The 141,456-nt window shown below is 41.1% G+C and overlaps 13 protein-coding genes and 4 pseudogenes across 18 annotated transcripts; 9 read left to right on the forward strand and 8 right to left on the reverse strand.

The window, feature by feature from the left end:
• Positions 1 to 1,000: 1,000 nt before the first annotated feature.
• On the reverse strand, positions 1,001 to 1,981 carry LOC115680009 (protein ACCELERATED CELL DEATH 6-like). Its single transcript, XM_030603758.2, has 2 exons — positions 1,889 to 1,981; positions 1,001 to 1,798 (listed from the first exon to the last, which is right to left on the reverse strand). Exons 1-2 carry the CDS (start codon positions 1,922 to 1,924, stop codon positions 1,289 to 1,291), a joined length of 546 nt encoding a protein of 181 aa, XP_030459618.1. The 5' UTR covers positions 1,925 to 1,981; the 3' UTR covers positions 1,001 to 1,288.
• A 5,981-nt stretch (positions 1,982 to 7,962) lies between these two features.
• On the forward strand, positions 7,963 to 10,485 carry LOC115680007 (protein ACCELERATED CELL DEATH 6-like). The gene is made up of 4 exons (XM_030603756.2): positions 7,963 to 9,170; positions 9,334 to 9,800; positions 9,893 to 10,333; positions 10,432 to 10,485. The coding sequence occupies exons 1-4, from the start codon at positions 8,519 to 8,521 to the stop codon at positions 10,483 to 10,485; spliced, it is 1,614 nt and encodes a 537-aa protein (XP_030459616.2). The 5' UTR covers positions 7,963 to 8,518.
• A 921-nt stretch (positions 10,486 to 11,406) lies between these two features.
• LOC115679925 (uncharacterized) lies at positions 11,407 to 12,361 on the reverse strand (annotated as a pseudogene).
• Positions 12,362 to 32,767: 20,406 nt separating this feature from the next.
• LOC115680027 (protein ACCELERATED CELL DEATH 6-like) lies at positions 32,768 to 36,142 on the forward strand (annotated as a pseudogene).
• A 2,507-nt stretch (positions 36,143 to 38,649) lies between these two features.
• On the forward strand, positions 38,650 to 45,489 carry LOC115679918 (protein ACCELERATED CELL DEATH 6-like; annotated as a pseudogene).
• An 11,594-nt stretch (positions 45,490 to 57,083) lies between these two features.
• LOC115679917 (protein ACCELERATED CELL DEATH 6-like) lies at positions 57,084 to 59,669 on the forward strand (annotated as a pseudogene).
• Positions 59,670 to 66,910: 7,241 nt separating this feature from the next.
• Positions 66,911 to 68,218, forward strand: LOC115679916 (protein ACCELERATED CELL DEATH 6-like). The gene is made up of 2 exons (XM_030603640.2): positions 66,911 to 67,436; positions 67,529 to 68,218. Exons 1-2 carry the CDS (start codon positions 67,200 to 67,202, stop codon positions 68,216 to 68,218), a joined length of 927 nt encoding a protein of 308 aa, XP_030459500.1. The 5' UTR covers positions 66,911 to 67,199.
• Positions 68,219 to 70,528: 2,310 nt separating this feature from the next.
• Positions 70,529 to 74,535, reverse strand: LOC115680028 (clathrin light chain 1-like). Of its 2 annotated transcripts, XR_008817291.1 has the most exons (5): positions 73,929 to 74,535; positions 73,208 to 73,361; positions 72,559 to 73,069; positions 70,975 to 71,116; positions 70,529 to 70,844 (listed from the first exon to the last, which is right to left on the reverse strand). XR_008817291.1 is itself a non-coding variant. In XM_030603779.2 (3 exons), the coding sequence occupies exons 1-3, from the start codon at positions 74,336 to 74,338 to the stop codon at positions 72,572 to 72,574; spliced, it is 1,062 nt and encodes a 353-aa protein (XP_030459639.1). In that variant the 5' UTR covers positions 74,339 to 74,535; the 3' UTR covers positions 72,294 to 72,571. The 2 variants fall into 2 exon arrangements, 1 of the variants encoding a protein (XP_030459639.1); XM_030603779.2 differs by lacking the exons at positions 70,529 to 70,844; positions 70,975 to 71,116 and having other exon boundaries at positions 72,294 to 73,069.
• Positions 74,536 to 76,438: 1,903 nt separating this feature from the next.
• On the forward strand, positions 76,439 to 79,237 carry LOC115680023 (probable polyol transporter 4). Its single transcript, XM_030603775.2, has 2 exons — positions 76,439 to 76,649; positions 77,611 to 79,237. Exons 1-2 carry the CDS (start codon positions 76,439 to 76,441, stop codon positions 78,984 to 78,986), a joined length of 1,587 nt encoding a protein of 528 aa, XP_030459635.1. The 3' UTR covers positions 78,987 to 79,237.
• A 2,053-nt stretch (positions 79,238 to 81,290) lies between these two features.
• On the forward strand, positions 81,291 to 84,222 carry LOC115680025 (probable polyol transporter 4). The gene is made up of 2 exons (XM_030603777.2): positions 81,291 to 82,007; positions 82,623 to 84,222. The coding sequence occupies exons 1-2, from the start codon at positions 81,797 to 81,799 to the stop codon at positions 83,990 to 83,992; spliced, it is 1,581 nt and encodes a 526-aa protein (XP_030459637.1). The 5' UTR covers positions 81,291 to 81,796; the 3' UTR covers positions 83,993 to 84,222.
• A 2,216-nt stretch (positions 84,223 to 86,438) lies between these two features.
• LOC115680026 (probable polyol transporter 4) lies at positions 86,439 to 89,113 on the reverse strand. Of its 2 annotated transcripts, none has more exons than XM_056315164.1 (2): positions 88,746 to 89,113; positions 86,439 to 88,199 (listed from the first exon to the last, which is right to left on the reverse strand). In XM_056315164.1, exons 1-2 carry the CDS (start codon positions 88,954 to 88,956, stop codon positions 86,773 to 86,775), a joined length of 1,638 nt encoding a protein of 545 aa, XP_056171139.1. In that variant the 5' UTR covers positions 88,957 to 89,113; the 3' UTR covers positions 86,439 to 86,772. The 2 variants fall into 2 exon arrangements, with proteins under 2 accessions (XP_056171139.1, XP_030459638.1); XM_030603778.2 differs by having other exon boundaries at positions 86,439 to 88,142; positions 88,746 to 89,111.
• Positions 89,114 to 93,369: 4,256 nt separating this feature from the next.
• Positions 93,370 to 96,344, reverse strand: LOC115680024 (probable polyol transporter 4). Its single transcript, XM_030603776.2, has 2 exons — positions 95,894 to 96,344; positions 93,370 to 94,935 (listed from the first exon to the last, which is right to left on the reverse strand). The coding sequence occupies exons 1-2, from the start codon at positions 96,108 to 96,110 to the stop codon at positions 93,569 to 93,571; spliced, it is 1,584 nt and encodes a 527-aa protein (XP_030459636.1). The 5' UTR covers positions 96,111 to 96,344; the 3' UTR covers positions 93,370 to 93,568.
• A 5,104-nt stretch (positions 96,345 to 101,448) lies between these two features.
• Positions 101,449 to 108,965, forward strand: LOC115679975 (protein STABILIZED1). Of its 4 annotated transcripts, XR_008817363.1 has the most exons (4): positions 101,449 to 104,593; positions 107,293 to 107,626; positions 108,424 to 108,554; positions 108,658 to 108,965. XR_008817363.1 is itself a non-coding variant. In XM_056315535.1 (2 exons), exon 1 carries the CDS (start codon positions 101,493 to 101,495, stop codon positions 104,586 to 104,588), a length of 3,096 nt encoding a protein of 1,031 aa, XP_056171510.1. In that variant the 5' UTR covers positions 101,449 to 101,492; the 3' UTR covers positions 104,589 to 104,593; positions 107,293 to 108,331. The 4 variants fall into 4 exon arrangements, 1 of the variants encoding a protein (XP_056171510.1); XR_008817364.1 differs by lacking the exon at positions 108,424 to 108,554; XR_008817362.1 differs by lacking the exon at positions 108,658 to 108,965 and having other exon boundaries at positions 108,424 to 108,582.
• A 180-nt stretch (positions 108,966 to 109,145) lies between these two features.
• Positions 109,146 to 111,844, reverse strand: LOC115679974 (ethylene-responsive transcription factor ERF054-like). The gene has a single exon (XM_056315537.1). The coding sequence runs from the start codon at positions 111,345 to 111,347 to the stop codon at positions 109,947 to 109,949; it is 1,401 nt and encodes a 466-aa protein (XP_056171512.1). The 5' UTR covers positions 111,348 to 111,844; the 3' UTR covers positions 109,146 to 109,946.
• Positions 111,845 to 122,111: 10,267 nt separating this feature from the next.
• On the reverse strand, positions 122,112 to 125,660 carry LOC115680047 (uncharacterized). The gene is made up of 6 exons (XM_030603795.2): positions 125,328 to 125,660; positions 125,088 to 125,220; positions 124,337 to 124,440; positions 124,028 to 124,199; positions 123,826 to 123,957; positions 122,112 to 123,751 (listed from the first exon to the last, which is right to left on the reverse strand). Exons 1-6 carry the CDS (start codon positions 125,366 to 125,368, stop codon positions 122,294 to 122,296), a joined length of 2,040 nt encoding a protein of 679 aa, XP_030459655.1. The 5' UTR covers positions 125,369 to 125,660; the 3' UTR covers positions 122,112 to 122,293.
• Positions 125,661 to 129,460: 3,800 nt separating this feature from the next.
• On the reverse strand, positions 129,461 to 130,637 carry LOC115679913 (NDR1/HIN1-like protein 6). The gene has a single exon (XM_030603635.2). The coding sequence runs from the start codon at positions 130,447 to 130,449 to the stop codon at positions 129,688 to 129,690; it is 762 nt and encodes a 253-aa protein (XP_030459495.1). The 5' UTR covers positions 130,450 to 130,637; the 3' UTR covers positions 129,461 to 129,687.
• A 3,315-nt stretch (positions 130,638 to 133,952) lies between these two features.
• On the forward strand, positions 133,953 to 135,442 carry LOC115680021 (protein EPIDERMAL PATTERNING FACTOR 1). Its single transcript, XM_030603773.2, has 2 exons — positions 133,953 to 134,500; positions 134,906 to 135,442. The coding sequence occupies exons 1-2, from the start codon at positions 134,401 to 134,403 to the stop codon at positions 135,184 to 135,186; spliced, it is 381 nt and encodes a 126-aa protein (XP_030459633.1). The 5' UTR covers positions 133,953 to 134,400; the 3' UTR covers positions 135,187 to 135,442.
• Positions 135,443 to 141,456: the final 6,014 nt, after the last annotated feature.

Here is a 141,456-nt window from a genome sequence, read left to right on the forward strand (position 1 = left end):
GCCTTGACCTCCACCATGAAAAATGTAGGATTGTAAGGCTCCGTTTGTTTCGTGAAAAATAAATAATTTGGAAAACATTATCCAAAAAATGACCGCTTGAATCTCTGATAAAAATAAGTAAACGGAAAATATTTTCATCATTTACGGAAAAATATAGACATCAATTATTACCGGTAATGTTAAAATATATCTCGAGTTTAAGTCCGTGAACAAAATTCGATCCGAGATGAATTATTATTTGCGAGCGTCCAAATATAAGCTATGAAAATTCAGAGTTTTCTTTTCGGTGTAAAAGTTTCGTTGGTCAAGGATTTCAAACAAAGCTAAAGAGAAAAGTCAAATATTGGAGTTTTGTTGACCGAATCCAACTTGATTTTGTTTTCTTGTCCCAGTACGCGTGGCTATCTTTCCCGATTTGCTGCCCTTCTTCAAGCGGTGGACATTCGAGCATATTTACATATATTTGCGGGTTGCTCTAGTGGTCGGTAGAGGGAGAAATATTGAAGCGCCGTTTAGTCGAGTAGTTGTGGATTATCTCCGTGGATTTATTCATGGCATCACACCAAGAATTCAAGTGTTAGTGGCGATTAAATCTTGTGATAAGATTTGTGTGCAATTCTTTCGCGAGATTAAAAGATTATTTCGTGAGAAATTGTGGGACTAAACAATGCGTGAGTTATTAGGTACAATTGAGGCTCGGGAAATACTAAGAGTGTTTGAGTAACTCGAGTGTGGTTGTATTCACCATTGTATCACGTGATATATAGTGGAATTCCGTACTGCTCGTCCCGTAGACGTAAGTCACTATGACCGAACCACATAAATTTAATGTCCGATTTATTTTCTTATTCTGTCAAATTTATTGTTTGATCGCTTGGCTTCCGCAACAGGTAATAAAAAAATTTTCATTGAATAATTATTTCGAGCAATTTAAGCGATCATTTTCAAGGAAATATTTTCTAAATCATTTATTTTTCACGAAATAAACGGAGTTTAAACAGAAAAAGTAAAGCCGAAATGGGCAACGGCTTTCTAACTTCTTTATTTCAGGTAGTTCCTAGCTGTGCTTGTTCTTCCATCCCTGCCTGTGATGCCTCGACTACCATCTGGACTTGTTAGTGATAGAATTCGTAATTGGCTTGTATACTTATGTTACCATGCAAAAATATATAGAAGGTATTGCTCAACAAAAGAGGAAAGTAACCTACCTAACTATAAGAGATACACCTAAATTTATGCTCAAAGTAAATTCTCCCCACAGTTTGAAAAGCTGGCCAGCACATGTTGACTAATTGGCGGATTCCATAACCACTTGGAGCCATCGTTCTCCCTCTTCGGACACAAACATATAGATCGCCGCGGCCCCATAGATTCCGAAGCACAGACAAAAGATCTTGAGCCACTTGAGTTTGCTCACCGCCAGAATTAAGGATGCCGAAAACGCCACTGTTAGGAAGATGATAGCCATCGACAATAGTGACCCTGCTAGTTTCAAATATTTTTTTGCTTTGCGGTGATCGGCATTGTGAGCCTGGAGGAGGGTTAAGATTGAAAGGATGGAGCTGTACATGGCGAACGCGTTGAAAATTACGAAAACCTGAAATCCTCGACTGTACAGCATGGACGGCACTCCTGGATCTGGATCACTGGAGAGATTATATCCACCGGGCAATGCTATGCCGGCGGCGAATGTGACAGAGGCCACGAGTGTGGCCACTATCAATCGATTTCCAATCTCTTCGGAGATCCATTTGTTGGGAGATGACTCACTTGCTCCAGAAGTTGCACGGCCTTGTGACTGCAAATGTCAAATCGGAGAATTAGTCATCCATCGTGAGCACAGTAGATTTTTAACAGTAAACACAGCAAGCAACCAAGATTACATTACCGCATCAGGTGTCGGTGGCGGGCTTCCGGATTCCATGGCCACATCCAGGGCGCTCAACTTGTCGTCGTTCAGAAGCTGCAAGTCACTTGCCCCCCTTATGTAGGGGGGAGCACTCACTCTTATATAGGGTCAAGTTTTTCGATCAACCGAACAGTCGATGCGACTCCCCTTGGCTAATGTCATTGATTAAAGACCCACGGTCAATTAGTGATAAGCATGACAAAATTCAGTTTTTTTTTATTAATTAATCATTAAGATTTTGTATTTCCTTTATAGCAATTGTAGCCTTGACTTTCTTCTTAAAAGTTTTCACTTTCATGTATATTTCATGTTGCATCGGAATCGATTTATTGAGAAAAAGTGATTTTTCATTGGGAGATAGCGAGACACCTCCCCACTCCAAAGAAAAAAAAAGTATGGCATGTGAAATCCTTTATACTATGGGAAATGACAGCAGGACGGTACCGTTACTCGTGGGAGGGTAACGGTATTGTCCTGGACCACATACTTTCACAAGGAAACCGGGTGACTTGTGTACCCGGTTCCTTGGGAAAATCATAAATCCCACTTGGTGGGTTTGCTAGCCCAGCAAGTGGGATTTATTGTATTAGAAAAAAAAATCAGCCAAAATAAAAATAAGGGAGTAGAAGAAATAAACTATTTAACATCATCACATTAAGCGCAAAAAAAAAACGATCTAAATATCTTTATTTTATGAGAAAATAAATGTAGGATTACTATTAATGGCGGCACCATTTGCAAAACATTTTACACTTAATAGTTTTTTAATCAAGAACTTGTCTGTTTCACTACGAAAATAGAAAAAAATTAGCAACCCCATATTGAAAGAGTTAGGATTAGTGAATCAAGTTATTTTTACCCAAAAGTTAGTGTTCCAAATCGATGATTTCTAGTTAATTCATCGATTTGCTGGGATGGAAAACTTAACTGTGGGTTGTTTTATCCTTTTAAGTATATGATCATGCATTTTTTTTATTTGAAAAGTGAGGATAGATTTGTTGTGTATGTATTTTTTTTGTTGAAAGTATGTTAAGGGAAAACATTTTTAATGCCATTAAAAAAAATCTAAAGTCAATAATCCAGGATCTTGTCATTTATTAAAATAATAATACTCCATGAATTTGCTTTTCAATATCTCTGTAGTTATGGGCTTCAAAATCTCTCATAACCTTCCCAAGCTCCGGTTGCCAAATCCTCACAAATGGGATTCGGTGGTCATTGTGGCACAGTTATTTGTGGTAAATAACGGTACTGTCATATTAGCGTGACCCTTGTACTCTATATAATGATATATAGATTTATAAAGATATTTTAGCTAATTAAAATGGTTTAGGCCTTTGTTTGGTCTCAATAAAAGTAAGGTAAACACCTCAATATCTCAGATTCTGTTAATTTTGGTTCTCAAAATTGCATTTGATAAGGTACGTCAATTTGAAGCAAATCTTAGCAATGACAATGTTGTTGTCTTTTGATAAATGATGGACCAAAGATTCGGTAAATTCCGTTGCCTTTTTTATTTTGTTTTCCAATAAGAAAACATGTTGTAACGCACAAGAAGAATACATCAAATATGACTAAAATTTACCAATGACCCTTCTTTTCCGGATGACCTCCAGAAAAAAAGTACAAAACATTTGTTTAAGCATAAAAAGAAGCACTAGAATATTAATAATGTTAATCCGTTTGATGATAGATTAATGATTTTTAACACTTGAAAGCAGAGTTATATCCTTTTAATAATTTTTACTCTATCAAGATGGAAACGAAAGTCAATTCAATATTCACAAATGAATTAATTTTTACTCTGGCCGCTACTGTCATTAATGGCAGAGGTGGAGGAGGAAGAGAGAGAGGGGAACTGAGTATGTTTGGTATTTGGTATAAATTGCTCTAAGATACAGGGGTATTTTGGTCCATGCGTAACTATACCGGGTACAATTACCCCCTAAATCAAGATGATCCCAATCCATTTATTTATATGTTGTTTTACAAGTTATTTCACATCGTCGTGGAACTAAAAATGCCACGAAATAAACTATCTAAGAATAGCTTTCTATATCACATTAAACATTCCCCAATGACCCCCACTTCTTGTGCACCATATCAAAACTCTTTAGAATAACCCAACTTAGAGAGTGTTAACTCGAAATGCTGCTCACAAGTCCATAATTAACCATACAGAGGCCATCTGTAGGCCCTGGTTGTATGAAGTGTACCTCCAATAAGTCCATGGGCATAAGTTGTAGTTATCCTTAATATCGGTGTACCTCTTTGTGTATCACATGCTTGAGGAACAATTATATTCAAGAAATATTATGGACAAGCTGTTATAGTTGAGCTAGTATAGGTGACGAAGTGTTTTAGATACAAAGGAGTAATCCGATGCAAAATACAGTTCTCGGGACAAGTGCGACCAAAGTACTAAAATTTATTACGAAAGTGCAATTGAGTCTAATAATTTTTAAATAGTGCAATCAAGTTTTACGGCTTGTCAAATCAATACAATAAAATCCCTCTGTTAAACTCCATTCAATTTGGTTAACGAAATATACTGATGTAATTTTTGATATTATTTTCCTGGGACATGTGGTCCCAATGTGGTGCCTACAGCCTACCAAGCGCCACATCATAAATTTTTTTGAAAATTCAAAATAAAAAAAGGATAAATAAAATTATTAAAAAGGAAAAAGAAAAAGGGAAATTATCAGTTGTTCACCTTTACAGTGTGGAAAGCTACTGAAAACAATAGGAAAATTACGTACTTCAATTATTGGTATGTTGATTTTGAATTTTCTACATGAAAAGGTAGTAACCAGGTCAAGAATATCTTTTTTCGGTAGAAAGAGACTTTCATCAAACAAAAACATTCGTGGCAGTGGGGGCACACCCCATCAGCATCAACACTCGCCAAATAATTTAGCAAGAAAGGTACATTGTGGAAGTCGAAGATAGCAAAGTCATTTTTCCAAATTCTTCCCAACTTTCCGGACTACTAACTTTGGGGTATTGGTAAAGCGAGAAAAAATTTGGCGTATTGATATATAAGCGGGCATGAGTTGAGGTTTCTGGTAGAATTTTCCAGATCCCCGTAACTTCTATTTATCTATATGCCGCTACGTAAGATTTTTAATTGCCGTCTTGAACAGAATTGTGATAGAGCGTATTCTTATCATATTGATACAAATTTGAAGGCTTTGGTGATATAATAAAAAATCTAGAATATCGATGCTATATTGAGCATAGTTAACAGTTTTAAGAAACAGTTTAGAGTTTTAGGTGACATTTTCCCTTTCCTGAATACTTAATTTTTCTTATCTTGAGTAATTCATCGCGTTCGTTTTCGCTCTTTAGGTCCAGGAATTGATTTGCCCCGTTTCACTGTCCATATGATAGCGGGATCTTTTCCATTTGTCGAGAAGTAAGAAATGTCGACAACTAGAGAGCTAAAAGACAAACAAACATAAAGACAAGTCCAACGTTAGGTACAGGGAATCTTCTAGCCTCTGTTCCAATTGATGACAAAAGAACATTTATGTGTTTATTAAGGCCTTATCAACGAATATCTCTGAAATATTTGTTAACGATGCTTAATAGAAAAATTCGATTTCCCATTTGTCCAGAGACAATTTAATCTAATGATTCGTATTTTTCTCGCGACGCTAAGTTATGGTTTAGCATTCGACCAAAAAAAAAAGTTATGTTTTAGCAACTTATGAGCACCCGATCCAAGAGAAGAATTTTTTTTTTAAACATTAGGAAAAAAAAAAAGAATAATTGGAGAAGAGTGCCTGAGAAATGGACAATGAAAGACACGGTGAATAGCAGGCAATAGGGACATAGAAAATGATCAATCCATTCATATGGTAAATATCTCATTTGTTGCATGTTGGTCCCCTTCCAGAACTCCCCACATTTGACTACGCACTTGCTTGTTTCGGATATTCCTCTGTGTATTAGAAGATATTTTGATTACCTTAAGTAATTTATCACGTTTGTTTTCTCTCCTTGGGTCCAGAAATTAATTCGTCACTTTCACTGTCCATGCGATAGCGGTATTATTTTCATTTGTCAAAAAGTAAGAAAAATCGGCCACTAGAGAGCTAAAAGACCTTGAACCAAAAACAGAAAAGAGAAAAGAAAGAGAGCTATAACACAAACAAACATAAAGATGGGTCCAACGTTAGGTACAGGGAATCTTTGGACCTCTGTTCCCATCCATGACAACAAAATTCCATCAGCCGCACTCTTAACATTCAATGCGAGATGGAGATAATACAAGGATGCGGGGTCTCCGAAAACAGGAGATGCCGGCTTGCAGAGGGAGAGGGGCACACCCGATTAGTCATGTTGCTGAGGCCCACTTAAAGTCTTAAATCGGGAGATATTTTGCATTCACGTGTAGGCCTCGCTCAATCAAAGTCCTTACCGTCGTACTCTGCCATTCAATGCAAGAAAGCGAGAATAGAGACAGGATGTGGGGTCTCTCACTAAAGAAGAGAAGAGTTAAGATGCTGCCAATGGTTATGATATGAATCTGAGATACAGAGGGGACTACTTTACTTGCATTAAGGCCAAACAAAGCCCTAAACCTTTTTAATTAGCTAAAATGTCTTGACCAATCTATAGATCATCATACATATATTTTGAAGGATTTGACATGCCCTACTTTAATTTCATTTATTTATTTTTTGTCACCATTTTTCTCAATAAGTCGATTCCAATGCAACCAAAAAGAGACATGAAAGGGAAAAAAATACAAAATTAAGGCTGCAATTGCCGCAAAGCAAATACAAGTTTTTTATTCATTGATGCATAAAAAACTGAATCTCCTCATGTGAAATTTGATCTTGATGGATTTCCTTTATACTGATTATCTCATTTTTCAGCGTTTGAGAGAAATACTGTTAATTAGTAGGTGCAATGCATAGAATGCCAAAAGAAGTCCTTCCTTGATCAATTTGCAATGATCCGGGTCATAACACGTGCGTCAAAACCTCAAAAGAAGTAAGGCCTAATTCTAAAAAAAGCGTCAACTTTAGATCGAGAGACAATTCTGGCCCGAACTTTTTTTTATCCCATAAAAAAGCACCAACTTTAAGTCGAGGGACAATTCTGGCCTAAACCTTTTTTTGTCCTGTAAAAATGCATCAACTTTAGTTCGAGGGACAATTCTGGCCTCAATTTTTTTTGTCTCATAAAAAATCACTAACTTTCACCCTGATCCCAAATCTGACCTCTCGTCGACTTTCTGTCTGAAATCACCCTTGTTTTATGGCTCATGTCGATAAGCGATGGTCAGCTTCAGATTACGTTTAGCCAGAGAGATTCAATCTGAAGATATTTTTGACTTGGTGGTGAAGTGAAGGTGACGAGCAGTTTAACCGTTATTCTTCAAGCTGTGGCTTAGAGAATAAGACAATGAACATTGCTTTAAATCCAGCCAGCAAGTCACGCGGATTTATTGCTAAGGTGAAATAGTCAAGTTAGATAATCAATGATTCTAAGTCAATGGGGGTTAGATTTGAGATTTAAGTGAAAGTTGATGCTTTTTTACGGGACAAAAAAAAGTTGGGGCAAGAATTGTCACTTGACTTGAAATTGGTGCTTTTTTAAGGGACAAAAAAAAGTTCAGGCCAGAATTGTCCCTTGACCTAAAGTTGGTGCTTTTTTATGAGAAAAAAAAAGTTCGGGCTAGAATTATCTCTCGATCTAAAATTGTTGCTTTTTTTTTTAATTAACCCAAGCCACTTAAGGTGGTAACCAAACCCTTAGGTTGAGCTTTCAAACCGAACCGAATATAACCCGAACCGAAAATCCAGCTCGGTTCAATTCGGTTTGGTTCGGTTTTCCTTTTTTCCCGGCTATCTCCACACCTCCACTTGCTTATCCACGCCCTCAAAACTTGGAATGGCAAAACAACCCACCGTCCCACGGTCGCCACAGTGCTTCTTGAAGCGCTCATCATCCTCCTTCATTTGCCTTCTTCAGCAACTTCTTCTCCTCTTTTGGGAAGAGGAGACAAAATTAAGTTATTGAGAGTTGAGATTGACTAATCAATTTGTTCAATGTGATTCATGTGAATTTTTCCATATCTAAAAAACATACCCATGGAGTGCGAGATCATTGAGGATGAGGAGTATTGATTAAAAAAAATTCCCTTCGTTTTTCCGGGTTTTATTATAATTTCTAGTTGTGATAATTTTTTTTTTCAATTCGTGGATCACTAGTTTAAGGTAAAAGTTCCATTTTACAGTTGGCTCGGCATTATTCGTGGTGAGTCTGTGACTTTCTTTGGATTGATCGAAAGAGTACTGAATAGACTCGTTTTATTAACGATGGAATGAACGGGATTAATCGTAGTATGGAAATTCAATCGAAACTTGTGTTCTTTGAACAGCATGGGTCTATTTGACTAAGACTCCACAGCAACTTCTCGGGCTGATTACTATTTGACTGTGGGGTCTTTGATCAATGACACTGACCGAGGTGAGTCGCATCGGATGTTCGGTTGATGTAAAAACTTGACCCTTTATAAGGGCGAGTGCTCTCTCTTCTCTTGCATTCTTACTATAGTGGGGAAGTGATCGAAAAGGACTCCCGCAGTCTGAAATGGAGCACGCGATACGCATCGGCGGGAGCGAAACAAGGGCGACGCCAAACGAAAGGCTTGATGCTATGAAGAAGAGAAACGTCTTGACTCCAGATAACCAGCAACCTTTGGGAGATGGGGATCTGAACAAAATTATGGATCCTAACCTATATATCGCCACAAAAACTGGGGATGCCGACAAATTCATTGATGCATTAGAAGTGGTTTCTGAGTCGAGGAAACTAGCTTTGTCGCTAATTTTCGACCAAGTCAACCCCTCTGGGAATTCATTGCTTCATGTAGCAGCAAGCTCAGGGAGAGATAATGTCATGGAGCTCATTCTCATTCATTTTCCTTACCTCGTGACCCGAAAAAACTCCTCGGACGATACTCCGCTCCATGTCGCCGTTCAAGATGGAAGGCTCCACGCGACAAGAAAGCTGATTAGCCGGAGAAGAGACTCCGACATTATATACTGGAAGAACAAGGATAGTAAATCTCCGTTGTATCTGGCGGTCGAAAACTGCAAGTCGTCGGACTGTAGAGATCGCAAGGGGGCGGGCTGGGAGATTCTTCAGCTTCTCTTGGAAGCTTCGGCCGGAGATGAAGCTTACGCAGTCAAGATACAGGGTATGTGGCCAGTTTTGGCCGGACTTGAGGAGGAGAAATCAGGTAACGGATACTTTTATGTGTAGTTCTAGTCCACAAATGCATAGATGTAAGTAAATTGCGCTCTTTTGGTTAAAAGCAAATAACTCTGCAGGAGCTACCAGAAACAGTTATTTAACGAGTAAGTTGCACCCAACCTAAAAAATGCTTTGGCCTATAACATCAGGTATATTGCAAGAAATCGTAGATCAGCTTCCGAAGTTACTTCACGTGCGCGATGAAAACGGGGGGACGCCACTGCACTCTGCAGCATCGATTGGAAATGTTGGGGCAGTGGAGCTCCTGCTGGGTAAATGCAGTTACCTCGCCCTTCAAACGGACAAAAACGGCTCCTACCCTATTCACATTGCCTGCGAAGGCGGCAATGTTGACATAATTCGCAAGTTAGAGGATATGTGGCCTGACCTGGCAGAGATAAAAAACAAAAAGGGTCAGAATATTCTTCATGTTGCGGCCAAGGGCGGGCACGATAATGCGGTCCAATACATACTCAAGAAATGCAAGCCCGTCATCGAGAAGCTGGTGAATTCGAAAGATGTCGATGGAAACACACCCCTCCATTTGGCATCGATGCATGACCATTGGGAAGTTTTGCTTTATCTGACAATGAACAAAGAAAGCTCTTATCCAGCGGTAGTTAAATTTTGGCTACAGGCCGTGTTTACTGTTAACTGAATCTATTATGCTCATGATTGATGACTAATTCTCTGATTTGACATTTGCAGTTAATAGGAAGTGGACATTTAATTGCCGACGTACTGCGAAGCAAAGTTCGAGACGTTCAGTCACCAAGAGAACAAAGTTCTGGAGCAAGCGAGTCATCTCGCATGGAATGGATCAAGAAAGAGATTAACACTCGATTGGTAGTGGCCACACTTGTGGCCTCCGTCACATTCACAGCTGGCATAACATTGCCCGGTGGATATAATGCTCCCGGTGATCCACACCCAGGAATGGCGACCATGCTGCACAACCGAGTGTTTGAGGTTTTCATAATTTTCAATGCATTGGCCACATACAGCTCCATCCTTTCGGTCGTAATCCTTCTCTGGGCTCACAATGCCAATCTCCGCAAAGCAGAAGAACATAATGGCTTAGCAGGGCCACTATTGTCGGGGGCTGTCAACCACATGACAGTGGCATTTTCGGCAGCCTTAATTCTAGCAGTGAGCAAACTCACTTGGCTCGCAATCTTTCTTCTGTTCTTCGCAGTCATTTACCTCTCGGAGCTCTCAAATTTTTTTCTACTGAGTTACGCGTCTAGGTATTACTTCCAAAGTCGAGCAAGAGGTCCGCGTTTGATCTGGATTTCTATTAAGATATTACTGGATAAAAAAAGGGAGACAAGGACATCACAAGTGTAATAATTTTCATAAGGCCTGTTATTCATAGTTAGCTGGATCATATATTAGGGTTTTCAACAAGAGATACTTCTCTATATACATCTACTCAATGATCCGATGTTTATCAATACTGAAGTAATTTAAAGACTGATATATTGGTCCGATGCTTATATGTTGAAATACTCAACGGATAAAATTTATTACTAATCTTCGAATTTTGGTGCTTATAATATGTACTTTTTTTTTGCCAGGTAAGTGAGTTTTATTCAAATAAACAAAGCAGACGAATCCTGCTATGAATGATAGAAAGGCTACAGAATTACTCCATGAATAAAGCAACTCTAGCTAAGAGTGTCCAGTTACTACAGAATTACTACTACTCTGAGATTGAGCTAAAGGATTATTTGTTTGGATGATGCAAACCTATACAAAACATCACCCATTTAACTATGGACATAATATCACTAATGGAAACAAGAAAATTATCATTATGAAACTTTTGATTCCTCTCATATCAGATGAGATAAATAACATCACACTATGCAATATCGCAAGCAACATTACCTACAACTTTCCACTTCCAACTAGCACGAATCCACTGCAACTCATCACTATAACTTTGCCTAATTCTTCAAATACCACAGAAACTGTGAACAAAGCTCCAAACTTTACAAGAAATAGCACATTCTGAAAACATAGATTCTAAAAAATAGCAAAAAGAACATTGTTCAATGTTGTTCATTGTCATGAAACAACGAAGGGACTATACAATAGACTTATTATTCATCACTCTAACTCAACCTAATTCATTGAATACCACAGCAACTATAAACTAAGCTCTAGACTTTACAAGAATAGCACATTCAGAAAACAAATGATCCCAAGAAAACAAATCATCAGTCATTATCATCTATCATCTCTTGGAGAAGCATTTCCACAAATATCTTCCTGTTGTCTTCTTGAAATCCAAAAAAGAGATGAATGCTTTCAGGATCATTCACAATTTTTCTGCATAAGTTAATTCAATCCATAGTATTTAGAGACATTTGAAGAAACTCCTCATTAGTTTTTCTTTTATCATTATCCAAATCTTTTAACATGTCCGATGCGGCTAGACATCCTCTCCATCCTTTTGTTAGTTTTTTTCAAGAAAGAGCCAAAAGTACCTACAATCTCAACTAATCCAGCAGCCCATTTATCATTTGTTTTAGCCATTTTTCTTCTTGAAGGATCAGAATCATTTTGTATATGAGAAGATGATATTGGCTCTAAATTTTGACTTGCACCATTAGTTGCCTCATCATCATGTTTCTCACCTTCTTCATGATCTACAGCCGCATAGGCTTTTGAAGGGCTTTCACGAAGAATTCCTTTGGCACGGTCTTTTCCAAATATCGTTGCCAGTCAATCATATTGAGGGAAGGACTTCCCTCTCAAAGAAGAGGCGAGGCGCCTGGATAGGTCTACAAAGAATTAAAAAAAAAAAGAAACAAGTAGTAAAAGAAAATGAGAAGAAATGACACAGACCTTGTAATATTTTTTCCAATCATCCTTCAAATGAATATCGACACATTGTTTTTCGTGATCCAACCCAAAACCGCCTTGACCTTTTAAGTCATATATCTAATTGTACAACTTTTTCAAGTTCTTCATCTTTGACTCTATGTGAGGATTATCCCTGATGCCAAAACTAGGGAACTTTTCTTCAAACCACTTCTCTAACATAATCATGTAACCATTCTTGAAGCTGTTTTTCAATACCATCTAAAAGCACATTTTCTTCTTTGTCCATACATGTCGGTGTATCTTTATTCCCCTTCCTAGATTTTGACTAAAATCACTACCTTCCATTCCTAAACATCTCGTTGCAATTGTAATAACAGAAAAAAAGACATAATAAAAGAAATTAATGATAAAGGATAGCGTGGTAGTGAAAATGTAATGATAGAGATAGCGCAGAACTAAAAATTTGAAATGATAAAGCCATAATTCAAACATTACTTAACGAATATATGTCTCAAAATTGACAAACCAGCACCATATTACACATGTCTAATAGCAATGGAAAAAAAAAAAACAACTTACAGCGTAAGTCTTACAACTATGGGAACAAATGATTTTTTAAATAATGTCAAATCATACACCTCCCTCATATCCTCGATTTACATTCCACTCATTAAATATTTGAATGGCCAAATTTTGCCTCCGTGTCGTCCAATGATATGATGGCTCAACAACATCAATTGTTTCCACATCTTCAATCGGGTTAGCAACTTCATTTGACTGTGCCTTATTTGAATCAATAGCCATTTCTCTTCTTATCAAGTTATGTATAAGGCAACAAGCTATGATTATTCGACCTTACTTTCTAATTATATAGAAAGATTGACTCCTAAGAATTGCCTGCTGTAACTCAAATAGACCGGAACATCTATTTGTGACATTTCTAGCTTGAGAATGCTTCATGTTGAAGTGCACCTTAGGAAAATTTGGCGTACAACCTTTTGTCCACTTGGATAGGCGATATTGACTACCTCAATAAGAAGCAAGAAAGCCGCTCCATTAGTGTATCCAGAATCTACAAGTTAATAATTACCTAATAACAAATGATAAAATTATTTATGGTCTTGGAATCGAAAAAAACTACATGATAAAGAATGCAACATAGTTATAAAGGGTTATCTTACCAACAGGAAATCTTAAGACCATTTGGTTTAACTAAAGCATCTTGAAGCACTCTAGAATCTGTTGCGGAGCCTTCTTATCTAGGTAAAAACATATATAAATCTCATGTCACATGAGCAAACTCCCACCACGTTGGCTGCTACCTCACCCTTTCTATTTCGGTACCTTGGTTTATCAACCTCCGGAACATGTACCCTAATGTATGTGCCATCTAATGCTCCTAAGCAACCCTAGAACTGGTTCGGGTGAGACAAGAAGAACACACCTTAAACCATTTCCATCTCTTTGTACATTCCTCAGGAACTAGTTCGAGTGAGACGAGAAGAATACTATGCATTCTCATCACCGCACTTAAAACTAAGTTAAAATACCCACTTATTGTCTCCCCAGACCTCATAAATTCGAACTTGATGACACAATTTTTCACATGATGGTCAAGTACATGTAGGAACATTGCCACTTGCTCTTCTATAGTTACAACTCCATCTTTTTTTAACCGACCAATTATGCGTCCCAACTTGCATAGAGTAAATGTAAGTCTATACATCCTAAGTTGTTCCACACAATTCAAGTCATTGCTGTTAATGAGGCAATCAAGGTGATCTAAATGAGCTTAGCTTATAACAAATGTGTGATCCTTCAATATTTGCTTGTGGTAGTGCCTTTCAGCAACAATGGACACCAGAATCACATACATCATACACAAAAGCAAGATCTGTAGGCTCATCTCCTCTAATAACAAAATGCTAAAAATTTCTTTTCTATCATCGTGATCCATTTCTAATGAGGAAAAAAAACAATAACATTAGGCAAGTACAAACTGACAAATTAGATAATAGCAAAATCATTCAAAATACTATATCTTTTTTAAATCAACATATTCTCATAAAATCTCATTGAATCAATCCATGATCATTGTCAGAAATACACAAACACAAAGGAAACGAACCAAAGTTGATTCCTGATTATTGATGACTCTTTTGACCTCTCTCAAGACATAGGAAGCAAACTCCCAATTCCAACTCACTCAGCAATTTAACAGACTAAACCTTATTGTATCTCAAACGACAAATGATTAATAAAAAGTTAAATCATGAGTAATGACTATGCAAAATCACCCTTAATTTTATGAGGAATGGAAGACATGGTAATTGCAAGGATAAGGAAAATCAGATGAACAAGGTAATAAGCATCGAAATCAAAGGAAAAAGGTGAATAGTATAAAAAGAAAATAAAAGAAAAAGATATAGTGTTCTCGTCAATAGAGGAGAATGGACCTTGCTGTCTTGGATGTTATATCAATTTATATCAATTGATATATCACTCAGAAGCATCCTTGTTGAAAGAGAATTTCATATATTTAGAAGTAGCAACACTAGCAAAATCGTCACGTAGCATACGTATGTCACTTGATTATACATCATAATAATCATTTTTGAACATAATGATAAGTCCTTTCCACACCTTGTTCTATAGGGTAGGACTTTTATGAAATGAGGTCCCAAGGTGTGAAATTTGAAGCCACCAAGTGAAGTTGAATCAAATAAGACAAACTATTCAACGCGAACAACATAAGTTGCAATTCACTGTGCAATTGTACTTGCTTTAATGATGAATTGACTACGACAAGAAACGTAAAAAGGCTATAGCGATATCAACAAGATAGTAACAAGAGAATACCAAATCTAGAGAGAGAGAGAGAGAGAGAGAGAGAGAGAGAGAGAGAGAGAGAGAGAGAGAGAGAGAGCATGATAAAAAAGCCCTTCGCAAATCATAAAAGTATGCCAATAGACATGCGGTACTGCTGGTAAAGAGATTTTGGGGTGGAGATGCTAGTATCACAGGTGTGGGGTTTGACTCTCGCACTTTACAAGAGGCAAAGCAAAAGTCAGAGAGAGAGAGAGAGAGAGAGTTAGAGATAAAAATAGAACAAAAAAAATCAGAAAAGTATAGTGCTTCAACTATCTCGCCGCTTTCGTAAAGCTTCGATGTGAATTGAAGAGCTACAAAGGAGAAGGCGCTTCGAATCTCGCCGCTTTCACGAATTAGAAGCTACTACGAAGGAGTGTTAAGGGAAGAAAATACTTAACAAATATTTAGGGAATATTTGTTATTCTGTTACATTTTGTATCTTATCTGTTAAGGGAAGAAAATATTTAGGGAACATTTGTTATTCTGTTACCTTGTGTATCTTATCTCTTAGAGTTCTTTATATATATTGTATTTGCAACACAATTATGTACATAAAAAAAAAGAGGAATAAAATTTTCTTCTCTAAAACCTAATTCTTCACTAAGCCTCACAGCTTCCTCATGTATCTACTGCAATTTCAGTAGCTTCCTTTACATATATTGAAATTAATTTTTTTCAAGTTGGTATCAAAGCCATACTTTGGCAAAAGCCTCACCGATCCATGTCTAAAGAAACATCATCTTCGGCATCGACGCCGCCATCAACCGCCTCGAATAACCCCACTCTCATGTCATCACCAAGTATTGGGGGGAAGCTAACCGGGACGAACTTTCCGTTTTGGAAAACACAGATCTCACCGTATTTACGCGCTGCCCACTTGCTGTCCATTTTGGACGGCACTGAACCTTAGCCGAAGGAGACTGTTAAGGAGATTGCACCAGGAGGGGATGTTATGCAGATGACCAATCTAGCATTTGAAAACTGGAAATTTCGAGAGTCCAATGCCTTGGCTTGGATCCTCAATTCGTCGACTGCTCCGATAGTTGACCAATTGACGAGTCACACATTCGTAGCAAGTGTTTGGAAGTATCTTGCGGACTCGTATGCCGCTCAACCAACTGCTTGCGCGTCCGCTTTACGGCTCTAGCTTCAATCACTCTCAAAAGGCCACCGATTTGTCACGGAATTCCTATAAGAAGCTACTAGCCTCACGAACCAGTTAGCTACTATTGGTGAGCCTTTATCTATTAATGAATATCATACTCAATTGTTTCGTGGTTTGGGTGCTGAATTTCAAGGTCTCGACACCGCAATTTCCGTTTTAACTCAAACCGGGTCTTTAACAAAGGACTAACTTCATGCCTTAATTCTTAATCACGAGGGAAGGCTAGAGCTAGCGTCAGTAACAAATAATTAGCCCCCACCGGTGGCTTTTCAGACCAGCCAAGGACCGCTTTCTTCTCGGCAGATCCGTCACGGGTCCAACAACTTCCATGCAGATTTTTATCAATTTGGGAATTTTTCTAGAATATCCCATGGCCATGGCTCACATTATGGAACTGAAAATCGCGGGAGACGCCGCAAAGGAGGAGGCCCATTTTGTCAGCTTTGTGGCAAGCAAGGCCATAAGGCCAATACATGTTACAGTTTTGTTGGATCAGTTCGGCCCGCGCAAGCCCAATTGATGGGTCTGGACTCACTACCACAGTATTTGCCGCCATCAAGTCTACTGTTTACTTTCACATCTTTAGAGTGGTTTGTTGATTCAGGTGCTACACATCACGTTATGAACAATTTTGTAGGACTTACAAGTGTCGCCCTATATTCATGTCAAACTCAGCTTGTTGTGGGTGATGGCGTCTCCTTACCGATCACCCACACGGTACACTCGTGTCCTCTTCTCCGTCCTTTATACTTTGTCAAATTTTAGTCGTACCCGGAATTACTAAAAACTTACTTTCCGTGTCTCGATTTGCACTTGATAACCATTGTGTTTTCCAATTCAATTCTAACTCTTTTATTGCCACATCTATTAAAAATGTTCAGGAAATCCTCTGCGGAGTAGTTGACAATGGGCTTTATCGCATCACCCTTCCGTCCTGCCACTCTTCCACGCCTTCCGCGTTGGTTGCTTCTCTCACTCTATGGCATAACCGCTTTGGACATGCCACCACCGACCGGCTTGTGCGTCTTCTCAATTCATCCAACATTAGTTTTAGTTGTTCTTTATCTTCAGTTTGTACGGTGTGTGCTATGAATAAAAATCACCGCCATAGTCATTATCCTACTTTGTCTAGGTCAAAACATCCGTTGGAATTAATTCATTTTGATATTTGGGATCCCTCTCCTTTATTTCATTCAACGGCAATAAATATTGTATTTGTTTTACTGACGATTTCTCGCGTTTTACTTGGTTCTATTCATTCTCATCTCGTAGTCAATTTTGTTCAATTTTTAAAGCCTTTCACAAACTTGTTGAAAATCAACTTAACTGCAAAATTAAGTCCATACAAAGCGACGGAGCACCTGAATTTGTCACATCCACCGAATTTGTCCTATACATTAGAGAGCATGGCATTCACCAACGGATTTCTTATACTTATGCACCCTATCAAAATGGGATTGCGGAACGGAAACATCGACATATAGTCGAAACTGGATTGACTCTTCTTCATCAAGTTTCTGTTCCACCAGTGTTTTGGGAGTTTGCTTTTGAAAATGCGGTTTAATTGATTAACCGCACGCCAACACTATTCATTGATAATATTTCACCTTGGGAGGCTTTATTTTACACTAAACCCGATATTACGCATTTACGTGTTTTTGGTTGTACAGTATATCCATTTCTTCGCCCTTACTCACCCCATAAGCTCGCACCAAGATCCAAGGTTTGCATATTTATGGGCTATCCTCTGGGATGTAAAGGATATCGCTATTATTGCCTCATGGATAAGCATTTTTATGTTGTTGCGGATGCCATTTTTGATGAGGCCATCTATCCTCTTGCTGCCACGCCAAACTCCTCTCAAAATGCCTCAACACAAACAAGTGTGGAACTATTGTTGCCTGCTGATTTGTCCCTATCATCCTCGACACCTGTTGGACCACCCGAGTCTCCAAGGATTTCTCCACCAAATCCGGATGTTCCACTTATTGACACCACCCACACTGCAACTGAACCTGTTGAGGTACCACAAGAAACTCCTGCCATGGTACCAGCATCATCTTCACATCCTATGATGACCTGTCTTCAAGATGGGACCATAACTCGTCGAACTTTTAAAAGAAATCACACCTCGGCTCTTGTGGTTTAGTCCAGTATTCCTGAAGAACCCACTTGTTTTTCCAAGGTTGCAAAGGATGAGAAATGGCAGCTCGCAATGCAGTCCGAATACAAAGCACTAATGGAGAATGGCACATGGGATCTTGTTCTGCTTCCCGCTTATGCTCGACTCATCATATGCAAATGGGTGTATAAGGTTAAACTCCGCTCCGACAGAACTATTGAATGATATAAAGCAAGATCGGTCGCCAAGGGTTTTCATCAACAAGAGGGTATCGATTACACCGAGACGTTTAGTCTGGTGGCCAAGCCCGTTACTATACGCACGGTCTTGTCTTTGGCATATTCTCAACATTGGTCCATTTGACAATTGGATGTCTCTAATGCGTTCCTACACGGATTACTTGAGGAGGAAGTTTATATGACTCAATCGCAAGGTTTCGTTGATGCGAGTAAGCCCGACTATGTTTGTCACCTTCGACGCTTGTTATATGGTCTTAAACAAGCGCCTCGCGCTTGGTACACCCGCTTGAGTTCCTATTTGTCCAACTTGGGATTTGTCATATCCAAGACCGACACCACCTTGTTTGTCAAACACATGGCTGATTTCACCATTTACTTATTGGTGTACGTTGACGACATTATTTTAACCGGTTCCCCAAATGCTCCATTACATGATCTCATGCAATCCCTTCAGTCGGAATTTGCTATCAAGGATTTAGGGGACATTTATTATTTTTTGGGGATTGAAGTGCTTCATACCAACAATAGGCTACATCTTCACCAAGGTCAATTTGTGAGGAAAATACTGAAAAATGCTAATATGCAATCTACCAAACTCACTGCTACTCTTACCAATTCCGTGGAACTAGACATGGTTGCTTCTCATGAGCCACTTGCGGACCCATTTCAGTTTCGAAGCATTGTGGGAGCACTTCAATATCTCACTCTTACGCGGCCCGATATTGCATATGCGGTGAATTCGGCTTGTCAACATCTTCACGCCCCCATTATGGCCAATTGGCAGGCCGTGAAACGCCTTCTACATTACTTGGCCGGTACGGTCTCGCATGGTCTTCTTTTTACTCGAGCGGTAGCCACTTAGCTCCATGCATTTTCTGACACCAGTTGGGCGGGCGACCGGACGAACCGTCGCTCTGTTGGTGGGTCCTGTGTCTATCACGGACCAAATCTCATCTCTTGGTCATCTCGCAAGCAACGGACCATGGCTCGTTCCAACACCGAAGCAGAATGCAAATGCCTTGCAAATACAACGACGGAGTTAATGTGGCTTGAATATCTCTCATGCACCACCCGAGCCGCCCACTCTTTGGTGCGATAACTTATCTGCCATCTACTTATCTGCAAATCCTGTGTTTCATGCTCGAACCAAACATGTGGAAATTGATTACCATTTCATTCGGGAATGTATTACTTGGAAACAATTGGTAGTCCGCTACATTTCTACTGAAGAACAAACTACCGATATCTTCACTAAAGGCTTGCTTACCCGCAGGTTTCTTCAATTGCGGTCCAAGCTAATAGTTCACCCTCACCATTAGCTTGCGGGGGGATGTTAAGGGAAGAAAATACTCAGCAAATATTTAGGGAATATTTGTTATTCTATTTTCTTTTGTATCTTATCTGTTAAAGGAAGAAAATATTTAGGGAATATTTATTATTCTGTTATCTTGTGTATCTTATCTCTTAGAGTCCTTTATATACATTGTATTTGCAACACAATTATGTACAAAAAAAAAAGAAGAGTAAAATTTTCTTCTCTAAAACCTAATTCTTCACTGAACCTCACAGCTTCCTTATGTATCTATTGCAATTTCAGTAACTTCTTTTACATATATTGAAATTAATTTTTTTCAAGTAGGAGACTTGACTCTTCACTGTTTTCGTGAACCTTCATGTTCACATGAATGAGTTCCATTGCGTGAAGCTTCAATGTTAACGAAAGAGAAGGAGAAGGAGAGCCTACGGTTTTCTGAAATAGCTTTTTAAATTATGGATAAAGGAAATCCTATTTATCTTTATCCCACCCTCACATGGGATTTTTTTATTCGAGTTATGTCCTCCTTGGACAACAACCAAACACAGGATATGATGACTTTTATCCGGATGACCAAACGTAAGTCGTAACTGGGGTCCAAGGGGGTATGCAATCCTGCAATTAGTCAACATGTAGGTTCCTTTCCTTTTTTGTTGAGAAATACCTTTTATATTTTTTTTCATGGTAGCATAAATAATGCAAGCCGATTACGAATCATATCACTAACAAGTCCTGATGCTATTCGAGGCATCATAGACAAGGGTGGGAGAACAAGCACAGCTAGGAACTATCCGAAGTGAAGAAGTTAGATAGTCATTTCTCATTTTAGCTTTACTTTTTCTACTTACAAATCCTACATTTTCCAAGGCGGAGGTCAAGACAGTTTGAGTTGATTCACTAGCATAGATTGTATTAGGCCGCCCTTAATTTCATTCGAGTTTGCAGCAGAAGCGTGGTTGTTTTCACTTGAAATGTATCCAACACTTGCCCGTCAAAGTTTTTTGCTTGCCATACTCGTGTTAACATCAAAGTTTTTTGCTTGCCATACTCGTGTTAACATGCAGGTATTAATTGCTTTCGGAGTAATTTTTTCCTTTGAATAATTCAGAATTAGTGATAGTCAATTAAGTACATAATAAAGAGGAAAAATTCCAAATAAGGGCACGAAGTGGATATTGTCTCAAATAAGGACCTGAAGTGGCCAACTCGTCTCAAATAAGGAGCTTTGGCCAGTTGGTGACTATTCCGTCGTCGAAGAAGAGGTATTTTAGTCAAAAAAATTAGAAGTATGTATATTTTTATTTTTTTTACTTTCCTTTTCTTTTCCTTTTTCTTTTTTCGTTTTCTTCTTCCCTCCCTAAACGTTGTTACGCCTGGCCAGCGACCTCTGTTGGCCTCAGGCAAGGGCCGCCTTCACCAGCGTCGGGTGAGGGCTGTCCAGCTTGCGTCGAGAGAGGAATTGCCCTCACCGACGTCGGGTGAGAGTTGCCTTGCCTGGGCTGGCAACGGCGAGGGTCGCCTTCGCTCGCCCAGCGCAAGTGACGGTGACCCTCACCAGATCCGGCGAGGGCAACCCTCTCCCTACCTAGCCTTGCTTGCCCAGGCAAGGGCGACCTCCACCAGCCCCGGCAATGGCCAGCGGAGGGAAGAGAGGAAAAAAAAAAAGAAAAGGAAAAGAAAAAAATAGAAAAAGGAAAAAAGAAATTAAAAAAGGAAAATAAAGTTTAAAAAAAAGTTTAAAAAAGTAAAAAATGAAAAATACCCTTTGGCCAACTAGGTCAGGTCCTTATTTGAGATTGATATGGCCACTTTAGGCCTTTATTTGAGACAAGATCCACTTCAGACTCTTATTTGAAAAAATGAAGGCATTTCAAATCCTTATTTGATACAATGTCCACTTCATGCCTTTATTTAAGAAAATGAAGGTACTTCGGGCAATTATTTGGAATTTTCCCTAATAAAGAGGCTAGGGGAATGAGAATCGACCTTCTAATTCTCATCAATCTTTGCTCCAGTACTTGCGACTTTTTTCCTGACTTAACTGTTGATCGGAAACGGCTGATCCATCTTGCGATATGATGCATATGGGACCTTATTTTACTCGGAGGTCGTATATTCCAATTATGGCAGTCCCTTCTAGGAGAAACTCTTCACAATCTTCCATCGATTTCCTTTTAAAAAGCGAGTTCCTACTATTTTTTGCTTTCCCCCCTTTTCTACTCGGTATCCTTATTAAAACATTCATATATATATATATATATATATATATATATATATATGTATGTATCTTCTTTTAGTACATTTAACGCGGGATACCAAGAAAAAAGCCCACGAGCGTCCCCGGTAGAACTCGACATGTCAATCAAACCGTCAACTCTAGCGCCTCCAACATTTTGTTCTTTTTTGTCATTTTTTTCCAGCAATGTTCCCTCCCTTCAGCTTTCAAAACAAAATATTTTTACATAGGTTAGTTTTTCCTCTTTATTTTATTATTTTTAAACCTAACTAAAGAAAAAACTTTTGATTTTCAACTTATCTTTTTAACCATATAAGTGCACTTTTGATTTCTTTTATATTTACATGTCAAACTATTAATGTACCATTTATTAGTTTTGTAATTTTGGAACGTGTATATGTACTGGATTAGGTTTTGGGCTTGTTGAACAAGAATAATCTTTGTAATTTTGAGGAATTAAGGACTTTGCAATTGCTTTGTTCCCTTTTTGTTATAATTAATGATTGAGTAACGCGTTTGAATTCGGATTTTGAGTTCAGGTCATCACACAAATCTTTTCAAACTTCAACGAGGTTATTATCATTTAATTTTTTCGAATTGTAGAAATTCCTATATTCCAGTTTACAGATTTCATAGTTATTTATCTTTTCCTTTGTTCTTATAATTCTCCCCAAAGTTGTACTTTCAAATGAAATTTTATATCACAATTTTGTGAGTTAAATTCCTGGTCACCCTCCCTTCGAAAAAAACCAAGCACACGGTAATTCTCATATCACCAACCAGAAACCCCAACATCCACCTCTCCAAATTGTACACTCCCCCGCCCACCATCACTTGCCGCCGTAGGGCGCCGCCCCACACCTTTGGCCATTGTGAGCTCTGTTACCCTACTCCAGCTGTTGCCCCTAACAACGGAGCCCTACTCTTTTTGTTATCTCTGAGTTTGTACTCTTCTCTCTCTCTCTCCCCTTGCCACCCACCGCGGATGACCTCGGCACCATCGCATCACCACCTCACGGCCACCCTATAGCACACGGCCTGCACTTCGTTTCTTTAAATCAGCAAAGCGATGAGTAAATAATTTCATTTGTTGCCTGTTGATCCCCGAGTCCGGCGACGAAGAAGGTGTGAAGATGAAATTTTCTGACTCCCTTACCAGAAATCCCCACTTTGATGAGGCCCTCGATTGTTCCGGATGTTCCTGCCATTAGGGACTGGGTATCAGACACTTGTGTACTTCATGAAATAAGATTATGACCCTTTGAACACCCCATAGAAAAGAAGGGAAAATTACCAAAATAATCATAAACCTATTGCAATTGTGTCAATTTAGTCATAAATCTTCTGTATTTATGCCAATTTAGTCCATTCAGTCAATTTTGGCCGGCCAACGCTAACGTGGTAGTTTTTAAAATTTTTTTGATTTATCTTTTCTTTTCTTTTCTTTTCTTTTTTCTTTCTTTTCTTTCCCTTTCTTTTTTTTCCTCCCTTCATCTTCAACCTCTAGCTAATCGTCGGAACCGGCTGGCGACCGGCCAGAGGCGAGGCCCAGCTAGGTTGGCCCTGCCGGCCGCTAGAGAGGGCGAGCCTCTCCTGCCCCTAGCGAGGCTTGACCTCGCCGTTGCTGGGTGAGGCCGACCTCGCTAGTGGGGGGTGAGTTCGAGCCTCACCAAATCTAGGGAGGCTCGTCCTCGTCCTTGTCCTCACCAGTAGTCGACGAGCCTCGCCATGCATGGGTGAGGCTCGACCTCGCGAGCAACGGCGAGGATGAGCCTTACCAGTGGCTGGGCGAGGACGATCTCTCTAGTTTCCAGCGAGTTCGAGCCTCACCAGTGGCCGGCGAGGCTGACCTCGCTAGCCCTTTCCCGACGAACGGCCAAAGGATGAAGATGGAGGAAAAAAAAAAGAAAGGGAAAGAAAAAAAAAGGAAAAAGAACATAAAAGAATAAATAAATTCGAAAAAAATAAAAAATATATATTTAAAAATTACCACGTCAGTATTGGCCGGATGGCCCGCACTGACTGGCGTCTACATCAGCGCCGGCTGGCCAAAATTCTCTTAATGGACTAAATTGACATAAATGTAAAAGGTTTAGGACTAAAGTGTTAGCGGTTCAGAAGAGAATGAATGCAAGTAGCTGGCCATTTAACACGAGTCAAACCTTGACTTGCAGAATTTTATTTTATTTTTTTTAAGATGAGACCCACGTAACCGAGAGTAGAGCAAATCAATCCAAACGAGAATCTCCCTGCACATCTTATCCAAGCCATTTCCTAAATTTCTCCTTAAGAGTAACAAAAGCTATGGATGTTTGAATCAGCAAATGGTAGGATAAGAAGATGGTGTCCATTCGTAAATTCTTTTCAAACCCATCTAACTTTGCACACTTAGTATTGATTGCAACCCATTTATCTCCCTCAACAGCCCATACGGAGTGGAATATGACACGTAAGAAATACAAAGCCTGATAGAAGAACAAAGCAGTGAAGAAGACCTGAACATGCCATCGATTCTAAAGGTCAATCGGAATAGAAACAACATGGTAGAAGTGGCGGCGATGGCGCACACTAGGCAGAAGTGTGACTGGTGGTGCTGCGGCGTGGTATGGAGGCGGCCGCCGGCGAGATTCAGCAACGAGGACAGAGTACAGCAAGCAGTTCTTAACGTGTTGAATAAGTTTGCATATCGTCAGCATGAAGAGCAGCACGGTCAGCAAGTTTCTCTGAGCCTCCGTTTTGGAGATACTCACTCTCGCTCAGTCACTGGTCCAAACCTTGAGGTCACCACTGCGGAGTCACAGATCATCTCCATCTTCAACAGGTACTCCTCGAAACAGAGTCCAGCTTCGTCATTCCATCACACACCTTCCTGGCAAACTTTATTCCTCCATTAAAGCACAGCCAATGGAAATGGAATTCGGAAGACAATGAGAGAAGGGAAGAAATTAAAACGAAACAGAGATAAAAAGGCAAATCTAGAAAGAATCAAAGTCATATTTAGATTTAATCAAATACGAAACGACCATGTAGGTGCGGTTCTTGGTTGATGGATTTCTATAATCATCAAGTTTGTTCCGTTTGTTGCTATTCCTAACCACCGTTGATGAGTTCTACAAGCCCTGCAACTTCTCAGTCTTTTCTTCGAGCTTCAATCCTGAGAGCTTGATGTCATTCTCTCCACCATCTTGTTAGAGGGGAGAGAGAGATGAACTGAGGCTTGCTATTCAATATGGGTCTAGTTTCACTTTTCGAGGGCTAAGGTTTTTTAAATTATTTATTATTACAAAAATGTATATTTGACTTATTGGCAAACATTCAAGTGTCACCCATAATAATCAAGGAAAAAGTTTCACACATTCTCTACCCCGTCGGTCGCAGTGTCCGTGCTCGAGAGTCCTCCGCCTATTGAGACTGTTAAACATAATATGTAATTTAGGTTTACTGTTCATTCATTTAGGTTTACTGTTCATTCTTTCCCTATATAAAGGGACTTGGCCTTGTAGTTCAATGCAAGTAATATACACAAATTTCACTCATCTCAACTTGGTATCGAGCCGTTATTACCCGAGGAGCGCCCATTGAGTCTCGCCACCCCGTGGCCGCCACGACGCCAGCCCGCACCGGCCGCGCCGTCCCGGTTCTCCGACAAGACCGAAGTCTTTTCGTCTCTGCTCGCCACGACGCCGCCGCACGGCCGCGCCGTCCCGGTTCTCCAACAAGACCGAAGTTTTTCAGCTGCTCGGCATACTTCCGCTGCTCATTTCGGAAAACCGAGACCACCAGCAGACTCGCCGCCCTCGGGCGACCCACATCCTGAAATTTCATCATCAACGGTCGCCGGACGCCGCCGCACGCACCGCCCCGCGCCACTGCGCCTTCGACTCAGGAAGTCCACCGCCGTTCACCGCTGTTCACCGGTGTTTTGGACATCCTCCGCCGTGTTTTTCCAAAAACCAACACCAACCCACGACTCACCGCCCTCAGTCGAGTCGGCCAGCCAAATTTCGCCGCATTCCTCCATCGAATGCGCCCTCACGCGCCGCTCCAAGCCTTTGCGCGTGAGATCCACGCGCCGGCACGCGCCTACACATGCCTGGACGTGCCCGGCACGCGCCTGGCCCACGCCGGCACGCGCCTGGCCCACGCCGGCACGAGCCCGACACGAGCCTGGCCCACGCTTCCAGCTGACGTCACCGCCACGTCACCGCCACCGGTCGTTGACCTCCCGTTGACCGGCGTTGACCGGACCGGTTTTTCGGCCGGTTTGACCATTTCCTGACCGGTTTTCGGTGTTTTCCAACCGGTTCTTGAGGTCATTCCTTCATCCTCTGATCGTCACCCCACCAGAGTAAGTCAACCTTCTGTTTGGCTTCGAGATTACCATTGTTATTCTACAATAGCTTCCCTTCATGAACCTCGCACATACAGAGAAGCTAGTACTAACCCTCTTTGGCAGAAGGCAATGGTAGATGAGTTACGAGCTTTAGACAAATCTCATACTTGGGATTTAGTTGCTCTGCCTCCTGGTAAGTCCGCTGTCGGTTGTAAATGGGTGTACAAGATTAAGACAAAAGCAAATGGTACTGTGGACCGCTATAAAGCTCGCCTCGTTGCAAAAGGCTTCACTCAGGAATATGGCATTGATTATGAAGAGACTTTTGCCCCCGTTGCACGTCTTACTTCTGTTCGCAGTCTTCTTGCTGTCGCTGCTGTTAAGCGTTGGCCTGCATTTCAGATGGATGTCAAAAATGCATTCCTAAATGGCGATCTCACCGAGGAAGTTTATATGGTACCTCCTCCTGGCTACACTCATTCTTCCCACCAAGTGTGTCGATTACGTCGTGCATTATATGGATTGAAACAATCTCCTCGTGCATGGTATTCCAAGTTTAGCTCCACCATGGCATCTCTTGGCTTTAAATCTAGTCCCCATGACCACGCTCTTTTTGTTCAACATACTTCTCGTGGATCTATTCTCCTGCTTCTATATGTCGATGATATGGTTATTACTGGAGATGATCGTCCCGGAATTTCAAAACTCAAGCATTATCTTGGTCAACAGTTCGAGATGAAGGATCTCGGACAACTTAGTTATTTTTTAGGCTTGGAGGTTACTTCAGACACATCCGGATATTATCTTTCACAAGCCAAATATGCCACTGATCTTCTTTCTCGAGCAGGACTCACGGACACCAAGGTCGTTGCGACCCCTCTTGAGATCAATGCCAAATTTGATGCCGGTGATGGGACTCCTCTCCAAAACCCTACCCTCTATCGACAGCTAGTTAGTAGTCTTATATATCTCACTGTTACTCGCCCTGACATCGCTCATGCTGTTCATACTGTCAGCCAGTACATGACAACGCCTCGTACAACTCACTTTGCTGCAGTTCTTCGTATTCTTCGCTATGTCAAGGGTACGTTATTTCATGGCCTTCACTTTTCTGCTCATTCGACATTGGAGTTGACTGCCTATTCAGATGCTGACTGGGCCGGTGACCCTCAAGATTGTCGTTCCACTACGGGTTATTGTTTTTTCTTGGGCACTTCACTTATCTCCTGGCGTAGCAAGAAACAATCCACTATTGCTCGTTCTAGTACAGAAGCTGAATATCGAGCTCTTGCTGATACCACATCGGAGTTATTATGGTTGCGATGGCTACTGGAAGATATGGGAGTCCGTCATCATAGTGGGACAATCCTTCGTTGCGACAATCGCAGTGCTATCCAAATTGCACATAATGATGTTTTCCACGAACGCACCAAACACATTGAGATAGATTGTCACTTCATCCGCTCTCATGTTCTTCGTGGCACTCTACGACTTGTCTTTACTTCATCAGCTAATCAGATTGCCGATATCTTCACAAAGACACATCCACCTGGGCGCTTCTTAGATCTTCTCTCCAAACTCCAGTTGACTTGTTTCAACTCATCTTGAGTTTGCGGGGGGATGTTAAACATAATATGTAATTTAGGTTTACTGTTCATTCATTTAGGTTTACTGTTCATTCTTTCCCTATATAAAGGGACTTGGCCTTGTAGTTCAATGCAAGTAATATACACAAATTTCACTCATCTCAACTGAGACGATTAGTTGAGCATCACCCATTGAGTACTCTCACATTGTGCAAAAGAAACCAGCTCATATTCTTGTTTCAACCCCACCATTTGAAAAGCTCCTCTGCTGCTGGTAAGCTCAAAATGTTTTTGTACTGTTTTAGTTCATTTGTTTTGTTTCTTTTTTCAATGAATTTCTTTTCCGTTGGATGCCGAAAAAGAGTGGGATGCAGCAGTTGTCAACTTTGCGAAGAGTTTTATTAAATTCCTGAAATTGTGATGGTTATGAATAATTTTGGGGGAATTTCCGGTGCACAAGGTTGAATTACTGGTAGTGCAACTGTTGTCGCTGAGGAATACAACGCAATCTCTAAGCAGAAGAATCAGATAATGCTTTCAGAGAATAAAAGCAATGAAATTAAACATCCACAGAAATTCAGAGTTACAGAAAAACCAAATCCTTCCTCATTTATAACGAAGCGTAACTGCTAAAGTAGCACAAACGGAAATCAACATTTACATATAAAACGATCCACTTACTATCCAAGAAGCAATTGGGATATTGTGAATTGGATGTCAATAACGTCTATTGATAGGAAAGGCATTTGACACATCATGGACAAGGCAGCTAAAATGTATGATTGTGTCCAAGCCACCGGCAATCTGAGAAGCTATCTCATTCTTGAAGCATCCAATGGCCAACCTTCTGCACTATACTCTCACTGTTATGGTCATTAGTAGGTTCGGGCCATAGTCTCCACTAGGTATTGTTGGATTAAAATGTAACAGATATATATCTTTCAATAATTCTCAGTCATTCAATAAATTTTAAGATGGACAGATGTGATTCTCTATTCTTTGATCCAATAGTGAAAATCTATGGAGGGACTGTGCCCAGGAAAGGTTATGGACTCACCTTATTAATTTCGCAGAGGTGAACGGTAGAGGGCAAAAACAAGTAGAATGCATGTACTTTAGGTCGAATGAGTAAATTTCATTTTTGCGTAATCATCAATCTCATTTTTATGTGATCCCAGCTACCTTCTTGATGTGTGATTGATAGATGTGATTGGTCTCAAATAACCAATTAATATTACGTGTGAAGGATCCAATGTTGTCTCCAACACCACTATTACGACGCACTAATCACAAGAAACGAGAAGCAAACTCATCAAAGTTAGAAAGGAAACCAAAACACAAAAGATCAAATTACGTTTACACCAAACCCAACAAAACAACCGGAAAAAGGAAGAAAAAAAGGCTCTATTTATTTCGAGGAAAATAAATAATTTAAAAAATATTTTTCTGAAAGTGATCGCTTGTATCGATTACAAAATTAAATAAACAAAAAATATTTTCATCCTCCATGGAAATATTTCAACATAAATTGTTGTCGGTACTAAAACTTTTTTTCATTGACTAATTATTTTAAGTAACACAAGCTATCATTTTTAAGAAAATATTTTTCAAATTTTTCATTTCTCGCGAAATAAATGGAGCTTAAATATTAAAAAAAAAACAAGACATTGCCCTCTGCGACGGAGGGAGGGGGAGCGTCGGCGGAGAAGTCATCGGAGGGGGTGAAGGCGGGGTTCGTATCCCGTGAAGGCGTCGTTGTGGAACTCCAACTCCTACTCCTAGTTCTAATCCCACTTGTTATTGAAGTGTAAACGAGAAATAGAAAAGGTAGAGAGCACCGTGGCCTCTCGTTCCCTCTTGATGCCAGGATGATTCCACCCTTTCATGCGAAGAGTGAGTAGCCACGCGTTGCATGTGGAAGTTTTGGTTGTATTATATTGCATGACTATTCGTATAAAGGGAATTTAGACATACATGAATTGAACCAATAGTCATACATTACGTCTCTTGATAAGAAGACACGGCTGTACTAATTAACTTTCTATGCATTAATTTATGACAACCCAAAATACAACAAGTAGACGAAAAAGGCATAACAATTTTAACCAACTTAAACCATTTTAGTATCAAGATAGATTAAGAAATCCAATTTTATTTTGAGCATTTTTTGATTACTAAGGACTAACGTATGCACGTGACGTGGATCCCACGTAATCTTGTCAAGGGTCTCCAATCAACCGTTCAAATGGACTTGATTTTCATTTCCTTGGGATTTCAGGTGTCATCTTCTTTCCTTTTCCTATCCTCCTTACTTTTCCTATTTCCAAAAGGCGCCAGGAAAAATGTAACATAAAGCCACAATTTTCCATCTTCTCTCCTTTTCCTTGTTTTTTTGCCTATCCTTTTTCCAAAAGGCCATCGTAAAAGTTTTTTCACCTCTTTTCTTTTTCCCTTACTTTTCCTTTTTTCAAAGGGCCAAGACAAAAAGTGTTAAGATAAGGCCACAATTTTCCACTCCAAGACGTCACCATGCTGACGCAAAAGATTCTTTTAGAAGAAAACTTTCCCATTGCCCGACGAATCAGAATCGCCTTCCACTTATATGGCTACACTACATCCAGCAGAGTCAACTCAAGCCCAGCAAAAGAAAAAAAAACTCAAGCCCAGCAACCACCTCATTGCAGCTTAGACAACAGCAACAACACATCGATCGCCCTAACGGCCGCAAAGTCTCTGGCGTTGATGAGACAATATCAGCTTATGTTCGATGATAAAATGGTACATTTGAGTTCTAACAGCAAGTATTATAAAACTAATCACTTGATTAGCAGAGGGGAAGAACTATCATGAAGCACAGAGTTCCTTTCAATCTAACTATAGAAGATTGCCCCATTCCAAGCAAAGCTCTAGTAGAGTTTTCGAAAAAAGTTCTCCCATGGAGGCATTGAAAAGCCCATTGAAATTCAATACCCCCACATCCAATAGCCCTATCAGCATCACAAAGAGAACAGATGTGTCCCTGAACTAAGGGAAAGAACACTCATAGGAAAGTTGACACCAAGATTTAAGAGGAAGAGTCACCAAAAAAGTCATAAATCTTTTTAGCCAATTGAGTTTTAAACATTTTGTATTTATGCCAATTTAATCCATCCGATCAATTTTGACCGGAAATCGCTGACATGGACGTCGTCCGTCCTACATGGTGCGATCGGCGCTGACGTGGACATTTTTAAATAATATTTTAATAATTTATTGAATTTATTTATTTATTTTCTTTTTCCTTTTTTAACTTTTCTTTCTCTTTCTTTTTTTTTTCCATTCTCTTCTTCCTCTAGCCGATCGTCAGACCTCAGTGACCGGTGAGAGGCGAGGGCTGGCAAGGTCGACCTCACCGACATCAATGCCCTCAAGCAATCCATCGCTAGATGGAATGAGAATCGGAAGAAGGGAGAGAGAAAACCAAGAGGGATGGGACGGTGATCGATGGATTGTTTGAGGGCGCTAAGGTCCGGCGACTGGCTAGAGGAAGAAGAGAATGGAAAAAAAAAAAGGAAAGAGAAAGACAAGTAAAAAAGCGCAAAATAAAAGAAAAATAATAATAAATAATTCAAAAATAATTAAAATAGTATTTAAAAATATCTACGTTAGCGTCGGTCGTGTCACGTAAGACGGCCGGCGTCTATGTCAGCAATTTCATACCAAAATTAACTGGATAGGCTGAATTGGCACAAACGCAAAATGTTGAGAGCTTACTTGGCATAAAAAAATGGTTTTTGACTGAATTGACACAATTACAATAGGTTTATGACCTTTTTGGTACTTCTCCCATATTCAAGACGAGCATCACATAGATAACAAGTGCAGCTTGCAGAACAACATCGGCTGAGTCTATCATTAGCGTGCAACTCGTTCAAGAAATCAACCCAAACTTTAGGAACATTAGGATTAAACCAAACAATTGATTCTGCAAGTTTTTCATCCTGATTGTTCTACCACATCCTCGGTTTGGTAAGGACGAATTTATAGCGAGTCAACGATAAACACCCATTTTGTTTATTACTTTCAGTCTCTTGCAAGAGGAACCTACAACTAGGAGTGATAAGAAGAAGTGAGGATCGATAAATCGAACTTAACCAAACTAACCAAGTTTGTGGTTTTGTAAGGTCGGAGCTGCTTCTTCCAGAGATCTTTTGTTAAGGAAGGGAGTTGGTCCTATGGATTGCGGTTGCCAGGCCAATATAGATAGAGGTAGCGAAATCAGCTTGACCAAATCATCTGATTGTCAAGTGAATATACTTTTCCTAATTTTTCATTTTGGTTTGGGGATTTGGACCGACTAAAGAGGATGTAAGCTTACGTTTGATACAACGTAAAGAAAAAGAACGAGGAAATAAAGTAAAAAGAGAATTGGATAAGGATTTCTTGAGATGGAGGAGCGACTAGAAGTTCAAACGTGACCAAAGGGTTCCATATCCCTTGGAAATAAACCTTAACCAACCCGGTCAACCACGTGGTCCTCGAAAAGATCAGTAATGAGAAAAAAAAAATGGATGGACTGATGTGGTGGACACAATGGATCACACGAAGAAAAAACGTGAGAATTCGTGTGTGATTTTCCATATTTTCCAGTGTAAGTCTCATTATTTCCAAGTCACTGCAAAGATATCTTGCTTGCCCTCACATCTGGAACGGAAAGGGCTTAAGAGTCACGATGTCATGGCCAAAGCAAATCCCATCTGCTTTTGGAAGATGGTGGGGATGCGGGGCCAATATGATTTTGGACGAACTCAATCTGTTGGGGCCCATAGTAAATGTATGTAGATCCTAAGTTTCTTTTTAACACGTATAAGTCCAAGGAGAGAGCATTCTTGAGACCAAAAAATCATGGCAGCAGAGGTAAGTCTGCAAGAGAGTGCTCTCTGGAGACAAAGGCTGCAGAGATTGGAAGCGTTATTGACGCAAGACTCCGTCTCATGCGATGAGAAGACGACCCAGGAGCTACTCGTTGCTGCGGAACAGGGCGATGTTAATGAATTCATCGGAGTCGTAGAACGTTATTGTTCCGAGGGCAACCGACGTCTGTGTCTGTGGGTCATTCTGAGCCCCTCCCAAAATTCATTGCTCCATATCGCCGCGGGCCTCGAGAGAGACGAGATCATGAGAGCCATTGTCAACCACTTCCGCGACCACCTCATAGCCAGGAAAAATTGCAGGGGAGAGACGGCGCTTCACTTGGCCTCCAGGGCCGGAAGGGCCCCTGCGGCCCGAGTCCTCATCAGGCGAGCATCGGGTGTCGGCGAGGGCGAGGTGCGGCAGGCTCTCGTGCAAGTGAGGAATGGCAGGGGAAACACCCCGCTGCATGAGGCCGTTATCAACGGCCACGTTGAAGTGGTTCGGATCTTGATAGGTGAGGACTCGCAACCCATGTATTGGGAGAACAAGGAAGGTAAATGTCCCGTGTCTCTGGCCGTCGAGAGTGACAACTTGGAGGTTCTCAGGCTTATGTTGGCAGTGCCACTTGAGCCATCACGAATTCAAGGCGTGTCGCCCGTTCATGCGGCTGTCTTACACGGCAAACTGGGTAACTTTTACTCTTTTCGCAATTCTCGACGTCATTTGTTAGCACAACGCAAGAAGACATGAAATTGAACAAGTTATGGTTTGGCATAAATCGGTTCTCGTCAACCCGCTCATGGAACGATGAAAATTATGTCTTATGCAATGGATTTGCTTGACCCGTTCAGATACAAACCGACGCGTTTAAATTAACATGTTAGTGTGTTGGTTTTTCATACACGACTAAGTTTTAACACTTTAAAGTCATATCTAAATAAAAAAATGTGTCATATCTAACAATTTTGTTATCCTTAAAAGTTTATAAAAATAAAACCAATGTTAAAAAGAATAAAGGGTATTATGAAAACACATTAGGGACACAAAAGTTATAGAATATTAAAAAAAGGCAACTCAGTTATAAACTCTAGATATGATACGAAGTGAAATTACTGACATTGCCTGCAAGCGTATTAAATGTTAACTCTGATCATCGGGCACATTTGTTTGACGGCTTATGTGGTGTTATTTGACCTGCTTTATTAGGATTGTTGTCTCATATTGAGGCAGTTCAACACGTTTATTAAAACTGTCGTGCTCGAGTTAATATTTTGTGTTTAAGCTATTAGAAGAGTGAGATTATATGAATATAAGATCTATTTAAATCTTATGAACAAGCGATGTGGGACACTTTTGAGACCTCTGACATGCAAGCTAGAGTGAACGACACGTGGAATTGATGAACATGGAGTCTCACATGCAAATTGAGGCAGAACGTGACTTTGATACCATGAGGCCACTGCCAATTGTTATGTAAGTTTAAGCCATTACATGAAGGTGTAGTTTAATATTTAAATAACCCAACACTTCCCCTCTTGCCTAGACTGGATTTTGGCCTAAGATTAAATTGCGGAATTTTATGGGACCACTTTCAATTATTTGATAAGTTTAAACTTTTAGACGAAGACATAGTTTATTACTTAAATGGTTTAAAACTTCTCATCATGCGTAGACTAGATTTTGGCCTTGGGGAGGCAAATGATCAGTCTAGGAAGTTTGGAACTTAGGATTTCTTTTTCTGATATTATGTGAAATTTTATGAAACCATTATCAATTATTTTAAAAGTTTAAGTTATTAAATAAATGCGTGTTTTAATATTTAAATAATTTTATCTGGCACTTAATCTAGACATGCTGAGGGAAATTTCGGAGAGAAATCCAAATTTGTTTGGACTGAAAGATGATAGATGTGGCACTGCGCTTCATTTAGCAGCATACATCAATTACTGTGACGGCATCGGATTCCTGTGAGAAAAATTCTCCTTGAGCGCAGTCGAATATGATAGAGATGGCCATTTTCCGATTCACGTTGCTTGCAAAGAGGGCCATGTTCCAGCCATCAAGAAGCTGCTCCGGCATTGGCCAAATCCGATGGAGTTGATTGATCAGAACGGACAAAACATCCTTCACGTCTGCGCCAAGAACGGAAGAATCTCGGCAGTGAAGTACATACTCGGGAATGCCGACCTCGAGAAGCTCATAAACGAGAGAGACAACGACGGGAACACGCCTCTGCATTTGGCCACATTGCCGTGGCAACCCGTAGTTCTGCTTCATCTCTTGCTGGACAAAAGAGTTGACCTTGGGCTTGTCAACAACAAATGCTTGACGGCTCTTGATGTTGCGGAAGAGCAAAGCAAAAGAACGGATTCTCGGCTTCAAAAGTTATGCACCCACTAGTAAATCCAAAATTAAGCATTAGTAATCACAAAATTAACCAATCTTTTCTATCTTCATGCGGTATGGACGACAACTTCCGATGAGCAATGAGCCTTCATTTTCTTGTTTGGCCCATGTCTAGAGATTACCATCAATGATTTTGAAATCTGCCGGGGCCCCTACAAGTAAAGATTTGGCTCTGTCCAAGGCAAGGGTCCGAGAAATTTTGGTAGAAATGACAGTCCAGGCTCTCCAAAAGGGAGGTGTATTGAAGGAACAGGTGCATACTCGCACGGTCGTGGCCACGCTCGTGGTGACCATGACCTTTGCGGCTGGTTTTTCGATTCCTGGAGATTACATCGACAATTCCGGAGCAGACCCAGGGATGGCTCAAATGCTGAAAAAAAGCATGTTTTATGCCTTTGTCATTTGCAACACCATCGCAATGTACAGTGCCATTGGCGCAGTTCTCATCTGGCCTTGGACACAACTTGATGACTCGTACGTTGCTCTAAGCGCCCATCTGGCCGCATTGTTGGCGCTGCTGGTGTCTCTCGGAACAATGTCCGTAGCATTTATGGCCGGAAGCTACGTGCTCGTAAGCAGGTTTACTTGGCTCGCCGCTGTCGTCCTGTTGCTGGGAGTTGGTGCCCTATTCTGTATCTGCCTTTTGTACATGGCAATGTACGTTCCTCTTTGGATGAATCAGCGCTATCTTCGCCCCATAGCCTTCTATATCATCTGTCTAGGAATTGCCATATCTAGAAGTCTACTTCACTTTGCCGAGATCATGGAAGATGAAGACTCTCGACCTGCAGTCATGACGGGAACAAGGACGTTGGTGATGTCGAACTTGTATCGCCCAGACACTTTGCCTACGGTCAATGGAAATTAGCCTTACCAATCTGTTTTAAACAAAATTTTATCTTTCAATTATCTTTACTTTCATTACTACACTTTATTTTTCCTTAACCGTAGCTTTTCGATTCGCGTCGTCAATCAAATTTCAGCGTGTATCTCTATCCTGGGTGTTGCATCATCGATTAAATTCTGGTACGGTTTGTATGTACAATTCTGTTCGAAGTAAAAGTTTGCAGTTATTTCTTGTTTGTCTAGATATTTCCTATCCGGAATCACCACAGAACCTGTCTCCTCTCATTGAAAGCCGAAGAACGACTTTCAGTGAAAGATATTTTGTCGCAGGAGCAATTCCGGTGAAACATCGTCGCACCTCCATCTGTCGGCAACATTAACCTCTCACTCACTGGAGTCGTTCGCTGCAGCTCCGTCTCTCTCTCTCTGCGTGGAGCTTGCAACCACCCCCTATGGAAGTCGTGACCTCCGTCGATTCACTCTTATTTAGGTTACTCACCTCACGCAACCTCCATGGCCGCGATTGCAGGCATCGGCTCTGTTGATAACTCAATTTTCAGAGCAAAATCTCATGTGGCAACCTATCATGCTTGGATATCGCCAGGTCATTGGGTTACGTTTGGCACTAATAGTCTAGCCTGTAACGAAGTCTGGGATTGAGCTGATCTCCAGCTATCAAGGCCCAATTGGACAGATCACTAAGAACAGGGGACTAATTAAGTGTGCATGTTCTTGCAGTTATTAAGGCCTTTGCACCGAGGTCCTAATTAGGTGAGAATGTGCATATCTCAAATCCGGTCCCAAGGACGGTGCACGAAGGCATGTACTCAATGCTCGTTTGAAAAGATTAGTCTTGGATCAGTAGAAGAGGGTTGTTGGAAAGAGGCACTGACATCGGCAGCCCCCTTAGGGCTTACCATAGGAGTTCGACGCTCATGGTCAGAATGTATGTTTTGAACCATAACTACTGCTCACTGTAAGCGAGCCTATCACAGCCATACCACCAGATGCAAGTTGGAGTAAAATTGGAGATCCATGTGTCTGGTAAACAAGCCAAACTTAAGCCACGGACGAATAAGGATTTCTTGAGGTCGAGGAGCGACTAGAAGTTTAAACCTGTGATCAAGGGGCTCCATATCCCTTGGAAATAAACCTTAACCAACCCGACCAACCACCTTGGTTGATGCGGTGGACAAAATGGATCACACAAAATAAACGTGAGAATTCGTGTGTTTTTCCTTGTTGTCCATTGGAAGTCACATTGTTTCCAAGTCACTGCAAAGATACCTTGCTTGCCCTCACATCTGGAACGAAAAGAGCTAGGCTTGAGCAGATGATTCACTGAGGTCACTGATCACAGATGAAACGATGTATATCATATGCTATCCAAAATCGCTATTCATATGACTCTAAGGTCCTGCTTATAAGAGTAAATTTGTGAATTAATAGTTCTTTATGCACAGCATCGTTAGAGATGATATTGGCGTTGTCATCTTTAACGGACTTTTTGGACATCGGACATGTCGGGGGTACTGTAGGCCAAGCATGACCCTCTGACCCCTCACTACGCTCGGCCGTGGAGAGGCCAGGAGGGTAATTTCCAATAGTAGTTTTACAGCTGAACATGATAAATGCGCAAATAGTGGCGTTGCAATTAATCTAGGCGGCGAAACGACACGTGAATTCGTTCCATCTCAAACGCATTGTATAATTAATAGAGGCACACCCATAGTTTCTTGGATTATTCAATACAAATGTAGATTATGATTATTATACTTAATTATCTTTGTGGCAACTACCCAATTTGACAGCCGACAATCGCGGTCTAGCATCGATACTTCTGTCCTGCAAAAGCCCCACGACATTATAGGACTCTAAATATTATTCCTTGGGTGATTAATCATTACGACTTAGAAAAGATATTCGCTCGTGAAACATGCAATATGAATTCTTCAAAAGAGCAAATCATGAAAGCCCGTCCGTAACATGCACACTCCATATGCAAATTGTTCTATGGACTCCGTAGCACTAATTACTCTAAAAACAGATGAAATGCAAATTTCCTTCATGTTCATGATCAATTTTCCAACCTTCTCACATGAAATTTGTCTTAATCTTTTTTTGTCATTTGATACACTTATCTGATTTGGCATATAATTAAAGAACCGTATAACATGAAATAAAAAGGAATTCACAAATCACATTACGTTTTATGTCCAATAAGATATAGCAATAATTTATTTGAAACAAGATTCTTAAAAAGTGTCGCAAAATTATGAATAGAACTGAAAAATGGATTCCGTTTTCTTCTTCATTTATGGTAAGGTTCAAAAAGAGAGTAGCCTGCATTTTCCATCAAGCTAAATTACTAAAAATATACTGATGGAAGAACTTCGAAGTCAGAATAGTCATGTCCAAACAAATACCATCTGCCTTTGGGAGATGGCGGGGTTGCGGGGCCCACATGACTTTGAAGGGCTTAATCTGTCGGGGCCCATAGTAAATGCATATAAGGTCGCGTGTGGCGGGTGCAACCTCACCAATACCTGCGATCAATCTGCTAAGTTTCTTGTTGTTTAATATATACGAGTCCAAGTAGAGCATACCTTAGGGCAATTATCATGGCAGTAGAGATAAGTCTGCAAGAGAGCGATCTCCGGAGACACAGACTGCAGAGATTGGAAGCGATGCTGACGCAAGACCCCGTCTCATGCGATGAGAAGACGACCCAGGAGCTATTCACTGCTGCAAAACGAGGCGACGTGGACGAATTCATCAGAGTCGTAGAACGTCATTTTTCCAAGCGCAATCTACGTCTGTGTCTGAGGGTCATTCTGAGCCCCTCCCGCAATTCGTTGCTCCATGTCGCTGCGGGCCTCGAGAGAGACGAGATCCTGAGAGCCATCGTCAACCACTTCTCTGAACAGTTCGTGGCCGGGAAAAATTGCAGGGGAGACACATCGCTTCACTTGGCCGCCGGGGCCGGAAGGGCCCCCGCCACCCGAGTCCTCATCAGCCGAGCATCGAACGTCGGCGGGGTCGAGATGCGGCGGGCTCTCGTTCAAGTGAAGAATGACAGGGGAAACACCCCGCTGCATGAGGCCGTTGTGAACGGCCACCTGGACGTGGTTCACATCTTGATAGGTGAGGACTTGCAACCCATGCATTGGAAGAACGAGGAAGGTAAATGTCCGATGTATCTAGCCGTCGAGAGTGGCAACTTGAAGGTTCTCAAGCTTTTGTTGACAGTGCCACTCGATCCATCAAACATTCATGGCGTGTCGCCCGTTCATGCGACTGTCTTATACGGCAACCTAGGTAATTTTTACCCATTTTGCAGTTCTCAACATCGTCTATTTGCACGATACAAGAAGAGTGATTAAACAAGTTATGATTTGGCATAAACAGATTATGACACTATAAAAATCATGCCTTACATAGTCGATTTGCTTAACCTGTTCGGACATGAACAGACACATGCTAGTGTATCGATTTTTTAAACATGACTATGACACTTTATACTCATATCTAATGACTTGTTTATCCTAAAAATAAAACCAATGTTAAAAACAGGGTATATTAAAAACACATCAGGAATTCAAAAGTTATAGGAAATAGAAAAAAAAGATTATTCAATAGTGAAGGGAAAATTACCCAATCAATTTTAAATCTATTGTACGAATTTCAATTTAACCCTAACCTCTCCTAACCTCTTCATGCTTTGTTCTATGTCCCGCTCAGATTGGATCTACCTTGCCTTCGCCATATCTCCTTCTACCTAATCTTGATCATTGTCTATGGGACAGAATTTTCGACCTGAATTCTGCCGACACTGACAATGAAAAGAGGGATGGATCTCGACGTGAAGACTCAAGGGGGCCAAGATATATATACTCAGCCTAGAGGTTCAGAGTGGGGCTTAGTGGTCAAGGGCTCGAAGTCTCAGTACCTGCAAAACTTGGCCTAGGGAAAGAAAAGTTGGTGTTTTTATATTTAACAAAACGGGCCATAACAGGGACTGGCCAATGGCATGCCAGAGTCCGACCAAAAAAAAAATGGCATGCCAGAGACTTATAAGGTGGTCTGTTGAATCAAATTATCAACTTCTACTCCCAAAATGATACCAATGAAGTAACATTAACATCTGAAGGATTAGATGCATAAATTAAGGGAAAAATCAGCTAAGCTAATGAATAAGAACGGATCATGTGTAGAGAGCAGTCAAAGGTTATTTCCCACCTAAAGGTCAGAAAAACCTAGAGCAAGATAGGATTGAAAGCTCTGCACGTCGCTCTGCACTGAGTACAAGAAGCTGTACTTATTCTTCACCCGATGCAGCTAGAAAGCCTTTAAATTTAGGGAAAATACCACAAAAAACCTCAAATTATGTCACTTGTGATAAATTTACTCTAAACTTTTTTTTGTAACACGAAAAACCCCAAACTATGTCACTTGTGACACATTTACCCCACAATACTTTGGCAATGGGCATTTTCGTCTTTTTCCTTTTTTTGTTTTTTTTTCCTTCTCTCTTCCCTCCGCTGGCCATGGCGGAGGGAAGCCGGCAAGGGCGAGGGCTGCCCTCGCCGGCACAAGGGAGGGCGACCCTCGCCGGCGTCAGGCAAGAGTCGCCCTCACCCGACGCCGAAGTCGGCGAGGGCAGCCCTAGCCCGAGTCGGAGTCGGGCGAGGGCGCCCTCGCCCGAGTCGGAGTCGGGCGAGAGCTGCCCTCAAGCGCCCAAGCGAGGGCGACTCTCGCCCGACGCCGGCGAGGGTCGCCCTTGCCGACTTCCCTCCGCTATGGCCGGTGGAGGGAAGAGAGAAGGAAAAAAAACAAAAAAAGGAAAAAGACAAAAATGCCCATGGGCCAAAGTATTGTGGGGTAAATGTGTCACAAGTAGTATAGTTTGGAGTTTTTCGTGTCACAAAAAAAAGTTCAGGTAAATTTGTCACAAGTGACGTAGTTTGGGATTTTTCGTGTCGCAAAAAAAGTTCAGGTAAATTTGTCACAAGTGACATAGTTTGGGATTTTTTGTGGTATTTTTCCATAAATTTAACTAAAAGAAGAGAAAAAAAGAAAATCGAAAAAGAGAGACTAAAAAACAGGACCTAGCATCACTTGGCAGCGGCTGCCACTGATTCAGCAGCTAGTTAGCATTCAAATAAACTAAAAGAAGAGAAAAAAAGTTAATCGAAAAAGAGAGACTAAAAAACACAACCTCGCGTCACTTGGCTGTGGCTGACCCCGATTCAGCAGCTTTTTCTGCCTCAAAAGCTTCAGGAACCTCCGCTTTCTCAGAGTTGCCGCCGTCAGGTGCAACTTTGGGAGGGATCGCTGGCTTCTCTGCGGCCGGTTTCTCTGTGGCACGACCAGCACCATTACCAAATGTAACAACTTGAGGGATTTTCCCATTCTTTTCATCTTTGTTCCCTTCCTTCAAGTCCTTCTCCTTCCCATCTTTCGTGGGCGATGGCGGTGGGGGAGGCATCTGTGAGGTGGAGGGTGCTGTTTCAGCTTGGACAAAACTTGCCTCATTCTCGAAAGACAGGTGGGCTTTTCCTGGCTTAGGACCCAGAACTACCACCACTGAGGGCTTTTTCTCGGCATCCCTCTTCCCTCTCTTCTCGATGATTGGAACTTTCGAGAGATGATCTCAGCTGTGGCTTACCAGTAATGCTTTTCGGCTTACTTGTAGAACTTCTCTTGGTTGGCCAAGTACAACTGACATAAACGAACAAGTAATGCTCTTGAGGTGACGTAATGAAGTTTTCTTTGGCGTTTCAAAATACGAGGATAGAAATGTAGTGAAGTGAAAGGTGTTGGAAGAGTGATTCTGTGACTACTTAATGGCAGTTTTACCTTCTCTTTCTCTGTTATTGGCCTTGTTCGTTCCGCAGTTGAGCTTCCTTTTCTCATAGAAATCTCATTTAGACTCTTCAGCTTAGGCAATTATCTGATTCCGCATCTCCTTCTCCCTCTTCTCCTTTTCCTTGATGTTATGGCGTTTTGACTGCATTCAAGAAGTGGTTACGATTTCCTTCCTCCTATCTAAAGTTATCTACCACTAAGTTTATGGAAAACAGAAGTGTCTGATAATGGAACTGTTGTCACAGAGGAATACAATGCAATCTCTATGCAGAAAGATCAGGTAATGCTTTCAGAGAACAAGTAATGAAACTTCCCACTGAAAAATATAAAGTAAATTTTCAACCAAATCCTTCCTTCTAAACGGATACAAATGAAAATCAACGCTTACGAATAGGAACTATCAAGTTCCTATTCAAGGTTGCACCAAACTATATGCGTGAAGACTTATTTGCCATGTAAAAGTTGTCTAGGAAATTAAACTAAACATATCTATCACTCTTAAGGAGCACTGATAGCTGCTATTGATGGATAAAAACATAGCATAGGGTAGATTGACCAATATTCAATCATTGAAACAATCGAGATATAGTCACAAATGGAATGTTTTTGACACTGAACTACAATTAGAAGATCATAAATTAGAGAAATGAGGTCACATTGCATTTGCACTAAACCCAACAATATGACTGGATAATATAAAAGGAAAAAATTAATAGAGAAAAACACTCACCACCTCCACTGACATAATGCGGCTCCTTCCTCGACCATCTCACTTGGTGGCGGCAACAGAGGCCTATCCGATGCAAAACCACCTCCACCACCCTCCTCCTCCCTTACTCCATTCATCACTGACTTGAAGGTTGAGACGAAGTCCGGGTTCGAAGTCGTTAGGGCGAGCCTGTAGACATCCGGCGACACCTAGACATTGAATGATAGGAAAATCTACATTAAAAAAAAATAATAAGACTGAGACTAAACATTACCCTTGCTGGATATGTAAATGGCATGTTAAGATGCACATGTGAGCATTTTCAATCTTTGAAGAATTTCACATGAGATAATTGATGAGGAATGAAATAATTATAAATCCAGTCTGTCCATGAATAGATAGTTAAGCTTTTGAAGAAGTGCAAGTTCTTACTTGGCTTCCTATTCTTTTGCATGATAAACGGAATTAAAGCCAACGTGTTGATTGGATAGTGCTAAATGTAACAGTGTTGGCATGCGTGGTGATTATATCGACCAACGAATCTCGCACAATGAAAAGTACCCGGCATGAAGTTAGGACTAGGGCGAGGCAATGGGCCATATCTTCCAGGCCCATCACGATTAAGCTCGGGCCTGACACGATAGGGCTTGTGCCTAGGCACAAGCCCACTAGACTACGAGTCGTGCCCCATTTTGAGCCTAGGCCAGGTCAGGCCCTAATGCCCTAATCCAAGCCCAATGTTTTTTTGGAGAGGCCGAAACCATCGGCCTGTCACATGTGCCCAATGTTATAGAAGTTTTGGGGTCTCAAGAGGATCATTTGCACCATTTTAGATTAAACAAAAACAAGTTATAAAAATCTACCGAGACAAGCCCTTATCTATTTCGCTGATGTTCGTGAAAGCATAGAGCTTATAGTCTACTACAAGTGGCGGACCATGTTATTGTGTCATCTTATTTGAATTCATTAAATGATCAAAACCACAAAAAAGAGATCTTATAGGTCATCAGAATCCTTAATAGTTTTTTTTTTCAGTGTCCTTAATAGTGATTAGCATATATCTAAGTGAAGCATCGATGTTGACGTGCAAACACTGCATAATCACAGTATTTTGTTCTTGCTTTTAACCTCAATTTACTGTATTGTTGGAATCTATTTCTTTTAAACAAGTGAAAATCAAGGAAAAAGTTCACACATTCTCTACCTTGAACCTTAAGGGACTAACATATGAAGAAAAATATATCTTTGTATGTAGTCTGTATAAAGTCATTTGTTCCAAGTGGGGGCAATCACAGGCAGAAAATTCTTCTCCTTACCGGATCCGAGCCAACTGTGATCTGAATGCGTATAATATAAGAGTACAAATCCCCTGTTGCATACCGCCTTAGAAAAAGGCGAGGTTTGACAAAGTTATCAAAGCCCTGAAGATGAACCTAGAAAGCAAGGAGTAACTTTATTGACCATCTTTACCAGGCTTAGCCCGACAGGGGACTCGTTGCTTCATGTGGCAAAGAACCTAGAGAAGGATGGCATCATGAGAGTTATCATCGATTGCCTTCCTGAGAATCTACTCACAGACTGCACTTCATGTGGCAGCCAGGACAGGGAGGTTGAGTGTAGCCAAAACCCTCATTCACTGGGCAAGAACTTTGTCCAATGTAGAGGGCGAGGCTGCGACGAATGGTCGCTGTGAAGTGGTTCACCATTTGGTACTCAGACTCGAAACCACTCAACTGGGAAACAAAAAAGGGAAACGGACATTGTATTTGGCAGTCAAGGCCAAAGACTTGGAGATCCTCAAACTTTTGCTCGCTGTTCCATTTAATCCATCAAGGATTCAGGGCATGTCCCCTGCTTATGCCACGGTTCCTAACATGTGATTATTGCGTCTTTGCCAGCACTGATCCAAGTCCTAGGATAAGAAAAAACTCAGGCTATGTCTGCATGAGAAAACTTTTACCATGAGTCGTGTTGGTCATGATCCTCATCGCCTTTAATGCAGATAGTGAAAGAGATGGCAGAATGGAAGGAGGAGCTATTCTATTGGAGAGATGCCACAAATGGCACTCCACCACATTTAGCGGCATATCTCAATTACTGTGATGGGGTCCAGTTTTTGCTGAAAAAATTCACTGCCAGCACTCTTCAGACAGAGAAGGCAATCTTCCGATTCACCTCACATGTAGATATATCATTTCCTTGGGACAGTCAAGAATCTACTTTTGTGGTGGCCAGATCTGAGCGAGCATCTAAACAGACATGGACAAAACATCCCGCGTGTTTCGGCAAAGTACAGCATATACTAAGCCTGCGAAATACATACTTAGGAGCCCTGAATCAGAGAAGCTTGTGAATGAAAAGGACAGTGATGGGAATACGCCACTCCATTTGGCCACAATGCATTGGCAATCTGGAATTTTGTTCCTTCCCCCGAGGGATACGTGAGTTGATTCAAGGCGGTGAATAGCAGATGCTTCACAGCCCTTGACATTGCCAGGGAGCACTTGAAAACGGGCGATCCCTACCGGAAGGTATGAACGTCTTTCTTTTCGGAGGCGATGTATAACAGCTGGTCCCGTATATCTCTTGAATTCAGTCGTTCCTAAAGCATGTGAAACAGAAATTGGGTGTGCACTGATATAAGGATAACAAAGGCCTTATGGCCATAGACTTATGGCGGGTATGCTTCATGCAAAATACAATTTTATGAAACAATGTGTACTTTTCCTCGAATTGATAATTGCTCAGATATATAGTTAACCACGTAGCGTAACGAGATATTCAAAGGGACCTTGGGTTATTAGGGACAAGCCTAGAGTCAAAACTGAGATTTCTTACGATGGAAGAAGCAATAATATTTTCTTGATACTTTCTTTATTACCTACAGGCAATCCATCTCCTTTTTCTCTTCTCTCTTTCGGTCCAGGAGTTAATTCATCGTCTTCACTGTCCATATGATAGTGATATCATCTCCTTTTTTAAAAAATTAAGCAAAGTCTGCTCCTAAAGAGCCAAAAGACAAACAAACATATATTATATAAGTTTCACGTTAGGTATAAAGAATCTTTTAACCGCGGTCGACATCTATGACAAATGAATATTCACATATTTGTAAGAGACTTTTTAAAGAGTATCTCTGATATTTGTTAACGACTCTTAATAAGAAAATATTCCAGCTTCCAACATATTGTTTATACATAACACGAAACGTACTACGTAATTCCATTTGCCCAAGAACATATTAATCTAATAATTCGCACCTTCCTCGTGATGATAATTTATGGTTTAGCATCTTATGATCACCCGATTTAAGAGAAGAATCACATGTTTAAAACATTAGAGATAAAAGAATAGATGACAATTGGAGGAGAGTGCCGTGAGAAATGGACAATGAAAGAGTTGGTGAGTAGCAGGGCATTAGAGACATGGAAACTTAATTACATTAGTTAATTTATTTAAGAATTGGCTTATCAATCCATTCATCGGCACATTAGTTGTTGATCATCTAAGGAGTAAAATAACTAATTGAAAAGAAAAACGAAAGAAGAAAAAAAGAAGGGAAAAAAAAAACAAATACCCTTTCTTACTTTTGACCTCAATACTATTTCCCCTCTTTCTTTTTTCCTCAAAATACCGCTAGGTATTCTAACAATATAGGATCTCATAGACAGAACGACCAAGTTGCCCTCCCCTCGAAAAAAACCAATCACACCGTAATTCTCATATCGCCAAATAGAAACCCCAACCTCCACCTCTCCAAATCCTAAACTCCTCCAACTACCGTCACCTGTCGCCGTAGGACACTACCCTACACCTTTGGTCATTGTGAGCTCTGTAGCCCTACTCCAGCTGTTGCCCACTACTGCGAAACCCCACTCTCTTTGTTTTCTTTGAGCTGGTGCTCTCTCTCTCGCCTCGTGGCACCCATCGCGCACGACATCAGCACCTACGTATCATCACCACTCAGCCACCCCGTAGAACACGGCCTCTTGACGGTTGAAAAGATATTGTTACCGTCATGTAGGAGCTACTAGGGGTGAATATCGGTCCCGAATCAACTCGAGAATCGGACCGAACCTACCGATTCTAGATGGTTTTCACGGGGTCAGTTCCCAATTCCACAAACTTGGAACCAGCAATAGCGGACCGGACCAAACGAACCAGCCCAATTATGTTTTTTTCCCTTATTCAGTAGAGAGGCAGAATAAATTGAAGAGAACCTCCATGTTATATTCAAGAGATCGAATCTCTTTTAGCTAATTAATTCCAAGGTTTAAGAGAACCTCCGTGTTATAACTTAAAGAGAACTCTAATTTCGTGGAAAACAAACTGGGCGATTCTCTAATTTTGTGAAAAAAAATAAATTGAAGAGAACCTCTATGTTATATTCAAGAGACCATAATCTCTTTTAGCTAATTAATTCCCAGTTTCTTTTTTTTATTCTCTATCAATAAAAAAAAAAAACCTCCGATCTCGGTTAACCCTTGAACCAGACCGGTCGGTCTGAGTGGATAGGTCGGTTTCTGGTTTCACAAACTGTGAACCGACCATATTCGGTCCGATTCTAGGTTTCAGGATGGGAACCAATCCAGCCCCACCATGAAACTCATCACTACTACGATGGAAAATAATTTCCAAATGGGCCAAGTTGGGCCATTGTAAAACCCGGTGCCAAGGACTGCACTTCTTTCCTTTTAATCAGCAAAGTGATGAGTAAATGTTTTCTGAATGAACTTCGAGAAATCCCCACTTTGATGAGCAGCTATGATTGTTTCAGATATTCTGCCGCTGGGATTGTGTATCATACATTTGTGGACATCATGAAATGACATTAGTACCATTTTACCACTGCAAAGAATAAAATGAGGATGAAGTCAGTGTGTCCAAACTCGAGCAAACTTTATTTATACCAAAAAAGTTTAGAATATGCACGAGTGTTGTAAGCCCAATGGTAAGAGGATAACATTGTCTTTAATGACGTTATAAGTTCAAGTCATGTCGTGAGGCTCGTACACTTACTAGTGGATTGAATAACTATGAGTCAAATAGAACATTTTGTAACGGGTGTAGGTTCCCAATGGCGAGAGGAGATGGCTGTGCTGATCTTCCCTCCTCACTATCATATAGCAAATTTCAAAAAAAGTAAAATGAGTAATTTTACATGTACTAAGAGTTACTAAGAAATTTTTACCAAATGATGCGACAACTCGTGTGGCTTATGCCATGTCATCAAGTATGTGTACAGTAAGCAATGACGACACATAGAAAAAGGAAAGAAAATACAAATTAGGCAAGGTTAAAAAAAGGTTTTTCTTTTCTTATTCTATTTTCCATTTCTTTCAACTTAAGGAAACAATTCCGAGCTTCACCTATTCTACTAGAAGTAGAATTAAAGGGGGACAAAGTGAGATTAACTTGCATCCCATGAATATCTATTTGTACACATCTAGTATAATTGGGAAAAATTTGTCCACAACATGGCGATAGAGGGCAACCACAGTACGAGGATATGTTATTCACGAAAGACGTAGTATCATTGGGGAAAAAGAGGAAGATGCAGGGATCAGATCCGACGAGTCTCGAGCTGGGCCCACCTCGTTAGGAATATGTTTTTCACTCATGAGAAGACCTGTGCTCCATTGTTCAATGCATGAAAGAGACGAAATAGGATGTGGAGGCCTCGCTGAATCAAAGTACATCACCTGTGCTCTGTCATTCAATGCATGAAAGAGATAAAATAGGATGTGGAGGCCTCGCTCAATATCAAAGTCCATCACCTGTGCTCTTTCATTCAATGCATGAAAGAGGGAGAATAGGATGCGGGGTCTCACTTGAAAGAGAAAAGCGTGATACTGCTAAGAGATGTGATATGAACCATGCACGTAGGAAGTTAGAAACCCGTCTCAACTTTCCTTAAATGCTATAACACCCCCTTTCTACAATTATATCTACAACACCATCCGGAGGTTACATATTTAGGTGTCAGTGTCACCCCTTAGAAATTGTTCGGTAAACCTAATGCATTAATAGAAATGATTATGAACAGCAAGGTTTGATGCGAATCATTGGGGACCTACTATTTTTAGTGATGCAAATTTAGGGTGTATTTGGGAAGACTTTTGCTTTTTACTTATTTAATGGTATAGGTTTTTTTTCCCTTCTTTTTTTTCTTCTTTCCTTTTTCTTTTCAATTAGTTATTTTACTCCTTGGATGATCAACAACTAATGTGCCGATGAATGGATTGATAAGCCAATTCTTAAATAAATTAACTAATGTAATTAAGTTTCCATGTCTCTATTGCCCTGCTATTCACCGACTCTTTCATTGTCCATTTGCCCTCTTTTGATTTTTTTCCCTCAAAATACCACTAGGTATTCTAACAATATTGGATCTCATAGACAGAACGACCAAGTTACCATCCCCTCGAAAAAAACCAATCACACCGTAATTCTCATATTGCCAAATAAAAACCTCAACCTCCACCTCTCCAAATCCTAAACTCCCCCAACTACCGTCACCTGCCGCCGTAGGACACTGCCCCATACCTTTGGCCATTGTGAGCTCTGTAGCCCTACTCCAGCTGTTGCCTACTACTGCGAAACCCCACTCTCTTTGTTTTCTTTGAGTTGGTGCTCTCTCTCTCTCCCCGTGGCACCCATCGTGCACGACATCAGCACCTACGCATCATCACCACTCGGCCACTCTATAGAACACGGCCACCGGACGGTTGAAAAGATATTGTCACTGTCACGTAGGAGCTACTAGGGGTGAATACCAGTCCCGGATCAACTCGAGAATCGGACCGAATCTGCCGATTCTGGATTGTTTTCACGGATCCGTTCCCGATTCCACAAACTTGGAACAGGGAATAGCGGACCGGACTGAACGAACCAGCCCAATTATGTTTTTTTCCCTTATTCAGTAGAGAGGCAGAATAAATCGTAGAGAACCTCCATGTTATATTCAAGAGACCAGAATCTCTTTTAGCTAATTAATTTCAAGGTTGAAGAGAACCTCCGTGTTATAACTTGAAGAGAACTCTCATTTCGTGGAAAACAGAACTGGGCGGGTTCTCTAATTTTGTGGAAAAAAATAAATTGAAGAGAACCTCTATGTTATATTAAAGAGACCATAATCTCTTTTAGCTAATTAATTCCCGGTTTCTTTTTTTATTCTCTATCAATAGAAAAAAAAACCTCCAATCTTGGTTAATTCTTGAACCAGACCGGTCGGTCTGAGTGGATAGGTCGGTTTCTGGTTTCACAAACTATGAATCGATCATATTTGGTCCGATGCTAGGTTTCAAGATGGGAACCAATCCACCCCCACCATGGAACTCATCACTACTACGAAGGAAAATAATTTCCAAATGGGCCAAGTTGGGCCATTGTAAGGAAATAATCCCGAGCTTCACCTATTCTACTGGAAGTAGAATTAAAGGGGGACAAAGTGAGATTAACTTGCATCCCATGAATATCTATTTGTACACACCTAGTATAATTGGAAAAAATTTGTCTACAACATGGCGATAGAGGGCAACCACAGTATGAGGATATGTTATTCACGAAAGACGTAGTATCATTGGGAAAAAAGAGGAAGATGCAGGGATCAGATTCGATGAGTCTCGAGCTGGGCTCACCTCGTTAGGAATATGTTTTTCACTCATGAGAAGACCTGTGCTCTATCATTCAATGCATGAAAGAGACAAAATAGGATGTGGAGGCCTCGCTCAATCAAAGTCCATCACCTGTGCTCTATCATTCAATGCATGAAAGAGGGAAAATAGGATGCGGGGTCTCACTAGAAAGAGAAAAGTGTGATACTGCTAAGAGATCTGATATGAACCATGCACGTAGAAAGTTAGAAACCTGTCTCAACTTTCCTTAAATGCTATAACGCCCCCTCTCTACAATTATATCTACAACACCATCCGGCGGTTACATATTTAGGTGTCAGTGTCACCCCTTGGAAATTGTTCGGTGAACCTAATGCATTAATAGAAATAATTATGAACAGCAAGGTTTGATGCAAATCATTGGGGACCTACTATTTTTAGGGCAAAAGGACATTATAAGTGCCATAAGTTGTGTACGGAAATCACTTTGGTGCCATAACTTTTTTTTCGGATTACTTTGGTGTCAACTTTTTTGAAAAACGATCACTATAGTGCCAATGCTGACATGGTCGCCGGAAATCTGACATGGCTCTTTTTTTATTAATTTCCGATGCTGACATGGCTCACCGAAAATCTGACATGGCTCGTCGGAAATCTGACGTGGCTCTTTTTTTGGTCGGAATTTTGGCCGGAGTCACTAAAGTGATCTCTTTTCCTCCGATTTGGCACCAAAGTGATCCGAAAAAAAGTTATGGCATCAAAGTGATCTTCGTACACAACCTATGGCACTTATAGTGTCCTTTTGCCCTATTTTTAGTGATGCAAATTTAGGGTGTATTTGGGAAGACTTTTGCTTTTTTGCTTTTTACTTATTTTAAACCTTGCGACGCATGTATTTTTGTTCAGAACATATCTCTCAAGATCTAAGAAAGCCTCACTTCTCTATACTTCATATTGCTTGCATGCAGTGCAAAAGAGTCCGTAAAAGGCAACTCGGATGACAAAATTGAGAAGGTTCGCACAAAATTACTACCTTACTGTCAGTGTTAGTGTTAGTTTTAAGTTTCACATTGCTTCTTAGCATGGTAAAATGTTTTCGAAATTCAGGCCAAAATACCAGTTGTAGCCTTCAAGGCACCAAGTTGCACGCTAGTCGAGTCCTTGTCCCCTATAATTCGAATATAACAAACCAAGGGGGAGGAGATAACACGAAAGGTGGTCCAATGGTCAAAATGAGATTGACCATTGAAGGAAGTGGCCATTCTCGGGCCAAAAGGAAAAACAAAACATGAGATTGAAGCATCCAATCAATAGAAATCGGTACAGAACTTTGATGTTTACCTATCATCTTTGGTCTCGGTATGTATCAAAATAGGTTTTATTTGGCTGTTACTCGTAACTGTTAGGGAATGGCGTTTTCTTTTAACTGTTGATTTCTTTTGGTAAATTTTACGTTACTCATCCTTTAACTTCTATTTAATGCGAAATTTTTAAATCTTCAAAAAAAATCATATATACATTCAAAACTTGATAATTTTTTTAATACCGACAAAAAAGTCACAAGTAAAAATTATAACTAGATAACCCTCTCCACAACGCCGCGGGCTCATGATTGAATGGATTATATGCATGGTCCTAATGAAGCCGGAACAAGGATATCACATGGCAAGTTGGTAGGAAATGCATCCAACCATTCACTTTTATTTTGTTATTGTTTGAATTCTTTAATTAATCATGTAATAACTATAAAAAAAGAGATCTGGTAGGTTATTAGTGTCCTTAATAGCATGTATCTAAGTGAAGCATCGATGTTAATGTTGGTTGCGATAAAACAATACCCAAGATCTCCATAGTTAGAATCTAGAACACATATAATCGAGTAAAAGGAATTTGTGCACCTGATTTGGAATCCATCATTATTGATGCGGAATAGCGATGATCATCAACACAAGTCTTTTCCTCTATTACCCTCCGTATCACTGGCTCAATGAGACTGCCCTCACAATTAGCGTAAGCTCCTTATGTGAGATAATGTGTGCATTAGGGTTAGAGGACGGACTTGAGCACTATTTATAGAGTTTTAAAGCCAGGCCCTCTCATTATGGGCCAGGCCTTGCTCAATCCACACTAGCCAACCCCATATTAGACTATTTAAGAACCCTTATATCTCACTTTATTAGACCAACTCCGTAAAACGATAAATTACAATATCAATTAATGTGGCTCACATTAGAAAAACTCTTACAGTTAACATGCAAACACTACTTAAACACAGTACTTTGTCATTTCTCTTAACCTCAATCAATACTATTGCTGGAATCTCTTTCTATTAAGCAAGAAAAAATCAAATAAAAAGTTCACATCCTCTCCATCTTGAACTTTAAGGGACTAGCATATAAAAGAAATGTTTCACTGGAGGTAGAGAACACTTCATCTGACTCAATAATTTGCTTACAGTAGGGGCAATGCCAGGCAGTGGCTAATAATGGATGTAATATGAAAAAGAGTACTTAAATTAGTCACCTGCCCACTTTTTTATTCTTTTTCCAGTTGCTTCCGTCTAATAATAATATAATAAAGTAAGTTAATAACTCCTAGGATGGCATCAATTTGTTCATAACTACAAAGATCAGGTCAGATAAGCATCCTAGAGGGAGTAGGGATAATGACTAAAAAGTCCTAAACTTATTATACGAATGTCAATTCAATTCTAAATGTTTTAATTTGTCCAAATTAGTCTGAAACCTTTTGATAATTTACCAATATAGTCCTTCTAATCAATTTTGGTTAGAAATCGCTGATGTGGATAATTTTTGCAATTTTTTTCAAAATTTTCTGAATTTTTTTATAAATATTTTGATTTTTTCTTTTCTTTTTCCTATTCCTTTTTTTTACTAAGTCCGACAAGGGACGCGAAGCCCCTACTGGCCGAGGGTGAAGGCCTAGCCCTCGCCAGATCTAGGCAAGGGCCACGACCCTCACCAGTGGCTGATGGGGGCTTTGTAGCCCTTGCCTAGTGGCCGGCGAAATTCGATGGTCCACAATGGAAAAAAATGAAAGAAAAGAATCAAAAAAAATTTGAAATTTTTTTGAAAATTTTATAAAATGCAAAAAATGTCTATGTCAGCGCTGGCAATGCCACGTAAGGCGGTCGGCGTTAACGACAACGATTGTCGATCAAAATTAACCAGAATGACTATATTGACAAATCGTCAAAAGGTTTAAAACTAAACTGATCAAATTGAAAAGTTTAGGACTAAATTGGCGTCCATACATTATGATTATGACTTTTTTTTGTAATTTTCCCGAAGAGAGTAGGTTTGCTTTTGACACAATTGTCTAGTGTAATTTTTTTCATTATTTTCAATAGTATTAATCAACCGAGTATATATTTTTCTTTTCCCTTTCTTACCTATCAAATGCAACTTTGAGAACCAAAATTAACAGAATCTGAGATATTGAGGGACTTACTAGTATTAAGAACAAACAAAGGCCAATTCTTTCTAATAAGCTGAAATATCCGAAATATTTATCTGTGATCATAAATATTTTGAAGGATTTCATATGCCATACTTTAAAATTTTTTTCCTTTCGGAAAGGCTATCTCCCAATGAAAAATCACCTTTTCTCGATAAATCGATTCCAATGCAACAGAAAAATTATAAGAAAGTGAAAAGCAAAAAAAAAAAAAACAAAATCAAGGCTGCAATTGCTATAAAGCAAATATAAAATATTAATTAATTATTAAATAAAAAAATTGAATATTCTCATGCCAATTTTGATCTTAATTAAATCAAGATTTTTTTTTTTTGGAAGTTTTTCCCATATTGAATTTAATTAGGAATATTGCTTCACACTACGATCTGTCATGTAATTATATAAAACATCTACCACTGTACCCTTCTTACTTGGGAAAGGGGAGGTGGGGAGTTCGATTCCCCACCTTCTCAGGGGAGCTAGGGGTGGGGATGTATAGTTTCAGATATGGGTTTTGACTCCCACGTCCTGTAAGAAGCGGAGCAAAAGTTTGAGAGTAAGTTGAGAGTTAGAATATGACGGATAAAAAAAAATTATATAAAACATCTAATAGTGAATTTATTAAGACGGCAAAAGTTGGTGGAAGAGGGGACAAAATTAAGTTAGTTGAGAGTTAAGACTGACCAATCGATTTGTTCAGTGTGATTCACGTGAATTTCACTATATCTAAGAGATATTAATGCTATGGAGCGCGAGATCATTTATGATGGTTTTTATTATTATTCCCAATTCTTTTGTTCTGTAGATTGATTTTCATCTATTGGTAGATCAATAATTTAGGGTGAGGCTCCTTTTTATGATGGGGTCGACATTATACGAGATGAGTCAATATTATTCTCTGAATTGATCAAAAGAATACTTAATAGACTTATTTTATCAACGATGGAAAGGACAAAATCAATTATAGCGTAGAAATTATATTGAAACTTGTGTTGTTTTTTAAAAGTGTGAGTCTCACTATTTTTTAACAGGGTAATTGATATAGTTTATTGGACAAAGAGGGGAAAAAGTATCAAAAAAGTCTTAAACCTATTGCATTGGTACTAATTTAGTCATAAACATTTTCACATTGGAACCAATTCAGTCCATTCGGCCAATTTAAGCCAGAAATTGCTGATGTGGGCATCAGCCGTCCTACCGGCGCTGACGTGGATATTTTTTTATTTTTAAATAATTTTTTCGAATTTTTATTTATTTATTTTTTTCCTTTCTCTTTTTTTTTTCCTTATCACTCGGAGGTCGCCGGCGAAGGCGTCTCACCAACCTTTGGTGAGTGTCAGCGAGGGCTGGGTGAGGCTGCCCCTCGCTAGATCCGGCAAGGGGACCCTTGCTCTGCCCTCGTCAGATCGAGCAAGGGGACCCTCGCCTAGTCTTCGCCATCTGGGCAAGACCGAATCAGAAGCAAGATCGTCATTGTTTGTTGCATCCCAAGTTTACAATTAAGACTCTTAACGCGCCCGGCGTTTTCGTCGTTCTTAGGCGGAGGCACCATCTCCATCTCTGCATCACACGAACACACAAACTCTGTGTGAGAGAGAGAGAGAGAGAGAGAGAGAGAGAGAGAGAGAGAGAGAGAGAGAGAGAGAGAGAGAGAGAGAGGGCTTGGGCAAGGATGTGTGCCCAAATTCAAGAGAAAATCTGAGTGCCTGACGAAGCAATTATGAGTGGAACAACGAGAGTTCCTGGACTTAAGATGTGTGCCCAAACTCAAAGCTTATGCAACAAGAGTTCCAAATTTGATTCGAGAACAAGTACAACTTCTAAAAATGCATTGTTGAACCCAGATTGAACTATGTTGGGGGATTGGAATGTGCACAACAGGAGTACAGGTGACATCCTTTGCGTTGTTTGGAAATGTACTTTTCCGCCAGTCTACAGTCCAAGCTCCTCTACCCAGAACGACGAATCCAGATCCAGACCTGGAGACACCGTGACACCCCACCACCGTGCTTCAACCTCAACCTCCTCACATCCTGCTCCTCGGTGTGGGTCGGGCTCGATCTGGATGCCGCTGCGATGACCGTCACCCTTGCCCGTACTCTCTCTTTCTCTCTATGAGAGAGCGCACGCTTGTTCGTGTTCGCACCGTTGCCCAAATGGCTAGGGGCCTTGCCGCCATCGCCTAGGGCCTCGCCGCCTTTGGCTAGGGCTGGCGTGGGCTGGGCGAGGCCGCCACTCGCTGGCAGCCGACGACCTCCACCGGCTGGCAATTGGCCGAGGTAATAAGGAAAAAAAAAAGAGAAAGGAAAGAAAAGGAAAGGAAGGAAAAAAAGAAGAGAAAAAAAAGAAAATAAAAAATTTGAAAAAATAATTTAAAAATTAAAAAACTATCCAAGTTAGCATCGGCTGTGCCACATAGGATGATCGGTGTCCACATTAGTGATTTCCGGCCTAAATTGGCCGGATAAACTGAGTTGGTACCAATACAAAATTATTTATGACTAAATTGATTCAATTGAAATGTTTAGAACTGAATTTATGCCAAAACAATTGGTTTATAACTTTTTTTTTACTTTTCCCGACAAAGACTTCACAACTTCTTGGGCTGATCACTAATTGACAGTTGGGTCTAAAGTCAATGACATTGGTGGAGGTGAGTCGGGAAAATTATCAAAAAAGTCTTAAACCTATTGCAATTGTGCCAATTCAGTTCTAAACTTTTTTTATTGCCAATTGAGTTATAAATCTTTTGTATTTGTACCAATCTAGTCCATTCGGTCAATTTTGGCTGGAAATCGCTGATATGATCGCTAGCCGTTTTACATGGTGCAACCAGCGCTCACTTAGATAATATTTAATAATGTTTTTATTTATTTACTTATTTTTCTTTTCTTTCTCTTTTTGGCGACCGGCAAGAGGTAAGGCCTTGCCGGCCACTGGCAAGGCTCGACCTCGCCGGCCAGAGGAAGAAAGAAGAAAAAAAAGAAAGAGATAGAAAAGAAAAAAAAAGGAAAATAAGAAATTCAAAAAAATTCAAAAAAATATCAAAATATTATTAAAATTGTCAACGTCAGCGTCGGCCGCGCCACGTAGGACGACCGGCGTCCATGTCAGCGATTTCTTGCCAAAATTACCCGGATTGATTGAATTTGCACAAATACAAAAAGTTTGAACTCAATTGGCAAAAAAAAGGTTTAGTGATGAATTGACACAATTACAATAGGTTTAAAATATTTTTGTTAATTCTCCCGAGGTGAGTCTTATCGGGTGTTGGGTCCATGTGAAAACTTGACCTTTATAAAGACAAGGGGCGAGTGCCTTCCTTTTGCATTCTTACAACGTAAGGAGGGAAGAGATTAAAAAAAAAAACCTCCCGCAGTCCGAAATGGATCACGCAATAAGCATAGAGGGGAGTGTAACAAGGGCAATGCAAAACGAAAGGCTTGAAGCTTTGAAGGTGAGATACGTCCCAACTCCAGAAAACCAACAGCAGCTCGAAGATGGTGATCCGAACAAAATTATGGATTGCGACCTCTATGGAGCCACGAAAGAAGGGGACGTTGAAAAATTCATCAATGCATTAGAAAAGGTGTCCGAGTCGAGGAAATTACCTTTGTCGCTAATCTTCGACCAAGTCACCCCCTCCGGAAATTCATTGCTTCATGTAGCAACTAGCTCTGAGAAAGATGATGTCATTGAGCTCATTCTCGTTCATTTCCCTCGCCTCGTGTCCCTGAAAAACTCCTCGGAGGATACTCCGCTCCATGTCGCTGTTCAAAATGGAAGCTTAAAGGCGACAGAAATGCTGATTCGCCTGGGAACAGACTCGGAAATTATATACTGGAAGAACAAGGATAGTAAATCTCCATTGTATCTGGCAGTCGAAAACTACTTGAAGTATTCCGAAAGGAAAAATCACAAGGGGGCGGGCTGGGAGATTCTTCAGCTTCTCTTGCAAGAATATGCTCAAGATGAAGCTTACGCAGTCAAGATACAGGGCATGTCACCAGTTTTGGCCGCACTCGACGGGTGGAGCTCAGGTAATGGATACTTTTATGTGTAGTTCTAGTCCATAATTGCACAGATGTCAGTAAATTGCACTACTTTTTGCTCGTTTTCCAAAATTCATATTCGTCCAATTTGGAGAAAAGCTTGATAACAGCTTTCGGTCAAAAGGCAAATAACTCTGCGGGAGCTAACAGCAACAATTATCTTAACGAGTTAATTGCACCCCAACCTAAAAAGTGCTATGACCTATAATATCAGATAATATATTGGAAGAAATTATTGATCGGCTTCCGAAGTTACTCCACGTGCGCGATGAAAACGGGGGGACACCGCTGCACTCTGCAGTAGCGTCGGTTGGACATTGGTGGGCAGTGCAGCTGCTGCTGGAGAAATGCCCTTATCTCGCTCTTCAAACGGACAAAAACGGCTCCTACCCCATTCACGTCGCTTGCGAAGGCGACAGCGACTACGTGTTCCGCATGTTAGAGAAAACGTGGCCCAACCTCGCAGAGATCAAAAACAAAAATGGTCAGAATATTCTCCACGTTGCAGCCAAGGCCGGGAATCACCACACGGTCAAACACATACTCAAGGCACGCGGCGAGCCCGTCATCGATACGCTGCTGAATTCGAAAGATTTCGATGGAAAACACACCCCTCCATTTGGCATCGATGCACAACCATTGCCCAGTTATGCGCTCTTTGACAAGGGACATAAGAAGTGACTTGGGGCTTCTGAACAACGACAAGTTGACCGCCCTGGATGTGGCCATGGAATCCGGAAGCTTGTCAACGAAATATTCAGCGGTAGTGTAATTTTGGTTGCAGGCTGTGTTTACTCTGAATCTAATATGTTCGGGATTGATGACTAATTCTCTGATTTGAGATTTGCAGTTGCAAGGACGTGCAATTTTGATTGTCGCTGGTGTACAACGAAGTGAAGGTCAAGACGTTCTATCCCCAAGAGAACAGCGTTCTGGAGCAAGCAAATCATATCACGCCGAATGGATGAAGGACCAGGTTAACACTCGATTGCTAGTGGCCACACTTGTGACCACCGTCACGTTCGCTGCTGGCTTCACCTTACCCGGTGGATATAATGCATCTAGTGATCCACGCCCAGGAACGGCGACTATGCTGCACAATAGAGTGTTTCAGGTTTTTGTAATTTCCAACATGTTAGCCATGTACAGCTCCATCCTTGCGGTCGTCGTCCTCCTCTGGGGTCACATTACTGATTTCTACATAGCGAAACAAGCTTACCTCATAGCAGGACCATTATTGTTGATGTCTCTCACCGGCATGTCAGTGGCATTTATGGCAGGCGTAACTATAGCAGTGAGCAAACTTGCTTGGCTCGCTGTCCTTGTTCTGTCCACCGCAGTATTTTTCCTCGTGATGCTCATAATGGTTTTGTCAGCCTTGATATTCCCGTTCTCCAAGTCTGCTATGCGTATTGTGTTCCGTTACTATCTAGCCGTGGCCCTATGGGTATCTGCAGTCCGGTTTATTGTCAAATTGTTCGTTGCTTGTTGTGAGTTTATTATGAGTCCAGATATATCTTCTACTTTTCGGATTATATGTTTAGGGTTCGCACTATTGTGTACACGTAGGCGGTAGGCCTGTTTATTAGCTAACTGCCACGTGTCCTGGGCCACTTTTCAGATTTTTTAAATGCTCCGTCTTCTCCGTTACCCTTTCCTTCTTTCCTTGGTTGCTCTCGTCTGAACATTAACCATAGCATCCCATGTCACTTCGAACCCAAAGCACGAAAAATTCCGTCCACTGCCTTTCTTCTTCTTCGAATCCTCTCAGCGTCGAGGCCAAGAAAATGTCGGGCTGTGAAAAGGGAGGCAAAGGGCTGGGCAAGGGCGTCGCGAAGAGGCACCGGAAGGTCCTGTGCAAGAACATCCAGGGCATTACGAAACCGGCAACCGGCAGCTGGCCCGCCGTGGGGGAGTGAAGCGAATCAACGGGTTGACCTACGAGGAGACTCGCCGGGTGCTGAAGATCTTCTCGCGCACGGCGGAAGACGGTGACCGCCATGGACATCGTTTTAGGAGGGTTTTCATTTATAGTTGGTGATGTGGTTGTCGACTTATAGTGAGTTGTGTGTTTCCAATAAATGAACTCGTGGGGTTTTTGGTTTGATGTAAGATGGGATCTATATTTCGATGAATAGAATATCAGTTTTGAGTTCTTCGATTTTGCTTTCTACTTGTGTTTTGGGATGAGTTTGGCGTTTTTTATTGGTGCTTCGAAAAGATGGTTTCGGAGTTGCGGGAAGTTGCGAAGAAATAAACAGAAAACTTCTTATAATGCGTGGGTTCAAACAGAGTTGGACGCGGGGAGCATATTTGTCAACTGGAACTCAAAACTTGAAGCAATAGGTTGATTTGATAAATCAGATTAAAGTAAACAAAATGGCGACTGTTTCGTTTCGAGAAGGAGGAAGAAGAAAAGAGCGTGAGTCGAGAGAAATGCTGAATAGAGTAAGGGAAGGGAGAGGCTAACGAAGGAGTGAGAGCATTCAAAAAATGAGAAAAAATCGCCAAAAACTTGAAATTATGTTCATTATCATATATTTATGTCAAATATTTTTTGACATCAAAAATACTAAATTATCACCGTTAAGGTTTAAAAATCACAGTTACAATCTAACATGGCTCCGATGTGTCACTGATGTACTGATGTGGCGCCATGTCAGCGCCCAATCAGAAAAAAATAAAACTAAAAATTAAACCGAAGAAAGAAAAAAATCGAAGCCCTGTAATCGCTGTTCATCGTCTCGGATGCTTTTTTCATTGTCTTCAAGCTCTCATCCATGGACGATGACCTCGGATGAGGTTGTCCATGCTTCCCGACCTGGGATCGAGGACGTGGGGGGTCGCTCGGCCACCTCGAATCTAAGGTCGTCGCAGCAGCGGTCCGGTGACTGTGAGCTTTACTCGATGTTCAAGAACAAGATCTCGCTCTTAAACCCAATTTTGTGTTTTATTTGGGGCTGAGCTCGCCAAGATCTGGAGTAGCCGAGTTGTCCATGTCACTCTAATCCACCTCTTTCTCACGAGCTTTTGCAGTACTACGGCTACTCCCATGTCTTTAACCCATTTCCAGTAAACATCAGGAGCTGTTGAACCTTTTCCCTCTTTTTCTCGAAGTCGCGGAATTTCGCCGTGTCATGGAATGTGCCTTGGAGTCACGACAGTGCAAAAATCGGCTATTATTTGCCAATCTTCCGGTGGATAGATTTCCAAGGTTTGGAGAAGCGGTGATCAAAGTGGCGAAGTCTATGGATTGATTTTGCCAGTATTTGACTAACGAAAGTAGAGGATAAATACCTCCGTTTTCCCAGAAAGATGAACCCTAAAGGAACAAGGAAGAAGATTACAACAAAAGAAAAAAAAGGGATAAGTGCACTACAAGTCCTAAAACTTGTCACGAAAGTGCGTTTGAGTCCTAAAACTTGCAAAAAATTCATTTTCGTCCTAAAACTTGTCAAAATGGTTCATTTGAGTCCTAAAGTTAACACCATTAGATTTACTAATGGAAAATGCTGACGTGTCATTTTTAATTATTTTTCTTAAAACACGTGGCGCTACGTCAACAAAAATAAAAATAAAAATAGAAAAAGCTGAAAAAAAACCAAAAAAAGGAAAAAAAAAAAAAAAAAGAACCGGCGGTGGCCAAGTCCAGCGACCGCCGCCGGTGGCCGCCGCCACAGCCACCGGGAAGGACCGGCGGAGGTCGCCTAGGCCTTCCCAAAGCCCGGCGACCCTCGCCGGTCCCGGGTGAGTCCCCGGCGAGGGCCGGCGACCCTCGCTCCAATCTGGGGTGAGGGTCGCGCCCTCCCCCAGATCGAGGGTCGCCGGCCCTCGCCGGGGACTCGCCCGACGCTAGCGAGGGTCGCCTGGGCCTTCCCGAAGCCCGGCGACCTCCGCCGGCCGCGGGCGAGTCCCTGGCGCGAGGGTCGGCATTTTTGTTTTTTTTCAGCTTTTTCTATTTTTATTTTTATTTTTGCTGACGTGGCACCACGTGTCTCAAGAAAAATAATTAAAAATGACACGTCAGCATTTTCCGTTAGTAAATCTAACGGTGTTAACTTTAGGACTCAAATGAACCATTTTGACAAGTTTTAGGACTCAAATGCACTTTTGTGACAAGTTTTAAGACTTGTAGTGCACTTATCGCGAAAAAAAAAGGAAAGAAAAAAAATATGAATTATACATAGCCCAATGTCCAGGCGGCTCTAGACAGTGATGGACGAGCGCTAGAGGACAGTGATGAACAGTAACAACGATTACAGTGCTTCAGTTTTTCTTTTTTTTTAGGTTTAATTTCTATTTTTTTTTTTATAATTGGGCTCACTTGACGCCACATCAGCTACATGTTGAAGCCACAATAGATTTTAACGATAATTTTTAATAGAACCATAACGGAGGATAAATATTTCACGGTGACTATAGTTTGGAATTTTTTATGTCACAAAATTTTTTTTAGATAAATGCGTTACAATAAGTATAATTTGAGATTTTTGGTGATATGTTCCCTTAAAAAATCTGAAAAGGGATCTCACTAAGACACGTGGTGGCTAGCTAATGGAATTGGCCTACTACATACGTGGCATATCAGGCCGACCCAATATTTTCTCGTTTGTACTCTGTTTCAGTAGTTAGAGTCTGCGCTTGTATATTTCGATTACGGCAGTCCTTCTCAAAACTTCATCAAACTCTGTACCGATCACCCATTCATTGCGAATCTTCCATTCCGTCTGATTAATGGTTTTTTCCTTTAGAAACTCTTCACGATCTCTTCACGATCTTCTATATTCCCTTTGATAAAAAAGGAGTTCCTACTCTTTTTCTTTCTTTATTTCTTCCTTTTCTCCTCAGTTTCCAATGTGGCCGCCACGCTTTTTTTATTCCTCTTTTGACTTAAACACTTAATATCTTTATGTTTTAACCATATTAACTCTTGCGTGGCCCATCACTTTTGTTTCAACTCACTATTTTTGTTTCTTTTTCTTTTTCTTTTCTTGCAAGTCTCACTTTTCTTCTTCTTCTAACTTCTCTCTATTCTCTCCCTTGCAGGCAATTCTCTTGCGGATCCCACATTCAACACAATTCTTTTGCAATTCAGGACGTTGTATTGCTTCTCTAAATTTCAACTTCACAGTCCCATGAAATCCCATAGTTGGCTTGCATTCACGCTAATAAAAATTGAATGCACAAAGACAAGGTGAATATACAATGGCAACCTCAATAAGTCCCACAAAATGATCATCCTCCATGTCGTCGCCGGCACGTGCCTCAGGTTGTCAAGTTCTCAAGACATATGTCCCACCACCACATCTTCAGTTTGTCCCGAGACGACGCATTGGACATGTCTAGCAAGTTCTTGGGCTAAAACAATCCTCATGCCAAACACATAAAAACAACCAGCCGATGGCAGAGTCGATGGGATTGAGCACATCCTCGAAATCCAAACAGGACGCTTCAAGAGGGTACAAATCAACCCGGTGTGGCTCCAAAATACAGAGGCCAGGTGACAAGGGTGGCAGTAGGAACGGTGGGGCGAAGATGGACCGTAGCTTGTCCTTGATGAAGTCAAATAGGTCAATGCGCTTGAGGAGCCAAACTAGGAACTTCGACCACACGCAGTGGCTGTGAAAAGAAGACCAGGAGGATGCTTATGATGGTGGAATGAGCATGAAGGATTTCACGGACAAATCTTGGAAGCCTCTCACTAGGAAGATCAAGGTTCCATCAGCTGTTCTTAGCCTTTATAGGTTCATATGCTCACTCAAATTCATGAACAGAGGGACGAGAACAGACATCAAAAGGCATGGAAAGAGAGTATTGTCTCTAACAGAGAAGTAAAAAGAAAAAGGAAGGTGACATCCGTAAGGAAAGAAAAAGAAAAAACAAAACAAAAAAGTTAGAGTTGTAACTAAAGTGGTGGGCACACAGGGGTTTTTTTTTTTTTTATAATCGAGGTGTCCGCGCGGCCGGCGAGCTAGGGCTCAAACCAGCGGTGATGCCCGACTAGTCCTCGAGGGGGGCTAGCGCAGTATCCTACCGTCACGACCCATGGGCACACAAGGGTTAGTACGGTCAAAACACAAAAATAAACGATGTCTAAAGTAAAAAGAGATGTGAAAAAAGCGTAGCCATTTCCCTATTAATACATCCATATATTTGTATCTTCTAACGCATTAACACTGGATACAAAGAGAGAAACCCACGAGCATCCATCGTAGAATGCCATGTGTCAATCGAGCCGCCAACTCTTGCTCCTCCGACTTTTAGTTTTCTTTTTTTGTCATTTCCCAAAAATAACCTTCATTTGCCAAACTAACATAAGATTTTAATGTAGTTGAGTTTTTCCTTTTTTCCTCTTTATCATATTATTTTAAAATTTATTAAAGAAAAAAACTTTTTTTTTATTTTCAACTTATTTTACAAGCATTTAAGTATTTTTTAAATTCTTTTGTATTTTCACGTCAACCTATAAATGTACCGTTTATTAGTTTATATTCTTTCTTTTTTTGCGTTTTATGTATTCTGTTAAAAACTCTTTCTTACTTTTCGTGCATGTAATTTTGGAATACGTATTTTTGTAGAATTAGGTTTTGAGCTTGTTGAACAAGAATAATCTTTGTAATTTTGAAGATTAAGGACCTTGCAATTTACTTTCTATGGCTATCTATATGTTAATTAATGATTGAGTAACGTGTTCAACTTCGGATTTCGAGTTAAGGGCAATTATCGTTTATATTCCAGTTAACAAATTTCATGGTTATTAGTCATTTTCGTTGTTCTAATAATTCTCCCCAAAGTTAATGAAATTTTAAATAAAAAAATTTATGTATTGATGTCCTCACAATATGGAAAATTCAAATTTTCGATTTTTACTTTGCAGCTACTGGAGTAGGTATTTTCTCAATATTAAATTGGATAGTATAGCCGTTTTCCTAAGACAATAATACAATGAAAAACTGTAAATTCTAGCTTCAGTAGTCAATAAATTTTCATAGTATATGAGATGTAAATTATCTTAGAGATTGTTAGAAAGTCCAACCAAAAAGCAAAAATCACATGTCTATAAAGAGTATGCAACTCGTGGAATTTGACAATAGATGCACATTTAGACTGGAGTAGAGCATGAAAAATCTGATACCATATTAGAATATCCGACTTAAAATCTTAAGCCAATAAGTAGAGAGAAATCACATGTATATAAAGATAACATAACCCATAGTCAAGCGATATAAAATATTTTAACAACGATTGTATTATCCAATTTATTTACTATAGTTAAATGGTAAATATATTAGTTGATTATATAGTAAGCTTGTAGTTCATTTCTATTCCGATAGCGATTTAGAATATGGTATTTAATTATGTTAGTTCTATTGCGTGCTTAGCTTTTTCATTTTTATATCAAGACTTTTAATTGATGCCTTAGACGCATTCCCCAAGGTCATCACATGTCAACAGTCAAGTTAAAGAACTTAATAGGAAATCCATCCGATCCTTAACTTTCACTTTCTTATTATTTGAATTATTTCATTAATCATAATAAATGTAAAAAAGAGATCTTGTAGGTCATCAGCGTCCTTAATACTGATTCGCACATATCCGAGTGAAGCATTGATGCCAACGTGCAAACAGTACAAAAACTCCGTTTGTTTTAAGGAAAATATGATATAATTGAAAAACATTTTTTAATAAGTCATTTTTTAGGAAAATGGCAATGGCAATGTCTTTTTATGTTTGGCGAAAATTCGAAAATGAGTTGAAAAATGATATTGACTGTTTGGAATAGAAAATTGGTTTGTGTTTTTTTGTTATGGAATGAATTATCTTTTCAAGATCACCGTTTTTTAGATAGTTGTGTGTCGGATTGATGGGTCTCCAATTCCCACAAGACCATGGCGTTGCCTCAGCATTGAAGAAGACTATGTTCCATGTATTCTCCGCATGCAATACCCTCACCATGTTCAACTCGATGGTCGGGGTCCTCATGCTCCTCTATGCACAAATCAATGACCCTCAAGCGGCGGTATTTGCGTGTGGAACCGCGGTATTGCCACTGTTGGTAGCTCTCGAATGTCCCTGGCATCCACGGCAGTCTTGTACGTGATCGTCGGCAAACTCAGCTGGCTTGCGAATGCTACTTTGGTCATGGGGGTCATTTACTTAAGCATCATCTTCACTCTTCAAGCTATGTTCTATGAGCCGCTCAGGTTGGATCTAACTTACCTTCGCCATAGCTCCTCCTTCCTAATCTTGATTGATCTTTATGGGACAGGAAGTTTCGATCGGAACTGTGCCAACACTGACAATGAAGAAGGAGGGGATCTTAACGTGACGACTCGAGGGGGCCGAGATATATACTCAGCCTAGTGGTTCGGAGTGGGGCTTAGGGCATGTTTGGCAAGTTGCCAAATAGTAACTATTTCTATCATTTTGTTCTCAGAATCAGTTTTTGAACAGAAATCCGTTTAATAAATTTTTTGTTTCCGGGCACAAATTTGCAAAAATTTGTTCCCAGATGCAGTTTTGGAACAAAATCAAGAAGTAAAAAAAAAATAACTTCTTGATTCTGGGAATAAGAATCAGAAATGGAAAAGAAATTTTTTTTTCTTCTTCTTCTTGGTTTTCTTCTTTCTTCTTGGTTTCTTCTTCTTCTTCATTCCTGGCTAGGAGCCGACGACTGGCCACAGGCCAGGGCCGGCAAGGGCCGCCCTCGCCCAGGCCGCAAGCTGCCCTCGCGGAATCTGGCGAGGGACGCGACACCCTCGCCAGCCCTAGCCTGTGGCTGATCGCCGGTGCCGGCAACCGGCCATGGTCAAGGAAGGGGAAGAGGAAGAAAAAAAAATAAAAAAAGAAAGAAATATAAAAAAATTCAAAATATTATTAATAAAAAGATAGAGGGCATGTCACCAGTTTTGGCTACATTTGATGTGACATTAGGTAATGGATACTTTTTATGTGTCGTTCTAGTCCATGAATGCATAGATGTAAGTGAATTGCTCTGCTTTTTTTTGCTCTTTTTCAATATTCATATTTGTCCAATCTGGAGAGGAAGCTTGATAATAGCTTTTGGTCAAAACAGCAAATGACACTGCAGGAACTAACAGCAACAGTTATTTAAACGAGTATGACCTATAATACCAGGTTTATTGAGAATATTTATAGACCGGCTGCCGAAGTTACTTCACGTGCCCGGTGAAGACGGGGGGACACCACTGCACGCTGCAGCATCGGTTGGGTATTTTCGGCAAGCGGAGGTCCCACTGAGGAAATGCCCTTATCTCGCCCTTCAAACTGACAAGAACGGCTCCTGCCCGATTCACATCACTTGCGAAGGCAGCAGCTTCTAGACATTCGAAAAGTTACTAGACGACACGTGGCCCGACCTGGCAGATATAAAAAACAATGAGGGTCAGAACATTCTTCACGTTGCAGCCAAGGCCGGGAACGACTACATGGTGCAAAAGATACTCAAGGCACGCAGAAAGCGCGTCATCATCGAGAAGCTGGTGAATTCGGAAGATGTCCGTGGAAACACCCCTCTCCATTTGGCGTCGATGCACAACCATTGCAACGTAATGCGCTCCTTGACGAGCGACAAGAGAAGCGACTTGCAGCTTGTGAACAATGATGGGTTGACCGCCCTAGATGTGGCCATGGAATCCGGAAGCTTGTCGATGAAAAATCCAGCGGTAGTGCAATTTTGGTTGTGGGCTGTCTTGACTCTCAACTGAATCTAATGTGCTCGGGATTGATGACTAATTCTCTGATTTGAACATTGCAGTTACTAGGACGTGCATTTTTTATTGTCGCCGGTGTACGGCGTATCGAAGGTCGAGACGTTCTGTCACCAAGAGAAGAACATTCTGGAGCGAGCAAATCATCTCCTGCCGAATGGATCAAGGACCAGGTTAATACTTTATTGGTAGTGGCCACGCTTGTGGCCTCCGTCACGTTCACTGCAGGCGTAACGTTGCCCGGCCGGTACAATGCTTCCAGTGATCCCCACCCGGGAACGGCGACCATCTTGCACAAAGGAGTGTTTCAGGTTTTCGTAATCGCCAACACGTTAGCCATGTATAGCTCCATCCTTGCGGTCGTAGTCCTCCTCTGGGGTCTCAGTAGAGACTTCTATGTTGCAGAGCTAGCTTACCACTCAACAGGGCCATTACTGCTAATGGCTCTCACCGGCATGTCGGTGGCGTTCTTCGCGGCCATAACTGTAGCAGTGAGCAAACTTACTTTGCTCGGGAGCCTTGTTCTGTCAGTCGGAGTCCTTTACCTCGCGATGGTCATCGGGGTTTTAGCAGTCTTGATATTCCCATCCTCCATGTCTGCTATGCGCATTGTGGTCTTCTACTATCTGGCTGTGACCCTATCGGCATCTGCAGTCCGAGGATTTGTCAGATTTTGTGTTACGAATTTTCCCTTCTTTATGGAAAAAATTTGCAACCGTCCATTTATTCATTTTTAACTGGGAATCGTCCATTGCTGTCCGGATTTTGGTCCAATCAATAGTCAAAGTCTGCGGGTTGTATATTCCGATCATGGCTGTTCTCGAAACTTCATCGGACTTGTATTCTGTATGATTAATGGTTCTTTCAATTAGTAACTATTCACAATCTTCCTTATTCCCTTTGATGAAATGAGAGTTCCCACTCTTTTTCTTTCTTTTATTTTCGCCTTCCTTTTCTCCTCGGTTTCCCTACTGATACATCCATATCTCTATATATCTTCTAATGCATTAACATGGGATACAAAGAGAGAAACCCACAAGCATCCACCACCATAGAATGTCACGTGTCAATCGAGCCGCCAACTCTTGCTCCTCCAATTTTAAGATTTCTTCTTTTTTTTTTTTTCATTTTCCCAAAGATTTTCTTACCCTTCACTTGCCAAACGAACATAAGATTTTTACGAAGTTGAGTTTTTCCTCGTTTTTTTCCTCTTTATCATTTTATTTTCAAATCTAATTAAAGAAAAAACTTTTCTATTTTCAACTTAATTTATAAGAACTCAAGCGTACTTTTAAATTCTTTTATATTTTCACGTCGACCTATTAATGTACCATTTATTAGTTTATATTCTTTTTTTCTTTTTTCTTTTTATTTATTCTGTTAATAATTCTTTCTTACTTTTGTTGCATGTAATTTTGGAATGTGTATTTTTATGGAATTTGGTTTTGAGCTTATTGAACAAGAACAATCTTTGTAATTTTGAAAAATTAAGGACCTTGCAATTTACTTTATATGATTATCTGTATGTTAATTAATGATTGAGTAACGGGTTCAAATTTGGATTTTGAGTTAAGGGCGATCATCGTTTATATACCAGTTTACAAATTTCAGAGTTATTAGTATTTTTCGTTGTTCTAATAATTCTCCCCAAAGTTGTATTCAATGAAATTTTAAATAACAAATTTATGCATTGATGTCCTCACAGTATGGATAATTCAAATTTTCGATTTTTACTTTGCAGCTACTGGAATCGATATTTTCTCAATATTAAATTGTATAACTATAGCTGTTTTCCTAACACGATAATACAGTGAAAATCTGTAAACTCTAGCTTCAGTAGTCAATAAATTTTCATAGTATATGAGATGCAAATTATCTTGGAAATTGTTAGAAAGTCCAATATAAAAACGGAAATCACATGTCTATAAAGAATATGTAACACTGTGGAATTTGACGATGGATGCACATGTAGATTGGAGCAAAATCTGACTCTGATACCATGTTAGAATATATATCCGAATCAAAATCTTAAGCCAATAGGTGGAGAGAAATCACATGTATATAAAGAGTATATAACCTACATAGCATGCAATGTGAGATATTTCAACAACTACAATATTATCCAATTTATTTATTCTCTTGTTTTTTTGGTCGGATTTATTCTCTTTAATAAGGTGTTATCTTCGTTGATTATTTTAGTAAGCTTGTAGTTTATTTCTATTCACATAGCGATTTGGAATATGGTATTTAATTATGTTAATTCTATTTCATGCTTGGCTGTTTCATTTTGATATCAAGACTTTTAATTGGTACGTTAGACGCATTCCTAAAGGATATCACATGCCTAATTAAAGAACATAATAGGAAATCCATCCGATCCTTTACTTTCACTTTCTACTTATTTGAATTCATTTAATAATCATATAATGACCATAAAAGAGAGATGTTGTAGGTCATTAGTGTCCAACACATATATGAGTGAAGCATCGATGTTGACGTGCAAACATGATGTAATTGGAAAACACTTTCTAATAACTCATTTTTCAAGAAAATAGCAATGTCTTTTTATATTTGGTGAAAATTCAAAAATGAGTTGAAATTATTTCCGCCGTTGAATAGAAAATCGGTTTGTGATTTTTGTTTTGGGATGAATTATCTTAACAGGAGCACCTCTTTATAGATAGTTGTTTCAGCGTAGTTCCAAAAACTGGGAACCGATTCTACCAGGTTCCAAGTTGGGTCGGAACCGCTCACCCCTAAAGCTGTGGTGAATGGTCACTCTGATGTTTGGTACTCTGCACCGGGCAAACAAGGAAGGAAAGTTCCCCATTGTATTTGGCAGTCAAAGCCGAGCACTCGGAGATCCTCACACTTTCGCTCGCTGTTCGATTTGGTCCATCAAGGATTCAGGACATGACCCCAGTTTGCGCCGCGGCAACTCACTGGAATCTGGGTAACTTCAGTTTCAAGTTCTGAAATGAGATGTTGTCGTTGCAAGCACTGATCCAAGGATAAGAAAAAGCTCAGGCTACGTCTGCATGAGAAAATTTTTAGCATAAGTCCAGCAAATTCATTATCACCTAAGAAAGTAAACCATGAGTCATGGTCGTTGGGATCCTCAGCGCCTTTAATGTCTGCTGAAAGAGATGGCAGAAAGGAAGGAGGAGCTTTTCCATTTGAGAGATGCAGCTACATTCAGCAGCATATCTTGATCACGGTGACGGAGTCCAGCTTTTGCTGAGAAAATTCACCACCAGCGCTCTCGAGTATGACAGAGATGGCAATTTTCCGATTCACGTCGCTTGCAAGATGAATCAGCTTGGGACAGTCAAGGATCTACTTTCGTGGTGTCTGAGTGAGTACCTAAACAGACAGGGACGAAACATTCTGCATGTTTCGGCAAAGTATGGCTTATACTTGGCCGCGGAATACATACTCAGAAGTCCCGAAGCAGAGAAGCTTGTGAATCAAAAGGACAGTGATAGGACTACACCTCTCCACTTGGCCACAATGTATCGGTAATCTGGGGGTTTGTTCCTTCTCACGAGGGATACAAGAGTCGATCTCAAGGTGGTGACCAAGACATGCTTCACGGCGCTTGACATTGCTCGAGAGCGCTTGAAAAGGTGCTATCCCTACCAAAAGGTATGACGGTCTCTATAATATCCGTAGCCAGTGCAAAGCACACTCTTTTCATAGGCGACGTATGTTCTAGCAATATATGCAACTGAAATCTGATTCAAAGTCATATATGGCAACGAACACCGATAGTATGTGCTGTATGTACAGAGACATAGCACAATGTCTTTTCCTTTGCTTCCATGATAGAGTCTAACACTAAGGATATTGCTGTTCAACGGAATACCCGAAAGTAAAGATTCGGTCATTTTTATGCCAGAGCGAGAGCATGAAATTGTAGTGGGACGAATTCAGACTCTAAGAGGAGACTTCATGAAGGGCCGGTAAACACCTGCTTGCTCTTGGCAACACTCATGGCCACTGTGACTTTCGCCGCTGGTCTTGCAGTTCTGGGAGGGTATAACGGTTCTGGCACAGGACAAGGCCATGGCATTGCCACAGCGATGAAGAAGACTATGTTCCATGTATTCTCTGAATGCAATATGCTCACCGTGTTCAATTCAATGGTTGTGGTCCTCATGCTCCTCTACGCACAAATCAATGACTCTCAAGCAGCGCTATTTGCATATGGAACTGCGGTTTTGCCACTGTTGGTAGCTCTCAAATGTCCCCGCATTCACGGCAGGCTTGTACGTGTCCATCAGCAAACTCAGCTGGCTCGCAAATGCTACTTCGGTTATGATGGTCATTTACTTGAGCATCATCTTCACTCTTCGTGCTATGTTCAATGTGCCGCTCAGATTGGATCTAACTTACTTTCGCCATATCTCCTACTATCTAATCTTGATCGCTCTTTACGGGACAGGAAGTTTCGATTGGAACTGTGCTGACACTGACAATGAAGAGAGGAGGGGATCTCAATGTGAAGATTCGAGGGGCCCGAGAATATATACTAGTGGAGCTTAGTGGTCAAGGGCACAAAATATCTTAACTGGAAAACTTGGCCCAGGGAAAAATAAGTTCGATAGCATTACGACTGGCTATAGCTACCATAGTTCGAAATACGAACTCTAGCTAGTTGAAAGGATTTTTGTTTTTCCAATCCAGCATCATTTAGTGATGTTCGTTGGTGAAAGGCCAACGTCAAGAAGGCAAGATTGGTGTTTTCAAATTTAACAAAGAGGGTCATGACAAGGACAGGCAAAAGGCATGCCAGAGCTGAAAGGGGGTCTATTGAATCAAATTAATCTTCTGCTCACACAATTATACCAGTAACATAAAGGGATAAATCAGTTAAGCTAATGAATAAGAATAGATCATGTGAAGAGAGCAGTCAAGGCTATTTCCCACCTAAACCTCAGAAAACCTAGAACAAGGTAGGATTAAAAGCTCCGCACTTCACTACAAGAAGTTGTGATTATTCTCTACCGGAGGCAGCTAGTAAGCATTCAAATAAACCAAAAGAAGAGAAAGAAAGTTAATCGAGAAAAAAAGAGACTGGAAAAGTTGCATCACTCGGCAGCGGCTGCCCCCGATTCAGCTGCTTTTTCTCCCTTGGGGGCTTCGGGAACCTCTGCTTTCTCAGGGTTGCCACCATCGGGGGCGACTTTGGGAGGGGCCGCTGGCTTCTCTGCAGCCGGTTTCTCTGCAGCACTGCCAGGAACATCACCAGATGTGGCATCTGTAGGAATTTTCTCACTCTTTTTGTCCTTGCTCCCTTCCTTTGAGTCCTTCTCCTTCCCATCTTTCGTGGGCGGTGGCGGTGGGGGAGGCATCATGTGAGGTGGAGGGTGCTGTTTCAGCTTGAACAAAACTTGCCTCATCCTCGAAAGATCGGTGGGCTTTCCTGGCTTAGGCCCCTGAACGACCACAACCGAGGGCTTTTTCTCGGCGTCCCTCTTCCCTCTCTTCTCAATGTTTGGAACTTCTCGAGGGATGATCTCAGCTATGGCTTTCCAGTAATGCTTGTCGGCTTCCTTGTGGAACTGCTCTTGGTTGGCCAAGTACAGCTGACATAAAAGAACCAAGTAATGCTCTTGAGGTGACCTAACAAAGTTTTCTTAGGCGTTTCGTAATACGAAGATCGAGAATTAGTAAGTGAAAGGTGCGAAGAGAGCGATTGGGTGACTACTCAATAGAAGTTTTACCTTCTCTCTTTCTCTGTTATTGGCCTTGTTTGTTTCGCAGTTGAGCTTCCTTTTCTCGTAGAAAGCTTGTATATACTCGTCAGCTTCGGCAATAATCTGATCCCGCATCTCCTTCTCCCTCTTCTCCTTTTCCTCGAGTTGTATGGCGTTTTGACTGCATCCAAGAAGTGGTTACGGTTTCTCTTCCAATCTGAACTCATTTTCTGCTAGATTCATTGGAAAACAGAAAAGTGCCGGGTAGTGCAAACTGTTGTCACAGGGGACTACAATGCAATCTCTAAGCAGAAACGTCAGATAATGCTTTCAGAGAACAAAAGAAACCAAATTAAACACCCACAGAAAAATCCAAAGTAACTGAAGAACCAAATCCTTCCTGGTTTATTACGAACGGCAACTGCTAAACTGGTACAAATGAGAATCATCGCTTATGAATAGAAGCTATCAAGTTCCTACTCAAATTTACACAGAACTATATGCATGAAGACTTAATACCATGCAGTAGTTGTCAAGGACATTAAATTCAACATATTTATCACTCTTAAGAAGCGTTTGATATGCTGCTATTGATGGATGAAAATTTACTTAGCACAGGACAGATTGACCAATATTCAATCATTAAAACACAAATGATCAGATTGCATTTGCACCAAGCCCAACAATATGACTGGAGAAAAAGGAAAAGAAGAATAAAGGAAGAAAATAAATAGAAGAGAAACCTCACCGCCTCCACTCACGTCGAGCGGCACCTTCCTCGACCATCTCACTTGGCGGAGGCAACAGAGGCCCATCCGACACAAAACGACCTCCACCACCCTCCTCCTCCTCCTCTACTCCGTTCATCACCGACTCGAAGGGCGAGACGAAATCCGGATTCGGGGTCGATACGCCAAACCCGTAGACCTCAGGCGATGCCTGGCTGTCGCCGTACCCGCCACCACCGACGTCCCCGAAGACGTCGCCCTCCTCAGCAGAGGGAGGGGGAACACTGGCGAAGACGTCATCGGAGGGGGCGAAAGCAGGGTCGTAGCCCATGAAGGCGTCGTCGTGGAAAGGGCTCGAGCGGTGGTCCTGCGAGTCCGGGTCGTGGGGGTGCTCTTCGGCTTCGGTGTCCATGGCGTCGAATGACTCCATGTCTCCGATTCTCTGCAGCTCCAAACAACACAACAGTACGAACGCAAGGCCTCTTATTTACTTCTCTTGATCTTCTTCGACTTTGTTCTGGGTTTGTTCGATGTTCGTGTCTCTGCCGTTGTGAAGAACGTCGAGTTCGGATCGAGAATGCCCGGGTGTGCGTGCGTGTGTGAACCAGAAGCAAAAGTCATGCTCTCTCTCTCTCTCTCTCTCTCTCTCTCTCTCTCTCTCTCTCTCTCTCTCTCTCTCTCTCTCTCTCTCTATCTTGCGCTCGTTCTTCCTGCTTTGAAGAGGTGACGCCCAAGTGGAGTTTCAATGGGAACGTGTTGATTTTCCGTGCGATCTCGGAGAAAAGCGCAAGAGGGACGTCGATTTCAGCCGTTTCTGTAACAACGTGAGTTAATATTCTTTTGCAATTTAATGATAGGAAGGTCTAGGTCAAAATAAAACTAAGACCGAGCCTAAAACATTAGGCTAATTGCACGCGTAAATGACATGCTGAGATACACGTGTGAGAGTATTAAGCTTTTCATGAATCTCGCATAGGAGAATTGATAAAGAACGAAACAATCATAAAATCTATTTGTCCTGTGTTAATAGTTAAACTTTTGAATGAGTGCAGGTTCATTCTTGGCTTTCAGTCCTACAGCACCTCCCCATAAATGGATGGATTTAAAGTCAACGTGTTGATTGGATAGCGCCGTACGTATCGGTGTTGGCCTATTTGGTGACTCTATCGACCAAGGAATCTCGCACATCATGGCACTTTCTTTGGTTCAGTGAAAAGTACCTACAGGAAGGACTAGGGTAGAGCAACGGGCCGTGCCGGCCCGAGGCCTACGCGATCGAGCCCGGGCCTAAGGCCATGCCTCGTTTTAGGCTTGGGCCCGATCAGGCCCATGGGCCTAATAGGCACGGAGTTGATAGAATTGATGAAGACAGCGACGACGTTCCGTAACGTCAAAAGAGACTAGCCACCACTTTTTCGATTCATTCCACATTTCTCGTGACTTACCTCACTGGCGTCTATGGAATCTTCTGCTGTCCATGTTTAGTATTAGCAAACGAATCATTATGAAAACAGGTCCAGCTTGTCTGCAAAAATTTTAAAAAAAAATGGCTTATTATAGTGGGTGTTGTAAGAATTGACTCCATAAGAGTGTGCCCAATATGAACAAGAGAACAGCGACAATATTGTATCATCCGAATCATGGCGAAGGATACGGTTGGTCTTTGTTTAATCACTATTAGGGTGCCACTATGTGTAACTCTTCTTCCAAATTATTTGAAGATTTACTTGCATTGCAATTTGGTTTGAATGAGTGTTTTCCATTAAATTTCCACAATTGATTTCTCTATTATTTTCAATATTCACAAAGAAAAAAATATTTCAATTTTTTGGACAAAATAATTTTCTTTCATCAATTCCGAACACGGTAATTCACTCAAAATGAGGTATGAGGTTTCCATTGACCACCTCAACACGGGACATGCCTTCATTGAACGTCAATCCAATGTACTCCTCACATCCAATTTCCCAGTTCATTCTTGTATCCATTCTTATAAGTTTAGGATGCAAAAAGAAATGACGACGGAAATTAGTTGTATCCATTCTTTTATACTCCAATAGCAATCACCATCATCCATTTCAAGACCAAAGGAGACACTTAAAAACTCACTAGAGGATTGACATTTCCATTAATGATTGCCTAGCTTTCTGTAAAAAAATTTGTGCATGCGGTGCTGCTGTAGTGCTGTGTGTGTTTAAGTTGCCTTTCTGTGCACTCCCTCTTAGCCTTCAACCTCTGGAAACCACAGAGGGCTGAGCCAGAGTGACTGAAGTAAAGGGCAAGAATTGTGCCAAACAATGGGATTCTCCTATAATAAACTCACCCCACATGCTGTGTTGATACCTCCAAAGCACCCACTTGATGTTATTTTATAAGTGATTGTCCACATGTGAAGAACTTAAGAACTTGAACTTGACATAAAAAAAAACAGAAAGTCTGACCCCCCACCTGCCAAGTCTTTTTCTATGTGAAAACCGGAAGTCTCTTGTAATGTCATTGATCGAACCCAGGAACTGAAGAGAAGAGGAAGATGGGATTGGTGGGAGCTGGAGAAAAGGAGAGGGCGGATTCGCTGAAGGGTATGAACGAGTACAAGAGAGTGGGTTCCGAGGTCGAGGGCGATGATTTTGACAATGATTTGGTTCATTACCAGCGTCAGTTGGAGAGGAGGAAAAGTACCAGAAGATATGTTTTTGCCTGTGCGGTCTTTGTTTCGCTCAACACTGTCCTCCTAGGCTATGGTATGTTGGTAACAGCATCGTTTCTCTTCTGCTTTTTTTTTTGCCAGTAGTTGCACAATTGTCTGTGAATGTTTGATTGCCATAAGTCCCAGTCCCGGAGTTACGGCTGAAGATATCGATGATTCTGGGATAGAAGTCTCCCCGAAAAGGGGAAACGCCCCCAATTTGACTGTGGTTTGAAGTAACCAATTCGTTTCACGATGAAATCTAGAAAGTGATATCTTTGGTAGGTCCTCCAATAAAATTGTAGACTCTGATAGATATAAAGTTTCATGGAGAAGAGAATATTGTTCCAAGCAGTGATAAAACTGGAAGATCCTTTGTTTTAAAGAGAGAGGAAGACGAGTTATTCACGTTCTGTTTGATTATTAGAAACAAATTGAATGCTAAGCATTGTGAGTGGCATTGGTCATTCAGAAGATTCCTCAAGGGAAAAATAGAGATGTCTCGAGGACTCAACTTACCGGTGATATGTTGAGTATCAATGTAATTTCATTTGGTAACCTTAGTTTTGCATTTTTCAAGGACTCCTACATATATGTCCGTTATGTGCATGCTATTGGGTCTGAAGTACATCCAAACATATGTTGATGTGAAATTCTAGGGTTCCCTAGGGCAAAATAATGAAATTCTTTGGTGTTGATAGATTTCTTGAGTTGCTAATAATGTTATCAAGTTACCAGCATCGTATTGAATTTACCAACGTCAAAAATAATTGCTAAGTTGCTAAGTTCTTATTGCCTAATGTCCACTTCTATGTAAACATTTGCTGCAGTGACATGGTTTTTGCATTGACCATGACCATGAGATTTAAGTGCATCTATGGTTTTCCAGTAGGTGGGTGGGCGGATTTTGCTTGTAGTTCCGGTAGATTAATTTGTTGCAAGCTGTTCGCCTTTCAGTTAGATTCATCAACACTTTGTTAAGTCGAAAATGAATCAACATGCTCAACTACTCGCAGATGGAGGTGTCATGAGTGGAGCAATTATATTCATTGAGGAAGATCTCAGAATAACTGAGGTTCAGATAGAAGTCCTTGTTGGTTGTTTGAGCATAATTTCGCTCTTTGGTAGCATAGCCGGTGGCCGAACATCAGACATTATTGGTAGAAAATGGACGATGGCATTGGCTGCTGTTGTCTTCCAAGTGGGCGTGGCTGTTATGACCTTTGCTGATTCATTTCGAGCATTAATGATAGGAAGATTGCTGGCTGGGGTTGGAATGGGGTTTGGAGGCATGATAACTCCGCTTTACATTGCCGAAATATCGCCAACCATCAGTTGGGGCACGCTCACTTCCTTTCCAGAGATCTTCGTGAATCTAGGAATCCTCCTAGGTTATATCTCAAACTACGTATTTGCAGGCCTTTCAGTGCACATAAACTGGAGAGTCATGCTTGGAATTGGGATTTTGCCCTCAGTCTTCATCGGTTTCGCACTCTTTGTAATCCCTGAATCACCAAGATGGTTGGTCATGCAGAACCGTGTCGACGAAGCAAGATTGGTTCTTTTGAAGACACACGAAGACGAGAGAGAGGCTGAAGAGAGGCTTGCAGAAATACAATTAGCTGCTGGAACTGGTAATAATGCGAGGAAATACGGAGAGAAAGCCGTGTGGCAAGAACTGCTGTGCCCTTCTCCTCCTCTACGACGGATGCTAATCACAGGTATCGGAATCCAGTGCTTCCAACAGATAACGGGCATAGATGCCGCCGTCATTTACAGCCCAGAGATTTTCAAAGATGCTGGAATGAAAGGTAATTCGAATCTTCTCGCAGCTACAGTTGCTGTGGGTGTTACCAAGACTTCTTTTATACTGGTCGCTATATTTCTGATCGACAAGGTCGGGAGGAAGCCATTGCTTTATGTTAGCACAATTGGCATGACTGCTTGCTTGTTCAGTGTTGGGATCTCTCTCTCTTTGTTAAAGGAAGGAGTAGCCGGGGCAGCACCTCTGTTGGCGATTCTTTCTGTTTGTGGTTATGTAGCTTTCTTTTCTGTTGGAATCGGCCCTATTTGTTGGGTAGTGTCCTCAGAAATTTTCCCTTTGAGGTATCGGGCTCAAGCAGCAGCGCTCGGGGCGGTTGGCAATAGGGTGTGCAGCGGGCTCATCTCCATGTCCTTCCTCTCGGTTTCTCGAGCAATCACGGTAGGGGGAACGTTTTTTGTATTTGCTGCAATGTCAGCTGCTTCTGTTGCATTTGTTTACGCGCTTGTCCCAGAAACAAGAGGGAAATCATTGGAGCAGATCGAGTCGCTGTTTCAGGACCCACGTGATTGGAAAGGAAGCCAGGTCGAGATGGAAGACGTCGAGCATCTTGTGGAGAAAGTCACCTAAGTACTGGCATCTTCAGTACTTCTCTTTACGACAAGCTGATTACAGCAGAAAAAACCATATTTCATCACCTTTCCTTCATTCACATTTCAGATATGCATGCGTTGTAAAACTTCAGGCCCATTATCTGGTAGAGAAAATCTGAAGTTGTCAACCTCTCAAGCAAGAGAAAACAAGACCTATCAAGTTAGTCTTTGAGAAAACTTACTTTCAGTCTCTTCTAACATGACTGATTTGCCGTGACAATTCGGATGCACGTCGGTACATTGGACGAAATGGGAAATGTAGCTTGTGTTGTGAGGAAATCTGAGGGTTTTCCCTTTATCCATGCCCGAAAAGCTCCGACAGAATATCAACAATGAACATAATCTTGCCTCCAGAGAACATGGGAAGAATTCGCCTTCCTTAGACCATTTTTACGAGGAAAACTAAGACTTCTTAGAACCTACTAGCATTTGTCCAGCAATTTAGCTGCCTGTATCCATATTTACTGTGTTTTGCTATTCCACCACACGTCCCGACATGGCACGTCTTCAAGAACGATATTGAAAGTCTATCGAATTACTCTTCATATCTCATTTCGCAATGATCATCTTGTTTCCATTCTTAACTTTAGCAGGAAGAAAAATAAGACAATGAAAAAGAAACTGCACATTTTCTGTGCTCTGTACTACGAATGAATCTTCCACCATATTATCAAGAAAATGAGTCTAATTGATATTTTTCCTTAGATTTTCTAGGTAAAAAATTTCAAAGTTTCTCTTTAGCTCACAAATCTGACTCAGAAATCAAAACTTTGTACTTTTTGCACTCAAGATTCCAGTTTTACAAAAAAAATAAAATTATTTATTAATGATGCTGCAATCATCCATTCATTTAATACACTATCAGCTGCACACATTGGGAAGATTAATTTTTCCGCCGCTACTGGAAAAGAATTATATTCCGATGTTTCCAGCCTTTCAGGAATCTCACATAGGATAATCAATAGGGAATGAAATAATTATAAATATAGTCAGTCCATGATTCGATAGTTAAGTTTTTGAAGGAGTGCAGGTTCATACATTTTTTGGTCAAACAGGTTCATACTTGGCTTCCTATTCTGTTGCAGGTCCCCATAAATGGAATTAAAGTCGATGTGTTGATTGGATGATGCTGAATATACTAGTGTTGGCCTATTTGGTGACTATATCAACCAACAAATCTCGCTCATCATAGCACATGCCTTCGGTTCAGTGAAAAGTACCCGACGTGAAGGAAGGACTAGGGTAGAGCAATGGGCCATGCCGGCCCCAGGCCCGACATGATTGTGCCCGTGCCCAAGCACTACCCATCAGATCGACGGGACGTGCCAGGCACGGGCCTGTTTGGCTCTGGGCCGTGTCCCTTTTTGGGCATTGCCAGGTCGAGCCCATGTGCCTAATGGGCTCAATATTGATAGAGCTGGCAAAGATAATGCCAACATTATGTAATGTCGAAAGAGGCAACTCACCACTTTTTCGATTCTCTCCATTATAGCTCGTGACTTACTTACCCCCACTGGCGTCTATGGTACATTCGGAATCTACGTTCGGTCCTAGTAAATAGATCTTGGAAGATAATAGGCCCTGCTTGTCAGCGAAAAATTTAGAAATAGTCGTCGTAGTCATTATTGGTTTCTGTAAGAATCAACTCCATAAGAACGTGCCTTATATGAACAAGAGGTCAGCAATGATGCTGGATCATCCGAATCAAGGGAAGGATACGGTCGTTTGTGACTAACCACTACTAGGAGGCCACTAAGTGTATCTTTTTCCCATATTATTTGAAAATGGACTTGTATTGCAATTTGGTTTTATTGAATGGGCGTCTTCCATTAGCTTTCCTCGATTGATTTCTCTATTATTTTTAATATTTTCAAGAAAAATAGAAAAAAATATATAATTTTTATTAAATTTTTTCAGAACAAAATAATTTTTCTATCAATTTGTTTGAAACTTACCGGTCAACGGTAAATTTGCACAAAATGAGGTATCTGGTTTTTATTGACCACCCCAACACGGGACATGCCATCAACAAACAATATTGAAAATCAATCTAATGTACTCCATATGTACAGTTTCCAACTTCATCTCGTATCCATTCTCAAGTTCAGGATGAAAAGGAAATGACAAATGGAAATTAGTCAGAAGTATCTATTTGCCACGACTGGAATGAAACACTTTCGCACGCGTTGTTGACCTCTATTTATCTGTACAGTAGAGATCTAATCCATCCAAATAGGTCTCATCTGTACATACGACCCTATCTTTCTTGGAGATGATTCTGTCATGTTCCAATAGCAATCTCCATCGTCAATTTCAAGACCAAGGGAGACATTAAAAACTCGCAAGAGGATTGAGATTCACCATTGGTGATTGCCTTGCTTTCCATAGAATATTTGTGCATGTGGTCCTGCTCTGTGCCCCCTGAGATCGCGCGACCAGGCGAGGCGAGGCGGTGGCAAGTTGCCTTTCTTTGCGTTCCTCCTTAGCCTTCAACCTCTGGAAACCACAGGGAGCTGAGCCAGAGTGACTGTAGTAAAGGGCCAAAAGGGTGCCAAAAGATGCGACTATCCTATATTGTACTCACTCCACTTGCTGCTTTGATACCTCCAGAGCACCCACTTGATGTTATTTTAGGGTGAACTTCCACATGTGAAAAACTCAAGAACTCGACCTGATAAAAAAATAAAGAAGAAAGATTGACCCCCCACCTGCCAAGTCCTTTTCTATGGGAGAACCGGAAGTCTCTTGTTATGTTTGATAGAGCTCAGGCGGTGAAGAGAAGAGGAGATGGGATCGGTGGGAACTGGAGAAAATGCGAGGGCAGATCCACGGAAGGGTATGAAGGAGTACAAGAAAACGGGTTTCGAGATCGAGGACGGTGATTTTGAGGACGATTTGGTTCATTACCAGCAGCAGTTGGAGAGGAGGAGAAGTACCAGAAGATATGTTTTTGCCTGTGCGGTCTTCGTTTCTCTCAACACTGTCATCCTAGGTTATGGTATGTTGGTGACAGCATCTTTTCTGTTCTCTCTATTATTATTTTTTTTTTTTTGTTATCAGTAGTTGCATCGTTGTTTGTGAATGTTTGACTGCAAAAGTCCAGGTCCCGGAGGGGCTACGATGTTTCTGGTATAGAAGTGTCCATGAAAATGAGAAATACCAACTCGTTTCTCGATCAGATCTGGGAATTGATTTCTTCAGTAGGTCCTATAAAATTGTAGACTCTGAGTGATATACTAATAAGGAGAAGAGAAAATTGTTTAAAGCACCGACAGAACTTGAAGATCCTTTGTTACAAAGAGAGAGGAAGACAGGTTATGCACATCTCATTTGATGGTCTGAATCGAATTGAATGCTAAGCATTGTGTTGCATTGGTAATTAGTAAGTTGCTAAGTTCTTATTGCCTAATGTCCACTTCTGTGTAAGCATTTGCTTCAGTGATATGCTTTTTGCATTGATCATGGACATCAGATTTTTGTCCATCTCTGGTTCTCTCTTAGGTGGGTGGATGATTTTGCGGTAGATTAATGTGTCACAAGCTGCTCACCTTCAGTTAAATCCATCCACACTTTGTTAAGTCGCGAATGAATCGATATGCTTCACTACTTGCAGATGGAGGTGTCATGAGTGGAGCAATTATATTCATTCAGGAAGATCTCAGAATAACTGAGGTTCAGATTGAAGTCCTTGTCGGTTCTTTGAGCGTAATTTCACTCTTTGGTAGCATAGCCGGTGGCCGAACATCGGACATTATCGGTAGAAAATGGACGATGGCATTAGCTGCTGTCGTCTTCCAAGTGGGCATAGCTGTTATGACCTTTGCTGATTCATTTCTGGTACTAATGATAGGAAGATTGCTGGCTGGGGTTGGAATGGGTTTCGGAGGCATGATAACTTCGCTGTACATTGCCGAAATTTCACCAGCCATCAGTCGGGGCACACTCACCTCTTTTCCAGAGATCTTTGTGAATCTAGGAATCCTACTCGGTTATATATCAAACTATGTATTTGCAGGCCTTTCAGTGCACATAAATTGGAGGGTCATGCTTGGAGTTGGGATTTTGCCATCAGTCTTCATCGGTTTCGCGCTCTTTGTAATCCCTGAATCACCAAGATGGTTAGTCATGCAGAACCGAGTCGAAGAAGCAAGATTGGTACTTTTAAAGACACACGAAGACGAGAGAGAGGCTGAAGAGAGGCTCGCAGAAATACAATTAGCTGCTGGAGCCGGTAATAATGCAAGGAGATACGGAGAGAAACCCGTGTGGCGTGAATTGCTGTGCCCTTCTCCTCTTCTACGACGGATGCTAATCACGGGTATCGGAATCCAGTGCTTCCAACAGATAACAGGCATAGATGCTATCGTGTATTACAGCCCAGAGATTTTTAAAGATGCTGGAATGAAAGGAAATTCGAATCTTCTCGCAGCTACGGTTGCCATGGGTATCACCAAGACTTCTTTCATACTGGTCGCAATATTTCTGATTGACAAGCTTGGGAGGAAGCCGTTGCTTTATATTTGCACGATAGGCATGACTGTTTGCTTGTTCAGTGTCGGGGTCTCTCTCTCTTTGCTAAAGGAAGGAGTAGCTGGGGTAGCACCTTTGTTGGCGATTCTTTCTGTTTGCGGTAATGTAGCTTTCTTTTCTGTTGGAATTGGCCCTATTTCTTGGGTATTGTCCTCAGAAATATTCCCTCTGAGGTATCGTGCTCAAGCAGCAGCGCTTGGGGCGGCTGGCAATAGGGTGTGCAGTGGGCTCATCTCCATGTCCTTCCTCTCGGTTTCTCGAGCAATCACCGTGGCTGGAACCTTCTTTTTATTTGCTGCACTCTCAGCTGCTTCTGTTGCATTTGTTTACGCACTTGTCCCAGAAACAAGAGGGAGATCATTGGAGCAGATCGAGTCGCTGTTTGAGAACCCGCATGATCAGAAAGGAAGCCATGTCGAGATGGAAGATGTTGAGCATCTTGTGCAGAAATAGTCACTTAAGTACCAACATCTTCAGCAGACAAGCAAATGACAGAACTTTCTCTACAAGAAGCTGATTACAGAAGAAAAAACCATATTTCATCACGATTTGTTGACTCACATTGCGGATATGCAAGCATTGTAAAATGTCCTTTATCCAGTAGAGAAAAACTGAAGTTGTCAACCTCCCGAGCACATGTCATCAAGAACAATATTGAAAGTCTACCGAATTATTCTTCATTACTCATTTTGCACTAATCATTTTATATCCACTCTTAACTTTAGTGGGAAGAAAAATATGACAATGCAAAAAAACGGCATATTTTCTATGTTTTATACTATGAATGAAGAAGCTTCCACCATATTATCAAGAAAATGAGTTCAAGTGATGTTTGTCCTCAGATTTCTAAAAGTTTCCAAAGTTTCTTTAGCTCACGAATCTGACTCAAATATCAAAACCTTGTTACATTTTGCACTCAAGGTTCCAGTTTTACAAAAAAAAAAAATTATTTACTAATGATGCTGTGTCCATTCAATTTAATTCACTATGAGTTGCACATATTAGGAAGAAAAATTCGTTCAAAGCAACTAATTTTTCCACCACGACTGGAAAAGAATCGTCTCTGGCAGGTGGTTTTAAAATATATGCATCTGTACAGTTGAAATCTAATCGATCTACCTAAGTAGATATCATGATGTGCATTGCCAAGCAACTACTAGGTTCTCTCGGAGTAAATCTTTTTGTACTGCAGCAGCAATCAGTAGTCACAACCATCAATTTCCCGAGAGGGTGGATGAGAGGCTTGCAGAAATGCAATTAGCCATTGGAGCTGGCAATAATGCAGAGAAGTACATGGAGAAAGCCATGTGGCGTGAACTGCTGAGCCATTCTCCTCCTCTACGGCGGATGCTAATAGCGCGAATTGGAATCCTGTGTTTCAGACAGATTGCAGGCATATTGATGCTGCCGTCGTTTACAGCACAAAGATTTTCATACACGCAGGAAGGAGAGGTAATTTGAATCTTCTTGCAGGTACAATTGCTGTGGTGGATATGAAAACTACACTTATAATGGTACCTATATTTCTGATTGACAAACTCGGGAGGAAGCCTTTGCCTTATAGTAGCACTATCAGCATCAGCACGACTGTTTGCTTATTCAGTGTGGGGGTCTCTATCTTTGATAAAGGAAGGAGGAGCTGGGGCAGCACCTTTGTTGCCTATTCTTCTTCTTTGTGGTAACGTGGCTTTGCTCTCTATGGGGATTGACCCCATTTGTAGGACATTGTCGTTGGAGATTTTCCCGTTGAGGTATAGTGCGCAGGCAGCGGCTCACAGGATGGCTGGTAATAGTGTGTGCCGCGGTCTTGTCTCCATGTCCTTCCTTTCAATTTCTCAAGCAACTATGGTGGCCGGAACGTTTTTAGTATTTGCTGCAACGCCGGGTATTTTTGTTGCATTGTGTTTGTCCAGCATGCTAAAGGAAAACCACTGGAGCAGATTGAGTCGCTGTTTCAGAACAGACATGATTGGAAAGGCTGGAAGATTGAGCATCTTGTGCAGGTCCAGTCGCTTAATTATTGGCATCTTCAGTAGTCGCCCAACTTTTCTTTACCGGAAAGCTGACTGTAGGGGAAAACTTCATCAGATTTCAGTTTTTCTTCTTGCTGGTATGCATTTATTGAAGAAGGTCCATCATCTACAGGAAAAGAAGAAAATTTATCAACCTCCAAAGCAAGAGAAAACGGGACCTCTCGATAACTTTACTTGAGTTGCTTGCAATCTAAGCAAGTGTTGTTGATAACAAATTAAAAAACTGAATTTGCGTGGTTTAAGGTCGTATTATCGTTCATATATCCCCAACATTTGTTATGAGCCTGACATAAGCTTTCAGACAGAAAGCCATTGGCATGGCGATCGTGAATCCTAGCATAATGTCCGAAGCAGACATAATGATAACAATAGGGAATGCCAAGAAGTTCTGGCACATGTTAGACAACTGTTTTCTCAAAATTCTTAATGACATCACCGTCAGGCAATGTTGCCCAGAATTGTAGATTGATCATATATCTAACGACTTTGAACTCTGAAACTCTGTCCTTCGTATTGCTCTTGCATTATTTGTAAACTGTGGCCCTTTCTGTATAATCAGACAATTTTCTTTATTTATTTTTCGCTTCAATTTCTCAAGATGTGTAATGTTCCTCGTCAATTTAGAGAACTCCGATGAAAACACTGGGCAACGGAATCATAGGCAAAGTCCTCATTTCGACCGGTTCATGTATCAGAAAAGACTAAACAAAGGGAGGGATATTTTGCACCCTTTCCAAGTATACCACAGTATGACACAAGGAGAATTATACTCTAAGCATGCAACCGTATATATTCTAAAATCAAGAGTAATTTTTTCCACGTATATGGCCAAAAGGAAAGAGTACTTTTCGAGGTAAAAGCAGGAATTCTGAATCAGAAATGGTTTCAATGTTTCATTGAAGGTGAACTTCTCTAGGATATAATACAGAGCATTTCAAATATGAAAGTTGGAAATATTAGGATTCCTCAATAACGCAAGCTATGATTTCTCTGTTAATATGTGCTGACATTTATCGGACTTGTCAGGCTAAGCAGCCATCCGAGAAGAGAGTGACGGTAATTTTAACAATGACTTCAACTTGATAGATTCTGCTTTCGCTTGCTCGAGAGGTTGATAACTGTTTCTAATTCTTGATGCTGGACCTCCTTATATTGAACTGAAGCTCCACACGTAGATTGAAGATGGCAATAGGTAAGTGACTATTCGTGCACGTGATCCTCGACATCTTCAATCTTGACATAGCCTCCTTTCCCACTATAGTGATCCTGAAAAAGAGACTCAATCTGCTCCAGTGATTTTCCTTTGGTTTCTGGAACAACCAAGTGAATAAACGCGACCGAAAGAGCTGACATCGCGGCAAACACAAAAAATGTGCCGGCTACTGTGATTGTGTGAGAAACTGAGAGGAAGGACATGCCAACAAGCCCACTGCATACCCTATTAGCAGCCGCCCCAAGCGCCACTGCTTGAGCACGATACCTCAAAGGGAAAATCTCTGAGGTTAGCACCCAGCAAATGGGGGCAATTCCTACCGAGAAGAACGCTAGAGTACCACAAACAGATATTATTGCCAATGCAGGCGCGGCACCAACAACTCCTTCCTTAAGCAAAGAAAGAGAGACTCCCACACTGAACAGGCAAACTGTCATGCCGATCGTGCTAATATAAAGCAAAGGCTTCCTTCCAAGCTTGTCTATCAGAAATGTAGCAACCAGTACAAATGAAGTCTTGGTAACGCCCACAGCAATGGTAGCCGCTAGTAGATTCGAATTACCCTTTATTCCAGCATCTTTGAAAATCTCTGGGCTGTAATACACTGCAGCGTCTGTGCCCGTTAACTGTTGGAAGCACTGGAGTCCAATGCCAGTGATTAGCATCCAGCGTAGAGAAGGAGAAGGGCTCAACAGTTCACGCCACACGGCTTTCTCTCCTTGCTTCTGTGCATTGTTACCAGCTCCAGCTGCTAATTGTATTTCTGCGAGCCTCTCTTCCACCTCACTCTCATCTCCATTCGTCTTAAAAAGCACTGATCTTGCTTCATCAACTCGGTTCTGCATGACCAACCACCTTGGTGATTCGGGGATCACAAAAAGTGCAAAACCGATTAAAGCGGAGGGCAACATCCCAACTCCAAGCATGACCCTCCAATTAATGTGTACGGAGAGGCCTGAAAATGCATAGTTTGAGACATAACCAAGTAGAATTCCTATGTTCACAAAGATCTCTGGAAATGAGGTCAGGCTTCCCCTACTGATGGATGGCGAAATCTCGGCAATGTAAACCGACGTTATCACACCGCCGATGCCAATCCCAACCCCAGTCAGCAATCTCCCTATCATCAGTGCTTGAAATGAATATGCGAAAGTCATAGCAGCGATACCCACTTGGAAGACAATAGCACCTAAAGCCATTGTCCATTTTCGGCCAATCATGTCTGATGTTCTGCCACCAGCTAAGCTACCAAAGAGCGAAACTACGCTTAAACAACCAACAAGGACTTCTGTCTGAACCTCAGTTATTTTTAAATCTTCCTGAATGAATATGATTGCTCCACTCATGACACCAACATCTGCAGAGTAGCAAAGACACATCAAGTCATTTGTGACATCACTAACCTGTTCAAAATCTAAGGAAAGGTGAAGAAACTCGTGAGACATTCAAATTGGCTTTTCTAACTTTTATTAACAAGCAAACCCCGTCCAATCCCAGCTAACAGAAAATCATATAATACAACAAAAGGTTCACATAGTAGCAGCCTCCTTTAGCCAACAAGAAGAAGATACGGAAAATCTCACTAGGTCATCCGTGTTTGGATGTGCATCAGACTCGAACGGCATACGTACTAGCGATATTTATGTCAAGAGCGCTTGAGAAAAGCGAACTGAGACTACAAAAGGTGCAATTCTAGAGACCACTCAACAAGGGCAAAATTCACCAATCTTTGACTTTTCACACCTTGCACAATGTGTCTCTGAAAATCAGAAAATTCCATGAACAACGGCGTAGACAAAGGTTAATCCAGGCCAAAACAGTACAGATTTTGTTCTGGATAATGAGTAAGGAAACTGACTGAAACAAAATTAGAAGCTCAATGCTAATGTGTTGGAACCCATCAACTGGGACTACAGCAGTCAAACACTCACAAAACAGAGAGGGACTTCGAGTTTGTTACCATAGCCCAGGAGAACAGTGTTGAGGGAAGCAAGGACTGCACAAGCAAACACATAGAATCTTCTGTTACTCTTCCTCCGGATCTCCAACGGCTGCTGGTAACCCGTCGGCTCGTCGTCAAAACCATCATCGTTGACCTCGGACACCACTGCCCTGTTCTTATTCCTCACTGGACGTGCACTCCCATCATCTTCAGCTCCAACTGTTCCCATGTTCCTCCGCTCCGCTGTGTCTCCGCCTGTCTTGTATCAATGCTAGCAAATGACTCCAAAGTTTATGGATCCTGGAGATGTTGACTGAGGTTCTTAAAGGATCCGTGAGAGAACAATACAACCACGCATTGTCAATTTTTCTACCAATTATGTCGGGTATGCAATGCGTACAAGCAAGATATCTTTTTCAGTTTTAGTAAGCAAAAAGTCGCTTCCCAGGTCACGTGACAGGGACAGTGGAGTAAGGTTCTGGGAAATAATTCGACCCCCCCGTGAAGAAAACACGAGGAAGACGCGAGGAAATGATCGTTTTTCCTGTTTTGTTTCTTGGCGGTTTGCACCAGAGTGCGGAATCTCTTGGGCCTTTGGAGGGCGGCCCGACGTCACGGTAGACTGGCCCGGGCCTGGACGATGATTTTGAGCACGGTGAGCCGCTACAATTTTTTCAGCCCAAACAAGTTATTTCCTTCTTATAACAACGAATTTCTTTAGTAACAAACATGTGTTCCTGGTTATCGCGGGTTCTATTTTCAAGGGCTAATTCCAAAATAAAAACACAAACTTTAGGTCGAGTGGCAATTTTAGCCTCAATTTTTTTTTGTTTCATAAAAAAGTATCAACTTTAAGTCGAGTGACAATTCTGACCCAAACTTTTTTTGTTTAATAAAAAATCACTAACTTTCACCCTTATCTCAAATCTTTTTTCCCGGTTGACTCTTTCTCTAAAGTCGCCCTTGTTTGAAAAAACAGGATATGGTCTTGAGCTTGGCGGGTCTCGTCCATGTGTTCCTAGTTATCGAGGGTTCTATTTTCAAGGGCTAATTCCAAAAAAAAGACAAACTTTAGATCGAGTGATAATTTTGATCCCAACTTTTTTTGTCTCATAAAAAAGTATCAACTTTAAGTCGAGTGACAATTCTGGGCCTAACTTTTTTTTTGTTTCATAAAAAATCACCAACTTTCACCAATGTCCCAAATCTTCCCCCCGGTTGACTCTCTGTCTAAAGTCATCCTTGTTTGAGAAAAAAGGATATGGTCGTGAGCTTGGCGGATTTCGTCCATGATGTCTGTCGACGAGCGGTAATCTACAACTTTAAGTCGAGTGACAATTCTAGCCCTAACTTTTTTTTTGTCTCATAAAAAATCACAAACTTTCATCCTTATCCCAAATCTAGCCCCCTCAGTTGACTCTATCTCTCTCTAAAGTCACCCTTATTTGAGAAAAAAGGTTATGGTCGTGAGCTTGACGGATCTCGTCCATGGCATTTGTCGATGGACGGCAGTCTACAACTTTAGATTATGACAAAACAACGAAGTCTGGTCAGATAGATTCAATTTGGAGATCTTTTTTACTTGCCGATGAAGCGAAGGAGACGAACAATTTTGCAGTTATTTTTCAAGCTGTAACTCAAAGAAGAAGATAATGAATAATGCTTTAAATCCACTCAACAAGTCACGTGAATTTATTGTTGAGGTGGAATAGTCAAGTTGGATAATCAATGTTTTTAAGTTAAGGGGGCCGGATTTGGGATTTAAATGAAAGTTGGTGATTTTTTATAAGATAAAAAAATTAAAATTAAAATTGTTACTCGACTTGAAGTTTGTATTTTCATTTGGAATTAGGCCCTATATTTTCAGGCACAGTTTGACGGGAGTGGCCTGCTTTGTGTTTGGATTCCTGTGACAACGAGCATTTCCCATCAACCAGAAAGTAGAAGGAGCTTTTTGGATGTCAAAAGTGCCTCGGTCTTTTCTTTTTCCTAATCAAGAAATGTGCCCTATTTTTAGGTTACGTTTCGCCACGTGGACAAAAATCATTTGCCCTTCCTAAAGATCTTTTGGGAATTGTCATTATCGCATTGATTTTGATCTTAATGAAAGAACAAAGGTAAAAGCAAGGATCTAACGTGTCATTTCAATTTTATTGGATGTCTTCGAAGAGACGAAATGGCTTGACGCGAGAGGCGACTCAGTTTCCATGGCCACCTAAAACCACTTAATCATTTTCTAGGGTAATAGAGGTTCTTGAGAAACTACACAAAATTTTGGCAATATCTCAATAATCTCGAATAACAAATAGCAAGAGGGATGGAAGTCGGGAGAAAAAGGTAAAGGAAAGGGAAATAAAAACCAACTCTTGGTAATATAACTCAATGATCTCTTATCAATTTTTATTTTTTTGTCAAAGAAAATTTCTATTCATTATCAAAATGATGCATGAAAGGATTTATGAAAAATCCAAAAAATCACCACAAAAAAGCATGTGCATAGAGCTGCAAAAGAAACCAAAATCCAAAAACCCATGTATGTTATCAAAGAATGGTCTATAGAGATAAGCACATGCTCGTCATTCAAGAAGAGGTCTGTACTACATCCAAATAAATGGATCGGCAACCAATCACCAAATCATACATCATCATCAGTGATTAGCACATAACGAGATCTCCGTCTATATCTATGGTTTTACCTTTTGGCGATGTGCACCTAGGTTCGATATCTCTGACACCATCCTGTACAAAGACAACAAAAATATGCTGAACAAGCTCAAATCTGACACTTGTGAGAGTAAGCCCTTTAGCAAGTGCGAAACACTAAAACTTCTAACAAAAATAGATTGAATAAGCACAAATCTAACATTGATGTTGCTGTGAACACCATTAAATCTGGAAACTAAGTATTTATTCATTAAAACTCCTAAATCTAAAACTAGATTGGGAGAGAAAAACTTACAGATTTAGATCGGATCAAGAGAGCATAACTATCATATCTAAATCTAGATCGACAAAGAGTAGAGCAGCAAACAAGAGAAAATAGAAAGAAGAGTAACCAAAGGGGGAGGGGAGGGAGAGATCTAAGTTAAATCCCTCACTCCAGACATTGAGTTAAACCTAATTACCTAATCAGATAAATATAGAGAGAGTAAACATTAATTTCTAAAGGGTGGCACTATTTTCATACCATTTTTTTTTTGCTAAAACAGAAATTGTTTAGTTGACTAACCAAATTACCCTCTAAACATGACCATAATTTATGTTAACTTGATATCATATTTGCCACACTGATATGCACATGGTTTACATGTGGCTTTCGCGTTTTTATATTTTGACCCAAAAAGAAGGGAAAAAAAGAGATAATAGTTTTGGACTTGGGAGAAGGGTATAGCAATCCACATCATTATTTTTACCCAATTAACATTGATATGGCAATCCGTGTCAGAAACATGCACATATTGTGCTGATACACTTAATGAAAGGATTACATTAAGCAAATTTTTTAAAGTTCTTGGGTTGGATTGAACAAAAAACCATTCAGGGACCATATTAAGCATTGAAAAAAAATTTAGAGACTACTCATATCACTACTCCATAAATTGTTTATGGAAGTACTAGCTTGAAAAAAGTTCAAACAGTTTAGGTACTTGATTTAATAAAAAGAAAATCAGTTACTTGATTGGAGAACGGCCAAAAGTTTATGTAATTGCAGTGTCATTGCCCAAAAGCAATGTTAGGAACAGTGCAAACCCATGTAGTTCACATTTTGTTCTTGGTAACAGTTAGGAAATTGACTGAAAATGTTAGGGGCTCAATACTAATGTGGTGAAACCCATCAACTGGGACTATAGCAGTCAAACACTCAGAAAACAGAGGAGACTCTTGAGTTTGTTACCATAGCCTACTGCACAAGGGAAGACATAGAATCTTCTGCTGCTCTTCCTCCTCAGCTCCAACCGATGCTGGTGACGAACCGGATGGTCGCCGAAACCATCGGACTCCATTATCTTGTTCCTCTCATTCCTCATTGAACCAGGCACTCCCATTTTCTTCAGCTCCAACTGATCCCGTGTTCTCCTCCTCTGTGTCTCTGCCTGTCTTCTATCAATGCTGACTGGTGACCTTGATCATATCCTGGAGATGCTTTTTGAGGTTTTTTTCAAATGGATCGGCAAGAGAACGATACGACCAATCACACCGCCCGTCTTCTTGCCAATGATGTCATGTATGCATCAGTAAGATTCGTTTTTCCACTTTCAAATGAGTTCAAAATGTTGCTTCTGAGGTCAGGGGACAGCTCCAGAGAAAGAGAACTAAAATACAGGAATCACTGATCAGTTTACACCCGAAAAATTAAACAGAGGAAAATGATGTTTTCTCCTGTTTCTTGCCGAAGAAATTCTTGGAATCTCTTGGCATTGTAGTACCAGGAACGGCCTGGGGGTCCGAGGGCACGATAAATAGACCCGGGCTGGATGATAATTTTGAGCCCGGTGAGCCACTACTATAATTTTCCATTGAGATGGACAGCGTAAGCGTCATTTCCTATGTAAATCACGATATTTTGTTCGATAGTTAATTACGACTATCGATAAAATTAATTTAATCATCTCTCTACTTCACATATTATATTTGGGCTAAGTTTCCGAAGAGAATTATTTAACTTATATGAGATTAAGAATCGACGAATACAGCTCAAATTAATAGAACATACAACTTCAAAAGTAGTTTATCCAGTAAAGAAACTGTATCAACAAAATGATAATCTGGCAAACTACCGACTGTATTTCCTTCACCAACAATGTAGGGTATTGTTGCTCATCCAGTAGTGATAAGCTGATTTATTTTTTCTGCACAAGATGCTCAACATCTCCCATCTCGACTTCGTCTCCTTTCCAATCGCTTTGGTCTTCAAATAAGGACCCGATCTGCTCCAAGGATTTTCCTTTTGTTTCCGGAACAAGTGTGTAAACAAACACGACAGACAGCGCAGAAATTGCCGAGAAGGTGTAAAATGTGCCGGCCATTGTGATTGCTTGGGAAACCGAGAGGAAGGACATTGCCACGAGCCCGCTGCACACCCTATTACCGATGGCCCCGAGTGCTGCCGCTTGAGCACGCAGCCTCAAAGGGAAAATCTCCGTTGTCAATACCCAACATGCCGGTCCAATGCCCACAGAGAAGAAAGCTACGTTACCACAGACTGAAAGGATTGCCATCGTGACACTGGCTTGTCCTTCTTTCAGCAAAGCAAGAGTCGTGGCCACGCTGAATAAGCAAACAGTCATACCAATTGTGCTAATATACAGCAAAGGCTTTCTTCCGAGTCTGTCAATTAGAATTATAGCTACTAGTATAAATGCAGTTTTCGTGACCCCAACAGCGACGGTTGCCGCTAGGAGATTGGAATTGCCCTTTATTCCAGCATGTTTGAAGATTTCGGGGCTGTAATAAACAGTGGCATCGATACCCGTGATCTGCTGGAAACACTGGATCCCAAATCCCGCGATAAGCATCCGCCGCAGGGCAGGAGAAGGGCTCAGCAGTTCGCGCCACACGGGTTTCTCTTCATACTTCTCTGCACTATTACCAATTCCAGCAGCTAATAGTATTTCTGCGAGTCTCTCTTCAACCTCACTCTCATTTTCATTTGTTTTTAGCAGCACTGACCTCGCTTCGTCCACTCGGTTCTGCATGACCAACCATCTCGGCGACTCAGGTATTATGAAAAGGGCAGCGCCAACGAAGACAGAGGGCAAAATCCCAACAGCGAGCATAACCCTCCAACTGATGTGTACAGAGAGGCCTGAAAATGCATAGTTCGAGACGTAACCCAGTAAAATCCCGAGGTTTATGAAGGTCTCCGGAAACGAAGTGAGGGACCCCCGACTGACAGTGGGGGAAATCTCAGCAATATAAACAGGAGCAATCATGACTCCCAGTCCAATCCCGACCCCGGCCAAGAATCTTCCAATCATTAACACTTCAAAAGTAGGAGCAAACGTCATAACAACGGCACCGGCTTGAAAGACAACAGCTGCTAAAGCCATGGTCCATTTTCTACCGATTACATCCGATGTTCTGCCCCCAGCTAAGCTACCGAAAAGAGAGACTATGCTCAAACAACCAATGAGAACTTCTTCTTGAACCTCGGTTATTTTTAGATCTTCCTGAATAAACAAAATTGCCCCGCTCATGACTCCAACATCTGCATATTGGTAAGGACGAAACTTAAGGTCAAATTTCAAGTTATTCGACAAGCATCACAACAAAATGCCAAACTAGAAACTGCTCAAGATCTAGTATGAGAGAAGTGAGGATCAAAGAAATCTAATCAATCTTACGTTTAAAGTCAGAAATTACTCAAGTTCACAGACTGACCAATCTTTAGAACACGGACCACGACCAAAGCCAAAATTTCTCTGGCTTAAAGAAGCCCGTGCTTTTCTGGACTTAAAAAGACAGTAAGAGTGTTGAATTATCATAATATCTTGAAATAGTTCTCGGATGTCATCATAATCTTCCCAAAAGCTCAGGAAAGTAGGGGACATTAATTAAAGTTGTTAGCATCAAAGCAGGCAGTTCACCCTGGTAGTTATGATTGATCATCCAAAAAAATGTGAATCTAACAATATAGCATTCTGATGATGCTCCTCATGACCATACCATCACACCCCGAAAATCAAAATTCTTAATATACAAAAAGCAGAGGAATTATCCTCAATTGACAAAGGACGAGAACCGTTTCGAGAAAAGATCGATGGTTTTCACAGAAAAGTGTCCTAAGATATACTAAAACAATATAGATTAATACTACATACACCAAAGAGGAAATCTTTTTTCCTGAGCGATCTCAAAGATCAAGACACACGTTGGTATGAGAATGGCTTCCATCTAAGTGATGGATGGTCACTCTGACAGATAAGAACCGCTTTAGGTTTCAAACTGAATGTACAGATTAACAAACTGGGAACTTTTTTCTTTCCCTTGCCGACAATCAGGTAAAAGAGCCAAGTCGTACGGCTTACAGAGACGGAAGAAAACAGCAGATCAAAGCTTGAAGACAACATGTAGAGACGAATATACGCGGTAAAGAACTGGTCTCGAACATCAAAAACACAACTGCTGCTAAGAAACGAACAGAGAGACAGAGGCCACGTCATTACCATAGCCGAGAAGAACATTGTTGAGAGATGCAAAGACCGCACAGGCAATAACATATCTCCTGGTGCTCTTCCTCTTCTCCAGCTGACGCTGGTAATGAATCAAGTCGTCGTCGAAGTCGTCGTCGTCGTCGACCTCCGAACCCATCCTCTTGTACTTGTTGTTCTTGCCAATCCCCAGTGAATCTGCGCCCCCATTCTCTTCTCCCACCAATCCCATCTTCCTCTTCTTCTTCCTTCTCCTTCTTCCGTTTCAGTTCCTGTTCATCAATCAGCAGTTAGAGCAAACCTTTCTTGGAACATACCCAGAAGCTGTCGTTCAAAGATTTTGCCAAGAACTTGGATTTCAGATCTGTAGAGAGAAGAAGAGAACAAGACTTGGTCTCTCTCTGCCTTTTGTCATGGGAAGCGACCAAGTATCGAATATCCTTTTTCTTTTATTTAAAGAATTAATCTTTTAAACTCAGTATTGTAGACAGAACGTGTCAACATTCAAGAATTGGACTGCTTACTTAAAAAATGAGATGAGATGGAGCTTTCGAGGCAACAACGCAGCTGTGCAAGACTAGAGATACATTGGAAAAGTATCTTTCGGGCAACGTTGAAGTCGGTCTTTCGGGCAACGTTGGTGAACTCGAAGACTGCAAAAAAGGAGGAATCTTTCTTATTGCTGGAGTTGACTATGGATGTCCTCGTTCATTTACGGAGCTAAAGCAAAGGGCATGACTCTATACCAGCGGATTAAAAAGCCTCCATTCCCGGGAACAGACAGGATGAGCCCACACGCTTCCATCGATGTTTGTCCACCGTAAACTCCACTTTCTCTTCGTTAACGAATCGATTGTTTAGCAAGAAGAAATTGATGGGTTCATTCATATTTTCATCTAGGAAGTGCGAAATGATATCGTGGACATTACCGGGACAGAGTTGTTAAGGTAAAGATCATACTAAAAATAATGTTTTTAATGAAATCAGGGTGAATCACTAGGAAGTGCGAAATGATATCGTGGACACTACCGGGACAGAGTTGATAAGGTAAAGAACATATTAAAAATAATGTTTTTTTATGAAATAAGGGTGAATCGCTATTTATTTTCTTTTAGGGTAAATGACGCAAATATAGTTCATGAACTTTATCCCAATGTGCAATGTGATCCATGAACATTAATTTATTCAATGTGGTCTCTAAACTTTTGGTACATGTTCAATTTTGTCCATGAGCTGTATAAAAATGTTCAGTATTGTCCCTAAACTTGAATTAATGGAAGAACAACATTAAACATTTTCACACAGTCTAAGGACTAATTGAACATGTACCAAAATTTCAGGGATCACATTGAATAAATTAAAAATTCAGGGACGTCATTGTACATTGAGATAAAGTTCATGGACCATATTATACATTAGGTCAAAGTTTATGAACCATTTGTGTCATTATCCATTTCTTCTATAATATGTGATTAGTTTGATCTGATAGAATAATTTTAGAAATTATAGTGCGTTCGTTTCGCGAAAAATGAGTGATTTGGAAAACATTTTACGAAAAATGATTGTTTATATCGTTTAGAAAAATAAATTAATAGTAAATTTTTTCATTGCTCACGAAAATAATTAGACATAAATTATTATCGATGATGAAAATATTTTTCGTTGACTAATTTTTGTTAACAATATAAGCAATCGTTTTTCGGAAAAATATTTTCTAAATCACTCATTTTCCGTGAAACGAACGGGCCCATAGTTCCTCTTCTAATTCCATTCCCTCCCTTCTTAAGAATTTTTCATGGAATAGTCGAGTAAAGTTAGCAAAGAAGCACTCAGATTATAAAGAAATTTCTCATTAAGATATGGGTTAATACCATGAAAAATCCCAAACTGATATACTTGTGACAAATTTACCCCAAAAAATTTTCAAACCGGTACACATGTGACAAATTTACCCTCTATTAGTTTTCGTTAAATTTTACTGTCAAATTGCTAAGTTAAATGGCACGTGACAGTTGACGGATGTACCAATTTAGGGTTTTACCCTTCGTTTGTCGCAAGCGTAAGAGTTTGTGGGTTTTTTTTTTAATCCAATTTAACGGAAAATAAATTTATCACAAGTGTACCAGTTTAGGGTTTTTAGCAATTAAAAATTTAGTTTGGAATAAATTTATTACAGGTATACCAGTTTGAGATTTTTTATGGTCAAAAAATTAGTTTATGGTAAATTTGTCACAAGTGTACCAATTTGGGATTTTTCATTGTATTAACCCTTAAGATATTGAGTAAATAGCATTCGGTTTGCGTTCGCTATATAGGACATTCTTGTCCATTCGAGATCAAATTCATGGTTCCTTTCACCCCATGACAATGGCCGAGCGGGTGGATGTAGTAGGTCGTTGAAACTTTTGAACAGTTATCTGTTGTCCGACCAAATGACATTAAGGCATCGTTTGACAACCATTCTGTTCTCGAAAATAATTTCTATTCAAAAATGATTTTTTTTTATTTTGTACCCGGGAACAATTTCTAAGCATTTGAAGGTGTTTGGTAACCGCCCAAAATTTATATTCTTGAAATAGAAAAAGAACATAAATGCGTTGGGTAACTGCATAAAATTTCTTTTTATTAATAATATTTTAATATTTTTTTCTTTTATTTTTCTTCTTTTCCCCCTTCCTTGGCCATGGCCAGATCGCCGGCACCAGCGACCGACCACAAGCCAGGGCCGGCAAGGGCGTCACGGCCCTCTTGGCCACAGGTGAAGGCCATCCTCGCCTGCTTGGGCGAGGGCTGGACCCTCGCCGCCACCCTCGCCAGATCCGAGGAGGACGACTCGCGGCTTGGGCGAGTGCCGCCCTCGCCGGATCGGGCGAGGGCCGCGGTGAGGGTCACCCACGCCAGATCCAGTGAGGGCGGCGGCGAGGATCGCCCATGCCAGATTCGGCAAGGGAGGTCCTTGCCCAGGCGGCGAGGGCCGTGACCCCTTCGCCGGCCCTGGCTTGTGGCCGGTCGCCGGTGGTTGGCGGCTGGCGACCGACGAAGAAAAATTGTCTTTTCCATTTCTGATTCTTGTTTTCAGAATCAAGAAGCAACTTTTTTTTGCTTCTTGATTTTGTTCTAAAATTGATTCTGGAAACAAATTTTTGCAAATTTGTGCCTGGGAACAAAAATTTACCAAACAAATTTCTATTCCAAAACTAATTCTGGGAACAAAAGAATAGACATAGTTACTGTTTGGCCGGTTGCCAAACACGCCCTAAGATGGCCGTCAAAGTCGTGTTCATCAATAAGGGAAACCGTTGGCAATTATGTTCTGAAGTGGAAGCTTTTCAGTAATGGAGATTTCCACGCAAAGTCGACCTACGACTTGGCTAATGGCAGGGACCCCAATGGAGAAAAATCCCAAATGACTGGTCTTGGATTTGGCAATCAAGAACTATACCAGCAATCCAAACTTTCATTTGGCTCTGCTTTCACAATAGAATCGGGTGCAAAGATGCTATTGCACAAAGAGGCATTCCTGTCAACGATGGTTTGTGCTTTCTGCAATAGAGGACGTGAAACACCACAACATATACTCAAGAGACTCTGCTGCTGCTAAGGCACTTTTGAGAGAAGCTTAGCATTCCTCATAACCTCCTCCCTTCTTTCTCATTCACATTAACCTTATTTGATGAGGGAGAACTGCTGTTCTAAACAACAAAGTCCAGGCCTTGATAATCCCTGTAGCATGGTTGTTTCTCAAGCTATCGGGGTTTCGTGGATCCAGAGAAATAAGACATACTTAAAACTTTATTTTCCTGCTATATCATCTACAAAGTTCACGATGTTCTAAATGAGAGAAGACTTGTTCGATATGTGTTCTCATAGTTTATCCCCTTCTTTGCATTTAGTCTTATGACTGTACTTCATAGATCAACATTACACAGCCATTAGGCTTTACTTGGAAAAGGGCAAAAAGTTACGCAGCCACGAGAATCATTTATTCTTAGAAGAGAAAAATTAACGAGCACTTTTAAGGCACTTATGAAGTCCTATTAAATATATTTTGAAAGTGCAAATTCATCCATTTTAGTAAAGCCCTTAAATTTGGTCCATATCTTCATAGGTATAGAGGTGTGATTTAGAGTTAGAATTAAATGATTATAAGTGATTATAATTAAGAGATTATAAGTACTTTAGTAGTAGGGTAATTAAGTGATTATTCTCAATGAATTTATCGCAATGGTTGAATTTAAATCTCACCGGTAAGAAGCGATCGAATTTTTATCATGATTGGAGCATAATTTTTGGAGTAGGTGCGTGGCTCTTTTGGCCACGGAGAAACAAGTCACTTTCCCTTCTAATCCAGTACAAGTAATTCGGTCATACACAAAGGAAATCATTAAAACTTCATATGTGAATAACTTGACGTTAAGTGGAATATGCACTTCTTCGATTTTGATCAGATGGGATCATCTACCTTCTGAGTGAATTAAACATAATACTGATAGGGTCTCTAAAGACAACCTAGGACTTGCTAGTGTAGAGGGTTTATTTAGAAATGAAGGGGGGGCTGGATTGGTGATTTTGCGGTGTTTGTAAGAATCTGTTCGTCAACACGAGCAGAACTTTGGGTTTTATGGTTGGGACTCAACTTTGCAAAACAACTTGGATTTGATAAGATTATTATTGAGATTGACTCTAAGACCATCACTGATCTTCTTAGGCCAGAGCTTATGATTGATAATGCCGGCTCTACTTTGCCTAAAGATAATTGAAGATTATTGCGCTCTCACTTTGAGTTTTAAGTGTAACATAGCTTGCAAGAAGAAAATCTCTCTACTAATTGGTTAGTTTTGTCGGCCACGAAAATGGCACACCCAGAAACACCATAAACAGAAACCGAAACACGTAAATGGTGAAGTTATTGATTTGCGCACTTGGTTAGGAAACCATCGAACTTGACACGGAATTAGCAACGGTTTTCAAACACGAACTTAAGTGTTTCTCTCCTATACCCTTTGCCAGAGCACTAGCCTAATGAGATTGCTACTCACGAGAAGAAATTCCTCTCTATATCCGTATGTGAGTCAGATTGTTCATCATCAGGTTAGGGGAGGGACTTGAACGCTATTTATAGAGTTTCGGCCACAGGCCCTCTCATCAACGGCTGGGCCGTACTCAGCCCACACTAGCCAACCACATATTAGATTTGTTAAGAACCCATATATCTTACCTTTATTAGATCAAATTAATACGATTAATTTCAATTAATGAAGTCCGCAGTAGAAAATTCTTACAAGCTAATCTTGGAATCAACAAGCGCTTAGATACTAGTTTTTTTTCATTACCTCATGCGGAGTTACTTCACGTTTTATTAGGTGATAAAATAGGGATACTAGATTTACGATGATAAATCTTTATATCCGGCTTTAACCCTTTTCATGACCAAAATAATAATAATAATAATGAAGGGTTGTCACAGGCCCACTCAAAACCGGCCCAAATGATAACACGGGCCTAGTGGTCCCAGGCCCATTAAAAACCTCACCGCCTCGATGCCGGCAGTCCCCCCTACTTGTCAGATTTCGCCGAACGCGCCTCCAACGGAAAACCCGCGACGGCTCCAACGATGGTGTTCATCCTCACCCCCGACGGCAAGACGCTGTGCGTCGACCTGAACCCTAGCACCACCACCCTCCGGCGCCTCAAGCAGTCGATCCACGAGAAGTCCGGCATCCCCGCCCCCCTCCAGCGCCTCATCTCCTCCTCCTCCGGCCTCCGCCTCCGCCTCCTCGGCGCCGACGAGTCCCTCCCCCTTGCCCAGCTCGGCGTCGGATCGGGCTCCACCCTCGCCCTCCACGTCCCCTTCCTCGGCGGCATGCAGGCCCCCGGCGTCCCCCCCACCCGCCCCCGCCTCGACTTCCTCAACTCGAAGCCGCCCCCGAACTACGTTGCCGGCCTCGGCCGTGGCGCCACCGGGTTCACCACCCGGTCGGACATCGGGCCCGCCCGCGCCGCCCCCGACCTGCCCGATCGGTCCGCCACCACCATCGGCGGGGCCGCGGCCGGGGGCGCCCCCGGCGGCGGCGGCGCCGGCCGCGGGAGGGGGAAGCCCGAGGAAGAGGAGGAAGACGAGGGCGACGAGAAGGGGTACGACGAGAACCAGAAGTTCGACGAGTTCGAAGGAAATGATGTGGGGCTTTTCGCTTCGGCGGAGTACGATGAAGACGACAAGGAAGCGGATGCGGTGTGGGAAGCGATCGACAAGCGGATGGATTCGCGGAGGAAGGATAGGAGGGAGGCGAGATTGAAGCAGGAGATCGAGAAGTATCGGGCCTCGAATCCGAAGATCACCGAGCAGTTTGCGGATTTGAAGAGGAAGCTGCATACCATGTCTACTCAGGAGTGGGACAGCATACCTGAGATTGGGGATTATTCGTTGAGGAACAAGAAGAAGCGGTTCGAGAGCTTTGTTCCTGTGCCCGACACTCTCTTGGAGAAGGCTAGACAAGAGCAGGAGCACGTTACGGCTTTGGACCCCAAGAGTAGAGCGGCAGGAGGGACCGAGACGCCTTGGTCTCAGACGCCGGTGACCGATTTGACCGCAGTGGGCGAAGGAAGAGGTACTGTCCTGTCTTTAAAGCTAGATAGGTTATCTGATTCGGTGTCAGGTTTAACTGTTGTCGATCCGAAGGGGTACTTGACTGATTTAAAGAGCATGAAGATTACTAGTGATGCTGAGATATCTGATATAAAGAAGGCAAGGTTATTGCTCAAGAGTGTTACGCAGACAAACCCGAAACACCCACCGGGTTGGATTGCGGCTGCAAGGCTAGAGGAGGTGGCGGGGAAGATTCAGGCTGCTAGGCAATTGATACAGAAAGGGTGTGAGGAATGCCCCAAAAATGAGGATGTGTGGATTGAGGCGTGCCGGCTTGCAAGCCCTGACGAGGCGAAGGCTGTGATTGCTAAAGGAGCTAAATCAATTCCAACTTCTGTTAAGTTGTGGATGCAGGCTGCGAAATTGGAGCATGATGAACTGAATAAGAGTAGGGTGTTGAGGAAAGGGTTAGAACATATCCCTGACTCAGTTAGGCTGTGGAAGGCCCTTGTAGAACTCTCGAACGAGGAAAATGCGAGGATATTGCTCCACAGGGCAGTGGAGTCTTGCCCATTGCACGTTGAGCTGTGGCTTGCGCTGGCTAGGTTGGAGACTTATGATAATGCGAAGAGGGTGCTCAATAGGGCAAGAGAAAGGTTGCCCAAAGAGCCTGCGATATGGATCACTGCAGCAAAGTTGGAAGAAGCTAATGGCAATACTTCCATGGTTGGAAAGATCATTGAGAGAGGTATTAGGGCTTTGCAGAGGGAGGGAGTGGTGATTGATAGGGAGCTTTGGATGAAGGAGGCTGAGGCTGCCGAGAGGGCTGGGTCTGTCACGACATGCCAGGCAATTATTCACAATACAATTGGGATTGGGGTGGAAGAAGAGGATAGGAAGAGGACATGGGTCGCTGATGCTGAGGAGTGCAAGAAAAGAGGTTCGATCGAGACTGCTAGAGCTATATATGCTCATGCTCTCACAGTATTCTTGACGAAGAAGAGCATTTGGCTCAAAGCAGCACAGCTTGAAAAGAGTCATGGAACAAAAGAATCTCTGGACGCTTTACTCCGCAAAGCCGTCACTTACAGGCCACAGGCTGAAGTTTTGTGGCTTATGGGTGCTAAGGAGAAGTGGCTTGCCGGAGATGTGCCAGCTGCCCGAGCAATTCTTCAAGAAGCTTATGCTGCTATTCCTAATTCTGAGGAGATCTGGTTAGCAGCCTTCAAGCTTGAATTCGAGAACCATGAGCCTGAGCGAGCAAGAATGCTACTTGCTAAGGCAAGAGAAAGGGGAGGGACGGAGAGAGTGTGGATGAAGTCTGCCATTGTCGAGAGAGAAATGGGCAACACTGAAGAAGAGAGGAGGTTGCTAGATGAAGGGTTGAAGCGCTTCCCCTCATTCTTTAAGCTGTGGCTGATGCTAGGCCAGTTTGAAGAACGACTTGGTCACTTAGAACAGGCTAAGGAAGTTTATGAATCGGGATTGAAGCACTGTTCTAGTTGTATACCTCTGTGGATTTCTCTAGCTAAACTAGAGGAGAAGACAAATGGGCTAAGCAAAGCTCGTGCAGTTCTTACATTAGCCAGGAAGAAGAATCCTGCAAAGGACGAGCTCTGGCTTGCTGCCATTCGTGCTGAATCTAGACATGGAAATAAGAAGGAAGCTGATATATTGATGGCAAAGGCATTGCAAGAGTGTCCCACCAGTGGCATTGTCTGGGCTGCATCGATTGAGATGGCTCCTCGCCCCCAACGCAAAACCAAGACTGCGGATGCTTTTAAGAAATGTAATAATGACCCACATGTTTTTGTTGCTCTTGCAAAATTGTTCTGGCATGATAGGAAGGTGGACAAGGCTAGAACCTGGCTGAATAGGGCTGTGACCCTTAAACCTGATGTTGGGGATTTTTGGGCATTGTATTACAAATTTGAACTGCAACATGGGACGGAGGATACCCAGAAAGATGTGTTGATGAGATGTGTTGCTGCGGAACCCAAATATGGTGAGAAATGGCAAGTCATTTCGAAGGCAGTCAAGAATTCTCACCAGCCAACTGAAGCCATCTTGAAGAAAGTGGTGGTAGCTCTTGGGAAAGAGGAGGCTGAGAATAGCAAACAGTAGAACCTGTAAGATTGTCATATTGTCTTGTTCCTTTAGTTGGACTGTATTGAACTCTGCTGGTACATTAAGCACTTATTTAGGCAGAAACTTGCTGTTTTTGCTCCTTTTCTTTTCCTGTTTATTTTATAAGAGAATGTTGTCTGGAATCTGGATCCGTTCAATGACAAGACATGTTAGATTTCATAGTTTAATTATTGTCCGGTGCCAACTACATGTTGGTTTGTCGTCCGTGACATTTCTATGATCTATAATTGTCATGTCCAATACTTGCTCTCTCCGAGAGCTGCATCGAATGGAAATTGGCTCAGAAACTTATTTCTTGTGATTTTGCATTTTAAAGTTAGTTACTTTGTTTATTTTGGATATGAGCTGTGTTCTTGGCAAACTCTTAGCTTAATAGATTACAGCACAGGAACAAAGGAAGACATTTAGAGGTTTTTCTTTGTATGAATAGAATCCAAGCGATAATTTTGGCAAAGGGAAAATCATACATACCATGTCTGAATTTAATGGTTGGGTTTTTTAAGTTGAAGTTTGGTTGGACTGTCAGGCTAGTGCTTAAGGATTTTCCTAATTACCAGAATGAATGCGTAAAAGATGTAGAGGAGGCCTAAGTTAGCACTATCTGAAACCCTTCTTTACATTCCTCAAAGATGCTACTTTTTAAAGGGTTATGGAGATCGAGAACTTGAAGAGAATATGACACCGTACAACAAGGCACGAGGGCACTCTATGATGTTTATAACTGATCCACTTAGTGAGGAAAAGTTCAGCTGTAATGCCATCTTGCCCTCGTGCCTGTCTTCTCATTACGAAGGGAAAGGTATAGTTTTTCTTTTTGGACATTAAGCCCTCTTTATTTTATTTTTTTTGGTCGGAAGTTTGCCTCTGAACCTCCTGTTCTTTTTAGTGAAAAAGGGTAAAATGCTTTTTTTTGGGGGGTGCCACGGGCGGGCGGCTGTGGGGGGAGGGATGCATCTCAAAACCTTCAGACACAGGATTTACCCATGGCATTTCCCAACTTTAAGCAGGTTTGGTTAATATGAGCACCATCTTGGTTGTGTGGACTCTCAGTGTGCTGATGAAGCTGGATAGGCTTAGCTAAAGTGGGACAAGATAATTTGATTGGATAGAATGTAGAACTACGTCTATGCAGATGAATTTCACCTATACAATTTCTTTATTCCTGGATCCTTTACTTGTAAAGCCTTTCCTTTTTTTAAGAAAGAAAATGAGGCTTAGGCTCACATTTTGTAAGGTCAGCATTTTGATGTCATTATTCATGTTAAAATTTATGTTGCCTTATTTTTGACCAGCTATATGTTCTTCATGATGGTCATCAGCTTTTTGCTTTAAGAAACATAGTGAGCAACTGAGCATCAATTTGACTAGGTTGAAAATTTGGACCCATCTGACAACTATCATTCTCAACCACCGATGATATATGATTATGTCCAAAAAATTGTAATTCATGTTATTATTGTATACATGATATAAAATAATAGTTATAAGTAATACAAATAATAATTATATGTAACAATCTAACATTAAAAGAGAGCGGGAGAACAGTGACAATGATACTTTTGGAATAGCTATTACACGGGGTCATGTAATAGCTATTATTGCAGCAAAACATGCTGGAAGTTCTCCGCTGCAATACATGGCTTTACTGGTCATATCTTTTTCTCCCTGTTGTTCTCCACCCACTCTACTCGACCCTCGCTCAACAGGCAAGCCATTGCCTGGTCCACCCATGTATGTAGAACAGTAATATATACAGAGGTATCAATAGACCACCAGCCAACAAATATCTCCCTCTTGGCTTATTCAAACGACATAGATGAAATCACCACCTTTAATTACTCTCTGCCAAACTCCATTCACCAGCTACTTCCACACACGTGGCAATCGAACCTGATGATGTATGATATATGGTAATTTATATGTTAAATGTAATATCTTGATAATATAAATGGAGAATTACACTCGTGAATAGCTATCGATGTGATAATTACTGTAGTATGGTATTTTTTAATATAATCACATTTTATGTGCTTAACTTTTTAGTAGAATCAAGAATGAGTCATTGCATTACAGTATTATTTCATTAGGGCAACCAAATGAGCTGCTCAAGCTCAAGTTTTAGTTGTTGAACTTGAATGTCAAGCTGAGACATGTTGATAGCCTTGTGGTAGATTCAGCCTCTATGAGAAAAAGCAAGTCGGGAGAGATAATTAGCCTCAATTGTGCCTTGTGGTAGATTTAGCCTTTTATCATGTAACTGCTGAGTTACTGGTTTTTACATTATTTGGTATAAATTTTTCCTGGAAGGTTGTGACATGTTGCCTTTATAATTCATAATTGACCTTTGGGCAAAGTGGCTTCAGATAGTATTCCCAGAGAGATGATTCAGGACATTTGCCTTTGGTTATTGTGACCAGTTCACCGAGGTCATCTACTGGTATTGAAGTCTTCTTTTTCGCCCTTTTCTTTTTGTTAACCCAGATTTGTTGTAGTGTAAACTGTCGCTTATTTACCTTGAAATTTTGAAATGATTGGTCTCTCGGCATTGCTGAGTATGACTTGGACGGAACAACATAAGCAGATCAGAATGACTTAATGGTTGCATTTGTAATCAAAGTAGATTTGCAATTATCTACTAAGCTTAATTTTGTGTTTGGTATACCTTGTGATGCTCATGTAGGCCCGATTTCATTGAGAGAGCCAAATAAAGACAGGGCTTATAGAGGATGGATGTTTGGTAGGCAAGAGTTGAACGAGGGTGGCTGCGGGGAGAATTTTTGGCAGTATGACGCTTCAAGACGGAGATTCATGTTTCGGCGGTGTAGCAGTTGGAGATTGGGCAAATGCTAATGCTAGAGCAGGCTGTATGATGATATTCACGATGACACCAGCTTGCATGGTAATACAGATAATGGAGTGGGTGATCCTGGCGTGATTGCTCAAACATGTGAAGACAGAAGAACTTCACTTCTTTCCAACTCAAAGATCTCTTCCATCTTTGTCAAAGTCATTAGGTAAATCAACTCTTTGAGCGTGAATGAGGAAAGTCTGGCTCGGGAAAAGAAAATTATCAAGTTGCTGCTTAATAGTTGGTCGCACCCAGTGGTTGAAAAATACTTGTTATCTTTGGTTGATCAAAATTATCTGAAACACTTCTAATCATGACCAAGCCCTTCATGATGTTGGAGAGTTAAATATGGTTAAACATATGTCCAAAGATTAACTAGTCCCACTTGGGTTTTCCGCTGTGATTGTTTTTGGACAATTTCTAGGGTACATGTTCTCGCTTGGCGCGGAAAGAATTGCCTACCCCCAACTCTTTTGTATTTCCCAGTATCCATTGGACTCTGCTAAATATTCTACCTCCTCTAGATGTGGAGCTTCCTGGTTCTTCCCCCATGTTTGTACTTTGTTCGATTCTCCATGAGCTAAAGCCAAAATTCACAGGAGAAGAAGATTATTATTCGTGGGATGTGAGCTGATGTATTCAGTTTGAGTTCATGCACCCTCCACCAAGTCGGGAGTTGTCCTCTACTAGGGAATTTGATTTTCAAGGCAGACTTTAATGGCCTACCTAGTCAACTTTCCGTTTGTCCTTTGTCAACTAACAAGACATAAACCAAGGAAGAAACCACATTCTGACTTAAGTGTGGGATTTATTTTAAACTGAAGCATCACTTGCGCCACACTAATCCAAAGTTGCCTGCCCATCATTCCAAGATATTTCCAGTTTTTTTATTGAATCCATCCTCTACGCATAACATTACTTTATTCTGACTTATTTTAATCGACTTTGTTCATCATTTTGTAGCAATATCATTTTCTCAGCACAAGTTCATCGTTATCGTGCCGTCACAAATAAGAAATGTGCATGATGTCATGGGCCGGTGGCCTTCGGTCCCACTTTCCCTATCGTTTCCCTGTCAGTGACTTATCTCCAAGGTCTTAATACAGTACTTAATTCATACTCTTTCCAGTTGTTGATATGTTCTTTCCAGTAGTTGTTATGTTCGGCTCTCTTGGTTAATAGAATTTCGGGTTGCAGATGTCACAGAATATTCCTGAATTGGTGGTGGGTTTCGTAAATAGAGTCATCTCTTCTTGTAAGGGAAAGGAAAGTAGGAACTTTCAGCTTCAGCTCCCCATCAAGGCAGATTCCTCGGGTAAGGCGTTGGCAATTTCCACGGCTATTGCATGAAGCATAAAGTGGGTTTATCTTCGCGCTGCTTTAAATCTCCCAGGATATGCTTCCGCGGTGACGTAACTCGTAATATAAACAACAATTTCGTAGGGAAGATGCTTCTTGTGTGATGGGAACTACTTCCTAGTCATGCACCTTGGAACATGGCAAAATTCTACGGAATTGGAGTAATCGTTATCGAACAATGTCAAGAATCTACTGTTCTTTCAGGAAATTCAGCAGTAGATAGAAGAAATTGCTCTAAGTTGCTAGGAGATTATTAGGTGGGCTGTATTGCTCTAATAAGCTTGCTAATTAGAGGTAGTAGAATGAAACAACAAACAACGATAGCGTTCCGATACAATCCATCAATTGTACTACTAATAATGATAAAGATGGGACATGAGATGATCACAAAAAGCTACAATGACTCCATCACAGCACAAAAACAAAGCTGGTGATGGACGGACCAAATTGAGAAGGAGATCACAAAACCGTCTCCCTCAATGCAGGCCCACCATGAAAATGTGATCTACAGGCTACAGCTGCTAACTATCAACCTGATTATCATAAGACTAGGTACCAAACACAAAACTAAAAGATACAGCAAGTAAAACCCACGAGTCACATCCCCTAAATGGACAAACTGCTGTGACGACTACCGGGGATCAAATGGCCTTCTGTTTTGTCCCACTCCTCTGTAGAAAGGCTTTGAAAAAAATATGAAGCCCCTGTTCATCTGGGAATTCAAGGGGGGACACGTCCGTGGATGAAGCCGAATCCTGGAAGATTCTAGGCATCTAAACCAGGGAAGGAAAAGGGGAGATGAGAAATGAAGAAGCTTCTGAAGTTTTCTTGAAAAAAGTTTGTACTGGGTTGCTTTTTGGAAAAATCTGCAACCGCCAAGAAGAGTTTCTCAACCTGTGGACAATGTTCTTTCTGACCAAATATGTGGAGGATAAACACGAACTTTTTTGGAAATCAGAAGGTCGGTTTCGGAAAAATCTTCATACCTTGAGCAATATGAGGTGATCGTGCAAAATGGACCCGAAAAAGAACTTTTCAGAGAGAGAGAGAGAGAGAGAGAGAGAGAGAGAGAGAGAGAGAGAGAGAGAGAGAGAGAGAGAGATGCTTGTGGAAATGCTGATGAAACCTCAATCTCGATCCTTCCAAAAGAAGGATTTCGTGGGCAAAGAATTTGATGATGATGATGAAGCTGACCCGAAATTTTCCTGCTGCCTCTGGACATTATTCTCATCGAACTGCTGCTCATTTGCGTGGCCAAAAGGAAGTTGGGATTGCAGCAGAATATTGCTGGTTGCATCCAGATCATCCCATACCGGACTGCCCGGTCCCCAACCGGCCGGCATCGCATTGCACCAAGCCTCTGCCATTTCCCTCCACACCATCTCCTGCGGGACCGAACCTCCTTCCCCTGCAATGCTACTTCCCGCCACCCCTTGAACCACTTCACCTGCCGTGACCTCGCTCGATCCTATTCCCGAATCCCCATCGGGATTGGTTTCTTGAGTCGGTGAGGACATCAGCTCCATAGGCGAGTCCTGCAGGGTGGGTTCTTCTGAAGCTTGCGGAGAAGTCTTCATGTCTTCGCGAGTGATCGCGTTTTCATCCTTAGGGGGTGAAGAAGATGATGAGCTCGGACCACCGGATTCCGCAGCCTTGTCCTTGTTGAGGAAAAGCTCGGGGAAATTGAGCCTGGCATTCTCTCCTCGAAGCTTGTATGCCTCACGGTCATAGGCCAGGGCTGCATCCTCAGCTGTGTCGAAGGTTCCGAGCCAGAGTCGGGTTCGATTCCTCGGCAAGCGAATCTCTGCAACCCACTTGCCCCAATGCCGCTGCCTCACTCCCCGATAGAGCTTGGTGGTGTTTATCGGCTGCGGAGGCCGGAAGATCGGCCTGCCGTCGGGCCCCAACCGATTCATCATCATCATCCTCCCCCTCGGGCTGAGATTTAGTGCGTCACTCCAGTACTGCAACAGCCTCTGCTGCTGCTGCAATGGGGACAAGTCGCCTGCGAAATTATACAGCGGGTGATTGAGGCCTGGCTGCTGCTGCTGCTGCGAGGCGAAAGATATCATCTGCTGCTGCTGCCCCTGATTTTGCGGAGGTTGGAGCTGGAGCGTCGGCCGAAATGCGTGAAACGGGACGGTCCCGAGCTGCTGCTGGAACTGCCCGTGATGTTGGGTTCCATCCAGAGCAAAAGGAAAGATCAATCGTGGAGAGTTGTGCGAAGACGAAGGGGCGATGGTAGTGAGCGGTGAGGCCGAAGCAGGGGAAACAGAGGAAGGCATGGCGAAAGGTGTTTGATTTTGATGCGCCGAAGAACAAGAAGAAGACGATGATAACTGGAAGCTCGCTTGCCTCTCCGGGCTTCGGACCTTCTTGAGAGGCCTACTCGACATGGAAGCTTCTCCAAACACAGGCCTCCACTGCTGGCTCTCCAAGTTGGAATCGCTATCTCTCTGGCCCGTCATCCTCTGTGTCTCATCAACACCCTTTCTCGATTTCCCGGTGTTCTTCTCCGCAGCAGCCATCGCGAAACCCGATTGGAATTACCGCCTCCGTTCTCTCAAGCTTTAAGTAAAAACAAAGCAAAGCTGGAGACTAAAAGGATTCCTTCTCCTTTGCACAAATGGGGGTCGGAGAAAAAGAAGGATTCGGATCAAATGTACGTCGGAATCAGAGGGAGAAAGAATCCAGAGGAAAATCGAAACTCAGATCCGAAATTCGGTCATAAACAAAAAAAAAAAAAAACCAAGACCGAAGTTCAGAATCTCGGGGGTTGGATTTCAGCGGCGTATCCGATCAACCCAAAAAACAGAATCGGATTCCATGAGCTGCGTCGCTTCTAGAGTGACAACGACCCATCTCGAAACGCAGACAGAGCGAGAGAGAGCGGCGACGGCGAAGACTCAGCAGGAGAACAAAGATCACCGGGTGTCGATGCTGCGGGTGTTCTGGCGATGCGCGAGAAGACGGAGGAGAAACAGAGAGAGCGAGAGACAGAGACAGAGGAAGCCTGAAAAACAGAGGAGGGAAGGAGGGGGGGTTTATAAGGATTTGGAGAGGGAGGTGTGCACAAAAAATCTTTCGATTGGTGGGCGATGGGCCCCATGGGCAACAGTAGTCTTTTCTTTCCCCCCTCTGATTTCGTTACTTTGACTCTAAGCTGCCTTCGTTTTTGGGCATTTATTACATTCTCGAATTAATAACTTGGGAAATTGGATTGTTCCTCAGTATTTCACAATGAAGACTGGCCGGAAAAACAAGTTTTTTTTTTTTTTTTGTGTTTCCAGTTCCGAGCTCAAACCCACGGCCCCGTCGTCCGTGCCGGCATCGGGTCAAGGATGGCCAGCGGCAAGTGCGAGTTGCGGCGATCGTGACGGGAGGTTTGGTCGAGATCTGTACGTCACGCACCATCACATGATATATCTTTTGCTTATATACAATGTAGGATTAGCCCTAAAGTACTTGAAATATGAGTAATTCCAAGTATACTAAAAAAGCAGTTTATTATATTCGTATGTCGTGATCATGCAAATTGTGAGCGAATAGTCGATCTGGGTAGGCTCATAATAGGGAATAATCTAACCCTGGGAACCGGGGCCTGGCCATGCTTCGTCGTGCTATATCCAATAAATAACTAAACACCCATTAAAATTTGCTTTATAGATAATCTTATAATTAGCATTACTCGGAACATTTCCCAAAAGTGCACCTAAATTTTTTTCAAAGGCCATAAACCTTTCCAACATCTCTGGTTTCTCTTTTTTTTTTTGGGCCCTAATAGCCCTTCAACGGCACTTATTGCACGGCTTTGGGTTTGCTGCCGAAGGTCTTCTTCGCGCGCGTCTAAATCCGCTTGATAAGCGTATAACAGAGCGCCAGCGCATTGTACGGCAGGGTCAGAAGAAAACGAAGGAAGGAAGGAAGGAAGTGAAGAAGAAGAAAAGAAAGAAAGAGCAACTGGTCTGTGCAAAGGCGTACGGCCACGTGGCAAGACCCGACTGGTCAAATGGCCGGTGCCTCCGGTCAAAATCGAAAGAAAGGTTCCACTTCGCCAAGACCAATTCAAAAGTACGACACGACACAGCACGATAAACCGTGAATTGAATCGACTTCTAATGTATTGCTAAAGTTATAGTAATTTTTACGGGCGATACCATCAGGAAGATTCCAGAAACGTGCCATCTTCTTGCCATTGGGCACGCGAAGTCGAAAGAGGTTTCGTGTTGCGAGGGATCTGTTACTAATCTCCAATAATAGCACTTCTTTCAAAAGCATCGGGGGCTGTCTTCTCTCCCTGTATAGCCTTTTTGCCATACAGAGGCCTATTTAAGGAAGGACTATATAATAGGATGTTTGGTGAACCCTAGGTTGAAAAGCTTTGTGCATACGAAGCCGTGTCAAAAAGGGTCGCTTTCTTTTTTTTTTTCTCGATCGAAGTGTCAAAAAGGGTCGAGAGAGCCGACGTGCTCAAGTTCCGCTCCGAACCTACCGAGCCAAATCGAGAAACATCCTAGTGTCGACGAAACGAATACAAGATCATGCTGCCAATCTTGATTATGTCGGTACTCAATTCTTCTAGCCACGTACACTTCGTCGATGAATACACTCTGCCAACCAAAAAAAAAAATCGATCTTTCAGCGAGCAAGAATCGATTTCCTAAGTAACAGAAGTCGCGAGTTACTAGCCTCTCTATCCCAACATCCACCCACATGGGTGACCTTCGGATCCACAAGCGAAGGGTTCCGGTCCATTCCAGCTTACATCGATCGAAAAAGTCACATCAGGGCCGCCTCACTCGACAGGCATAATTGTCTCTCCAATCTATCCCGGCTCTAAAAAAAACCGGGTCGAGCGACGAATAAAACCCGAGACCTCGCACCCCCCGAGACGAAAGACGAAAGAAAGATCTTGATTTTCTAAAATGAAACGGGGGTCTTGTCATTGGGGTTTTCGTGGCGAGGTGAGTGATCCACGTTGGGGGAGGGGGGCGGGGGGGTGAGGCTTCACTTTCGGTGCGTGGACGCTGAAAAAATGGCGAGCAACCCCAAAAGGAAAAGAGAGGAAAAAGAGAGGGGAAAGAGAAAGGGGAGGAAAGTCAACAACCATAACGGTGTCCCACGGGGGAAAAGGTCGGTGGGAATCGGCACGTGTCGGTGGTCGGGCCATCATATCCTTCCCCTCCTAATCATTTGTTTTCTTGCGGAGGCAATTGAAAATTCAACTCCAACCCCAAAAGAAACACACAAAAGAAAAATATCCCTTCGCTTCGAAGCTCGGGCGGGCCCGGGGGGGCACGTGTCGACATCTCGTGCTTCGTGGATCGCATCAAAATATCTGTCCGAAGAGAGAGAGAAGGAGGGAGGGAGAGGAGGATCTATTTCTGGGAGACCATTCGATCGTTTTTTAATATTTGAACTTTTGAAACCATTCAATAACATAGGGACAAAGTTGGAGGTCCCTCTCTCTCTCCCTCGTTTGGCTGGGGGGGCCCCCAATGCTCACCATCTCCCCCACGAAGATATTTTTGTGTGAGCTCCTCATTTTAGTAATGGCAACGGTTAGAGATAAGCTCGATCATGTAATTAACATAATATTAATGATAATGCGAGATTTTTTTGAGATTGATCTGCGAGCGGAATCGATGTACCGAACGGTGTGACTGATTACGGATTGTTATTAGATAAGGGGGTCATATTCAGCACCCGATAATAATATGTACGTTTGATTATGTAGACCGGTCTTGGAAAATTGGAAACTTATAAATAAATAAAAAAATTCTAGACCTATTGCATTTTTGCCAATTCAGTTCTAAACATTTTAATTGTGTAAATTGGGTGCTCAACATTTCACGTTTTGCCAATTGAGTCAATCCGGCCGATTTTGGCACAATTAAGACTCGATTAAAATGAGGATCACAAGTTGCAAAATGTGAAAAAATTTTATACTCAATTGGCACAATTAAAATGTTTAGACCGAATTGACAAAAGTATAATAAGTTTCAGTCTTTTTTTTTTAATTATTTTCCCCTTGGAAAACTTAGGGTTTCTCGTACAAAAATTACGGAAAAAAAATTGTCTTTCTAATTGGTCTTGGGTTATGCTGCAACTTGTGATCCGCATGAAATTAAAACCTAGCTAGATGCACTTAGTGTTAAGGGTGTGCTTCAATCCGGTTCAAGGCTGATTCTCAGTTCTAATTTCTGAACCGTCGATTCTACCCTAAGACCAGCCTTGTCCGTTCTTTAATGGAACCGGGACCGAGCTGGTATTCAAAGACTAACCCTAAGTTCTCTCTTTTTCTTGGATTGTGGTGGTTATTTTGCTGATTCGGAGAGTTACATTATGATGGTCTAATTTTTATGCAAGGCCGGAAGAGTAAGAGAAGTTTACGAAATCTTTTGGTTGATGAAACCCCAAAAAATAAAAAAAACTAATGAAACTCGGCAAAAAACAAAAACGAGAAAGCCGGTTCTGAAAATGGGGAATCGGCCTCGACAGGATTGGTTTGGAACCTACTCACTCCATAACCTATCACCCCGACTTAGTGTAAATACAAATGAGTAATAACAATTATGTGTGTGCTTTGCTTGTTATTCGAAGAGCCAAGTACTATTAAGGCAGACTTAAGCATGAACTATGAACTCATACATCTCTCACACAGGTGTAAGTTCTTGGTCTCAACTGTCTAACTATCTGCCATTTATAAAAGTGCAAGATCACACTATCAATTGGCTGTTCAAACGGACTAATTATACAAGGCAAGGATGTAGTTAAATAGGACGACGGGAAAAATGAAAGTTTACTCATTTCTCGCCGTGACAAGGAGGCAACAGTGTCTCTGCTCAAATCATTTGGTCCGATTTGTTCATGCGCCTGACATTGAATCTCGTATCATATGAATGGTAAGATCCATCGATGTTATGATTTATGATGCTGCCACGCATGTTTATGATCTTTGACAACTTAAGGTGGTTCAATTCATCCTGCCGAAAAACGGGGAATATATTATATGCATTTCCAGAAATATCTTCTCCCATCAATGATCATAATTATATCATCTTGCTTTGTTGTCGATGAGTTCGAAGGGGCAACAGAAACAGGCGCTGCTTTTCCTTTTTGAACCGTGGAAAAAGTAGCTTTGGAAACAGCATGCATGCGTCTATAAAGCTCCAATGCTAACCAAAGATAAGCATGATATTTATGCATGACCAAGATGTAATAATTTGTTATGTATACCGGACAGAAGTTCAGATCCAAAGATTTATTTGAGGGTATGAATGGAAAGTTCATGCAGCGATGGCCCGTGCGCGGCCAACATGCAATCTCTACGAGGCTAACTTTGTATTAGCGGTGGGATCCCGGGCTTTCCCCGTCTATTGGGATGACTTAGAGAGTTTTGGCTTGATGAGGCTTGGAGTGAGGAGGCTCCTTAGGGAGCGCCGGATCCCGTCTACTCTCAACCTTTTTAAGTGGGTTTGATGTTAGCCAATGTCATCATGGACATGGGCTACTTATCCCCTTTTTTCTTGACGATTGCCGGAGTACCATCCGACGATCCAACAACACGGATTACCACGTACGTGGCAAGATCCCATTCAGTAAGCACAACTTAGATGGATCATATTTCGGCATATATGACGTCGACACATGCAATAAAAATCAAAATTTTCTCCTACGACGTGATCTCTAGATGAAAGATCAATACCATGATCATACGCGTACTCTCTTCAACCTAATAGCTTAATCTTGTAGTTCGTAATTCTTTGCCATTCTTCGTGGGGGAGGGGAAAATAGTTTCAGCAACCGGATAAGCGTGCCATATCTAGCATGCGCAGCTATGAGGAAATTCACTTGGATGCCTCAAAGTGAAGATTCATGCAATACGTCGCACGCAGGATTCGAAATAATTATTTAGTACATGTCTTGATAGAAATCCACCCATCTGTCAGTAAAAACATACCTCTAAGCATCCCTTTCAGCCGTCTGAATCCATATTCTAATGACTTTAGTAGGACGAGTTATCTGTTAACTAAGAAAGTTAAGTCTCGCATGATCAAGACCTCTCTGGGGTGGCGAATTCAGGTAATACGCTCCTATCGCTTAGATTAATTAGCTGCTTAATTTAATCCCTCATTAGTACCGCACACGTTGTCATGTAGTGTCCAAAGTCGGTTCTCCTAAGATGATGTTTTCTGTATGATTAGGTTAAAATAATTGAGCCGAGAACTTACATCACTGAGAATGGATAGGTTAGGAGGAGAAGGGTGGCTCATGCAAGACCGTTGAACTCGAGAGCCAATGCCATGCCATGCAAGGTTCTTTCAATCTCAGTCTCTCCTTCCTAGTTTTCTAAATTGAATGGCAGATGAGTTACCATGTGGCTTGAATTCGTAGGATTCAATGATTTTTTGTAAGCCATTTTTGAACCTCATGCCTTATGATTGACTATATAAGAGATTCATTGAGATAACGCGGATAGATAAGTTGATGACGTATTTAATCTCGCGCATTAAAGCAATACTAAAAGCCTAAGTAAAGGTGTTTTAATGCAAACAATATATAGGGAAATTGTCCAAAAGTTTCTAGCCCATTACACTTTTGTCAATTCAATTCTAAATATTTTAATTTTTCTAATTAAGTCTTAAACCTTTTCAAGTTTTACCAATTGAGTCAATCTGGCCAATTTTGGCCGGAAAATGCTGACGTGGATGCTGGCTATTCTACATGGCGCAATCGGCGCTGACGTGAACAATTTTAATAATTTTGAATCTTTTATTATTTTTTGAATTTTTCCTGGTTTTTCTTTTCTTTCTCTTTTCCTTCTTCACTACTTTCTTACTATGGCCGGCGATCGGCGAGGGTCGCCAAGCCCTCGTCGGCCATGAGTGAGGGCTGGGACTCCCTTGCCAAGCTAGAGGAGACCATCGCGTGGTAGCGGGCGAGGCAGCCTTGCCTAGATTTGGGCAAGGTTGGTCGCCCACAGCCGCAATTCAGGTGATGGCCACAACCCTCGTCGGCCGTCGGCCGTCGGCCACCGGCGACCTAGGAAAGCAGTGAAGAAGATAAAGAGAAAGAAAAGAACAAAAGAAATGGAAAAGAAAAACTAAAAAAATTAATAAAAAATTCAAAAATTATTAAAATATTGTTAAAAATTATCCACTTTAAACATTAAAAAACCCATAAAAAAACTCTAATTGTGACACATTTACGCTAAAATTTTCCCCAAACTTTTACTTATGTGATATATTTACCTTCCGTTAATATTTCATTAGATAATTTTTCAGTCAAATTAACATCATGTCAACACTGCTGCGTCCATGTAGGTAGATTTTTAACGGTCTTATTGATAGAACTTTGATGGAGGGTAAATATATCACGTAGATATAAGTTCGTGATTATTTAAGATAAATCCGTCACGGTGATATAATTAGCTTGGAGGCCGAGGATAGATAAGAAGAATAAAAAGATTCAGCGTTGAACCCGGGGAAAACCTTGCTTCGCGTTCACGCCTTGTGGCAAGATACTATTAGCTTGGAACTCAGAAGGAGGACCCACAAAAAACCAATTCTCCTTTGTGCCAAAAGTTTTTCCAAATTATTATAATAACCCAAAGTCAAAACGTAACCGTAGCCCGTCGGTGCAATTACGTCATTAATCACTTCCCTAATCTATGGATTAATGAAGGTTCTCATCAGGTGCCCTTGATTGAGAAAGCTGTGATGTATCTACATGCCATTGGCTCAGACAACATAGGTTCCCCCAAAATCCAATGGGGACCAAGCTTTGGGAAACTACGAAGTATAATGTGAATATAATAAGGTCTAGAGTGGGACGACAAAATGATTATCTTACTTATCCGCGTTGCCCCATTTTGGTAATGTGGGGGGGCTTGATGAATTGGGAATTTGATGCCTTTTGCATATGCGGTTTTTTGTCAAAGGTTCATGTGGAGTTGTGGTCCACACGTTTAACTGTAAGTGCACGAAAGAGAAATAGTTACTACTCTATCCACTTCATAGTTGCGAAATTGAGATTCCAACTACGAATTATAGAATCATGAAATGAGATTCGAAAGGAATCATGACTCGATAACGTACCTACATTTTTTAGATTTTCCGGCGTAGGCATGTATAAGTAATTGTGTAAAGCATATTGCGAATATAAGAAATTTTGAGCAAGATTCTCGATCGAAGATATGGTATCTTAATGTGGAGTACATTTTGTTATCCATATGCATAAGGTATCGTAAAGAAGGTTTATGTGATGTCCCCTTCGAAATTGAACTGTAATTACAAAATTGGCTATGTTTTCTTCCATCGCCATGGCTATGATTGGTGAGTTTTATTTAAGGGTTTTAGGTCAAATAACTTTCACTCATACAAATAAAATATAATAAGAAAATCATAATCTCTATTCCTCTTTGACCGTGCCACCACTCAGGGTGATTGGTCGGGTGAGTAGGTTCCAAACTTTGAACTCGAAACCTACCTTATTTTCATAAAACCAATTTTGTAATTTACCCTATTTTTTTGGTCTGGTTCCACGGCCTACCGAAGAAACTTTTTTTCTTTTGTTTCTTTTTTTAGTTTCATTTTTTATAGCAAAATAATATGTGCGACAAAACAATTTAAAATAAAAGATGGACAACATAAATCCCTAATTCACCAAAAGCAACAATCTATAAAATGAACAAGTAGTCACGTACAATTATAAAGAATAAAAATTTCAAAACACATAATATAAAACAAAAATTATAAAACTTCATTCCACATTCATCCACAAAAATATTACTCTAAATTCTAACCACCTAAAAACAAAACAAACAATTTAGTTAATCACTTAATGATAGTTTAAATTTAAGGAAAAATTTCAAATAAGGGCCTGAAGTACTCTCGTTTTCTCAAATAAGGGTCTAAAGTGGACATTGTCTCATATAAGAATTTGAAGTGCCTTTATGTTCTCATATAAGGGCTTGAAGTGGACCCGTCTCAAATAGAAGCCTGAAGTAGCTATATTGGTCTCAAAAAAGGCTTGACCTTACTAGTTGAAGGGCATTTTCGTCCTTTACTTTTTTTGAATTTTTTTCCTTTTTCTATTTTTTTCTTTTCCCTCTTTCCATCGTCGGCGGAGGTCGTCGAACTCAAGTGAGGGCCGCCCTTGCCTGCCCAGCCTAGGCGAGGCGACCCTCGCTTGACCCCAGTGAGGGCGGCCCAGCCTAGGTAAGGGCGGCCCTCGCTTGAGGTCGACGGAAGTCTCTGGCAATAGCCTGGGGAGGGAAGAGGGAACAAGAAAAAAAGGAAAAAGGAAAAAAAGGAAGGAAAAGAAAAGGAAAGTCAAAAAGTCAAAAAATTTTAAAAAATTTAAAATTTTTTTAACCAAAATACTCCTTCTCCGATGGTTGGAATAGTCACCAGCCGGCCGAAAGTCCTTATTTGCGATGATTTGCTCACTTTAGGCCTTTATTCGAAACATTTGACCACTTCAGATCCTTATTTGAGACAATATTCATGTCCTTATTTGAGAAAATGATGACACTTCAGGTTCTTATTTGAAATTTCCCCTAAATTAAATTAGTATTAAAAACTAAAACAATTAATAGAAATACTCACCATATATATGCTAAGAGAAAAACTACGGTTTTTAAGCTTTATGAAACCGGTTTCAAAACCGGTTCGGTTTCCGGTTGGTTCTTCACTTGGAATCGAGAATTAAACCTGTTTCAATGGGAACCTGGAGCCAAATTGGTTTACACGGCGGTCCAATCCGATTCTCAAGTAGAATTGGTCTGGTTGTATAGCCCTAACCACCACCCAACCAAAGTTCAGGAATCATATATGCTATTATCCATATAATTTGTATTGTCAGGATAATACATATACACAAGTTGCATAGAATTGGGTTGAGCAATTTCCATCCCATTTGTCTGTCCAAGTCGCTCCATGACGATGATGGCAGAAGGAAAACTCGGTTAATTGGGAGATGCATGACGCTAGTCATTGGTTAAGATGAGTGCACGCACTTCATCTCATGAAACTAATTTATGTTCTCCATTTTATCAATATATGACATGTTTTAAGATTCTACGTACTGCGAAGTCCTAGCTTATGCCAAGAACATTTTCAATCTTAGAGGTTTAAAGATCGAATAAAATGACAGCATAAAGATCGACGTATAATATGACAAAGACAAAAGCCACCAAAAATCCTAAACTATGCTCACAATGACAAATATACCTTAAATTTTTTTTTCGTGATACAAAAAATCCCAAACTTGTACCCTTGTGTGTGATATATTTACCCTCTATCAAAGTTCTGTTAAAGAGAATCGTTACAAATCTGCCTATGTGGATGCCGGAAAGCAAACATTGTTGATATGACATCCACGTGATTTAAGTGAAATAAAAATAACGTTGTTTTGACTGAAAAATCATCTAACGGAACTTTAACGGAAGGTAAATGTGCCATATAGGTACAAGTTTGGGGTTTTTTATGTCACAAGAAAAAGTTTAGGGTAAATGTGTCATAGTGAATATACTTTGAGATTTTTTATGTCACAAAAAAAAAAGATAAGGGTAAATGTGTCACGGTGGATATAATTTGAGTGGTTTTGTGTCTTTTTTCCCTAAAGATAAATCCATACATTTTACATAAAGAAAAAGCCAAAATAGAAGGGTTGGACAAGTTAGAGTATTTGAAGTCGACACCGAACTCGAAACCAAAGAAGAGCCGATCCTAAATTAAACGGAAACCCAAATGACCGATGTCCGAACAAAGCGAAATCATTTGACATCGAAATGACCTGAACCCAACATATGCGTATTTAAGAATCTAGAACATGCAGTCTTTTGCATTTAGAAACTAATGGAAACCAAATCCGCCTACTCTGAGGTTGAACTCGACCCACCCGTTTGCCGCCTCTAATTATTTCTAGCTCGCATACGTAACATGTGTATGAAAGAGACAACTCATAAAGTAGTAGTTGCGAGTGCAATTTGATTAAACTACATGGCCCAAGAGAGAAAATAGATAGAAGTTCAAAAATCTTCTCTAGGCCCATAACTTGCCTCGTTTTTCTTCTGGATCGCTTAAGGGCCGACCTTTCGCATCACTTTCACTTGCGTTTGACGTCGGAAGCTCCACCGTTCATTCCTTCTCGATTCATTTTTCAATGAGGTGCTGAGAGATCTGTTGGTGATTGGTGGTTGTTGGTTGAGCAGATAGTTTTTTTGTTGAGTCAAACGTTTGAGCTCGTTAGAAGAAACAAGAAGTCTCCACTTTTAACCAAACTCGAGAAAGAAACAAATGCAAACCAATCTGATAATGCAGAACTCCCCAAATCTGTACAAAGAATCAATTCTCCAAATGCAAGACACTGCGCAGTGGATAATCAAGAACACCTAGTGACATGAACAACGTTAACAAATGGAAATATTCTGAATGCAAAAGCTGCCGATGTGCCGAATCTCTGCACTCTATTTCGCCTCTTGTTTCTGACCGCGAGGCCTAGTCGTTTGCAAGTGCTCTTGCTTGAGAGCCGCAAATTTGGCTGTCAGATCATCATAGTCGGGCAACTTGGGATGGACATGGGTTGGGCATTGAATTGGAAACGAATTCGAGCGTGGGACTTTCTCCTTGAACTCATCTTTTCGCCGTTCTGGGGGCATCGTCATGGCTCTCATGTAGGGGGAAAGAACTTCATCCTCGAAGTTGTCGATCACAATAGAAATATCGCTTCCTGAAGAGTCAGATCCCTCGGCCATACTTTCCTTGTTCATGCTCTTCTTATTTAGCTTGTAATTCCTGTAGGTGAAAACATTATATACAGCAGAACCACCTTCAAAGCTGCTTCCTTTTTGTCGAAGTGGTATTGAAGAAGAGTTGACATCGAGTTTCTCATTCCTATGACCTGGACAGTTGCAAAAGCCTTCAATCAAAGTCTCCTCTTTGTAATGGCGGGTTTGAAGTCCCATGAGACGGCTCTGGTCACCGGAACAATGGTAACATGGATTTTCCAAGCTACATTTATTTATTTTGCAGTTAGAGCAGGAGTCACGATGCGACTTCGCTGAAACATACATAAGCCTGCACGAGCTAGAATGACTCCCCGAGTCTGGACCGGACCTTTGGCCTGTTTTCTGCCTCAAAGAAAAGAACTGATCAGTTTCTTCGGCATGGTTCATCTTTGGATGCTTCCCCTGGCGGCCACAACTGAGCTTGTGAGTTGAGTTCTTTCCAGGCTTGTCGTAGTAGACCACGAATTCACAATCCTCGATGCTTTGGTTGTCTCGGGACAGTGATCTCCTCCTTGACCTCTTTCCAGATGGTGCCTCATTTTTTGTGGAGCTCCTTGAAGTCGACTTCTTCTCATCTGATGACTCATATTCTTCAATGTACCCCTGATCAAGTTTAACTTCAGGCGTATCTTTTTGTAGGCTGAGGGAAGGTTTGAATTTGAATAGCCTCTGGTCTTGGCCATTTTCATCCACTTTCGGGAGTGACTGAAGCTCCTCAACATCGTCGAGATAGACTACCTTTCCTTCAGGAAATTGAGGTGAATTGCTTGAAGAGGATGAGGTGCCCATTATATCTTCCTTCGGTTCTGAAGCTTCTTGAATGGAAGTGGCGCTCTTAATTCCTTCAGGACCAGTCAATAGGAGATTGCTTGGCGAAAGTGAGGAGTCCGATAGATTGGTGGGAGGCCAAGAAACAATAGAAGAACGTACAAAAGTATCTGCTGTATCTTGATGTAGTTTAGGATGAGATTGAGATGGTGTAACCTGAAGTTCATGCGCAGCTGCTACGGAGTCGAAATGTATTATGGCTTTTGTTCCAATCTCTTTAGCACTCGAAACTTGCACTTGAGATTCTTTACCGACATGGCTAATTGTAAATTTCTTATCCATCAATTTCTGTTCCATATTTTCTTTCATCTGAATTTTCCAGGAAAAAAAACTCCGTCAGCTTCAAAAGAAGATATGCCCATCTTTCCATACAATGATGTTACCTGTCTTTGCAGTTCTGAAGAAAATTCAATCGCCAAGATCTCGGGCTTAAGGCAGCATTCCCTCGCAATTTTGTCCACTAATCTGTGCTTCGCATCATAGGGCACTGATTTGATGGAGAGGTTATCTCTTATCTGCATTTACAGAGTGCCATTAGTATAAATAATTTGATGGTCATCAAAGAAGTGTTGTAATCACTCCGACCTGACGGTTCACGAGATTTCCAGGGAATAATTCTACAGCAGTCGCAGCAAATCTGTCGCCATAACGCTCTCCAAAGAGCTTCCGGATCACACGGAGCTCAGGTAAGTCCCCACATCTTGCAGAGGCAAATATGAGGCTTGAAACCGCTTCATTTATATCATTCGGACAGTCCCTGAGACGATTAATTTACAAGAGGAGAATCTTTGCAAATGAGAAAAGTGGGAGGCTAGAAGCATGAAGTAACGATATCTGAAGGTTGATATTAGCAGAAATTATGCTTTCTAAAAAAATCGCAGAAGCGATAAGTACCTGTTCCTGCGAATGTACGACAAGTTGGCGATAACAAATTCGCAGAATTGATCGAGCAAATCGTAGACAGCCATGATGCTTTCATCTTTGAATAGCTGCTCAGCCTGAGAAAAAGACCGACAGTCATTAAGCAGATACAATCTCGCTTTCACGGTTGCTACAGCTCAATGAATTTCGTTAAACATCCTTCATCATCACCCATCTGAGCCCAATAAATTGCCCTGAATCATTGTTGCTTGTTTCTCTCTAAATTTTTTCCTCTTATTTACTCGAAACGCAGACAATGCTTTGACAATTCTAAGAAGCTAAATATTTCACTTATTTCATGGAAACGAGCTTCTTAAGACGACAAGAACTTATTTGACTATGATGAAGCAATCTTTCTATCACATAGCTAAATTTCAACCAGGTTGCTTCAAGTTTGCATCTCAGTAAACAAAATCAAAGAGTTGTGGTTGGTTCTTAATTTGGGAGGATTGATACTCTCTTTTAACTGTGCCGCACAATTGCAGAAATTGGATAAACATATTCCAATGGCTTGCTCGGACACTGTAATTGATGGAAACCATGATGAGTATGTATCGACTACCAACATTTAATGAAAAAACGAAACCGGCAAGTAATGGACGACCTTCACCCTCAAGCAGTAGTTATGGTAAGAAACAAGCACAAAACAGGGGAACGACTTAAGTTCCAGCAGTACTATACACTAAAAGCATGAATTGGTAAGATTCAGGCGATCACTACGCACCCGTTCGATGGCGACATCTTCATGGCCATTCTTGATGAGCTGAACGACGTCCTCGCGCAACTGCCTCACGATCGAACTCCTCTTGTTCTTCAGCAGCTTCAGCCGGCACTGCACTCTTCTGATCACCTTCTTGCTGCAACACAAGGGCGCATATTACCAACACTGTCTCCACCAGCTTCGGAACAAAAAGGAACGATGGAAAAAGACATGATTGACAGGAGAAACATCACACGAAACTACCATTTCGAAGCTTTTCGCCACCCGAACAGGATGTCGAACATGGCCGAGATGTTTTTTGAAGCAGCTTCTTCTCGAGCCTTGCGAGCGTTCAAGAGAACTCTGAGTGTTGAATCAGCAGGCCTAGCATGCCGGTCAGCTACAAACCCAAACAGGGAGACGAAACATGGAAGCTCGAAACAACTTAATTTTCCAGCTGGTGAAAACTGAAGGTAAGGTTGGTGGGAGAGACAGAGAGAGAGAGGGAAGATCAGACTGAAGCTTAACGATGACAGTTTCTTGCCATGTCTCTTTTGTTTTTCCCTATTGAGTGTGAATTTTGCATTTCATGGTCGGGTCATGGGCGTTATATTCAGGAAGAGTGGGCTTGAAAAACACAAGCAGACGGTTCTCGTATGCCCCGGAAAACCGCTCCACTACGATAGAGGGACACGTGTCACAAACCCACCAAGCCATTCTTTTTCCACTTCTTGGTTCATATTAGTCCTCATTTCTATCTCATTTTATTTTCAATAGATCGTGGAGTTTTCAATCTCTTTCGTGAGACATCATCCAATGCATTGACCCGACGATAGGTACTGTTGGATTAAGAAAACCCACAATTTCTTTCCTTAATTATTCCAAAAAAAAGTTGAAGGAAAAATTGATGTCTTATTCCAAAGCACCCAATTGCATTACTTTAACGATAAAAAAGAAAGGCAGGATTGATTCCTATCCACTAAAGGTTGCCGTGGTCTCCTGACTTCCTTCGTAGATAAAGCAAGATTGGCTCAAAAGGTTCATATTAAAGAGCAGAATTGATTCCTAACTTTTCTTAAAGGGTCCATCCTGACTCGGATAATCAAAACCATAGTACAAGAGATTAATTTAGTTGTGAGAATTAGATATTATTTTCGTTGCAACCCCTGAAAATCAACTAAACTACACAGTAGCGTGCAAGCTTCTGCAGTTTTCCCTATGAATTTGGTAAATCTGCTACTCGTGATTTAGCTCAGGTTCGATCTGCTGACCTTTTCAGCCAGATCGTGGATCGGTTAACCGGAAGTCAAGTGGGGCGGTATCAGAACTCTCTCCGCTGTTCTTCGGCATAAGTGTAGTAGTGGGTTTGGATAAAGAAAGCCAACTGTGAAGAAAGCTTGTCCATTTTGCTGGAAACAAGAAAGCATCATCAGAGATTGATGATGATGACGAAGATGATGAATTTAAAGAAGCAGGAGACATTCCTGTGATCCTTAACCTACACGCTCTGACACCACATCCCCATGTGAATGAATTCTTTTATGCGCCCCCCACCACAGGCTGCGTGCTCGTTAGCGCAGTCAAAGGTTCCGGTCATCCAACCCCATCTCTCTCTCTCTCACAGTCACGCGCTCACGTGATGGGTGTTTGGGCTGGTGGCCAAACTTTATGGCACGGCATGTCTATTACGGCGGGACACTGAGGTGGGGTCGTTGCTTACGCATGGAGGGTGAGCTTGAGCTGCTCATGATTGCGACCATAGACACGCTGCCAAGGGGGTCAGGTCATTATAATATCGTTTTCTTGCTTGATTAAGAAAAACTGGGATGGCTTAATCATTACTCGAATGACCCGACTTTGCATGCTACATTTCAGATGCTTGTTCTAATGCCTGCGAGGAGTCCATTTGATGGTGGATTTTTGTGGGATGTGTCTTGTGGTTGAATTTCTCATAGTCCTCTAGCTTCGAGAATTGGTTAAGTGGGTTCATAGCATTACCTTTCACATTTGGTAGTTAAGTTAAATCGTGCTGTTTCCTAGTTATGGATTTGGTTAGGTGCCCAACCAAACCCTCTTGTTTCTTTCTTTTCTTCTTTCTTTCTTGTGGAGAAGTCAGTTCACTTGTTGATTTCAGTCCATATTGTTTCTTTCCTAGTGAAGAAAAGAGCTTGGATGATCATTAGGGCGATGGTTTAACCATCCCTTTGGTGTCTTAATAAACTGTACATGGAATTCGATTGGTGCATCTATGCAGAAGTGATTAAAATTTAGCATTGATAACCGTGATGAGAAATGCATTGGACAGAGGAATTTTCTTGAAGGATACCGTGGAATTGAATTGTTATTGCTAGAGCTTGGAAGACCAACAAGATGGGTCTGTAGCAAACCCTTTGGCATTGGCACAGGGAGCCATCAAAGTCTGTGGATTTGGTTAGGTGCCCAACCAAACATCACTTGTTTGATTAATCACGTGTCCTTGTCAGAAAAACAATAGCCTCAATTGTCAATTTTCTATTGAGCTGCAAGTTTCTACACATATGACTGGCAACTCGTGGATGGAGGAGGGAATGAAGAACTTTAGTTGTTGCTGGAGGTCTTGTTTACAATTACCTAACACCTATTTCCAAACATGATCAGGTAAATGGAGGGATCAAAGAATCATGGATTCTGTTCCATAGAGCTGAGCATTCACATTGAACAGGAACTTACAGATATATCAAACAGGCTGAGAAATAATTTTTGACATGAAAGAAAATAAAAGAAAACTTCTTTCAGCTTTAGAAACTCTGATTTACCTGACATTTTTAAATTTGTGTATATGATATACCAACTTGAGATTTGTCCCACCATACCTCAAAGAAACTTCAAATCATTAGCCTAAAGAACCAATAGCCAATAACTTCAAATCAATTCGAACAAGAATGTCTTTTATGCCTTTCTGTTAGCATCAACAATTTATTTGAACTTGGAAATGAGGAAGTTATGTTATTGCTGCATAGACATGCCTAGTAAATAAAACCCCAAAGTCCTCTGCTTGAGAATGAAAGATGCTCGATAAGGATATCATGAGGACTTATGCCTCGCAAAGTTTTAAGCTTTTCAAGAGGACTTTAGAAGTTTTGCATGGTACCTGCTGGATACAACCTATGGGCGCCAGCTTCAAGATGCTTGGAGCATTGTGTGAACCAGTTTTAAAAGTTGCTTTTTTCCCTTATTATGTTGCATATACGGACTTCCTAGTCAGAAGAATTTTTCACTTAAGAAGTCCTGCAAAGATATTACAAAATTTCTGTGCTTTTTTGGGTATCTGAACTAAAATTTACTTTACACGTATCGGTTGGATTCCCTATCCAAACTGCTGCTAATACAAGTGTATCAAACAATGTCTTGCTTAACAAGTCCACATTATGGAAGCTCTGTCGAGTAGTCGCTTCTGAAATGGCATAGCCTCACTGAGAACCTTCAACCCTTTCAACTATTTATGTTTCCTTCCTTTTATTGCTTGGTTACATTTACGTGCTCTTTTCTTTTCTTTTCAAATTGTTACCAGTGACATTTCAGCAGAAAACTGGAATTGACCAAACACTTGGCAATACGTATCCTGGGTCTGGGTACCTGTCCCGAGTTGACTCCGCATCAAGTATTATGTTATTTATGGGATATCGCCTAATTGACGGATAATATTAGTCTTTGATTCAAAGTCGCAAGAAATAAAGCAGGCACTCTGTGCGTTTCAAGATTGCGCAAAGATTCAACAGAAAAGATTGGGCTGGTTGTGGGCGAGGAGGGATTCAAACCCCCGACCTTGTGGTCCATAGCCACAAGCTCTAATGTTCTGAGCCTATCTCTCACTAGTGGCATTGGCGCAATGTAGCTATGTATGCAGGCAGCATATGCCCACAGGCCACAGCCATGGCTTATTAGAAGTAGAAGTTGGCTTTGGTGGGAATTCTGGATTTCAAATATAGAAATTTATTCTTGTAATGCATTCATTAATACCTTCCAGGATCATGTGTTTAATTGCTATACCTTAATGGCAAAAGGAATGAGGGAAATCACTTCAAATACTATTTTGTGTTTAGAAAGCAAAACATGGAGGAATCTCTATCAGGAAGAACATTGCTGCAGAAATATTGGTCTTCATGTACATCCTTCAGTACTATCTCTCCTCACAGAGGGAGATGTTTTCATTGTCTTAGATAATTTCTTCTTCTAATTGTTATTTAGGATCTTCCTTTCAACAGGTAAATAAAGTATCCATATTCATGAAAAACAAGAACACAATGGAGCTCTGACTTGGTATTCTTGACTCTTTCAACCGGATCTTCCGGTTCTTCTATTTCACCTTTACAGGCTTGAGGAGATGCATTTTGGGTCAGCATTCCCGGACAGAAATGTGAGAACAAATTGAGTTCCACGTCCAACAAAAGCCAATACTATACAATCTACACCTGTGGATATATACCTCTGTAACATATTGTTTACTTCTTTGATAAACAATTGAATGATTACAGTACAACATGCTCAGCGAAAGCCTCTGATCATTCAATTTCTCGGAAAGATGCAAACGCGTTAAATGCTCCTGATTGTCCATTCTTGTCCATACATTCTGTCCAAGCCAATCTCATAGTTCGATATGGGGGATGCAGGTGTTCGATACGATTTGCGTCTTCTTGTTCGGCGACAAGTTATCCACAACCAAAGCACAGATGACGCGAACCGTGATCTGCCTCAGTGGGAAGGTCCCGATAACAATGCCAACTGGTACCTTAACAATCACATTCAATGGAATCTTCCCGGTGTGCCGGTTCTCCATCAAAGCTTCCTGAAGGCCCGACCCGAACTCGCTCTTTCCTTTCAAAACCACTTTTATCATGGTTATGTTCATGTGGCCTTGGTGGAAAGCCGGGAGCTGGCCATTACACAGCGTTGAATCCTGATAAGCGACCACGACCGAACTTTCCTTGCCGTAATTGAACCCTATGTTCTGGTTAGGATTGTCAGCCTTCACGGTCACCACGAACTCGGTATAGAGGCTGAAGTCCGGCTGCATGTCGAATGAATTGGTCGCGAAGCTGTCAACAGTGTAGGACGGGATCTGCGGCTTGAACACGGCATAGAAGTAGAAGGCAAGGGTGGCGAGGACGAAGATCAGGAGGAAGAGGAAGCAATAGCAGCAGCAAATGCACTTCAGGCAACAACCCCCGCCACCAGACTTGTGGTGGTTCGAGTGGTACCGGGGGATGTTACGGCGGTAAGGGGGCGGGCGGATGCTACCCTGGTTCTCCTGGAGCATCATGTATTTCGGCGGGTAGGGAGGCGGGGGATCCATGCCGGTCGAGGGGTTGGCGTCCACGGGATAGACCCTTTTGTGGGCATAGTCCATAGATTTCTTGGAGGAGAAGGAGAAGAAGAAAGAACTTTTTTTTTTTGGTTTTTTTCAGTTTTTCTTTCTTCTTTCTCAATTCCAAAACAAGGGCATGAGGTGGGTGGAGAAAACTGGGATGGTTTTAGGATTGTCCACTGATCAAGGGCATTGTTACATTTGTGTGGACGTAGAGATGCTCTGAAGGATGGCCTAAGGTTTTTGGTTAATGCCGAGGTTTGTGGGATTCAACTGACAATCTATTGTATTCCTCTCTCTCTCTCTCTCTCTCTCTCTCTCTCTCTCTCTCTCTCTCTCTCTCTCTCTCTCTCTAGAACCTTACATTTTCAAACTGTCGAAAAACTAGGGTTACATCCTTTTCTAGTCGGCTCAAATATGTGAAATAAACTTCGTGGTCTTTGTTTGAAATTGGTTGATGAAATGTTCTTCTTGATGGACTGATCTAAATGATATATAGTTTAGTGCAACATGAGCAATTGCAGATTGCTTTCTGTGTCAATTCATCCGACCTACAAACCCGATATATCTGAAGAGAAAAGGTCGTAGCTCAGCACAAAGTAGAATGAAATCTTCCATAAATCTTCCAATAATATACAAATGACTTAAATGAAAAGAATTAACTTAAGCCCCAGATCAATTCTTGAAACTCAGCCAAAGAATTAGCTCAGAAACATCTTGTTATCGACCGCGGACAGGACACGTTTACTGCCGACCTGCAATCACAAGACCTCGCCCGGGCGAACGAAACAATCGAGACCACCAGCCTCTTCGCCTTGATCACTATCTTCCTCAGCTTCTTACACCTGATGATACTTCTCTTCCTCCTCTTCCCTAAGCTGTCTGCGGACGCCAACTTGTACGTTCTCAAGAACACTCGCCGGTGCCTCGCCTTCTCGTCGCGCGTAACTCGACTCCACTCAACACGCCCAGGCGCCGTTCTAAACCGATCCTCGCTCTCATTGTCGGTTGCTTCGGAACCGCGGTTCAAGAGCTCGTAGGCACAGGAATTAGCAGGACTGGACCGGAGGAAATTAGCCGGGCTCAACAGGAAAGTGGTGGTTTTGACCGTAGTGTTCATGGCTAAAAGAGATGGATACTAAATGTAGCACCAATGTATAATCTGGTAAAGATGGCAAGTTCATTCTGTTCTTATTTAGTGACAAGAATTGAATCAAGAGTCTACACAGAAGCCATATCTTTCCCTCCTTGGCGGGCGCCTACGGTCCGTGGAATCGTGATAAACTTTGCAGCAAAGTCAAACCGCTCATCAATTCAATAGCGACGCTACCCAAAAAAAGTCAAATTGCTGTACAGCCAAGGGGCAACAGTCCAATCACGTCAATGTTAATTAGCAATAAAGATCAGATGCATAATCCCTCGTCGTTTCAGCCTCATAGAAATTAGAAACCATATTTTCTGAGTGCGACAAGCTCTACAAAGTTGACGTTTGACCAGAGGATTGGCTAAGTCAACGCAAAGTGGACGGAGAAAGCTCTACTAAAACGTGCAGGTCAGCTCCACCCCCGGGGAAAGATCGCAGAGCTCGGGAGGGACTATTCTGCTTAGGTTATTGCAGGTTTCAGACGCAGAAGCCGGCAAAGCAATATATTGTAACGAGTTAGTTCGTCTTCAATGTGAATAGCATAGGGAAATTAGTTGAACCATTTCACATGTGAAACACGGTTTCATAAGGTGGTGATGCCTGCCGCATCAATCAAAGCTAACAGATGTCTTGTCTTGTCTTACATTAGTCCAATGGACTGATTCTTGACTTTTCTATCTTCAGGTAAAAAGTAATATGTCGCCTAGGCTAGGCCTACTCATCGATACGAAATTGTTTGAGCTAATACCACAAAAGTTCTCAAATGGATAAATCCCATTTTATATTTGCTAAAAATTAATTTTCGTGTCGGAAAAAAATCTCAAATTGATATATTTGTGCCACGTGAAAAGCAAATTGATTTCCGTGTTACGAAAAATCTCAAACCAATATACAAGTGCCATATTTACTAAAAACTAATTTTTATTCATAAAATACAATTTCTTAGGTTGGAAAATCCACCAATTTTTCCCTAAGAGCTCCCTCAATTTTGTAAAGTCCGCTAAAATTAGTTGGGGATAAATGTGACACGAGTGTATCGGTTTGTGATTTTTTGTAACATGAAAATTAGTTCGGAATAAATGCGGCATGTGTAACACCTTGATATTTTGTCTAACGTGGAAATTGATTTGGGGTAAATGTGACACATATGTACCAACTTGAAATATTTTGCAGTCTTAATATAACAAGTTTACACCATTACTGGGAAAAATTGTCCAAAAAGTCATAAACTTATTGTGCTTTTGTCAATTTAGTTATAAACATTTTCACGCTTTGCTAATTGAGTTCATTCGGCCAATTAACCGGAAATCACTAATGTGGATCCCAGCTGTCCTACATGGCACGATTGGTACTGATATGGACAATTTTTAATAATAGTTTAATAATTTTTCGAATTTTTTAATTAATTTTTAAATTTTCTTGTCTTCACTTTTTCTTCTTTACTTTTTTTTTCCTTTTCTCTTCTTTTCTTTCTTATTTTCTCCCTTCGCTGACCTCGGACGAGGGTCGCCCCTGCCCAGGCTAGTAAGGGCAAACCCTTGCTCGATCTGGCAAGGGGGGTTGGGGAGGATCACCCTTGCCTGGGTTGGCGAGGTTGGTGACCTTCGCTGGCCATCGATGAGGCCCAGCGATGGCCGGTGGAGGGAAAAAAAAAAAGAAGAGAAAAAGAAAAAAAAAAAAGAAGAGAAAAAAAAGTAAAGAAGGAAAAGAAAAGAAAAGAAAAAATCAATAAAAAATTCAAAATTTTATTAAAATATTATAAAAAATTATCTACTTCAACGCCGACCGTGTCATATAAGATGGCAGTGTCCACGTCAGTGATTTGTGGCCGGATGAACTCAATAAGAAAAATGTGAAAATGTGTAGAACTCAATTAACATAATTAAAAAGTTTAGGATTAAAATTGACAAAAATGCATTACGTTTAGGACATTTTATATGATTTTCCCCCCTTACCGTAACTTGACGGGCTTGTTCGGGCTTTGTATCTGAATGACCTTTTCCAAGCCCGTTTGGCCAGAGCTGGCCCGAACTTATGTTTAGGAACCAATCCGAGCCCCTGCGGGGCCGAAGCATTATTCCAATCCGATGCGGCACTGTTTCAACTAACACTGTACCGCACTTTAGGCCGAAGCATAGCATTGTTCCAATCCGATGGAGCACCGGGCCAGTCACATCGAACAGTAATGGTTTCAATGCTCTGAATTCCAGGCTTGTGATCGCTGAAGAATCTGAGCGATTGATCATTTCGAGCTGTCCTTAGCGGGGGAGAGGTCCAAAGGAATAAGAGTTAATGGAAAAGCTCGAGTTCATCAATGGTGGTCGTTGGCCCGCATTAATGGCGGTCACATAATTGACCACACATGCGTTGTCCCCGAGCTTTCTTAACTTCGAGGTATGAAAATTGGGAAAGTGAAAAAAACAGCTAGCGAAGTCGACGAGCTCGCGTTTCATTTATTGTCTGGACTCCTCACGGAGGACGAGCACTTCCACAGTTCTTCGACCATCATCAAACCCATGAAGTCTTCTTCCATTAGACGAGCACAATAAGCTTCCGGTGCTGTTACATGTGAGTTTCTCTCTGCGGGTGCATCGTCTTTCATGTGACCTCCCTCTTAGGGTTTTGCATACGCACTCTTGCCTGTGATCTGCTTCAATACCGGTCTGCTTTTGTGCTCGTGAATATTTAAACATGGCCTGAGTCTTCCATCTTGGGACACTCCCTTAGTGAATGAACTGACTGAGGCTCACATTTTCCTGGGCTTGATATTACTGTCAAGGGAAAGAGATTTAAGAAAGAGATTGAGAGAGAGAGAGAGAAGGGTCAAAATACTACACACTGCAAAAGCAATGAAGGGTTCTGCTTTGCTTGTTGCTTCGCTCCTCATCCTTCTCTTTCTTGTTCCTTATTCTACCGTCTCCGCGAGGCGCATCGGCCGACCGAGCTCAAGTATGAGACTCTCTCTTTGTCAAATGCTTTTTTCCTAAGTTTTTCAGGAAAAGATTATTTATAGACTGATTTTACAGAAGTATTTGGTAAGAGTTCTTTCTTGTTTCGAAAGTACTCGAGTACCGTTCGAACTGCTAAGGTGGTAGACTTGATTTGTGGCACCATTTGTCATAACATGTGGAGTCTTGTACAATTTTTTTTGCAGAGCTAATATTACTATACTTCTACAAAAATGTACATAAATCTTACTATGACTTATTTCAGGAGTTGAGTTACCACCCTCCTACATACTCATATGTGCTTCAGTTACTGTAGGAGAAAATGATATGGGGTATTTCATTCGATAGAGCTTTAATAATTATCTCTGAGTCTTCATCTTACAAAGCTAAAACATGGGTGCTTCAGATCATGGTCACCGACACACAACACGGCCTAAGGTGAAGGTTGAGCAGGTGGTGGCGAAACCGAACTTCTACTGGGAAAGAAGGCTGCCGACAAGAGCAGGGAGGGCGGACACGGTCCAAATCGCGGGGTCGAGCTTGCCGGATTGTTCACACGCCTGTGGCTCGTGCTCGCCGTGCAGGCTGGTCATGGTCAGCTTCGTGTGCGCATCGGTTCAGGAGGCAGAGACATGCCCAATGACTTACAAGTGCATGTGCAAAAACAAGTCCTACCCCGTCCCATGATCCTTCAATCGACCAACATCGCCAAGCCTTGTTCCCAAGGCACTGTAACATAACAATCCCTTGACAATGACATTTTCATCGGTCACTTTTTTCCCAGAAAATTTTCCTTTTAAGGCCTCCAAAAAATAAAAGGAAAACCTCGTTAGGCCATCACGGTTTTGGATTGTAATTGGTCGATGTCCTTCTCTTTGGTCGATTATTCGAGAGCCTCATCATTAGCATAAGTTGAATTTCATATGCAAAGAGTATGCCAAAAGATCTCATTTCATGTGTCGAGTTGAAGTAATGATCGTGTGTGAGACATCATATCTTTTGCCTATCTTTACAATTTAATGGCCGGACCGAATTATAAAAGGAAATCAAGAGCTGAAAGAAAGCAGAATCTCAAACAAAAGGTCTTGAAGTAATCTTGGGGATGTTGAGAAATTTTTATCGTGATCATTATATTAAGTAATGTGGTTTAACTACGTAATTAAATTAGGGTATCTCCATGCAACACTCCTTTCTATACTCCAGTTAGCCATAAAATGAAAATCCATCTATGGTCATTATTACTGATTTTGCCGATCAACGAGCGATTTTCTAATTGGGTTAGTAATCTTTTTTGCCGATCAACGAGCGATATTGAAAAATTATTTTTATAAAAGTTATGAGAACATGAAAAAGTAGCTACTTAAAAAGCACTTACGTTTTTATGAAATTTAAATAAGCACGTTTAAAAAGTTACTCGGTATAATTACTTATATGGAAATTTGCAATGCTAAGTGAAAAGTTACTAATTGAGTGAAAAATTGTTAATTTCCAATAAATTGAAATTTTATGTTTTCACATGGAAATTTATTAGTCAAATAAAAAGATATTTATAGTTATAAATATTTTTTTTCCAATAAGAGAATTAACTCATTAAAATATTCGATAAGTTAACTTAGTTTAATTGCTTGATATATTTATATTCATATTTTCAAATGAAAAGAAACTAAGCACTTGGCGAAGGTCGAAAGTTGCCTTAATTTTTTTTTTTATCGAAATTTGCTAAATCACACAAAAAGATACTAATTACTTTAGTTTCTATACTTTCTCTGTAATATGTTAAAAAGAACTAATCATCGTGAAAAACGAAGGTATAATTAATCAAAATTTTTATGCTCACTATTCCGTAAAAAAAATTTAACCATGTGGATGAATTTACTAATTCCCAATAATGTTGAAAAGTTAAATTTCTCCTAGTAGGATAGGTACGTATTTACTTTTCAAATATGAAAAGTTAATAAAACATCAAGAAAATATCAAAATTAGTATAACTAATTACTTGATATTTATTAACATTTACACATGACTAATAGCTTCTGCATAATGAAGTCGTTCAATGCAACTGTAGTTAGTAATCTTTTTACCCGAATATAATTTAAGCCGTTGATTTTTATCTCTTGTATTTTATGCCCATGAAATTGTATAACCACATAATGCAACCAAAATGCTTAATTTGTTCATAAATTCAGTGAAATCATGCCACGTCATCGGTGAATATAAGCTCCAGAATTCAGACAAGTTCTTACGCAATAAATGAAAAGGAGTTCATGTCTGGTTACTACCAAACTTACTTACATTAGTCGATCCATTTACTTGTAATTACATTTTCTTGTGTAGACTTTCGAAGGGGGGGAAAATCCTCTTTCTTTCTTTATCAAATATGCTTCTCAACCGTACAAGTCACAACATGCGCAATTACTTCAACTTCGTATCGTACATGCCAAAGGCATTATGTGCACACATAGGAAAAGGAACACATTACCACATGCTTTTGACTTTCTAACTAACATATAGTCGGGCAGCATGGAGGTAGCGTGCAATCTATTCATGAGGTTGACATTGCAATAAAGGACCGAGAAACTTTTGGGCGTTTTCAGATAGCATGACGTCCCGATTCATTCAAGCCAATCACTACATATTGAAAGTTACGATTTATTATCCCAAAATGATGTTGCTTTGAATGCATGATCAGATTAAATGGAGGAGGACGTATTCGTCTCGGAGAATGCTTAAACATTATTTTTTAGAATGTGCAAGTTAGGAGTCATTAAACAAAAACAGAGGATACGATCAAACCAAGTTAATTTGATGAAATTTATTGCTCAAATTGCACTTAGAAATCAAGACGTGGTATTAGCCTATGGTACATTTGACTCTCCAGCCTAAGCTTGAGTCGAAGAGGAAATAAAAGGTCATGTCCTAGTTACCCAAACGAGCTTCGAGCCAGCGAGCTCAACAGTGCGCCACACCCATAAATAGATCTCTTGCATTCACTCTTTCTACAAGATAATATATTTAGTTTGATACGTTGTGTATATCATTTGATTTTTTCCGCAATTTGCCGAATCTCACAGATATTCGCAATATTGTGTGTATCTTGTGTACATCATAGGATATCATTTTGGGGCCTACACAAAGGACAATCATTGCTTGTATTCATCATTCCAGTGAAGCGCAAAATTATCTTTACTGTGATTTATCCTTGCTATCACAAAATAGAGCAAAGTCAAGGATTCAAATCCTAACAATTTCTCTAACTGTTCTCCTATCTGTTATTCCTGTTAATTCTATCTGTTCTACTATCCCGCTAGTTACCCATTAATGCGCTTCCGTCCACAACTTATCTTGCACACATAAAGATCGACTTACACGAGAGAGTGTTAAGTTATACTATATAAATACATTATTAGCTCATTTCCTAACAACTTAAATTTGAATATTAGCAACCCCTCTCAATTTTTTCTATCTTGATGTCAGAGCTCCCGTCTAGTTTGTCACACATACCACCCTTGAGCTAAAATCCACCATCACTCTTCAACAATTTCTTGAATCTCAGGCCACCCACTGACCATGCTCTGTTCACCCTTGACCGCAATAGCAACGTGCCGACCAACAAACCCTATTCACGAGCTGGTTAACATCATCGGCCTCGACCTGTTCACCAAATAGAGACAATCCGATCCCTACCTCCGCCGAGCATGCATTCCCAAGCGAGTCGCTGCCTCAACCGCACTCCGAAGCCGCATGCACTGGGTCACATACGACCTGCAAACCCAACCCTGCCTCACGTGCCATGGCCCTGCCTGCTTTGTGTCGATCGTCGGCGCCACGTGTTGCTCAATGAGTGGTTCGGTGCTGACACCACGTCAACACAAGGTCAGCGCCGCGTCAGTCACCATGTCCGCTGCGCATGGGCTCCCTAGTTGCTCGCCAAAGTTAAAAAACGTTGAGCACCTAACCTCATACATTGCAGAAAATGTTAATTAGTATAGTGAATTAGTTGCACGATAAAATCAAGCGTTAGTGACTATCGACTATAGTTGATACTTCAAGCCACCGATTTTTGTCTCTTGAATTTTATGCCCATGCAATTGGAGAACGACCCAATGCAACCAAGATACTCGATTGATTAGGAATGCTTACTTTCGTCTCAATGCGACATTATTTCCAGCGCCTATCAAATGTGACCTTTGATCTCGATTTTCACGTTTAATTACTTTATTTTTTTCGTTTAGAGGGGAGAAAATATCTTCTTTACTTTCTTTTTAATCATCGAATCTTATCTTTTAGCAGACTCAGAATTGGTCCAATTTAACTCAGTTTTTCGACCTCCCAAATCAAAACATGCACAAAGAGGATAATGGTATTTTGAACGCACGATTAGATTAAATGGATGAGGTCATATTCATTTCCGAAAACATTTAATCACGTTTTGGTAGCCAAATCTCCACGCCCTTATTCATGGATTATAATAATAATAATAATCACTATATAGAATTATATTTTTACACCTAACAAGTTCAACAGATTTTTTTACCTCTCTATCCAAATTTTCCCTCTAAGAGTAACACATTTATCTTTAATCCATGGAAACATACTAAGCTAATACCTTTTAACTTCACAACATGATATTTTTGTACTCGACGTGTGCTTGGATACTATTTTAACACAAAAATAGCACTAACTATTTAATTGGCTAATGGATCCCATTAATCAAGTATTGAAAACATTGAGATCAACTTGGTTTAAATACTTGAGCCACTCAAATCAATTAAGCTACTTAAATTAGGGCTAACGAGCTTTTGCGAGCGATTTGATTTGAGTGATATCAACTTCAAAATTTGATTTTCATCTAAACTCTCGAATCACTCGGTCTCAACTCAAACCTCACAAGAAGTGAACGGCCTCAACCTGGTAATAAAGTTGTTCCAGAGTAGTCAACGAGTGAAGGTCGATTTGCTTGGCAAAACATTGTGTCTATTCTCTGTTAGATGTACATGAAATCTTCGTTGGCTAATACATAATCGGAGATAAAACCGGAAAAAAGATCAAGCTAAGTACGAACTTAAATATTTTTACAGATAGTAGGGTCAAGATAAAAGAGAAAAATCATACATGAAAAGAGAGAAGGCAGTACTAGAGTTTTGTCTTTTCCCATTCGTCTACCAACCACCAGATCAATTTCTGCACAGAATCAGGTAGCTTTTGATGTAGCTAGCAAGGATCACCTAGAGGGGGGTGAATAGGTGATCTTAAACAACTTATGCGGAAATGAAATATCACAGTTGAGTCTGAATAAAATTTAGATTCAAAACAGTTTATAAACAGTGCTCTTGATGTGCAGTATGTAAGATAAGAGATAAGGGATAGAAAAACTGCACATAAATTTATAGTGGTTCGGCTTATAGCAAGCCTACGTCCATTCTCCCACGCTGACAGCCTACCGGCTAGATTTCACTATGTAATCAAGAGGAATTACAGATTCTGAGTAACAACACTCTTGTGTATGATAGGACTCTCTATCTCACATAATCACTCTTACAAAGTATCCCTCAAGATCTTAATTTTTGGCTCAGAAAGACAAGAGAAATGATCGGAGTATGCTCAGACTTTGGACTTGTTGATTCTTGATTTTGTACTTCCTTCTGCTGCTCGTTGATCTCCTTAAATACTCCTCTTCTTCCAAACTAGCCGTTGGACAGCTTTCAGAGGATCATCTTCCAATCTTCACCTTGGACAGATTTGTATAAAAAGGATTGAGTAGCCGTTGGATGACAGATTATGAATCCCGCTGATTCTGGTCGCCTATACAATCAGAATCTTGATTTCCATAAATAGAGCTTTATCCGTTGTAATGCATACTTGTCATAGTATTTGATTGTCAATCAATTATAGCCTTAGATTGAAATAATCAAAACTTTCCTTCTGTGAAATCCATACCGGATCACTAGCTATTATGTTTCGTTCGAGTTACGCGTCGAAGAAATTCCGCATCTGCGTGCTCGCGTCTCGAATAATTTCTGCGCTCGCGTCTCGCGTCCGAATAATTTACGTATGCTGCGTCGCATCCGAATAACTTCTGCGTCTGCGTCTCAGAACTTAGATTATGTGGATCTTCAATAATATATGAACTTCTTATTTTGCCAGCTTGTAAAGTCTGAAAAACTTCCTTCTAAGCTTCCAGAATATATATACATACCTGGAATAAAATAGTTCAGAATAAGTATCAGATTTACAATAATATGGAAGATTTTGTCAACTTCAAAATCAATAAGAGTTTTCCTCAACAATCTCCCCCTTTTTTATAGTGACAAAACTTCCTAGCAGATTGAATCAATTTGAAATTAATTTGAAATAAGCATATTAAGCGCATGAAGCACAGATTGAAATTGAAATAGCAAACTCTATTAAGGCTCCGTTCGTTTGGCAGAAAATATTCTCCTTTTGGAAAATATTTCCCCGGAAGTCATTTTCCTGAAAAAAATTTTCCCGGAACATAATTTTCCGGTGTTCGGCGACCAATATGAAAAAGTTTCGGAAAATATTTTTCGCCGGCGACTGGCGGCGGCGGCTGCGGCGGCCGGCGACCTTAGTGAAGAAGAAGAAGAAGAAGAAGCTCCGGAAAATGATTTCCGCTTTTGAAGAAGCGGAAGTCATTTTCCGTAGACTTAGGCTATTTTGTGAGGGGGGGAAGGAAAATATTTTCCCACGGAAAACGTTTTCCGCCCCCCGAACACCGGAAAACCCGGAAAATATTTTCCGGGAGAATATTTTCCGCCAAACGAACGGAGCCTAAGATCTGTGTCTTTTTCTTCCTTTGTATATAACCTGCATATGATCTACATATTAATGTTAGTATGACAAATCTGCATATAATTTTTCCCCCTTTTTGCCATCAACAAAAATGATGATAGATAGAATAAAGCATTGATATAATTTAACCAAACAGTCTAACAAGAA

The sequence above is a fragment of the Syzygium oleosum genome, unplaced genomic scaffold, assembly GCF_021117445.2.
Source record: "Syzygium oleosum isolate NSW1041296 unplaced genomic scaffold, Sole_v2.1 Sole_v2.10, whole genome shotgun sequence".
Lineage (NCBI taxonomy): Eukaryota > Viridiplantae > Streptophyta > Magnoliopsida > Myrtales > Myrtaceae > Syzygium > Syzygium oleosum.

Coding starts and splice junctions, on each gene's coding strand:
- LOC115680009 (XM_030603758.2), bottom strand. CDS start 1,924: ATGGAATCCGGAAGCCCGCCACCGACACCTGATGCG. Junction 1,799..1,888: donor CGCCACCGACACCTGATGCG/GTAATGTAATCT, acceptor TGACATTTGCAG/TCACAAGGCCGTGCAACTTC.
- LOC115680007 (XM_030603756.2), top strand. CDS start 8,519: ATGGAGCACGCGATACGCATCGGCGGGAGCGAAACAAGGGCGACGCCA. Junction 9,171..9,333: donor ACTTGAGGAGGAGAAATCAG/GTAACGGATACT, acceptor CTATAACATCAG/GTATATTGCAAGAAATCGTA. Junction 10,334..10,431: donor CGGCAGCCTTAATTCTAGCA/GTGAGCAAACTC, acceptor TTACGCGTCTAG/GTATTACTTCCAAAGTCGAG.
- LOC115679916 (XM_030603640.2), top strand. CDS start 67,200: ATGGTGCAAAAGATACTCAAGGCACGCAGAAAGCGCGTCATCATCGAG. Junction 67,437..67,528: donor TGTCGATGAAAAATCCAGCG/GTAGTGCAATTT, acceptor TGAACATTGCAG/TTACTAGGACGTGCATTTTT.
- LOC115680028 (XM_030603779.2), bottom strand. CDS start 74,338: ATGGAGTCATTCGACGCCATGGACACCGAAGCCGAAGAGCACCCCCAC. Junction 73,362..73,928: donor GCTCGACGTGAGTGGAGGCG/GTGAGGTTTCTC, acceptor TCTTGGATGCAG/TCAAAACGCCATACAACTCG. Junction 73,070..73,207: donor ATAACAGAGAAAGAGAGAAG/GTAAAACTTCTA, acceptor CTTTTATGTCAG/CTGTACTTGGCCAACCAAGA.
- LOC115680023 (XM_030603775.2), top strand. CDS start 76,439: ATGGGATTGGTGGGAGCTGGAGAAAAGGAGAGGGCGGATTCGCTGAAG. Junction 76,650..77,610: donor CACTGTCCTCCTAGGCTATG/GTATGTTGGTAA, acceptor AACTACTCGCAG/ATGGAGGTGTCATGAGTGGA.
- LOC115680025 (XM_030603777.2), top strand. CDS start 81,797: ATGGGATCGGTGGGAACTGGAGAAAATGCGAGGGCAGATCCACGGAAG. Junction 82,008..82,622: donor CACTGTCATCCTAGGTTATG/GTATGTTGGTGA, acceptor CACTACTTGCAG/ATGGAGGTGTCATGAGTGGA.
- LOC115680026 (XM_056315164.1), bottom strand. CDS start 88,956: ATGGGAACAGTTGGAGCTGAAGATGATGGGAGTGCACGTCCAGTGAGG. Junction 88,200..88,745: donor CACTGTTCTCCTGGGCTATG/GTAACAAACTCG, acceptor ACCTTTCCTTAG/ATTTTGAACAGGTTAGTGAT.
- LOC115680024 (XM_030603776.2), bottom strand. CDS start 96,110: ATGGGATTGGTGGGAGAAGAGAATGGGGGCGCAGATTCACTGGGGATT. Junction 94,936..95,893: donor CAATGTTCTTCTCGGCTATG/GTAATGACGTGG, acceptor ACCAATATGCAG/ATGTTGGAGTCATGAGCGGG.
- LOC115679975 (XM_056315535.1), top strand. CDS start 101,493: ATGGTGTTCATCCTCACCCCCGACGGCAAGACGCTGTGCGTCGACCTG.
- LOC115679974 (XM_056315537.1), bottom strand. CDS start 111,347: ATGGCTGCTGCGGAGAAGAACACCGGGAAATCGAGAAAGGGTGTTGAT.
- LOC115680047 (XM_030603795.2), bottom strand. CDS start 125,368: ATGTTCGACATCCTGTTCGGGTGGCGAAAAGCTTCGAAATG. Junction 125,221..125,327: donor TGGCGAAAAGCTTCGAAATG/GTAGTTTCGTGT, acceptor CTTGTGTTGCAG/CAAGAAGGTGATCAGAAGAG. Junction 124,441..125,087: donor AAGATGTCGCCATCGAACGG/GTGCGTAGTGAT, acceptor TCTTTTTCTCAG/GCTGAGCAGCTATTCAAAGA.
- LOC115679913 (XM_030603635.2), bottom strand. CDS start 130,449: ATGGACTATGCCCACAAAAGGGTCTATCCCGTGGACGCCAACCCCTCG.
- LOC115680021 (XM_030603773.2), top strand. CDS start 134,401: ATGAAGGGTTCTGCTTTGCTTGTTGCTTCGCTCCTCATCCTTCTCTTT. Junction 134,501..134,905: donor CATCGGCCGACCGAGCTCAA/GTATGAGACTCT, acceptor TGGGTGCTTCAG/ATCATGGTCACCGACACACA.